General features: G+C 47.2%; 53 non-coding genes across 53 annotated transcripts; 2 read left to right on the top strand and 51 right to left on the bottom strand.

Annotated features, from left to right (window-relative positions):
- Positions 1 to 4,060: 4,060 nt before the first annotated feature.
- Positions 4,061 to 4,145, bottom strand: trnas-gcu (transfer RNA serine (anticodon GCU)). The gene has a single exon. It is a non-coding gene; the product is annotated as a tRNA-Ser (tRNA).
- A 2,005-nt stretch (positions 4,146 to 6,150) lies between these two features.
- Positions 6,151 to 6,232, bottom strand: trnas-gcu (transfer RNA serine (anticodon GCU)). Its single transcript has one exon. It is a non-coding gene; the product is annotated as a tRNA-Ser (tRNA).
- A 17,203-nt stretch (positions 6,233 to 23,435) lies between these two features.
- Positions 23,436 to 23,517, bottom strand: trnas-cga (transfer RNA serine (anticodon CGA)). Its single transcript has one exon. It is a non-coding gene; the product is annotated as a tRNA-Ser (tRNA).
- A 12,330-nt stretch (positions 23,518 to 35,847) lies between these two features.
- On the top strand, positions 35,848 to 35,919 carry trnag-ucc (transfer RNA glycine (anticodon UCC)). The gene has a single exon. It is a non-coding gene; the product is annotated as a tRNA-Gly (tRNA).
- Positions 35,920 to 47,155: 11,236 nt separating this feature from the next.
- On the bottom strand, positions 47,156 to 47,238 carry trnal-aag (transfer RNA leucine (anticodon AAG)). Its single transcript has one exon. It is a non-coding gene; the product is annotated as a tRNA-Leu (tRNA).
- An 827-nt stretch (positions 47,239 to 48,065) lies between these two features.
- Positions 48,066 to 48,137, bottom strand: trnag-ucc (transfer RNA glycine (anticodon UCC)). Its single transcript has one exon. It is a non-coding gene; the product is annotated as a tRNA-Gly (tRNA).
- A 3,473-nt stretch (positions 48,138 to 51,610) lies between these two features.
- On the bottom strand, positions 51,611 to 51,693 carry trnal-aag (transfer RNA leucine (anticodon AAG)). The gene has a single exon. It is a non-coding gene; the product is annotated as a tRNA-Leu (tRNA).
- Positions 51,694 to 52,070: 377 nt separating this feature from the next.
- Positions 52,071 to 52,142, bottom strand: trnag-ucc (transfer RNA glycine (anticodon UCC)). Its single transcript has one exon. It is a non-coding gene; the product is annotated as a tRNA-Gly (tRNA).
- Positions 52,143 to 52,817: 675 nt separating this feature from the next.
- trnal-aag (transfer RNA leucine (anticodon AAG)) lies at positions 52,818 to 52,900 on the bottom strand. Its single transcript has one exon. It is a non-coding gene; the product is annotated as a tRNA-Leu (tRNA).
- Positions 52,901 to 53,602: 702 nt separating this feature from the next.
- Positions 53,603 to 53,685, bottom strand: trnal-aag (transfer RNA leucine (anticodon AAG)). The gene has a single exon. It is a non-coding gene; the product is annotated as a tRNA-Leu (tRNA).
- Positions 53,686 to 54,062: 377 nt separating this feature from the next.
- Positions 54,063 to 54,134, bottom strand: trnag-ucc (transfer RNA glycine (anticodon UCC)). Its single transcript has one exon. It is a non-coding gene; the product is annotated as a tRNA-Gly (tRNA).
- A 2,704-nt stretch (positions 54,135 to 56,838) lies between these two features.
- On the bottom strand, positions 56,839 to 56,910 carry trnag-ucc (transfer RNA glycine (anticodon UCC)). The gene has a single exon. It is a non-coding gene; the product is annotated as a tRNA-Gly (tRNA).
- Positions 56,911 to 57,585: 675 nt separating this feature from the next.
- On the bottom strand, positions 57,586 to 57,668 carry trnal-aag (transfer RNA leucine (anticodon AAG)). Its single transcript has one exon. It is a non-coding gene; the product is annotated as a tRNA-Leu (tRNA).
- Positions 57,669 to 63,906: 6,238 nt separating this feature from the next.
- Positions 63,907 to 63,989, bottom strand: trnal-aag (transfer RNA leucine (anticodon AAG)). The gene has a single exon. It is a non-coding gene; the product is annotated as a tRNA-Leu (tRNA).
- A 377-nt stretch (positions 63,990 to 64,366) lies between these two features.
- On the bottom strand, positions 64,367 to 64,438 carry trnag-ucc (transfer RNA glycine (anticodon UCC)). The gene has a single exon. It is a non-coding gene; the product is annotated as a tRNA-Gly (tRNA).
- A 675-nt stretch (positions 64,439 to 65,113) lies between these two features.
- trnal-aag (transfer RNA leucine (anticodon AAG)) lies at positions 65,114 to 65,196 on the bottom strand. The gene has a single exon. It is a non-coding gene; the product is annotated as a tRNA-Leu (tRNA).
- A 702-nt stretch (positions 65,197 to 65,898) lies between these two features.
- Positions 65,899 to 65,981, bottom strand: trnal-aag (transfer RNA leucine (anticodon AAG)). The gene has a single exon. It is a non-coding gene; the product is annotated as a tRNA-Leu (tRNA).
- A 377-nt stretch (positions 65,982 to 66,358) lies between these two features.
- On the bottom strand, positions 66,359 to 66,430 carry trnag-ucc (transfer RNA glycine (anticodon UCC)). The gene has a single exon. It is a non-coding gene; the product is annotated as a tRNA-Gly (tRNA).
- A 675-nt stretch (positions 66,431 to 67,105) lies between these two features.
- Positions 67,106 to 67,188, bottom strand: trnal-aag (transfer RNA leucine (anticodon AAG)). The gene has a single exon. It is a non-coding gene; the product is annotated as a tRNA-Leu (tRNA).
- Positions 67,189 to 68,347: 1,159 nt separating this feature from the next.
- Positions 68,348 to 68,419, bottom strand: trnag-ucc (transfer RNA glycine (anticodon UCC)). Its single transcript has one exon. It is a non-coding gene; the product is annotated as a tRNA-Gly (tRNA).
- Positions 68,420 to 69,094: 675 nt separating this feature from the next.
- On the bottom strand, positions 69,095 to 69,177 carry trnal-aag (transfer RNA leucine (anticodon AAG)). The gene has a single exon. It is a non-coding gene; the product is annotated as a tRNA-Leu (tRNA).
- Positions 69,178 to 75,413: 6,236 nt separating this feature from the next.
- trnal-aag (transfer RNA leucine (anticodon AAG)) lies at positions 75,414 to 75,496 on the bottom strand. The gene has a single exon. It is a non-coding gene; the product is annotated as a tRNA-Leu (tRNA).
- Positions 75,497 to 75,873: 377 nt separating this feature from the next.
- Positions 75,874 to 75,945, bottom strand: trnag-ucc (transfer RNA glycine (anticodon UCC)). The gene has a single exon. It is a non-coding gene; the product is annotated as a tRNA-Gly (tRNA).
- A 675-nt stretch (positions 75,946 to 76,620) lies between these two features.
- Positions 76,621 to 76,703, bottom strand: trnal-aag (transfer RNA leucine (anticodon AAG)). The gene has a single exon. It is a non-coding gene; the product is annotated as a tRNA-Leu (tRNA).
- Positions 76,704 to 77,404: 701 nt separating this feature from the next.
- On the bottom strand, positions 77,405 to 77,487 carry trnal-aag (transfer RNA leucine (anticodon AAG)). The gene has a single exon. It is a non-coding gene; the product is annotated as a tRNA-Leu (tRNA).
- Positions 77,488 to 77,864: 377 nt separating this feature from the next.
- On the bottom strand, positions 77,865 to 77,936 carry trnag-ucc (transfer RNA glycine (anticodon UCC)). The gene has a single exon. It is a non-coding gene; the product is annotated as a tRNA-Gly (tRNA).
- A 675-nt stretch (positions 77,937 to 78,611) lies between these two features.
- On the bottom strand, positions 78,612 to 78,694 carry trnal-aag (transfer RNA leucine (anticodon AAG)). Its single transcript has one exon. It is a non-coding gene; the product is annotated as a tRNA-Leu (tRNA).
- Positions 78,695 to 79,396: 702 nt separating this feature from the next.
- On the bottom strand, positions 79,397 to 79,479 carry trnal-aag (transfer RNA leucine (anticodon AAG)). Its single transcript has one exon. It is a non-coding gene; the product is annotated as a tRNA-Leu (tRNA).
- A 377-nt stretch (positions 79,480 to 79,856) lies between these two features.
- trnag-ucc (transfer RNA glycine (anticodon UCC)) lies at positions 79,857 to 79,928 on the bottom strand. The gene has a single exon. It is a non-coding gene; the product is annotated as a tRNA-Gly (tRNA).
- A 675-nt stretch (positions 79,929 to 80,603) lies between these two features.
- Positions 80,604 to 80,686, bottom strand: trnal-aag (transfer RNA leucine (anticodon AAG)). The gene has a single exon. It is a non-coding gene; the product is annotated as a tRNA-Leu (tRNA).
- A 1,906-nt stretch (positions 80,687 to 82,592) lies between these two features.
- Positions 82,593 to 82,675, bottom strand: trnal-aag (transfer RNA leucine (anticodon AAG)). The gene has a single exon. It is a non-coding gene; the product is annotated as a tRNA-Leu (tRNA).
- A 1,162-nt stretch (positions 82,676 to 83,837) lies between these two features.
- On the bottom strand, positions 83,838 to 83,909 carry trnag-ucc (transfer RNA glycine (anticodon UCC)). The gene has a single exon. It is a non-coding gene; the product is annotated as a tRNA-Gly (tRNA).
- Positions 83,910 to 84,584: 675 nt separating this feature from the next.
- Positions 84,585 to 84,667, bottom strand: trnal-aag (transfer RNA leucine (anticodon AAG)). Its single transcript has one exon. It is a non-coding gene; the product is annotated as a tRNA-Leu (tRNA).
- A 1,906-nt stretch (positions 84,668 to 86,573) lies between these two features.
- trnal-aag (transfer RNA leucine (anticodon AAG)) lies at positions 86,574 to 86,656 on the bottom strand. Its single transcript has one exon. It is a non-coding gene; the product is annotated as a tRNA-Leu (tRNA).
- A 3,920-nt stretch (positions 86,657 to 90,576) lies between these two features.
- trnag-ucc (transfer RNA glycine (anticodon UCC)) lies at positions 90,577 to 90,648 on the bottom strand. The gene has a single exon. It is a non-coding gene; the product is annotated as a tRNA-Gly (tRNA).
- Positions 90,649 to 91,323: 675 nt separating this feature from the next.
- Positions 91,324 to 91,406, bottom strand: trnal-aag (transfer RNA leucine (anticodon AAG)). The gene has a single exon. It is a non-coding gene; the product is annotated as a tRNA-Leu (tRNA).
- A 1,161-nt stretch (positions 91,407 to 92,567) lies between these two features.
- Positions 92,568 to 92,639, bottom strand: trnag-ucc (transfer RNA glycine (anticodon UCC)). The gene has a single exon. It is a non-coding gene; the product is annotated as a tRNA-Gly (tRNA).
- A 675-nt stretch (positions 92,640 to 93,314) lies between these two features.
- On the bottom strand, positions 93,315 to 93,397 carry trnal-aag (transfer RNA leucine (anticodon AAG)). Its single transcript has one exon. It is a non-coding gene; the product is annotated as a tRNA-Leu (tRNA).
- A 1,161-nt stretch (positions 93,398 to 94,558) lies between these two features.
- Positions 94,559 to 94,630, bottom strand: trnag-ucc (transfer RNA glycine (anticodon UCC)). Its single transcript has one exon. It is a non-coding gene; the product is annotated as a tRNA-Gly (tRNA).
- Positions 94,631 to 95,305: 675 nt separating this feature from the next.
- trnal-aag (transfer RNA leucine (anticodon AAG)) lies at positions 95,306 to 95,388 on the bottom strand. Its single transcript has one exon. It is a non-coding gene; the product is annotated as a tRNA-Leu (tRNA).
- A 1,161-nt stretch (positions 95,389 to 96,549) lies between these two features.
- On the bottom strand, positions 96,550 to 96,621 carry trnag-ucc (transfer RNA glycine (anticodon UCC)). The gene has a single exon. It is a non-coding gene; the product is annotated as a tRNA-Gly (tRNA).
- A 675-nt stretch (positions 96,622 to 97,296) lies between these two features.
- trnal-aag (transfer RNA leucine (anticodon AAG)) lies at positions 97,297 to 97,379 on the bottom strand. The gene has a single exon. It is a non-coding gene; the product is annotated as a tRNA-Leu (tRNA).
- A 1,171-nt stretch (positions 97,380 to 98,550) lies between these two features.
- trnag-ucc (transfer RNA glycine (anticodon UCC)) lies at positions 98,551 to 98,622 on the bottom strand. Its single transcript has one exon. It is a non-coding gene; the product is annotated as a tRNA-Gly (tRNA).
- A 675-nt stretch (positions 98,623 to 99,297) lies between these two features.
- On the bottom strand, positions 99,298 to 99,380 carry trnal-aag (transfer RNA leucine (anticodon AAG)). Its single transcript has one exon. It is a non-coding gene; the product is annotated as a tRNA-Leu (tRNA).
- Positions 99,381 to 100,540: 1,160 nt separating this feature from the next.
- Positions 100,541 to 100,612, bottom strand: trnag-ucc (transfer RNA glycine (anticodon UCC)). Its single transcript has one exon. It is a non-coding gene; the product is annotated as a tRNA-Gly (tRNA).
- A 676-nt stretch (positions 100,613 to 101,288) lies between these two features.
- On the bottom strand, positions 101,289 to 101,371 carry trnal-aag (transfer RNA leucine (anticodon AAG)). Its single transcript has one exon. It is a non-coding gene; the product is annotated as a tRNA-Leu (tRNA).
- Positions 101,372 to 103,278: 1,907 nt separating this feature from the next.
- Positions 103,279 to 103,361, bottom strand: trnal-aag (transfer RNA leucine (anticodon AAG)). The gene has a single exon. It is a non-coding gene; the product is annotated as a tRNA-Leu (tRNA).
- Positions 103,362 to 114,778: 11,417 nt separating this feature from the next.
- trnal-aag (transfer RNA leucine (anticodon AAG)) lies at positions 114,779 to 114,861 on the bottom strand. The gene has a single exon. It is a non-coding gene; the product is annotated as a tRNA-Leu (tRNA).
- Positions 114,862 to 117,068: 2,207 nt separating this feature from the next.
- trnal-aag (transfer RNA leucine (anticodon AAG)) lies at positions 117,069 to 117,151 on the bottom strand. Its single transcript has one exon. It is a non-coding gene; the product is annotated as a tRNA-Leu (tRNA).
- Positions 117,152 to 120,011: 2,860 nt separating this feature from the next.
- trnam-cau (transfer RNA methionine (anticodon CAU)) lies at positions 120,012 to 120,083 on the bottom strand. The gene has a single exon. It is a non-coding gene; the product is annotated as a tRNA-Met (tRNA).
- Positions 120,084 to 126,590: 6,507 nt separating this feature from the next.
- On the bottom strand, positions 126,591 to 126,673 carry trnal-cag (transfer RNA leucine (anticodon CAG)). The gene has a single exon. It is a non-coding gene; the product is annotated as a tRNA-Leu (tRNA).
- Positions 126,674 to 127,254: 581 nt separating this feature from the next.
- Positions 127,255 to 127,326, bottom strand: trnam-cau (transfer RNA methionine (anticodon CAU)). The gene has a single exon. It is a non-coding gene; the product is annotated as a tRNA-Met (tRNA).
- Positions 127,327 to 139,070: 11,744 nt separating this feature from the next.
- Positions 139,071 to 139,152, top strand: trnas-uga (transfer RNA serine (anticodon UGA)). Its single transcript has one exon. It is a non-coding gene; the product is annotated as a tRNA-Ser (tRNA).
- The last annotated feature ends 690 nt before the right edge of the window (positions 139,153 to 139,842 follow it).

Here is a 139,842-nt window from a genome sequence, read left to right as displayed (position 1 = left end):
CTGCAGCTTATCTATGTCACTCTGTAACCTGCAACATCCTTCCGCACTGTCGACAACACCACCGACTTTAGTGTCGTCTGCAAATTTACTCACCCACCCTTCTGCGCCCTCCTCTAGGTCATTTATAAAAATGACAAACAGCAACGGCCCCAGAACAGATCCTTGTGGTACGCCACTTCTAACTGAACTCCATTCTGAACATTTCCCATCAACCACCACGATCTGGCTTCTTTCAGCTAGCTAATTTCTGATCCACATCTCTAAATCACCCTCAATCCTCAGCCTCCGTATTTTCTGCCATAGCCTACCGTGGGGAACCTTATCAAACACTTCCTGGCGCGTTGCCGTCGAAATGAAGATCCGTGCATGAATAGACTTAAATTCTGTCTTCATCGTCATTTCATTTCAAACAAGATACGCTTTTCCTACTTTTGAACCCCAGCCTGAGTCCTGTATCTGAGTGCCATCCTTGTCCAAGCCGCTGGGGTTAAGCAGCTTCTCATTGCTGCATTCATCAGTTTGCTCTAATCACAAGGACTGAATTCCCGCTCTACCTGTTCCTCACACGAAGTTATTGAGAGTCTGAGATCTGAGCGACGTGAAGTATCCAATTGGAGAGTTGCATTCTGGCGACTGGAATCTCTCCCCGCAGCTACTTCCGGTGCTGCTTTCACAGACAAGGAGCCGAAGAACCCCTCCAGTGTCCAAACAGGAGAACTTTCAGCAAGTAGAGGCGGCAGAAGAGTGTTCCGGGAAAAGTCAACTGAGTCACCTCGACTGTACTGAAGGTAGCTGAAGAACAGGTGTCAAAGAGCGGATCTGACTGAAAGCAAAACTTTAATACTAATAAAGAAAAAAGGCAGATGTGCTGCTGACGAATTGCCACTTGTTTCCGTTTGGTGTGAGTGAGAATATAAATAGCAGAAGATGGTATTGATCCATCGACCTCCGGGCTATGGGCCTAGCACGCTCCCACGGCGCCACTCTGTTCGTGATTGACTCGCTTCGGGGTCGGACTTGAGGCAAAGTTTGATGAAATCAGTAACAGGTTGATCAATGTTCCCAGAGAGGTGAAACTGCCGCCCCGAACTTCCTTCTATGAAGGTGATTCCAGTCACTCCCCACTTTCCCATCAGAACAACATTTCAGAAGTAATCACATCACCTTCACAGAACAACCATTCATCACGAAAGTAAAATATCTGAACTGTGCTGACCAAAAGCAGTTGAGTCGGGTTCGATTCCTGGCCTTCACAGTAATAGTTGTATTGGATGTTCTTGCGCCACATCGTTAGTTTCAAACTGAGGAAGACTGGCCAACAGCTTTTCACTCAGAATTTATGCGCCATTATTTAATTGAGATGTATAAGATGTCGGACGGTATGGATAAAGGAGACGTGGCGTTGATGCTTCCTCTTGTGGGTCATTCTAAAACCAGAGGTCATGATCTGAGTATAAGAGATCGCAAATTTAAAACCGATTTGAGGAAAAACTGCGTGTCCCAAATGCTTGTGATTCTGTGGAATTCGCAACCCCACAGTGCGTTGGATGCAGGGAGAGTGAGTAATTGTAAGGAGGAGTTAGAGAGATTTTTATTGGTAAGGAGTTGAAGGTTTAGGGAGAGCGTGCAGGACGGTGGAGTTGAGGCCTCGATGGGATTTGCTAAGATCACATGGAAGGTGTTAGACTCAGGAGGCTAAATTGCCTACTTCCGCTCCTAGGTCATGTATTCTTGGGATAAGGTGTTCTGGCTGATATCATAAACGATCTCTTGGTCTGTAACATTCTAAGTAGCAGCTGAGGAACCTTTCAGCCATGATGGAATGACGGGCAGATTCGTTGGGTCGACTGGCTTAATTTTGATTCTATACCTGATGAACTTATCTTTTTGGCGCGACTTCATGCCTTTCAAACTGAGGGAAAGAAATCGTTTCCAACACAGAATTTATGCGCTATTAGGGCGGGCAGTGAATAAAGTCAATTCCTCGTCATTTTGTAATGTGGTTTGAATATGGAAAGTGTTCCGAGTATTCACCACCTCCAAGCCCTTAAACAAAAGCTAAAAATCACAGCATTTTCACTTCACCCTCATGAAGTGGACCAGACAGAGACGCTACAGACACGTTACAGACGATGATGGGATACGGACCCACGAGCGCAGAGCACCAAGGGTTACGGTGCATCCCCTTAACCACGTGGTACAACTCCTTCACTTCATGGATCTTTAATATTTGATCTTCGCACAGACATGGAACCCCTCCAATGTACAAATAGAAGGAATTTCATCTGGGAGAGGTGGCAGAACTTAATTATAGGAGAGGTCAACACGGAAACATCGACTTTCCTGTGTTCGGCCGAAGACGAACAGGTGTCAACGGGCGGTTAAGCACCAACACGTCTGTCTTCGTTCCTCCCTCCACTAACCCAACTCGATGCAAAAGGCCTGAAAAATTGGAATAGATTGATACATCAGTTATTGCAGATCCATCATGGAACAATTAGCCCCACTTCCGAGAAACACTAGATGAAAATTCGACGAGGATGGGATTCGAACCCATGTTTTCATAGCACAATAGACCAGCAGTCCACCGCCTTCACCATTCGGCCACCACATTACAGGCACACATCCGCTAATACGTTTAAATTCGGTTCGCATCCATGAACTGATGGAAATTATCTGCCTCTTTCTATTCAACCTGGTATCCAAAATTTGAAATGGAGCGATGGTGGTGCAGTGATGAGCGCAGCTGCCTTCCACACAGTTTATCTGGGTTCGATTCCCAGCTATGGCAGTAATAGTTGTATTGGATGTTTTTCACGACATCGTGAGTTTCAAACTGAGGAGTACTGGCAGACAGTTTTTCATTCGGAATTTATGCGCCATTATCTAATTGAGATGCGTAAGATGTCAGAAGGTACGGATAAAGTAGACGTGGAGTTGATGCTTCCTCTTGTGGGGCATTCTAAAGCCAGAGGTCATGATCTTAGAATAAGAGATCGCAAATTTAAAACCGATTTGAGGAAAAACTACGTGTCCTAAATGCTTGTGATTCTGTGGAATTCGCAACCCCACAGTGCGTTGGATGCAGGGAGAGTGAGTAAATGTAAGGAGGAGTTAGAGAGTTTTTTATTGGTAAGGAGTTGAAGGTTTATGGAGAGCGTGCAGGACGGTAGAGTTGAGGCCACGATGGGATCAGCTAAGATCACATGGAAGGTGTTAGACTCAGGAGGCTAAATTGCCTACTCCCGCTCCGAGGTCATGGATCCTTGGGACTGGGTGTTCTGGCTGGTATCATAATCGATCTCTTGGTCTGTAATATTCTAAGTAGCAGCTGAGGAACCTTTCAGCCATGATGGAATGGCGGGCAGATTCGATGGGTCGACTGGCTTAATTTTGCTTCTATACCTGATGAACTTATCTTTTTGGCGCGACTTCATGCCTTTCAAACTGAGGGAAAGAAATAGTTTCCAACACAGAATTTATGCGCTATTCGGGCGGGGAGTGAATAAAGTCAATTCCTCGTCATTTTTTAATGTGGTTTGAATATGGCAAGTGTTCGTGTATTCACCACCTCCAGCCCTTAATGAAAAGTTAAAAATCACAGCATTTTTACTTCACCCTCATGAAATAGACCAAACAGAGACGCAACAGACACGTTACAGAAGATGATGGGATGCGGACCCACGAGCGCAGAGCACCAAGGGTTATTGTGTATCCCTTAACCTCGTGGTACAACTCCTTCACTTCATGGAACTTTAATATTTGATCTTCTCACATACAAGGAACCGAGGCACCCCTCCAATGCACAATTCCACCTGGGAGAGGTGGGAGAACTTAATTATAGGTGAGGTCAACACGGAAACATCGACTATACTGTGTTCGGCCGAAGAAGAACTGGTGTCAACCGGCGGTGAAGCCCCAACACGTCTGCCTCCGTTCCTCCCTCCACAAACCCAACTCGATGCAATCTGGCCTGAAAACCTGGAATAGATTGTCACATCAGTGATTGCAGATCCATCTTGGAAAAATGAGCGACACTTCAGAGAACCAGTGGATGAAAAGTCCACGAGGATGAGATTCGAACCCACGCGCGCAAAGCACAATGGATCAGCAGTCCATCGCCGTAACCACTGGGCCACCACGTCGCACGCACTCAGCCCCAAATACGTCTAAATGCATCCATGAACTGATGGAAATTATCTGCCTCATTCTATTCAACCTGGTGTCCAAAACTTAAAATGGAGCGATGGCGGTACAGTGTTGAGCATAGCTGCTTACCAAACAGTTGACCGGGGATCTGTTCCCGCCCATCGCAGTAATAGTTGTATTGGATGTTTTTGCGCCACATAGAACATAGAAAAATACAGCACAGAACAGGCCCTTCGGACGACGATGTTGTGCCGAACCTTTGTCCTCGATTCATCATAGATTATCATAGCATTTACAGTGCAGAAGGAGGCCATTCGGCCCATTGAGTCTGCACCGGCTCTTGGAAAGAACACCTCCACCCAACACTAAGGGCAATTTTGGACACGAAGGGCAATTTATCGTGAGTTTCCAACTGAGGAACACTGGCCAACAGTTTTTCACTCAGAATTTATGCGCCATTATCTAATTGAGAAGGAAAAGATGTCAGAAGGTATGGATAAAGTGCGGAGCACAATGGATTAGCAGTTCACCGCCTTAACCACTCGGCCACCCCGTCCCGCAAGCTCGCACGTCTATCCGTCTTCGTTCATTTTGCACCCATGAACTGATGGATTATATATGCCTCGTTCTATTCATCCTGGTGTTCAATATTGAAAATGCAGCGATAGTGGCATAGTGGTGAGCATAGCTTCCTTCTCAGCAGTTGAACAGTGATCGATTTACCGCCATCGCAGTAATAGTTGTATCGGATGTTTTTGCGTGACACCGTGAGTTTCAAACCGAGGAAGACTGGCCAACAGTTTTTCACTCAGAATCTATGCGCAATTATCTAATTGAGGGGTATAAGATGCCAAAAGATCAGGATAAGGTAGACGTGGAGTTGATGCTTCCTCTAGTGGGGCATTCTAAAACGCGAGGTCATAATCTTAGAATAAGAGATCGCAAATTTAACAAAGATTTGAGGAAAAACTACTTCTCCCAAAGGCTTGTGATACTTGTGGAATTCGCAACCCCACAGTGCGTTGGATGCAGTGAGAGTGAGTAAATTTAAGGAGAAGTTAGAGAGATTTTTATTGGTAAGGCGTTTCAACTCCTTACCAATAAGGAGAGCGGGCAGGACGGTGGAGTTGCGGCCACGATGGGATCAGCCAAGATCACATGGAAGGTGTTAGGCTCAGGAGGCTAAATTGCCTACTTCCGCTCCGAGGTCATGTGTTCTCGGAAGGAGGTGCTCTGGCTGATATCGCAATCGACCTCTTCACCTGTAACATTGTAGATAGCAGATGAGGAACATATCAGCGATGATAGAATGGCGGGGCAGACTCGAAAGGTCTAATGGCTTAATTCTGCTCCTATATTTTATGAACTTATCTTTTGCGCGAATTCGTGAGTTTCACACTGAGGGAAAGAAACGGTTTCCAACTCAGAATTTATGGGCAATTATGGTACAGAGTGATTTAAGTAACTTCCTCATCGTTTTTGAATGTGGTTTCAATATGCAAGGTGTTCTACTATTCACCACCCGCCAAGCCCTTAAACGAAAGCTAAATATCACAGCATTTTTATTTTATCCTCATGAAGTTGACCACGTTACAGACGAGGATGGGATTGGAATCCACGTGCAATGGATTATTGTGCATCACCTTAACCACGTGGTCCAACTCCTTTACTTCATGGAAATTTAATATGCGATCTTTTCACAGACAAGTAGCCGAAGAACCCCTCCAGTGTACAAACAGGAGACGGTTCATCCAGGAGAGGTGGCTGAAGAGAATTCTGGGAGAAGTGAACCCGGTAACCTTGACTGCGCTGTGGGTAACCGAAGAAGAACTGGTGGCATTGAGCGGTTAAACCACAAACACGCTTGCCTCCATTCGTCCCTCCTCTCACCCAACTCGATGCAATCCGGGATGACAACTTTGAATAGACTGTCACATCAGTGATTGCAGATCCATCTTTGAAAAATGAGTCCCACTTTCGAGAAACGGTGGATGAAAAAATCGACGAGGATGGGATTCGAACCCACGCGTGCAGAGCACAATGGATTAGCAGTCCATCGCCTTAACCACTCGGCCACCCCGTCCCGCAAGCTCACTTGTCTATACGTCTTAGTTCATTTTACACCCATGAACTGATGGATTATATCTGCCTCGTTCTATTCATCCTGGTGTTCAATATTGAAAATGCAGCGATAGTGGTATAGTGGTGAGCATCGCTTCCTTCTCAGCAGTTGAACGGTGATCGATTTACCGCCATCGCAGTAATAGTTGTATCGGATGTTTTTGTGCGACACCGTGAGTTTCAAACCGAGGAAGACTGGCCAACAGTTTTTCACTCAGAATCTATGCGCAATTATCTAATTGAGGGGTATAAGCTGCCAAAAGGTATGGATAAGGTAGACGTGGAGTTGATGCTTCCTCTAGTGGGGCATTCTAAAACGCGAGGTCATAACCTTAGAATAAGAGATTGCAAATTTAATAAAGACTTGAGGAAAAACGACTTCTCCCAAAGGCTTGTGATTCTGTGGAACTCGCGACCCCAGAGCTGGTTGGATGCAGGGAGAGTGAGTAAATGTAAGGAGGAGTTAGAGAGATTTTTAGTGGTAAGGAGCTTAAGGGTTATTGAGATCGGGTAGGACGGTGGAGTTGAGGCCAGGATGGGTTCAGCCAAGATCACATGGAAGATGTTCGGCTCAGGAGTCTAAATTGCCTACTCACGCTCCGAGGTCATGTGTTCTCGGGAGGAGGTGCTCTGGCTGATATCGCAATCGACCTCTTCATCTGTAACATTGTAGATAGCAGATCAGGAACATATCAGCGATGATAGAATGGCAGGGCAGACTCGAAAGGTCTAATGGCTTAATTCAGCTCCTGTATTTAATGAACTTACCTTTTGCGCGAATTCGTGAGTTTCGAACTGAGGGAAAGAAACGGGTTCCGACTCAGCATGTATGAGCAATTAGGGCAGAGAGTGAATTAAGTAACTTCCTCATCGTTTTTGACTGTGGTTTCAATATGCAAGGTGTTCTACTATTCACCACCCGCCAAGCCCTTCAACAATTGCTACATATCACAGCATTTTTATTTTATCCTCATAAAGTTGACCACGTTACAGACGAGGGTGCGATTGGAATCCACGTGCAATGGATTATTGTGCATCATCTTCACCACGTGTTCCAACTCCTTTACTTCATGGAAATTTAATATGCGATCTTCTCACAGATAAGTAGCCGAAGGACCCCTCCAGTGTACTAACAGTAGAAGGTTCATCCAGGAGAGGTGACTGAAGAGAATTATGGGAGAAGTGAATACGGAAACCTGGACTGCGCAGTGGGTAACCGAAGAAGAACTGGTGGCATTGAGCGGTTAAACCCCAAACACTGGCAGATAAAATCACACAGTCACAAAAAGTGACATACACTGACAGGTACTATGACACACTCACAGTTAGTGAAATATAGTGATACGCATAATCACACACTCAGAGACAGTCTCAGAAACAGATAGATGCAATCACACACTCAGACAGTAACAGATACTGACAGATACAATCACACACTCATAGACTGTAAGCAACGCTGACAGATACAATCACACACTCACAAATAGTATCAAACATTGATAGATACAATGACAACGCACAGACAGTGACACACGCTGATCGATCCAATCACACACTCACAGTCACAGACACTGACAGATACAACCACAAACTTAGAGACAGCGACAGGCACTGAAAGATACAATCACACACTCACAGATACTGAAAGATGCAATCGCACTCTTACGGACAGTCACAGACACGGAAAGATGCAATTGCACACTTACAGACAGCCACAGACACTTATAGATGGAATGGCACACTTACAGACTGTAAAAGACACTGATAGATGCAATAGATCACCCACAGACTGTACCAGACGCTAATAGAGGCAATTACACACTCACAGACAGTAACAGACACTAGCAGATCCAATAGTACACTGACTGATTGTAACAGGCACTGATAGATAAAATCACAGACAGTAAGAGACACTGACAGATACAGTCGCGCACACACAGTCAGTAACACACACTGGCAGATATAATCACAACTCACAGACAGTAAGATACAGTGATCGATGCACTCACACACTCACAGACAGCAACGTAAACCGACAGATGAAATTACACATTCGTCGGCAACAGTGCACACTGATAGATGCAATCACACACTCAGACAGTAACATACACTGACAGACACAATCAGACACTCACAAACTGTAATAGACACTTATAGATACAACACAAACTCACAGACAGGAACGTCACGGATAGCTGCAATCGCGCCGGCACAGACAGTAGCAGACACTTATTGATACTGTCTCACACTTACAGATAGAACGAGGCTGACAGATTCATCCACATACTCATATACCGAAACAAAGAATTGCAGGCCTATCACACGGTAAATGACAGGCTCACGGATAGAATCAGGCACTCACAGAGAGTAACAGAGGCTGGCATGCACAATCACACAATCAGACAGAGTAACAGACACTGACAGATACAATCACACACGCACAGAGAGAAACAGATTGGCAGCAACAGAGACTGACATATATAATCACACACAGACAGCAATAGAGACTGACAGATATAATAATCGAATAATAATCCACTTTTTTAGTACCACATAGGTTTCCATTAACACAGCCATGAAGTTACAATGAAAAATCACGAGTCGCTGCACTGCGGCGCCTGTTTCCTCCTCTAAGGGGGAGAGCTGACTGGTGTTGATTTAACCTGAGAACCGCTGCACCTCGGGAGAGAGGTGTGTTTGAGAAGGTGGCCCTTCCTGAACCAAATACCCAAGTTAGTTGCATTGGGGTAGTATTAAGTAAATTGGCACCACTCAATGGTCCACTCACACACTGTGACCTCATTGGCTGGGGGCCGGATAAAGTTCTGGAAAGGCAGGGGGGAGGGGTATAACAATCAAATCCCGGTCCCCCGAACAGCGAAGACTCCATTCAGCAGAGCCGGTAGGAAGCAGCGTGTGAGGCCCACCCTGGCAACGAAGACCGCGACGAAATCGAGGCTCAGAGAATGAGAGGAACAGACACAGTTTCTAATTCGGGAGGTATGAGAAATTAAGTCAGGTAGTGAAATACTTAACTTACTCAGCATTTTGTTTGAAGAGCGTAAACTTTGGATTCAATATGGAAGGAGTTCGATTATTCCAGGCACTCAAACATCATCTGCCATCTTGTTTCTGTGAATATATTAAACTCCATGAATTAAAAAGTAAAAATCACAGCATTTTCAGTTCACCCTCATGAACTGGACCAAACAGAGACACAACAGATATTTTACAGACGACGATGGGAGCTGAAACCACGTGTACAGAGCAGAATGGATTATTGAGTATCGTTTTAACCACGTGGTACAAACATTTGATCACATCATGATGAACATCGCTCAGGCGCCTTAAGGATCAGGTCATGTGGAACTCATGACAAATCTAATTTGTTATCCATAAAATCCCTCAAATTCCGAAGAAGGTCATTCGGCCCATTAAGTCTGCACCGACCCTCCGAAACAGCCCTCTGTCCAGAACCCCCCAATCCCCCGCCCGCCCTATTCCCCTAACACCACGCATTGCCCATGGCCTATCCACCTAGCCTGCATAGCTTTAAAATGAGGTACGAATCCGAAGCACCCGGAAGATCCTCCTTCCGCAGAGACGGGGAGAATGTGGAAACTCCACACGGATAGCCACGCAAGGCCGGAATCCAACTATTACGAAACGCCAACTGACAGACAGAATTGCTGTAACTCCACATGATTTGGACAAGTTGAGTGAGTGGGCAAATGAATGGCAGATGCAGTACAATTTGGATGAATGTTAGGTTCGCAACTTTGGTAGCAAAAACAAGAAGGTAGATTATTATGTGGATGGCAATAAATTAGGAAATGTGAATGTGCCACGAGACCTGGGTGTCCCTGTGCACCAGTCGCTGAAGATAAACGTGCAGGTGCAGCAGGCGGTAAAGAAGGCAAGTGGTACGTTGGCTTTCATCGCGACAGCATTTCAGTGCAGGAGCAAGGATGTCTTGTTACAATTATATAAGATGTGGAGATGCCTGCGTTGGACTGCAGTGAGCACAGCAAGATATCTTACAACACCAGGTTAAAGTCCAACAGGTTTGTTTCAAATCACTAGCTTTCAGAGCATTGCTCCTTCCTCAGGTGAATGAAGAAGTAGGTTCCAGGAACAGATATATCGACAAAGTCAAAGATGCAAAACGATACTTAGAATGCATGCACTTGCAGGGGTGATCCCAGATTTAAGAGGGGTGTGAATTGCCCAAGCCAGGATAGTTGGTAGGATGATTTTGCAAGCCCAGGCCAGATGGTGGGTGGGGGTGAATGTAATGCGACAAGGATCAAAGGTCCCGGTTGAGGCCGTAGCAATGAGTGTGGAACTTGGCTACAAGTTTCTGCTCGGCCATTCTGCGTTGTCACGCGACCTGAATGCTGCCTTGGAGAACGCTTACCCAAAGATCAGAGCCTGAATGCCCTTGACAGCTGAAGTGTTCCCCGACTGGAAGGGAACATTCCTGCCTGACGATTGTCGCGCCATGTCCGATCATCCGTTGTCCAAGCTTCTACATGGTCTCGCCAATATACCACGCTTCGGGACAAACTTTCCTGCAGCGTATGAGGTAGACAACATTGGTCAACTCGAACGAGTATGTACCGCGTACCTGGTGGGTGGTGTTCTCATGTTTAATGGTGGTACCCATGTCGATGATCTGGCACATCATGACGAGATTGGCATGTCAGAGTAGTGTGGTGGCGTGGTCGTTGTTCTGAAGTCTGGGTAGTTTGCTGCAAACAATGGTTTGTTTGAGGTTGCGCGGTTGTTTGAAGGCAAGTTGTGAAGGTGTGGGGATGTCCTTGGCAAGATGTTCGTCTTCATCGATGACGTGTTGTAGGCTGGAAAGAAGATTTCGTAGTTTCTCCGCTCCAGGGAAGTACTGGACGACGAACGGTACTCTGTCGGTTGTGTCCAGTTTTTGTCATCTGAGGAGGTCCGTGCGGTCTTTTGCTGTGGTGCGTTGGAACTGTTGATCCATGAATCGAACGCCATATTCCGTTCGTACGAAGGCATCTTTCAGCGTCTCAACTCTCATTTTCTGTTCACTCCATTGTTCTGGAGTGATGTTCCTCGGATGTCGGAAGAACCATCACCACGTGATACAGAAGGGTCACATTTGAATTCAGAGCAGCAAACTGTGTGAATCACAGTCTGTACACGAATCCTATTATTTATTTGTGATAAAGAAGTAGGTTTAGTGAAATTAAAGTCACAATAAATGGATTGAAGGGCGGGTTGTTCATGGACAGATTGCAGAATTTGACGAATATTTATTGTCAGGGATCTCAGAACAATTGATATTTGACGCGATTAAGGAGATTAACATTGAACGAAGCATGTCCTTATCTATAATTCATCATTATCTAATTTTGTGAAATTTGCTCTGACAGATGGCATTCAAAGTCCTGAAGTCATCAGGATTCGAAACTGCGGAGAGAAATCCCGATGGATTATGAATCCATCGCTTTAACCACTAGGCCAGGGTTGCGTCCCCTGACGTATGCAAACCACACACACTGCTGGTGAAACCACATGTCAAAAATGTAATGCCGCATTTTGAATTCCGGTGCTGCATCTTAATGTATTTCGGCATTCTGATGGTTATGTAGATCTGTACTCTGCATTTAGAGTGAATCGTATTTAATCGGGGTGGGTTTTAGTCAGACTTTGTAGCCATCTGGGATGGTCACTTACCACGAGGGAAAGAGAAACTCGCAAAGCCTTAAATGGACAAGGCAAGACTCAGCCAGTCACGGAGCTTGAGATGTATATTTGCAAGCAAGAAGTCCAGACGGTATCGAAACTCCGACCAATTAGTGTTTTGATGGGGCCGATTAGCATTTGATGGCCCATTTTCACGTAAACAAAGGACTGGTACTCCAGAGACCGTACAGTCCCAGACATTTCGGCGCCACTCCCTGTTCAGGGGAACCTAAAGCAATTCCGCTTGGCACACGTTCAGCCATCCAGGTCCCCGCCCACCTATTGGTTAGGAATCGAACAGCGTGATCAGGGATCACCCAATTAGTGGGGTCCAAACTGAAGGACCGCCCAAAAGAGCGCGAAAACCCCCAAGTATAAGAAGAAGAGTTCGCCATGTGTTCGACCTCTTTTGGACCTGGCGCCCTGGCAACGACCATTTCCAATCGCAGCAACACCAGAAGCAAGTCCAAGTTCAACGCTCGCTACCAGACGGATGTGCCTAGCTGAGCAGCACCTACTTCTCCAGACTCGATAGATCCAGAGTCGGATAGCGGCCACTGTTCCTCTGACCAAAGCCGGGTGCCTGAAGTTAATTACAGGTGTAGTTAACTAGTAGTGTTTATATTGCATGACTAATTGTGTGTAAATAAAGTATCCTTGACTTTGAATGAACTGACTCGTGTTTGGCTCTTTGATCAATAGTCGGTTGAACCTTGTGGTGGTATCATTTGATACCTGGCGACTCTGAGCATTAGAACATAGATATCAAAAGAAAGGAGGGCAAACTAACTGATTGCCATAATTGGAACAGAGCCACAGAAAAAGACAGGGGAATAAAAGGCAACAGTCATTGGCGACACCTGACGGGAATTGACCCAAACGTGACCGTGTCACTCCGAGAGAACCCACAAAAGTGTTAGAATTAGAAATCCAAATTTTCAAAGTAAAAGAAACCACAAGCGAAACCAATATCGATCAAACCTCCAAAATTCAGGAGTGTGTAATCTGCATGCGCACTAACTAAGTGATATAAGGTAAACTCGATAGGTTTTCTTGCGTGAAACTCTCGGGAGTTGCGTAAACCGGAAAATAGCTTGAGCCTTACCCGTATTGACATCACCGCTTTATTCCCCCTTGTTCCAAATTTCCGGTAGAGACAGAAGTAATTGTTGGGATTGCCATGAAGGCAATGGAATGCGCTATGCATCCACAGGCACCCGAGGGTGCAGCGAGCAACAGATCAGAACAGTGTCCCGTATGGGAAGAAGAGCTTAGGAGATACCTAAAGGGGAAAGGATGGCCCCAATGGTCGGAAATTTGCGCAAATGAGGCAAGTGTTCCTGGCAGCATAGGACAGACTTGGTGGGACAGCCTGACAGAGATCCACAAGAAAAGTTTAAGTAAGGTTCGTAAGCCGATGGCAATCGTGTCCTGTCTGGCAATTGCGTGTCACGGAGGAGGTCATGAGGGCACTCCGTAAGCAGCTTGAGGAGAAGGAGAGATGTAGATAGGGAGATATTAGTGCAAGCGAGAGATTAAATGTGCAGCTGCGGTACCAGCTAGCGGCGAAGGACAAGGAGATGGATGATGTCAAGAAGACACACCAATCCTGTCTCGCCCACCGTAGCAGCTTCCAAATTCACTATGATAAGGCCTACCAGGACACGCAACGTGATGTGATGGCAAGAGAAGAAACAGCGAACCAGTTAGAACAATTGAGGAAACAGTGCTATGATTTGTAGGCAGCCCTCCGAGCACTCCATAGTTCCACCACGGGACAGAGGCAGAGTTTGTTGGGTCATGCCAAGTACAGGCAGCAAATTGCAAAATTGCAATCCCTGCTATCTGTTCAAAATGGGTTCAGAGACACTTTTGGCCCACAGCTAGATGAGGAAGACGGCCCTGATTGGCAGGAACTCAGTGAAACGGCCCAACAGTACATGAGTGAGATCGAAAATCAAAATAGAGCCCCCCCTCCCGCCCCCCCCCCCAGGCTCCGAAAAGAAAAGCACCCGCACCACCGACTGCACAGGCAGCACCCAACACAATGAACCACATCACCATGCAGCGCAGGGTCAGCACGGAAGACCAACCCGATTTTCTTTATACAACCCCATTAACCATCACCCAGTTAAGAGATGCCGACGATAAGATTGAGACTTTCCACCGCACATCAGGCATACACCACCTTTTCGAGCTGGTGAAGCAACAGACACTCATGTACAGTTTAGATGAGAAGGAGGAGGTAACGCTCATAGTTATGTGCCTCGACCCGTCAGTGAGTTCAGCCCTTCCCAACTCACAAACGGTAGGAGGTGGTTGCCTCCAAGGCATGAAAAGAGCCATTTTAGACGCCATTGACTATAATAGAGGAGATGCGTAGAAGGACTCAACCGGCGCAGACAGAAAAAGGGAGAGCATACAACAGCTTTTGCTGAACACCTTTGGATTCACTTTACTGCTGTATTTGGTGAGTTAGCCCGCGCCCGTTTATCAGCAGACGATACGGTCAAATGGACCCATACACTAGTATCCCATGCCACAGAAGCAGGACAGAAGATGTGCCAGTTACGACTCCTCAGACCCGGCACACAATGAAGTGTGGGGTCGGAAATGCTGATCGAGAGCTTGGGAACAATCTGTACAGAGAACGACAGAGCAGGAGAGAGTGGGCGCCACAATAAACCCAGTAAGGGCACACCAAGACCCCGCATGGGTAAATTAAGGTAGAAGAAGCGCGCAGCATGCTAAAGCATAGGAATGTTATAATTGTGGACACGAAGGACATTATGCCCGAGAATGCAATACCGCCCGAAGCAGCAAAGGAATAAGCACCCCCCCTTCCCCCCCACCACCACCCCCCCCCGCCCAGAAACAATGCCAGACCCATCCACAGTGTTAGCACCCGACCAGATAATTCGGCCATGAATGGCACCGACTGACGGTCTTCGCGCTCCGCAACCTGGGTCCATGATACACTTTAGGATAACTCCGGAAGACCGGTAGTTGCATGCACCGTCCGGGGACGCCCCGTAGAGTTCCTTTGGGATACAGGAGGGTCCTGAACCACGGTAAACTCCTCCACCATGTACCAAAGAGAGATATGGCCCACTACGGACACCATTACCCTTCATCGCTTTACAGGTCAACTCCAGCACGGACACATCACAGCCCCTGTGGATGTAAAGATTGGCAATATTAAAACAAAACACTTGGTCATTTTTGTAGATTTACCCCAGACAGCATAACACATCCTAGGCATAGATTTCATGAGTGCACCAACCTTTCATTGGACCCAGTCAACAGATGTATATGGGAAATGGCTAGAGCAGCGCGTGCCCCACCAGGCTCACAGTAGTAGATTATGCCCATTGACTCAGCTCATTAGGAGAGTACTGGTTTGATGCACAAACCATTACCACAGGCAAAGCGGTTAGAGAGGTCTTGAAGAGACATAAAGCAGCGTTTGCCCAGCACAAGCACGACTGCGGCAAATTCCCAAGAGTGGTTAACATTACAGGTCCCAATCCTAAGCCCCAGAAACAGTATGGCTTCCCCCAGCAAGCCGAGGGAGAGATAGTCAAGGTAATTGCTTATTAAAGCTTATTAAATCAAGGAGTGATTCAACCAGTAGCATCGACGAACAATGCCCCGATTTGGCCAGTAAGAAAACCAGACGGTTCATGGCGACTGACCATCGACTACAGGGAATTGAACAAAGTGACTCCCCTAGCAGCCCCAACTGTTGCCACGAGCTCCGAGACCATGTTAAAACAGGGACTCCAGTCGAAAGTTTTCACGGTATTGGACATTAGCAATGGTTTTTGGTCCATACCAGTGGACAAAGGTTGCCAGTATAAATTTGCGTTCACGTTCCAGGGACAGCAGTACACGTGGACGTGCCTTCCACAACTTCTCCTCCATTTTTCACAGACAATTGGCGAATGGCTTATCTAAATTTTCCCGCCCTGAATGCCTTGTTCAGTATGTGGATGACTTGCTCCGACAGACGGACACCAAGGAAACGCACATCTTGCTTCTTTCAGAATTATTAGGACTACTCACAACAATTGAATGCAAAATTAACCCCAAGAAAGCCCAAATCCTCCATGGAAATTTCACAAATGTAGATACGGTCATCACGCATGGGAAGAGTAAAATAGAATACAAACGCATAGATTCCATTCTAAATTTGCCTTTGCCCCAGAATGTTACAGCACTCCGGTCATTTTTAGGAGTGGTTGGATCTTGTAGAAACCCCATAGACGGATTCGCCGCAAAAGCAGCCCCACTTTCCGAGCTCAGAAAGAAACAGGCCCCATGGAAATGGCTTCCACAGCACACGGATGCCATGAATGTTTTAAATCGCGCCCTGAGCACAATCCCCGCCTTGCAAGCCCCAGATCCACACTCCCCATATGCGATAGAAGTAGCGACCACCGACCGAATCCTTTCGGTCGTACTCCTGCATGAAAGGCACGATCGTTTCGGACCCATATCCTATGCCTCGCATGTTTTAGATGCAGTCGAGCAGGGATTTTCAGCCTGCGAAAGCTGTTAGCAGTTTTCTGGGCAGTACAGTGCTTCTCGTACATAACCGGACTCAACCCAGTAACCATTTTGACCGAGCATACCCCGACACAGCTTTTACTGGACGCAGACTAAAAGACGGCACAGTAAGCGACATTCAAACAGCACGATGGATCCTACTCGTACAAGGAAGCGACATTACGGTAAAACGGACAAAAACGCACATGTTTCTGGCCGACCATTTGCACGATGCAGGAACCCCACATGAGTGCGAGATCATAGCCCCCAAGCACAGTACAGGCCCCTTTGTTCCCAAGTCGGTACCAAAAAAGACAGGCATCCGACGATAGACAAACACAGACAAAGCATTGAGAATCTATGTAGATGGCTCCTCCACAGTCCTTGGTGGAAAAAGGATCACAGGATGTGGTATTTATGTCGAGGATGCGCAGGGACGCCCTTCAGAAGAAATTGCTTTAAAGTTGCCTGGACACTTAGGTTCGCAGGCAGCCGAGTTAGCAGCCATCGCTTACATTGTCCAGCACCCCGATTCGTTCCCGACCCCAGCAGACATATATTCAGACAGTTTGCATGTCTGCAACAGCCTAACAGAATTCCTGTCCCCGTGGGAGTCTAAAGGATTAATTTCCGCCAACGGAAAACCTCTACCCTCAGCCCCATTGATCAAATATATCCTTCAGAATGCGAGAGGCAGAAAATATGGTGCGGTAAAAGTAAGAAGTCACCATCGTTCCTCCCCACCCGGCAACATGAAAGCTGATGCCCAAGCGAAGGCAGGCTCACGACATGGCCACTTTTGGCAACTTCAAGAGAGTGCCCCAGTACACGCAGTTCAGGTCTCACAGACCAACATCCAAGACTTAACCCAGGCCCAGAAGGAAGACGAGACATTGAAGGGAATTTTAAAAGGAAACTTCTCAGCTCCCTGCGAAAATGTTAGGAATTCTTTAACGATCCATGATGGAATCGTTTTAAAAGATGGCATTTATGTAGTCCCCACCCAGGACAGGAACCAAATATTTTGTTATTTCCATGACGGATATGGACACCAAGGAATTGAATCCACCCTTGCCCACCTCAGACCTCTCTGCTGGTGGCCTGATTTTAAAACCGACGTATCCCATTACGTTGAAAATTGCTTGATTTATGCACAGAACAGCCCGGATAGATATGCGAAAAAAGCCCAGCTACGACACACCCGCCCTGTGAATGGCCCGTGGACAAACCTTCAGCTAGATTATATTGGTTCCCTCCACCCCCCCCCCCCCCACACTGCAGAAATGGATACAAATATGTGTTGGTTGTAAGCGATACATTTACGAAATGTGTCGAAAATTTCCCCTCGAGAACAAATACAGCCAAGCCCACGGCAAAGATCCTAACCAAGCAAATTGGCACCAGATGGGGACTCCCCTGTCGTACTGTGTCGGACCAAGGTTCGTACTTTACAGGCAGGGTTATGAAAAACGTTATGCCCATTTTTGGTATAAAGCAAAAGTTCCACATTGCCTATCACCCGCAGTCCAGCGGCATTGTGGAACACATGAATCGAACACTAAAGGCAACACTTAAGAAAACGGTGCAGCAGCACAACACGACATGGCACACAGTTCTCCCATTCGCACTGATGTTTGTTCGGAACACAGTGTCGAGTTCAACAGGATATACCCTGAGAAAATCGCACGTCCACATATACTCTCATAACCGGGCGACCCATGAAGTGTACCGAGTATTTATTTGGACTTGATTTGGCCAGCCCCGCAGTCCCCACCCTGACCCATGAGAAAGCAGTCCAGCACATGGTAGAAAATATTAAAGCAGCACAAGTCGCTGCAGCTGTTCGACTAGGTGCGAAACGAAAGCAGAGTAAAGCCTGATTTGATAAGACGGTACACCCGACAGAGTATACAGTCGGACAGCAAGTAATGATCACCTTATACAACCACAGCTCATTCCTCTCCCCTAAATTTGCAAGTCCCTATTCAACCTCGGAGAAAGTAAGCCCCCCAGTTTGTGAAATCACGTATCCGAACGGAAAATCAGGATGGTTCCATGCAAATCAGCTTAAGGTTTATGGAACCCAGTGCAGCCACTCGCACCACCTCTCGTCGGCGATGGCAGACAATGAAGACCCGCCCACTGACAACCCAATCCCCCCTCCCCCAGCAGCAGCAGCACGTCCACACACACAACCTTGACCCGGCGCCTAGAATCAAATTTCACCCTGACGCTTGATTCGGCTGACAGCGACAGCACAACTGAAGCCCATGAGAAAACGGAACAATGGACACACAGGCCAGACCCCAGTCTTTGCAGCCCCAGAGACACCGATCAGGATACATTCATCCCCTTCGTGACGATTTATTTGCCCACACCGGAAACTGACCCACCACCTGCCGATAGGGACAACCCCCTTACCCAGACCGCCATATGGAACATGAAACACTGGCAAAGCGATCATTCCTGTCGTCTGACACGGAATGATGAAATGGACCCCACATCGACAAACGCGGTGTTAGCACGGAAACTCTACACGCGAGTTTGGCACCTGGGAGATACTGATGACTCCATGTCTGACTCCCACCATGGTAACCCCTTTGAAACCCTTTTCAGAATGGAACCTTGAGGTGTCCAGATGATGAGAGACAGGAACCGATTGAGATTTACGGTGTCCTATACTCTGATGGAACCCGCCCGCTTTTGTTCTTTACTTTGTTTTTAAATGTTGTATATTCTCTCTTGTACGATTTTGTGTCAGCCTCACGAATACTTTCCTGATACAGTAATAACTACTCTTCTGACGCCACATGGCAGTTAAGAAAACAAATTTCCAAATTCGTACCGCTCTTGGAAGGTCACTCAGGCAGTAGAGTAACGGCATTTATCGCCGCCCTGCCTGAGGACCCCTTATACATTTGGTCAGCCAAGCTCGGGGAGTGGTGTAAAGGCACTGGTCACCACCCTACCCGGGGATTCCACCCATTCTTGCCCTGCCGCGGATCATACGCACTCCATTCGGAGAATTATTTTCGAATCTCTTCGCTGTTCTTTTTCATTCCTGTGGTTTAAAGAATGCATTTTGCCACAACTTTGCCCCTTTCAGGCAATCCTTCGGTTGTTATCCCCCACCTACTATTTACATGTCAGAATCACTTCGTTGGAAAAACGAGTTTGCAGAGGACGGAGAAATTGTCCGTCCACTCAGCCCATCAAACACCAGCTGCGAGACTGCTCGCACTGTGACAGAATTTGTTTTTCGGATGTCTTGTCTCCGCAAATGGTTGGTATACAAATAAAATGAGGGAGTCACATATGGTGACGATTCTAACGGGAAATTGACGTTAAGGAGAAACAGACAGACAAACGAGATGTTAAGCAACAAGATAATAACAGACATTTTGCTTGCTCCCCGAAGAAGATACGAAGATACCTACAGTCGGAGAAAAGCCTGAACAAGATGAAGACGACCCTGATGATCTGCATCATGACCGTAGCTGGAACAATACAGTTGCGCGAGTTACCTACCTCTACCTCCCTCACCACAGAGGCCCCGAACACGACTACCCAACACAACAACCCCAGCCTGGACACGACATCACACATAGACCCAGCCACCGATACCCCCACATGGTGTGAGAATCTGATTAAATGTTACTTCCTGTCAAAAACAGTAGAAGCCTTACTAGTGATAGCCATATTCTGCAGAGTCACCCAGACAATCAGATTGCGGAAATGGAGAAGGAGAGCCTCCCGCCCTCCAGTATACACAGTTAGAGTCCCTATCCTCGGACTCCAGCAAACCCCACACTCTTTCTGAACTTTTTTATTTCATAAATTCCGCAGTTGTTGCTCCGTTAATAAAGTTAATTTTCTGTATATGAATGTTAGTGATATGAAGAAATGTGATACTGCTATTGGATTTTTGTGCTGCAAGATAAGTTCTTTGATTGTTAAGTAGCAGCATGAGGGTAGTTTACTGAGACACAGTTAGAGGTTCTCCTTTTATATTATTTATAAGGAGAATGGAATATAGGATTGAATGTTAAAAGGCCCCTTAGGAATATTTAGGTACGTGTTGTATCAGGGAGATTTAGGTAAATGCTTTCGACCCGTGGCACAGAGTAGGGTAGAATCTGTCCTTGATTGAGGGTACCCGGCATTTCAGAGAACAGGAGAAGACCTAGTATTGTGATCCTTCACGCTTCGCGATGAGGATCAAGAGGACGGAGTGTAGCCATCTGGGATGGCCACTTACAACTAGGGACAGAGAAACTCGCAAAGCCTAGCGGGTAAAACGGACAAGGCAAGGCTCAGGCAGGCTCAGAGCCTGAGATGTATATTTGCAAGCAAGAAATCCAGACGTTATCGAAACTCCGACCAATTAGCATTTTGATGCGGCCGATTAGCATTTGATGGCCCATCTTCTCCAAAACAAAGGACTGGTACTCGAGCAACCGGTACAGTCCCAGACATTTCAGCGCCACTCCCTGTTCAGGGGAAGCGTAAGCAACCGGGTCAGTGACCGTTTGGAACACGGCCAGCCATCCAGGTCCCCGCCAACTTATTGGTTAGTAATCGAACAGAGTGATCAGGGATCACCCAATTAGTGGGGTCCAAACTAAAGGACCGCCAAAAGAACACGAAGCCCCCCAAGTATAAGTATAAGAGTTTGTCAGATATTCGTCCTCTCTTGGACCTGGCGCCCCGGCCACGACCATTTCCAAGTGCAGCAACACCAGAAGTAAGTGCAAGTTCAACGCTCGCTACCAGACGGATGAGCCGAGCTGAGCAGCACTTATTTCTCCAGACTCGAGTGTTCCAGAATCGGACAGCAGCCACTGTCCCTCTGACCTAAGCCGGGTGCCTGAAGTTCAGTACAGGTTGTCTTAGTCGATAGGTGTAGTTAACTAGCAGTGTTTATGTTGCATGACTAATTGTGTGTAAATAAAGTACCCTTGACCTTGAACTAACTAACTGGTATTTGGCTCTTTGATCAATAGCCGGTTGAACCTTGTGGTGGTATCATTTGATACCTGGCGACTCTGAGCATTAGAACATATATATCAAAAGAAAGGTGGGCAAACTTATTGATTGCCATAATTGGAACAGAGTCACAGAAAAGACAGGAAAAGAAAAGGCAACATCTTTCCTTCAGTTTTCAATCAGGTCAAAACACATTGATACACAAAGCAGCTCAACACAAACAGATTGAGAGATAACAGAAATAAATACACAATTATTCTATTATTCAACGCACTATCATGCTCCTACACATAAAATTCAAATGCAACCGTCGCAATAGTAATCATAAATATTGTTTTATTTAGAGCTTGATATTATCCAATACCTGCAACAGCTACGTTGAAGATGTCATCGGAGTGCGTTCTTCAGCGGGAGGAACTCGAAGATTTTATATTCTTCTGTCATTTGTCGCATCCATTCTGCAATTTAGATTTGCGGAGATATGAAAAAGGAATATGTGAATTCCTCGGCTGGAACGAAATAAACTGATATGGGCCAGTAGAATACAGGCTGGAAATGCAATGAATAGTAGACGCAGAGGCAGTCAGTAAAGATGTGCGGGGTTACACAACAGCCTTACATTGCAGGATCGGTGGGAAATTGGTGTACTTTGCAGATGGTGAGAAACGATAGACCTTGGAGGAGCAAAGGGATTGGAGACCCTTGTTTCGGAGTCATTCACCGTCAGTGGAAATATCCGATTACTAGTTTCTCGTTCTCAACTTCCAGGCTGTCATATCAGAGGCGACATTCATTCCTCCAGTCCATTGTCTGGGCAAATCTCTCCAATGAGCTGCTGTAATTAATTGAAACATCGATTCCCTAGCGGGCAGAGTGGGGCTATTCGGTCCATTAAGTCTGCACCGACCCTCCGAACGAGCATCATACCGTTCCCGTACCAGCCTCCTCGAACAGGCGCCGGAATGTGGCGACTAGGGGTTTTTCACAGTAACTCCATTTGAAGCCTACTTGTGACAATCAGCGATTTTCATATTTCATATTTCATTTCATACCCTGTCCATGCCCTGCCCATAACTCCACCTAATGTCTGGAAAGTAAAGGCCTAGTAAACATGGCCCATTCCAACTAAGCTGCAGATGGTTGAAGTGTGGAAGGTAGCCGGTGCAGTACCAAGGTCCCACTGCCTGCTCGCACCTCGTTCTATTCATCCATTAGCCTTTGATTTGAACAATAAAATGATATCCAGACATTTTGCTCAATTGTCGGCGAGACCAGCGGCCATTAAGAACGGCAGAGAAGTCTTGCCGTTCGACACATTTTCACGAAAGTTCCTTTGACATTTTTGTGTTTTACACCACCTCACAGTTTTCCATGTAAGGCATAAGTTATGACAACGAAACTTGCAAATTGCATGAGTAAAGGAAGACACGTTGTCATCAGGATTCGAACCTCCGCGGGGAAAGCCCAATGGATTTCTAGTCCATCGCCTGAACCGGCATAGTGGGGAGCACCGCGGAGTTCCCGGTGGTTAACCAGCGTTCGATTACCGGCTATTGTTGCGCCGATTTATTTAGAAATTTATGCGAGCTGGTCAATTTCAAAATAAGAGAACAAAAAGATCTAACAAATGACAGGCAAAAATAAATTTGAAGCTTTGTTATCATCGATTTTCACAATTCTGGTGCCCGGTGAAGTTAAGATGAACGTTGCTGAGGTTGTGAAACTATCCTGACAAATAAGAAAATTCAGAGCGAAAGCAGAATGAGAAAAAGGAAGGTTCTTCTGTCATGACACAGACATTTAATCCGAATACATTGAATGAACAAGAACTTCAAATTGATACTTAGACTGACATCGTGTTCTGCAAACAGATTGCTCCAAACGGAGTAAAGTTTTCGGATCATAGCCGCTGCGAATAGGGTGCGAACCTACGCGGGGAAACCCCATTGGATTTCGAGTCCAACGCCTTAACCACTCGGCCATTGCAGCTGATCGCTCGCTTGTAGAAAGCATTGTAAAATGCACTCCAGGTATTCCAGTAATGCAATGAACGGTGTCCCAGTCTTTATCTGGGAAGGGTAGAATTAACATGGAAAAAGACCATGAGATTTGGGGCAACGCCTTGAGCTGCACGAAAATCTCACCTTCCATAACGCACTGTTCTACTTTTGTGTCACAATATCAGTTGCAAAGGAAATATGCGATAAATTCATGTTGTTTGAATGGACCAGTACAGAACTTCCCAGTCTCGGTCAAAATTAAAGTAATGGAATCGAAGAATCTTACAACACAGAAAGAGACCTGCGCAGACCGAGTGGTCACGTGATGACTGGGTTATCAGGAAGTTCCACCAGATTTCTGTGTGAAGTGACCGCAGCAGGTCTACCACATGGACTCAACGTTAAATTCCTCGACGTCAGACGCCGTTTCCATCCGCTGCAAAGAGGAAGCTGATGTTTTCACCCTGTCAATAATCACTGTCAATATTTCCATTTCAGTTCTGTTTTTGATGATACCCTTTTTCCCAGATCACAGAAAATACACGGAAAGCTCCAGCTGCCGGACATGGTCATTTTCGATGTCGCAAAAGTCCTTCACATTGCTAGCCGTGAAGATTCATGGAGCATCATCCTCAAATTTAGCTGCTCACGGGCATGTGTCACATCCTCTGCCTGTTCGGCAATCACATAGAGTCAGTGATCCTCACCAAGTGAATCAACACAAACCCGGCTCAATAAGAACTGCAGACAAACAAAGGGTGCGTCATAGCACCAATTTTCTTTTCCATTTTCCTCACTACAATATTGTACATGTCACCCAGCAACTTCCCGACAGGCCTGGAGATAATCAAAGGAACGACAGGAAATTGTTCAAACTACAATCGTTTTCATTAGAAAGTCAAACACTATCTTCAGACATTGAGCTCCAGGCTGGAGGCAAAGTTTGTGTGGTTGTTCAATCAGCATCTCAGAATCAAGCAGATTCAGCACGGCTTTATGAAGGGAACGTCATGGACGACAGATTAATTGGAATTCTTTGCGGCGTTAATCACCAGGATAAATAAAGGAGACCCAAAAGATGTAATATACTTGGATATCCAATAACGCGTTCGACAAGATGCCACACATAAGTTAACTTAATGAGATAAGAGACCATGGTTTTCTGGCTAATATATTCGGACGGTCTCCTTGGATTTTATTTTGTATATTGTCACGTTCTCCAAGGTACAGTGATATGTATTCTTCTGCGAGCAGCTCAACAGATCATTAAGTACATGAAAAGGAAAGGAAATAAAAGAAAATACATAATAGGGCAACACATGTTACACAATGTAACTCCATAACACCGGCATCGGGTGAAGCATACAGGGGTGTAGTGTTCATGTGGTCAGTCCATAAGAGGATCGTTTAGGAGTCCGCTAACAGCGGGGAAGAAGCTGTTCATGCGTTATCTCAAACTTCGGTATCTCCTGCCCATTGGAAGAAGTTGGAACAGTGAGTAAGCCGGGTGGGAGGCGTCTTTGATTGTGCTGCCCACTTTCCCCAGGTAGCAGAAGGTGTAGATGGAGTCAATGGAGGGGAGGCAGGTTCGTGTGATGGACTGGGCGGTGTTTACGACTCTCTGAATTTTCTTGCGGTCATGACCGAGCAGTTGCCATAACAGGCTGTGATGCCGCCAGATAGATTGCTTTCAATGGTGCATCTGTAAAAGTGGGTAAGAGATAATGTGGACATGCCGAATTTCCTTAGTTCCCTGAGGACTGGATAATATCCCAAACTTGTATCCTGCTATTGTCACCTTGCTCCACCACCTTGTTCTCTTCACAAAACATCAGGAATCTCAAACCAAATCTTCAGACATTTGATTCTCTCTTCAACCAACATCTTGTCCCTGATTAAGTCCACCTTGGGAAGAAGGGCTTGACATTCCGAGATCCCCTGCAGACAGCCGGTTGCTGTTGATGGATCAAAAGAGGCCTAAACCCTGAAAGAAAGCCTCTCTCACAGTCCTGTGAGCATGTCTCCATTAGACGGCGCAGTCACAACCTGCAGAATACCGAACGGCACAGAGGTCCCACTTTCGATCCCGGCCCTGGGTCACTGTCCCTGTGGAGTTTGCATATTCGCCCCGTATTTGTGTGCGTTTCATCCCCACAACCCAAAGATGTGCAGGGTAGGTGGATTGCCCCTTAATTGGTAAAATGAATTGGGTACTCTAAATTTATATTGGGACAAAACACTGAATAGATCCTCTGGGAGCTGGACTCAAATCAAATGGGGAATATCCGATGAATTTCTGGTCGAAAGATTTAACAACTGGATAACGTCAGCTGACATAAGCAATTGTGTTAAAATCCCTGTTGCTATTCCACAGGAAAGGGAAGGAGAATTTGCAAAAGACAGATATCCCGCTGTTATGGAGGAAGTTCTCATTCTTACACATGGTCAAAGGGAATAAGGCTCGGCTGAGATTTGAATTTAGATTTTTCTTTAGGGAACAGACACTTTAACGTACTAAACTACAGTGTGTGAGTATGTTGAGCTAATCACAAGGGAATGCTGGAAATAATTTACGGATCTGTAGTATCTGTGAAAAGAGAAATAGTTACCATTTCAGATCCTGACCTTTCATTGGAACGACCTGTTCCTCTCTCCACAGAAGCTGCCGGATCAGCTGAATATTTGCAGCATTTTCTGTCTTTGTTTCGGGTTTGCAGCATCCGCAGTATTTTGGTTTTGGGCCTAAGGACAATGAGTTGTCCTTCCTGCTCTGAGGGTTATGCAGGTCTCTCTGGATGTGATTATCGCTGATTATCCATCTCTGGGATCTTTATGAATCATTGAACGATTTATCGTGAGCTAGTCCCATTTACTGCATTCAGGAGCAGCATTCCCTATCAGTGAGCAGGTCACACTCGTTGCAGCCGCCTGCTGCCTGTGACCAGCAACAAAAGCAATTGCAGAGACAGACTTAGATTATCATCATGGGACAAATAACAAAAATAATAATCGCTTATTATCACAAGTCGGATTCTTTAAAGTTACTGTGAAGTCGACACATTCCGGCACCTGTTCGGGGAGGCCAGAATGGGAATTGAATCCGCGCTGCTGACTTTGTTTTGCAGAACAAGGCAGCTGTTTCGACTACTGTGCTATCCCGGTCCCTCAATACAAAGCTAGAGAGAAAGGGTCAGAGGGAAGGTTGTTTTTTTGCAGTGTGGACTTCACTCCAGAACAATGAGAAAAGCAGAACATGAGAGTTGAATGTGGTAAAGAGACGTTTCTTCACACAAAAGGTAACGGAAATTGGGAACTCGCGCTGAACAAGCCAGTGAAACTCAGAGTCAATAATATAGTTTTGAATATTTCACATATTTTTAACAAGCTCTGGTTTGATTGTTTCTGAAATCCTGTAAGGGAGCTGGAGTGAAGATGCAGCCGAGCCCTAATTCAATTTAAATAAAGAGTGGAACAGTCTCGAGGGGCTGAATGGCCAGCACAGTTTGTTTGTTCCTAGGAATACAACAGAATATCAAGAGAAACAGTTGAAAACACACATTGCATTTCATTCATAGAGTCATAGAACCATACAGCACATAAAAGGCCCTTCGGCCCGTCACGTCTGTGCTGCTGAAAAACAACCACCTAATCATTCTCATCCCATTTTCCAGAACTTGGCCCAAAGCATTGTGTGCCCTGGGATGGCAAGTGCACATCTAAATACTTCAATATCATGAGGGTCTTTGCTCCACCATCCTTTCAGGCAGCGGAAAAACATGTTTTCACAATAAAATATTTCACAACAAACACTGCAATCAGAATCTGAAAAGGGAGAGAGGTCATCCTGTCCTCTGTGCCCCTATTAATAAAGCCGAGGATACCGTCTGCTTTATTAACGGCTCTTGCAACCTTTTCTACCTGCTTCAATGATTTATGCACTTGTCCATCCATTTCCCGCTGTTCCTGCACACACTTTTGGAATTATATCCTTTATTTTATATTGCCTACTTGTGTTCTTCGTACAGAAATTAATCACTTCATTTCTTGTCTGCCACATGTTCTCCTGTTGCACCAACAAGTCTGTGTCCTTTCAGTGTTCGACGGTGTTCAGAATTCCTGGAACTCTTTTCACAACCACAGGCCGGCCCAAACCATTTCAGACAATAATGTTCTCTTGAAATGTACTCTTTGAACTGTGCAAATTGCTGAACTTTTGAACTGCCTGTTGGACAACATCGGAAATTCCCATGTGGGGGATGGGCGATTACTGCAAGTGTGGCTCTATGGCGCAACGGATAGTGCGTTGGACTTCTGGTTGCTGTCGTGGTGAGACGTTCAATGGTTGTGGGTTTGACTCCCATGAGAGTCACATTTTAAATAATGTTTTACGAAATCAGTCACGGGTTGATCAATGTTCCCAGAGGACTGCCGCCCGGAACTTCCTTCCAGAAAGGTTCCTCCAGTCACTCCCCCACTTTCTCATCAGAACAACGTCACAGAAGAAAACACACCACCTTCACAGAAACGACCATTCAGCAGGAAAGTAAAATATGTGAACTATGCTGACCCGAATCAGTCTGCTCTAACGTGAGTTCTTGTTGAAAGAAAAATTGAGGAAGTGAATAGTTGACTGGCAACCGCAGGGCAGTAATGTCGTAGCTCCTGGTTTAAGGAGCACAGTGCCGCAGCGTAATGATGGGCCATTACCCCGAGTACGAAGAATCGAGGGTATTCCCTGCTATTTACAATCGCCCTCACAAGAAAGCAAACAGAAACAACGTTCCTGTTTGCTCTACAGCAAATACCTATCAGAATCCTGCTTGCAGTCGCATCCCGACAGTTGTCCCAGGAATGAAGCAGACAGTATTACAATATTGTAAAGGTAAAAAATGGGGAACCACAGAGAAAATGCTGTAAAAAAGGATGGGTGAGTAAATTTGCAGATGACACTAAAGTCGGTGGAGTTGTGGATAGTGCGTAAGGATGTTACAAGTTACAGAGGGACCATAAGACCATAAGACATAGGAGCGGAAGTAAGGCCATTCGGCCCATCGAATCCACTCCACCATTCAATCATGGCTGATTTCAACTCCATTTACCCGCTCTCTCTCCATAGCCCTTAATTCCTCGAGAAATCAAGAATTTATCAACTTCTGTCTTAAAGACACTCAACGTCCCGGCCTCCACCGCCCTCTGTGGCAATGAATTCCACAGACCCACCACTCTCTGGCTGAAGAAATTTCTCCTAATCTCTGTTCTAAAGTGACTCCCTTTTATTCTAAGGCTGTGCCCCCGGGTCCTAGTCTCCCCTGCTAATGGAAACTACTTCCCTACGTCCACCCGATCTAAGCCATTCATTATCTTGTAAGTTTCTATTAGATCTCCCCTCAACCTCCTAAACTCCAATTAATATAATCCCAGGATCCTCAGACGTTCATCGTATGTTAGGCCTACCATTCTTGGGATCATCCGTGTGAATCTCCGCTGGACCCGCTCCAGTGCCAGTATGTCCTTCCTGAGGTGTGGGGCCCAAAATTGCTCACGGTATTCTAAATGGGGCCTAACTAATGCTTTATAAAGCTTCAGAAGTACATCCCTGCTTTTATATTCCAAGCCTCTTGAGATAAATGACAACATTGCATTTGCTTTCTTAATTACGGACTCAACCTGCAAGTTTACCTTTAGAGTATCGTGGACTAGGACTCCCAAGTCCCTTTGCACTTCAGCATTATGAATTTTGTCACCGTTTAGAAAATAGTCCATGCCTCTATTCTGTTTTCCAAAGTGCAAGACCACGCACTTGCCCACGTTGAATTTGATCAGCCATTTCTTGGACCACTCTCCTAAACTGTCTAAATCTTTCTGCAGCCTCCCCACCTCCTCCATACTACCTGCCCCTCCACCTATCTTTGTATCATCGGCAAACTTAGCCAGAATGCCCCCAGTCCCATCCTCTAGATCGTTAATATATAAGGAGAACAGCTGTGACCCCAACACTGAACCCTGCGGGACACCACTCGTCACCGGTTGCCATTCCGAAAAAGAACCTTTTATCCCAACTCTCTGCCTTGTGCCTGACAGCCAATCGTCAATCCATGTTAGTACCTTGCCTCGAATACCATGGGCCCTTATTTTACTCAGCAGTCTCCCGTGAGGCACCTTATCAAAGGCCTTTTGGAAGTCAAGATAGAGAACATCCATTGGCTCTCCTTTGTCTAACCTATTTGTTATCTCTTCAAAGAACTCTAACACGCTTGTCAGGCACGACCTCCCCTTACTAAATCCATGCTGACTTGTCCTAATCCGACCCTGCACTTCCAAGAATTTAGAAATCTCATCCTTAACAATGGATTCTAGAATCTTGCCAACAACCGAGGTTAGGCTAATTGGCCTATAATTTTCCATCTTTTTCCTTGTTCCCTTCTTGAACAGGGGGGTTACAACAGCGATTTTCCAATCCTCTGGGACTTTCCGTGACTCCAGTGACTTTTGAAAGATCATAACTAATGCCTCCACTATTTCTTCAGCTATCTCCTTTAGAACTCTAGGATGTAGCCCATCTGGGCCCGGAGATTTATCAATTTTTAGACCTCTTAGTTTCTCTCGCAATTTCTCCTTTGTGATGGTTACCATATTCAACTCTGCCCCCTGACTCTCCTGAATTGTTGGGATATTACTCATGTCTTCTACTGTGAAGACTGACGCAAAGTACTTATTTAGTTCCTCAGCTATTTCCTTGTCTCCCATCACCAGATTACCAGCGTCATTTTGGAGCGGCCCAATGTCTACTTTTGCCACCCGTTTGTTTTAATGTATTTAAAGAAACTTTTACTATCATTCCTAGTGTTACTGGCTAGCCTACCTTCATATTTGATCCTCTCTTTCTTTATTTTTCTTTGTTATCCTTTGTTTGTTTTTGTAGCCTTCCCAATCTTCTGACTTCCCACTACTCTTTGCCACATTATAGGCTTTCTCTTTTGCTTTGATGCATTCCCTAACTTCCTTTGTCAGCCATGGCTGCCTAATTCCCCCCCCCCCCCCTCTGATAACCTTTCTTTTCTTTAGGATGAACCTCTGTACTGTGTCCTCAATTACTCCCAGAAACTCCTGTCATTGCTGTTCTACTGTCTTTCCCACTAGGCTCTGCTCCCAGTCGATTTTCGTCAGTTCCTCCCTCATGCCCCTGCAGTTAGCTTTTTTTAACTGTAACACCTTTACATGTACATAGATAACTGCAGCTCTGGGCGGAGAGGTTGCAAATGGAGTTTAATGCAGAAAAGTGTGAGGTGATTCATTTTGGAAGGAATAACAGGAAGACAGAGTACTGGGCTAATGGTAAGATTCTTGGCAGTGTGGATGAGCAGAGAGATCTCGGTGTCCATGTACATAGATCACTGAAAGTTGCCACTCAGGTTGAGAGGGTTGTTAAGAAGGCGTACGGTGTGTTAGTTTTTATTGGGAGAGGGATTGAGTTTCGGAGCCATGAGGTCATGTTGCAGCTGAACAAAACTCTGGTGGGGCTGCATTTAGAGTACTGCGTGCAATTCTGGTCACCGCTTTATAGGAAGGATGTGGAAGCATTGGAAAGGGTACAGAGGAGATTTACCAGAATGTTGACTGGTATGGAGGGAAGATCTTATGAGGAAAGGCTGAGGGACTTGAGGCTGTTTTCGTTCGAGAGAAGAAGGTTAAGAGGTGACTTAATTGAGGCATACAAGATGATCAGAGGATTGGATAGGGTGGACAGTGAGAGCCTTTTTCCTCGGATGTTGATGTCTAGCACGAGGGGACATAGCTTTAAATTCAGGGGAGATTGATATAAGACAGACGTCAGAGGTAGGTTCTTTACACAGAGAGTAGTACGGGTGTGGAATGCCCTGCCTGCAACAGCATTGGACTCGCCAACACTAAGGGTATTCAAATGGTCATTGGATAGACATATGGACGATAAGGGAATAGTGTAAATGGGCTTTAGAGTGGTTTCACAGGTCGGCGCAACATCGCGGGCTGAAGGGCTGTACTGCGCTCCAATGTTCTATGTTCTATGTTCTAAATCTCAGCTGCTTTGGCAGCATCTATGGGGAGAGAAAAGAGCTAACGTTTGGAGTCCAGGTGACACTTTGTCAAAGCTGGACACGAAACATTATCCAGTAGTACCACACAGAGGGGCAATATAGATATATAACGATAACCAGTAATACGTCACAAGGGAGCAATAAAGAAATAAAACATTATCGAGGAATAAGTCACAATAGAAACTGAGTGCCCAGCTTCCCCTCTCGGACGGATGCGGACAATCCAACCAGCCAGACTATAAACAACAAGGGAAGAAGTATTTTACCCGGAGTCCTGGGATCATTATTAATTCCTCAACCAGAGTCACTGAACAGGTTATCCAGTCATTCACTGGGCTTTTACCTGTGGGATCATTCTGTGCGAATTTAAGTAGGAATGTCTTGTGCTGAGATCGCCGCTTCCCCATTGAATGGGAGGCATTTGATCTTCGTGGGTTGAACATTTTGCTGGAGAAATGTAACCTCGTGGAGGAAAAGTCATTATCAGGAGGCGGATTCGGATCCACGCCACCAGAGAAGACTGTGACCTTCGACCGCTCGGCCATCCTGACGCGTTGTGGCAAAATATATGTTCCGTGCAGAAATCGATTTAAATTCCACCTTCATCGTCATTTCATTTCAAACTAGATGTACTTTTACGATTTTTGAACCCCAGCCAGAGGCCTGTATCTGAGTGCCATCCTATTCCGAGCCGCTGGTGGTTAAGGAGCTTCTCATTGCTGCATTCATCAGTTTGCCCCAATCAACAAGGTCCGAATTCCCGCTCTACCTGTTCCTCACACGAAGGTATTGAGAGTCTAAGATCTAAGCGACGTGAAGGATCCAATAGGAAAGTTGCATCCTGGCGACTGGAATCTCTCTCCACAGCTGATTGCACAGACAAGTAGCCGAAGGCGCCCTCCAGTGTCCAAACAGGAGAAATTCCATCCAGTAGATGCGGCAGCAGACGATTCTGGGAGAAGTCAACTGAGTCACCACGACTGTACTGTGGGTAGCTGAAAAACAGGTGTCAAGGAGCGGATCAGACTGAAAGCAAAACTTTGATACTAATAAAGTTATAGTCAGAAGTACAGCTGGGTGACACCAAACTGTTCGCTTTTCGTATGAGTGAACGTATAAATAGCAGAGAATGGTTTCAATCCATCGACCTCTGGGGTATGGGCCCAGCACGCTTCCGCTGCGCCACTCTGCACCTCGTTGAATGCCTCTGGGCTTGGACTTGAGGCAAAGTTTAAAGAAATTAGTAACAGGTTGATCAATATTCCCAGAGAGGTGAAACTGCCGCCAGGAACTTCCTTCCATGAAGGTGTTTCCAGTCACTCCCCACTTCCGCATCAGAACTACGTCACAGAAGAAATCACATCCCCTTCACAGAACAACCATTCAGCACGAAAGTAAAATATCTGAACGATGCTGACCAGAGTCAGTGTGCTCAAACGCGTGTTCTTGGTGAAAGAAAAAATGAGAAAGTGAATAGTTGTGTGGCTACCGCAGGGCAGTAATGTTGTAGCTCCTGGTTTAAGGAGCAGAGTGCCGCAGCGGAAGCGTGCTGGGCCATTAGACCGAGGTCGAGGAATCGAGGCCATTCTCTGCAGTTACATTCACACTGACAAAAACGTAAACATAGCGCACGTTTCTGTTAACTTTGCAACAAATACCTATCAGAATCTTGCTTGCAGTCTCATCCCGATATTTGTCCCAGGAATTAAGGAGACAGCATTACAACACTGTAAAGTTCACAAACAAAGATCCACAGAGAACATGATGTAAAATCTCCAAGCAGGAGGAAGTTGATCCAGCATTGACCCTTTGTCAGTGCTGGACTCGAAGTGCTTTCCAGTAGTACCCCACAGAGGGGCAATATAGATATACAACGATTTCCAGTAATACCTCACAGGGGGCCAATAAGGAAATACATCTTTATCGAGCAATGAATCACAATAGAAACCGAGTCCCCAACTTCCCCTCTTGGACGGATGTGAACACTCCAACCAGCCAGACATTTTCCCACAAGAGAAGACGATTTTTCCCCGGACTCTAGGAATCAATATTTATTCCTCAATCAGAGTTTATGTGCAGATTATGCAGTCATTAACTGGGCTTTTGCCTGTTGCGTCTTGCTGTGCGAATTTAAGCAGGAATCTCATGTCCTGAGGTCACCGCTTCCCCATTGAATGGGAGGTACTGGATCTTCCTTGAGTTGAACATTTTGCAGGAGAAATGTAATCTCTTGGAGGAAAACTCAATCTCTGGAATGGTATCCGAAGCCACGCCTCCAGAGGTGACGGCGACCTTAACGCAGCGCCTTAGATCGCTCTGCCATCCTGACACTTTGCGGCCGAAGATATTCTCCGTGCACAAATCGATTTAAATTCTATCTTCATCGTCATTTGATTTGAAACTAAATGTTCTTTTACTATTTTTGTACCATAGCCAGAGTCCTGTATCTGAGTGCCATGCATTTCCAAGCCGCAGCGGCTTAAGGAGCATTTTATCGCTGCATTGATCAGTTTGCTCCAATCAACAAGGATCGAATTCCTGCTCTACCTGTTCCTCCCACGAAGGCATTGAGAGTCAAAGATCTGAGCAACGTGCGGTATCCAATTGGACAGTTGAAACCTGGCGACTGGAATCTCTCTCCACAGCTGCTCCTGATGCTGATTTTACAGACGAGTAGACGGAGAACCCCTCCAGTGTCCAACCAGGAGGAATTTCATCCAGCAGATGCCGCAGAAGATCATTCTGGGAGAAGTCAACTGAGTCACCTTGACTGTACTGTGGGTAGCTGAAGAACAGGTGTCAAAGAGCGGATCGGACTGAAAGCAAAACTTTGATACTAATAAACAAAACGGCAGATGTACTGCTGGGTGACAGCGACTTGTTTGCTTTTGGTGTGAGTGAGAATACACTGGGCCCAGCACGCTTCCGCTGCGCCACTCTCCTCGTGGTTGAGTCTGTCTGTGATCGGACTTGAGGCAAAGTTTGATGAAATCAGTAACAGGTTGATCAATGTTCCCAGAGAGGTGAAACTGCCGCCACGAACTTCCTCCTGTGAAGGTGTTTCCAGTCACTCCCACTTTCCCATCAGGACTACGTCACAGAAGAAATCACAGATCCTTCACAGACCAACCATTCAGCACGAAACTAAAATATCTGAACGATGCTGACCAGAGTCAGTGTGCTCAAACGTGTGTTCTTGGTGAAAGAAAAAATGAGGAAGTGCATAGTTGTCTGGCTACCGCAGGGCAGTAATGCCGTAGCTCCTGGTTTAAGGAGCAGAGGACCGCAGCGGAACCGTGCTGGCCCTAGTTCGAGGTTGTTCTCTGCTGTATACATTATCACTCACACCAAAAGTAAACATAACGCACGTTCCTGTTGGCTTTGCAGCAAATACCTATCATCCCGACATTTGTCCCAGGAATGAATGAGACAGCATTACAACATAGGGAACCACGGAGAAAATGCTGTAAAATCTCAACAGGTTAGGCATGTCCTGAGACCTAGGATTTCCCTTGAATGGGAGGTATGAGATCTTCCCAGGTTTGAAAATCTTGCTCGAGAAATGTAACCTCGTGGAACACAAGTCCATATCAGGAGTGGAATTCGAACCCAGAGCACCAGAGTAGGCTTCGACTTTAACACAGCGCCTTTGGCCGCCCAACCATCAGAACACGTTGCGATAGAAGATACAAATCGATTTAAATTATATCTTCAACGCCATTTCATTTCAAGTTAGATCTGCTTTTCCCATTTATTTATTTTTAAAATAAATTTAGAGCACCTAATTCATTTTTTCCAACTAAGCGGCAATTTAGCGTGTTCAATCCACCTACTTGGCACATCTTTGGGTGATAGGACATAGAAAATAGAACATAGAACAATACAGCGCAGTACAGGCCCTTCGGCCCACGATGTTGCACCGAAACAAAAGCCATCTAACCTACATTATACCATTATCATCCATATGTTTATCCAATAAATTTTTTAATGCCCTCAATGTTGGCGAGTTCACTACCGTAGCTGGTAGGGCATTCCACGGCCTCACTACTCTTTGCGTAAAGAACCTACCTCTGACCTCTGTCCTATATCTATTACCCCTCAGTTTAAAGTTATCGCTTTAATCACTCAGCCACTTCGTCCCACAGGTTCAGACGCCAATACGTTTCAATTTGTTTTGCATCCATGAACTGATGGAAATTATCTGCCTCGTTCGTTTCAAACTGGTGTTCAACGATGGAAATGAAGCGATGGTGGTATAGTGGTGAGCACAGTTGCCTTCCAAGCAGTTGATTCGGGTTCGATTCCCGGCCATCGCAGTAATTGTTAGCTCGGATGTCTTGACATCGTGAGTTTCAAACTGAGAAAAACTGGTCAACAGTTTCTCACTTGAGTGTATGTGTAATTATCTAACTGAGGTGTATCAGATGCCAAAAGGTCCAGAAAGGTAGACATGGAGCTGATGCCTCCTCTTGTGGCGCATTCTAAAACGAGAGGTCATGACCTGAGAATAAAAGATCGCAAATTAAAAAAGAGTGACGAAAAACTACTTCTCGCAAAGGGTGTGAGTCTGTGGAATTCGGTACCCCAGAGTGTGTTGGATGCAGGGAGACTGAGTAAATTTCATGAGGTGTTAGAGAGATTTTTATTGGTGAGGAGTTGAAGGGTTGTGGAGAACGGGCCAGACGGTGGAGTTGAGGCCAGGATGGGATCAGCCAAGATCACATGAAATGTGTTAGGCTCACGAAGCTAAATTGCCTACTCCAGCTCCGAAGTCTTGTTTTCCAGAGAGGATGTGTTCTGGCTAAAGCGCAATCGACCTCTTCATCTGAAACATTGTCGGTAGCAGATGAGGAACATATCAGCACGATAGAATGGCGGGGCAGACTCGATGTGTCTAATGGCTTAATTCTGCTCCTGATATTTTATGAACGTAACTTTTGCGCGGCTTCGTGAGTTTCAAACTGAGGGGAAGAAACAGTTTCCAAATCAGAATTTATGCGCAATTAGAGCAGTGAGTTAAATAAGTAACTTTCTCACCTATTTGTAATGTGATTTCAACATGAATAGTGTTCGACTATTAACCACCCCCAAGCCCTTAAACAAAAGCTAAACATCACAGCATTTTTACTTTATGCTCGTGACATGGACCAAACAGAGACACAGCAGACACGTTTCAGCCGAGGATGGGATTCGAACCCACGTGCGCAGAGCGTAAAGGATTATTGTGCAGCCCCTTAACCACGTGGTACAACTACTTTACTTCATGAAACATTAATGTCCGATCTTCTCACAGACAAGCAGCCGACGCACTCCTCCAGTGGACAAATAGAATGAAATTAATCCAGGAGAGGTGGCAGAAGGTAATTGTGGGAGAAGTCAACCCGGTCACCTCGCCGAGACTGTGGGTCGCCGAAGAAGAACTGGTGTCAATGAGCTGTTCAGCCCCAAACACGTCTGCCTCCGTTCCTCCCTCCTCTAACCCAACTGGATGCATTCTGGCCTGACAACTTGTAATAGACTGTCACGTCAGTGATTGTGGATCCACCTTGGAAAAATGAGTCACATTTCGCGGAAACAGTGGGTACAATTTCGAGGAGTATGGGATTCGAACCCACGTGTGCAGAGCACAATAGATTATCAGTCGATCACCTTTACCGCGGCCCACAAGCGCGCAAGTGAATGTGTCTTCACTCGTTTTGCATCCATGAACAGATGGAAAGTATCGGCCTCCATCTATTCCACCTGGTGTTCAAATTTGGAAATGCAGCGATGGTGGTGCAGTGGTCAGCACAGCTTTCTTCCAAGCAGTTGTACCGGGTTCGGATCCCGGCCATCGCAGTAATAGTTGTATCGGATGATTTTGCGCGACACCATGAGTTTCAAACTGAGGAAGACTGGCCAACAGTTTCTCACTCAGAATCTATGCGCAATTATCTAATTGAGGTGTATAAGATGCCAAAAGGTATGGATAAAGTAGACGTGGGGCTGATGCTTCCTCTTATGGGGCATTCTAAAACGAGAGGTCATAGTTTTAGAATAAGAGATTGCAAATTTAAAAATGATTTGAGGAAAAACTACTTCTCCCAAAGGGTTGTGATTCTGTGGAATTCGCTACCCCAGGGTGCGTTGCATACAGGGAGAGTGAGTAAAGTTAAGGAGGGGTTAGAGAGATGTTTATTGGTAATGAGTTGATGGGTTATGGAGAACGGGCAGGATGGTGGAGTTGAGGCCAGGCTGGCATAAGCCAGGATCACATGGAAGGTGTTAGGCTCAGAAGGCTAAATTGCCTACTCCCGCTCCGAAGACGTGTGTTCTCGGGAGGAGGTGCTCTGGCTGATATTGCAATCGACCACTTCATCTGTAACTTTGTAGGTAGCAGATGAGGAACAACTCAGCCATGATAGAATGGCGTGCAGACTCGATCGGTTTAATGGCTTAATTCTGCTCCTATACCTTGTGAACTTATCTTTTGCGCGACTTTGTGAGTTTCAAATTGAGAGGAAGAAGCAACTTCGAACTCAGGATTTATGCGCAATTAGGGTAGGGAGTGAAATAAGTAACTTTCTCACCTTTTTATAACGTGGTATCAACATGGACAGTGTTGGACGAATTCACCACCCTCCAAGCCCTTGAACAAATGCTAAAAATCACAGCATTTTTACTTTTTGCTCATGAAGTGGACCAAACAGAGACACAGCCGCCACATTACAGACGAGGATGGGATTTCATTCCACGTGTGTAGAGTACAATGGATTATTGTGCATCTCATTAACCACATCATACAACTCCTTTACTTTATTGAATTTTAATACGCGATCTTCTTACAGGCAAGTAGCTAAAGAACCCCTCCCGTCTACAAACAGGAGGAGGTTCATCCTGGAGAGCTGGCTGAAGAGAATTAGTGGAGAAGTCATCCGGGTAACCTCAACTGTACTGTGGGTAGCCGAAGAACTGGTGTCAAGGAGCGGTTCCACTGACAACGTATCCACAGGCACATATAGTGACGAAGACTGTCAGGTTGAGATTGTCTCTTTCACTCTCACTCATTACCTGAGAGTGACAGGAACCCCCCATTTACAAACGGGACCAGAGAAGGGCAGAGCGAATGCACCTCACTCCCACATACAACATGTTGACGGATTCAACACAACCAAAATATAAGAAAAGATCATCACCAAATATTATGTTCTCATAAATCCCGCCGTCCCAAGTTCAATATAATATAAACAATTGTTATCAGTTGTGTGTCACTCTGACCTGCGAACGTCGTTCCACCAGAGTGTGCTGACATCTATTGGCCACGACACAGAACCGCAACAGAGCGTGGGAGATTCACATGAACTGTCGGTGTTGCAGAAACAGGTCAACATGAAGAACCGGTGATAGAATGTGATCGGCAGGACTGAGAGGTGTTAGAAGTAAGTAAAATTTAAACAATCTATATTCATGTATTTCCCAATGGAGTTGGTAGAATTTGGAAGTGTTTATCTTGAGGATCAATTAAGACGAATAGCAGAAATGTTTTTAAGTGAAATCTGGACGAGTACAGGAGTGAGAATGGATTTCAGAGACAAACAAATAATGTTGCATGAAGTAGTCCATAGAATCCACCAATTCTATAGTCTGGGTGTAGGATCTCCTGGAGCACTGTAACAATTAGAGAAGTGTCTGTTTTCAATTATGAGCATTATGGAGAGGACGAATAACAATTTGCAGTATTTTCAGACACTGACAGCAACAGAGACTGACAGAAAGTAACAATCTGTCAGGTAAATCACACTCACAGATAAGAACTGAGACTGACAGATACAATCAGACACTTACAGACAGTAACCCACACTGACAGATACAATTGTACATTCACACACAGTGTCTAACACTGAAAGATACAATCACAACTCACATACACTGAAATACACTGATAGCTACAATCACACACAAACTGGCATTAACAGATACTGACAGTTACAATCACAACTCACAGACATTTACACACGCTGATACATCCAATCAGCGTGTGGCTGTTTAGCACAGGGCTAAATCGCTGGCTTTGAAAGCAGACCAAGGCAGGCCAGCAGCACAGTTCAATTCACGTGACAGCCTCCCCGAACAGGCGCCGGAATGTGGCGACTAGGGGCTTTTCACAGTAACTTCATTTGAAGCTTACTTGTGACAATACGCGATTTTCATTTCATTTCATTTTCATACACTCACAGTCACAGACACTGACTGATACAATCGCACACTTACAGACAGTGACAGGCACTGATACACTCGCCCAGAACCCTCCTCTGCCGCCTCCACTGGGTGAAATTCCTCCTGTTTGTCCACTGGAGGTGTTTCTCGGCTACGTGCCTGTGAAAGCAGCCGCGGAAGCAGCGGGGGAGAGAGATTCCAGTCGCCAGGATGCAATTCTCCAATTGGATACTTCACGTTGCTCAGAACTTACACGCTCGTTTAGAGAATCATAGAATGGTTAAAGATCAGCTTGAGTCCATTCCGCCCACCGTGTCCATGTCAGTCGCCTGGAGCTGGCGTGTAGTCCTGTGATGAAGACAGAAAATGCTGTAAAATCTCAACAGGCCTGGCAGCAGATGTGGGGAGGGAAACAGAGAATGGGAAGGAGGGTCAGACTGGATTCGGAACTGTAACTCTCTTTCTCCCTCCACAGGTGTTGCCCGGCCATCCGAGTTATCCACCATTTTCTATTGCTGTTTCAGGATTTTATGAAGAATCGCCATAGCGGCATTGCCCTTGTGCTCGGCGCTTCTAATTATAAAAACTGGTCCCGTATGTCTATTGTTCTGTTCGCAGTGGAGGACAACGAACCAGAAAGAACCAAATTGACGCAATGATCCCGATAAGAAAAGCAAGGGACAAAGAAGACTTTCTTTTGATTTTACTTTCACAACCAAACCAAATTCAGCGGGAATTAAGAAGTCCATTGAGTTGCTCAAATAAACTTTGCTTGGGACGTAATGGTGGTTTCAGCGGTACGTTGAGCACACCTGGTTCGTTGGTCTAGGGGTATGATTCTCGCTTGGGGTCTTCTGCTGCAATAAAATGCTAGAGGTCACGTGTTCAAATCCTGGACGAGCCTTGCAAAGCACTTTTTAATATCTGTGCGATCGATATGGTGCCATTGACTGAACGAGGGAGCAGTTTGGAGAAAAAGGAGGGTGGGAGCGAGGGTCATGTTTGGGGCTTAACCGCTCTTTGACACCAGTTCTTTGGCTGCCCACAGTGCAGTCGAGGTGACACAGATGACCACTCCCAGAACCCTCCTCTACCACCTCCACTGGATGAATTTCCTCCTGTTTGTCCACTGGAGGGATTCTTCTGCTAAGTATCTGTGAAGGCTGCACCGTAAACAGCGGGGGAGAGAGATTCCAATCGCCAGGATGCAACTCTCTAATTGGATACTTCACGTTGCTCACACTCGTTTAGAGAATCATTAAATGGTAACAGATCAGGGTGAGTCCATTCCGCCCAACGTGTCCATGACAATCACCTAGAGCTGGCGTATAGTACCGTGATACAAACAGAAAATGCTGGAAAATCCCAACATGCCTGGCAGCAGCTGTGTTGAGCGAAACAGAGAATGGGAAGCAGGGTCATTCTGAATTCGGAATGGTAACTCTCTTCCTCTCTCCACAGATGTTACCATACCAGACGATTTGTCCAGCAATTTCTATTTGTCTTTCAGGATTTTATGGAGAATCTCCATAGCGGCATTGCCCTTGTGCCCGGCGCTTCTATTTACAAAGACTTGTCCCTTCTGTCTATTGTTCTGTTCCCTGTGGAGGCCAACAAACCAGAAAAAAACAAATTTACCCAATAATCCCGATAAGGAAAGCAAGGGGCAAAAGGGAGTTCCTTTTGATTTTACTTTAACAACCAAACCAAATTCAACAGGAATTAAGAAGTCCGTTGAGTTGATAAAATAAGCTTTGCTTGGGAGGTAATGGTAAGATGGTTTCAGCGGAATACTGATCTCCGGCTTGTTCGTTGATCTAGGGGTATGATTCTCGCTTAAGGTCTTCTGATCGGCAAAATGCGATTAGTCCCGGGTTCAAACCCCCGCCGAGCCCTGCAAGGACTTTATAACATCTGTGCGATCGATATGGTCTCATTGACTGAACTCGGGAGCAGTTTGGAGGAAAAGGAGGGAGGGGCGAAGGTCATGTTTGGAGCTTAACCGCTCCTTGACATCAGTTCTTCGGCTGTCCACAGTGCAGTCGAGGTGACTCAGTTGACCTCTTCCATAATCCTTCTCTGTCGCCTCCACTGGATGAATTTCCTTCTGTTTTGTCCACTGGAGGTGTTCTTCGGCTACATGTCTGTGAAAGTAGCACCGGTAGCAGCTGTGGAGGGAGATTACATACGCCAGGGTGCAACTCTCCAATTGGATACTTCCCGTTGCTAACTCTTGTTTAGAGAATCAAAAAATGGTTACAGATCAGGATGAGTCCATTCCGCCCACCGTGCCCATGACAGCCGCCTAGAGCTGGCGTGTAATCCCGTGATAAAAACAGAAAATGCTGGAAATCCTTAACAGGCCTGGCAGCAGCTATGGAGATGGAAACAGAGAATGGGAGGGAGTGTCGTACTGGATTCGGAACTGTAACTGTCTTTCTCTCTCCACAGATGTTGCCATACCAGTCGAGTTATCCAACATTTTCTATTTCTCTTTCAGGATTTTATGAAGAATCTGCATAGCGGCATTGCCCTTGTGCTCGACTCTTCTATTTGTAAAGACTGCTCACTTATGTCTATTGTTCTGTTCGCAGTGGACGCCACCAAACCAGAAAGAACCAAATTGACCCAGTGATCCCGATATAAAACCAAGGGACAAAAAGTCTTTCTTTTGATTTCACATCAGCAAGGAAACAAAATTTAACAGGAATTAAGAAGCACATTGACTTGATAAAATAAGCTTTGCTTCGGAGGAAATGGTAAATTGTTTCAGTGGAATGCACAAAGCGATTTCAATTCTATATTCATCGTCATTTCATTTCAAACTTGATGTGCTGTTACTATTTTTGAACCCTGTATCTGAGTGCCAGAGTCACAGATCTGATTATCCAGTCAGTAACTGATCTTTTCCTGTTGGGTTTTGCTGTGCCAATTTAAGCAGGATTCTCACGTCCTGAGGCCGCCTCTTCCCCGGTGAATGGGAGGCATTGGATCTTCCTGGGGTGAACATTTTGCTGGATAAATGTAACCTCGTGGAGGAAAAGTTAATATCAGCAGTGGGATTCTGACCCATGCCTCCAGAGGAGACTGTGACCTTAATGCAGTGACTTCGAACGCTCGACCATCCTGACGCGCTGTCGCAAAAGATATGCTGCGTGCAAAAATCGATTAAAATTCTATCTTCGTCGTCATTTAATTTCAAGCTAGAAACAAGTAGCAGGTGAAAGGTACTGAGGGAGATAGTAAATGGGTGACCAAAAGACAGAGCAAGAGTAGGAAGGCAGTGCAGGTGTCCTCTGCGGTCATCTCCCTGCAAAACAGATATACCGCATTGGATACTGTTGAGGGAGATGGCTCACCAGGGGAAGGCAGCAGCAGCCAGGTTCATGGCACCGTGGCTGGCTCTGCTGCGCAGCTGGGCAGGAAGAAGAATGGCAGGGCTATAGTGATAGGGGACTCAATTGTAAGGGGAATAGACAGGCGGTTCTGCGGACGCAATCGAGACTCCAGGATGGTATGTTGCCTCCCTGGTGCAAGGGTCAAGGATGTCTCGGAGCGGCTGCAGGACATTCTGGGGGGGGGGGGGGGGGGGAGGGTGAACAGCCAGCTGTCGTGGTGCACATATGCACCAACGATATAGGTAAAAAACGGGACAAGGTCCTACAAGCTGAATTTAGGGAGCTAGGAGGAAAACTAAAAAAGTAGGACCTCAAAGGTAGTAATCTCAGGATTGCTACCAGTGCCACGAGCTAGTCAGAGTAGGAGTGTCAGGATAGAGAGGAGGAATACGTGGCTCGAGAGATGGTGCAAGAGGGAGGGATTCAAATTCCTGGGACATTGGAACCGGTTCTGGGGGAGGTGGGACCAGTACAAACCGGACGGTCTGCACCTGGGCAGGACTGGAACTGATGCCCTAGGGGGGGGGGCGGTGTTTGCTAGAGCTGCTGGGGAGAGTTTAAACTAATGTGGCAGGGGGATGGGAACCGATGCAGGAAGTTGGAAGGTTGTAAAACAGGGACAGAAATAAAAGGCAGTAATGGGGAAAGTGTAAGGCAGAGAAGCCATAGTCAAAAATCAAAAAGGGCGACAGTACAAGGTACAGTGACTGAGGGGAGCTCAGTGAATAGGACCACGAATACTAAAAGAAATAAAACGGGAAGTGAAAACATTAATGTTAAGCGACGCGGCAGGTTGTTACAGGAAGATATGGGTTCGATGACAAGGAAAATTAGGAGAAAGGTTAAGAGGAAATATAACTTAGGAGAGGTTACTGATCGAGGTGTTAAGATTCAGAACAGAGGTAAAAAAGCCAACATAAGTGTACTTTACCTGAATGCTCGTATTATTCAGAATAAGGTAAATGAGTTGATGGCGCAAATCGTCGTGAATGACTATGATTTAGTGGCCATTACTGAAACATGGTTAAAGGATGGTCACGACTGGGAGTTAAATATCCGAGGGTATCAAACCTTTCGGTAGGACAGAGTGGATGGTAAGGGAGGTGGTGTAGCTCTGTTATTTAAGGATGACATCCGGGCAAAAGTAAGGGGTGACACCGGTGCTATGGAGGATAAGGTTGAATCCATTTGGGTGGAAATCAGGAATAGTAAGGCGACAAAGTCACTGATAGGAGTAATCTATAGGCCACCAAATAGTAACATTATGGTGGGGCAGGCAATAAACAATGAAATAACAGATGCATGTAGAAATGGTACACCAGTTATCATGGGGGATTTTAATCTACATGTTGATTGGTTTAACCAGGTCAGTCAAGGCAGCCTTGAGGAGGAGTTTATAGAATGTATCCGCGATAGTTTCCTAGGTGGAACCTACGAGGGAACAAGCGGTCCTAGATCTGGTCCTGTGTAATGAGACAGGATTGATTCAGGATCTCATAGTTAGGGAACCTCTCGGAAGGAGCGATCACAATATGATGGAATTTAAAATACAGATGGAGGGTGAGAAGGTAAAATCAAGCACTAGTGTTTTGCGCTTAAACAAAGGAGATTGCAATGGGATGAGAGAAGAACTAGCTAAGATAGACTGGGAGCAAATATTTTATTGTGAAACAGTTGAGAAACAGTGGAGAACCTTCCAAGTGATTTTTCACAGTGCTCAGCAAAGGTAGATACCAACAAAAAGGAAGGGCGGTAAAAAGAGGGAAAATCGACCGTCGATATCTAAGGAAATAAGGGAGAGTATCAAATTGAAGGATAAAACATACAAAGTAGCAAAGATCAGTGGGAGACTAGAGGACTGGGAAATCTTTAGGGGGCAACTGAAAGCTACTAAAAAAGGTATAAAGAAGAGTAAGATAGATTATGAGAGTAAACTTGCTCAGAATATAAAAACAGATAGTAAAGGTTTCTACAAATACATAAAACAAAAAAGAGTGGCTAAGGTAAATATTTGTCCTTTAGTGGATGAGAAGGGAGATTTAGTAATGGGAGATGAGGAAATGGCTGAGGAACTGAACAGGTTTTTTGGGTCGGTCTTCACAGTGGAAGACACAAATAACATGCCAGTGACTGATGGAAATGAGGCTTTGACAGGTGAGGACCTTGAGAGGATTGTTATCACCAAGGAGGTAGTGATGGGCAAGCTCATGGGGCTAAAGGTAGACAAGTCTCCTGGACCTGATGGAATGCATCCCAGAGTGTTAAAAGGGATGGCTAGGGAAATTGCAAATGCACTAGTGATAATTTACCAAAATTATCTGGGGCCGTCCCTGCGGATTGGAAATTAGCAAACGTGACACCACTGTTTAAAAAAGGAGGTAGGCAGAAAGCGGGTAATTATAGGCCAGTGAGCTTAACTTCGGTAGTAGGGAAGATGCTGGTATCTATCATCAAGGAAGAAATAGCGAGGCATCTGGATGGAAGTTGTCCCACTGGACAGACGCAGCATGGGTTCATAAAGGGCAGGTCGCGCCTAACTAATTTAGTGGAATATTTTGAGGACATTAACAGTGCGGTAGATAACGGGGAGCCAATGGATGTGGTATATCTGGTATATCTGGATTTCCAGAAAGCCTTTGACAAGGTGCCACACAAAAGGTTGTTGCATCAGATAAAGATGCATGGCATTAAGGGGAAAGTAGTAGCATGGATAGAGGATTGGTTAATTAATAGAAAGCAAAGAGTGGGGATTAATGGGTGTTTCTCTGGTTGGCAATCAGTAGCTAGTGGTGTCCCTCAGTGATCAGTGTTGGGCCCACAACTGTTCACAATTTACATCGATGATTTGGAGTTGGGGACCAAGGGCAATGTGTCCAAGTTTGCATACGACACTAAGATAAGTGGTAAAGCAAAAAGTGCAGAGGATATTGGAAGTCTGCAGAGGGATTTGGATAGGCTAAGTGAATGGGCTAGGGTCTGGCAGATGGAATACAATGTTGACAAATGTGAGGTTATCCATTTTGGTAGGAATAACAGCAAAAGAGATTATTATTTAAATGATAAAATATTAAAACATGCTGCTGTGCAGAGAGACCTGAGTGTTCTAGTGCATGAGTCTCAAAAAGTTGGTTTTCAGGTGCAACAGGTGATTAAGAAGGCAAATGGAATTTTGTCCTTCATTGCTAGAGGGATGGAGTTTAAGACTGGGGAGGTTCTGCTGCAATTGTATAAGGTGTTAGTGAGGCCACACCTAGAGTATTGTGTTCAGTTTTGGTCTCCTTACTTGAGAAAGGACGTACAGGCACTGGAGGGTGTGCAGAGGAGATTCACTAGGTTAATCCCAAAGCTGAAGGGGTTGGATTACGAGGAGAGGTTGAGTAGACTGGGACTGTACTCATTGGAATTTAGAAGGATGAGGGGGGGATCTTATAGAAACATATGAGATTATGAAGGGAATAGAAAGGATAGATGCGGGCAGGTTGTTTCCACTGGCGGGTGAAAACAGAACTAGGGGGCATAGCCTCAAAATAAGGGGAAGTAGATTTAGGACTGAGTTTAGAAGGAACTTCTTCACCCAAAGCGTTGTGAATCTATGGAATTCCTTGCCCAGTGAAGCAGTAGAGGCTCCTTTATTAAATGTTTTTAAGATAAGGATAGATAGTTTTTTGAAGAATAAAGGGATTAAGGGTTATGGTGTTCGGGCCCGAAAGTGGAGCTGAGTCCACAAAAGATCAGCCATGATCTCATTGAATGGTGGAGCAGGCTCGAGGGGCCAGATGGCCTACTCCTGCTCCTAGTTCTTATATTATTCAGTTATGAACTGGACTTCTCCCTGTGAGGTCTTGCTGTGCGAATGTAAGCAGGAATCTCATTCCCGGAGGCCACCGCTTCCCCAATTGAATCTTCCTGGGGTTGAACATTTTGCTGGAGAAACGTAACCACGTGGAGGAAAAGTTAATGTCAGAAGTAGGATTCGAACCCACCCCTCCAGAGGAGACTGCAACCTTAACGCAGCGCCTTCGACCGCTCGGCCATCCTGACGCGCCGTAACCCAAGATATGCTCCATCGGCGAATCGATTTAAATTCAATTTTCATCTTCATTTCATTTCAAACTAGATGTGGTTTTACTATTTTTGAACGCCAGCCAGACTCTTGTATCTGAGTGCGATCGTTCTCCAACACGCTGTGTGTTAAGGAGCTCTCATTTCTGCATTGATCAGTTTGCTCTATTCAACAAAGTCCGTACTGCCGCCTACCTGTTCCTCACACGAAGGTATTAAGAGTCTAAGATCTGAGCGGCCTGATGGATCCAATTAGACAGTTGCATCTTGGCGACTGGAATCTCTCTGCACAGCTGCTTCTGGTGCTGCTTTCACAGGCTAGTAGCCTAATAACCCCTCCAGTGTCCAAACACGAGGATGTTCATGCTGTAAAGGCGGCAGAAGAACATTCTGGGAGAAGCCAACTTATTTACATCCGCCAATACAACATGCCAGACTATTTACAACAAACAGACAGAGAACATACAGTGGAGAAGGAGTCCATTCGGCCCATCGAGTCTGCACCGATCCACTTAAGACCTCAATTCCATCCTATCACCCTCACCCCGCAACCCAATAATCATTCCTAACTTTTTGGACACTAAGGGCAATTACGCATGACCAATTCCCGGAGCTAGCTCGTCTTTATGCTGTGGGAGGAAACCAGAGCACCCGGGGTGAAATTCACGCAGACACAGGGAGAACATGCAGACTCCGCACAGACAGTGACCGAAGCCGGGAATCGAAACTGGAACCCTGGTGCTGTGAAGCAACTGTGCTAACCACGATGCTACCTTGCTGTCCAAAATTTCGAAATAAATTTCTTCTGCGATGGCCGAGAATCGAACACGGGTCAACTGCTTGGAAGGCAACTATGCTCACCACTGTACCACCATCGCTCATAGACCCGCTTTAAATTATATCTTCATTCGCATTTTATTTCTAATCAGTTGTGCTTTTCCTATTTTGGAACACCAGCCATAATCCTGAATCTGAGTACCGTCCTTCTCCAAGCCGCTGGGGGCTAAGGAGCTTCGCATTGATGCATTGATCAGTTTGCTGCAATCAACAAAGACCGAACTCCAGCCGACCTGTTCCTCACACGACGGTATTGAGAGTCTAAGATCTGAGCGGCGTGAAGGATCCAATTATACAGTTGCATCCTTGCGACTGGAAACTCTCTCCACAGCTGATTCTGGTGCTGCTTTCACAAACAAGTAGCCAGAGAACCCTTCAGTGTCAAAACAGGAGGTCGCTCATGCTGTAAAGGCGGCAGAAGAACTTTCTGGAAGAAGCCAACTGATTCACGTCCGACAATCCAACCAGCCAGACTATTTACAACAAGGGAAGTGGAAATTTACTCGGAGTCCTGGGATCAATATTAATTCCTCAACCAGAGTCACTGAGCAGATCATCCCGTCATGAACTGGGCTTCTGACTGTGGGGTCTTGCTGTGCGAATTTAAGTGCGAATCTCACGTCCCGAGGCCACCGCCTCCCCATTGAATGGGAGGTATTAAATCTTCCTGGGGTTGAACATTTGTTGGAGAAATGTAACCTCGTGGAAAAAAAGGCGATGTCCGAAGTAGGATTCGAACCCACGCCTCCAGAGGAGACTGCGACATTAACGCAGCGCCTTCGAACGCTCGGCCAGCCTGACGAGCTGGCGACGACGTTATGCTACGTGCACAAATAGACATAGAGAGAGAACATACAGAGCAGAAGGAGTCCATTCGGCCCATCGAGTCTGCACCGACCCACTTAAGACGTCAATTCCATCCTATCACACTCACCCCGCAACCCAATAATCCTTCCTACATTTTTGGACACTAAGGGCAATTACGCATGACCAATTCCCCGAGCCAGCTCGTCTTTATGCCGCGGGAGGAAACCGGAGCTCCCGGGGTGAAATTCACGCAGACATGGGGAGAACGTGCAGACTCCGCACAGACAGTGACCCAAGCCGGGAATCGAACCTGGAACCCTGGAGCTGTGAAACAACTGTGCTAACCACGGCGCTACCTTGCTCCCCAAAATTTCGAAATAAGTTTTTTCTGCGATGGCCGGGCATCGAACCTAGATGAAATGCTTGGAAGGCAGCTATGCTCACCACTGTCCCACCATCGCTCACTGAAGAACTTTAAATTCTATCTTCATTGTCATTTCATTTCTAATCAGTTGTGCTTTTCCTATTTTTGAACACCAGCCAGAGTCCTGTATCTAAGTGCCGTCCTTCTCCAAGCCGCTGGGGGTTAAGGAGCTTCGCATTGTTGCATTGATCAGTTTGCTGCAATCAACAAAGACCGAACTCCCGCCGACCTGTTCCTCACACGAAGGTATTGAGAGTCTAAGATCTGAGCGGCGTGAAGGATCCAATTATACAGTTGCATCCTTGCGACTGGAATCTCTCTCCACAGCTGCTTCTGGTGCTGCTTTCACAAACAAGTAGCCAGAGAACCCTTCAGTGTCCAAACAGGAGGACATTCATCCAGTAAAGGCGGCAGAAGAGTTTTCTGGGAGATGTCGACTGAGACACCTCAATAATCCAACCAGCCAGACTATTTACAACAAGAGACGAGACATTTACCCGGAATCCTGGGATCATTATTAATTCCTCAAATAGAGTCACTGAGCAGATTATCCAGTTGCGAACTGGGCTTCTGCCTGTGGGGTCTTGCTGTGCGAATATCAGCAGGAATCTCATTCCCGGAGTCCACCGCTTCAGCATTGAATGGGAAGTATTGGATCTTCCTGGTGTTGCAAATGTTGCTGGAGAAATGTAACCACGTGGAGGAAAAGGGAATGTCAGAAGTGGGATTCGAAACCACGCCTCCAGAGAAGACTGCGACCTTAACGCAGCGCCTTCGACCGCTCGGCGATCCTGAAGCACGGCGGCTAAAGATATGCTCCATGCGCAAATCGATTTAAATTTAATTTTCATCTTCATTTCATTTCAAACTAGATGTGGTTTAACTATTTTTCAACGCCAGCCAGACTCTTGCATCTGAGTGGGATGGTTCTCCAACACGCTGTGAGTTAAGGAGCTCTCATTTCTGCATTGATCAGTTTGCTCCAATCAACAAAGTCCGTACTGCCGTCTAACTGTTCCTGACACGAACGTATTAAGAGTCTAAGATCTGAGTGGCGGGAAGGATCCAATGAGACAGTTGCATCCTGGCGACTGGAATCTCTCTCCACCGCTGGTTCTGGTGCTGCTTTCACAAACAAGTAGCCGAATAACGCCTCCAGTGTCCAAACACGAGAATGTTCATGCTGTAAAGGCGGCAGAAGAACTTTCTGGAAGAAGCCAACTGATACACGTCCGACAATCCAACCAGCCAGACTATTTACAACAAGGGAAGTGGAAACTTACCCGGAGTCCTGGGATCAGTATTAATTCCTTAACCAGAGTCACTGAGCAGATCATCCAGTTATGAACTGGGCTTCTGCCTGTGGGATCTTGCTGTGCGAATATCAGCAGGAATCTCATTCCAGGAGGCCACCGCTTCCTCATTGAATGGGAGGTATTGGACCTTCCTGGTGTCGCAAATTTTGCTGGAGAAACGTAACCACGTGGAGGAAAAGGGAATGTCAGAAGTGGGATTCGAACCCACGCTTCCAGAGAAGACTGCCACCTTAACGCAGCGCCCACGACCGCTCGGCCAGCCTGACGCACGGCGGCCGAAGATTTGCTCCATGCGCAAATCGATTTAAATTTAATTTTCATCTTCATTTAATTTCAAACTAGATGTGGTTTTACTATTTTTGAACGCCAGCCAGACTCTTGCATCTGAGTGCGATCGTTCTCCAACGCGCTGTGTGTTAAGGAGCTCTCATTTCTGCATTGATCAGTTTGCTCCAATCAACAAAGTCCGTACTGCCGTCTAACTGTTCCTTACACGAAGGTATTACGAGTCTAAGATCTGAGTGGCGGGAAGGATCCAATGAGACAGTTGCATCCTGGCGACTGGAATCTCTCTGCACAGCTGCATCTGGTGCTGCTTTCACAGACAAGTAGCCGAATAACGCCTCCAGTGTCCAAACACGAGGATGTTCATGCTGTAAAGGCGGCAGAAGAACTTTCTGGAAGAAGCCAACTGATTCACGTCCGACAATCCAACCAGCCAGACTATTTACAACAAGGGAAGTGGAAATTTGCAAGGAGTCCTGGGATCAGTATTAATTCCTCACCCAGAGTCACTGAGCCGATCATACAGTCATGAACTGGGCTTCTGCCTGCGGGGTCTTGCTGTGCGAATTTCAGTACGAATCTCGCGTCCCGAGGCCACCGCTTCCCCATTGAATGGGAGGTATTAGATCTTCCTGGGGTTGAACAATTTTTGGAGAAATGTAACCTCGTGAAAAAAAGGCAATGTCAGAAGTAGGATTCTAACCCACGCCTCCAGAGGAGTCTGCGATCTTAACGCAGCGTCTTCGACCGCTCGGCCACCCTGACGAGCTGCAGGAAATGTTATGAACCGTGCACAAACAGACAGAGAACATACAGTGGAGAAGGAGTCCATTCGGCCCATCGAGTCTGCACCGATCCACTTAAGACCTCAATTCCATCCTATCACCCTCACCCCGCAACCCAATAATCCTTCCTACCTTTTTGGACACTAAGGGCAATTACGCATGACCAATTCCCGGAGCTAGCTCGTCTTTATGCTGTGGGAGGAAACCGGAGCACCTGGGGTGAAATTCACGCAGACATGGGGAGAACGTGCAGACGCCGCACAGAGAGTGACCCAAGCCGGGAATCGAACCTGGAACAGTGGAGCTGTGAAACAACTGTGCTACCTTGCTGCCCAAAATTTCGAAATAAGTTCTTTCTGCGATGGCTGGGAATCGAACCCAGGTCAACTGCTTGGAAGGCAGCTATGCTCACCATTATACCACCATCGCTCACTGAAGAACTTTAAATTCTATCTTCATTGTCATTTCATTTCTAATCAGTTGTGCTTTTCCCATTTTTGAACACCAGCCAGAGTCCTGTATCTGAGTGCCGTCCTTCTCCAAGCCGCTGGGGGTTAAGGAGCTTCGCGTCGTTGCATTGATCAGTTTGCTGCAATCAACAAAGACCGAACTCCCGCCGACCTGTTCCTCACGTGAAGATATTGAGAGTCTAAGATCTGAGCGGCGTGAAGGATCCAATTATACAGTTGCATCCTTGCGACTGGAATCTCTCTCCACAGCTGCTTCTGGTGCTGCTTTCACAAACAAGTAGCCAGAAACCCCTTCAGTGTCCAAACAGGAGGACGTTCATCCAGTAAAGGCGGCAGAAGAGTTTTCTGGGAGATGTCGACTGAGACACCTCGAAAATCCAACCAGCCAGACTATTTACAACAAGAGACGAGACATTTACCCGGAATCCTGGGATCATTATTAATTCCTCAAATAGAGACATGAGCAGATTATCCAGTGATGAACTGGGCTTCTGCCTGTGGGGTCTTGCTGTGCGAATATCAACAGGAATCTCATTCCAGGAGGCCACCGCTTACCCATTGAATGGGAGGTATTGGATCGTCCGGGTGTTGCAAATTTTGCTGGAGAAACAGAACCACGTGGAGGAAAAGGGAATGTCAGAAGTGGGATTCGAACCCACGCCTCCAGAGGAGACTGCGACCTTAACGCAGCGCCTTCGACCGCTCGGCCATCCTGACGCACTGTGGCCAAAGATATGCTCCATGCGCAAATCGATTTAAATTTAATTTTCATCTTCATTTCATTTCAAACTAGATGTGGTTTTACTATTTTTGAACGCCAGTCAGACTCTTCCATCTCAGTGCGATCGTTCTACAACACGCTGTGTGTTAAGGAGCTCTCATTTCTGCATTGATCAGTTTGCTCCAATCAACAAAGTCCGTACTGCCGTCTAACTGTTCCTTACACGAAGGTATTAAGAGTCTAAGATCTGAGTGGCGGGAAGGATCCAATGAGACAGTTGCATCCTGGCGACTGGAATCTTTCTGCACAGCTGCATCTGGTGCTGCTTTCACAGAGAAGTAGCCGAATAACGCCTCCAGTGTCCAAACACGAGGATGTTCATGCTGTAAAGGCGGCAGAAGAACTTTCTGGAAGAAGCCAACTGATTCACGTCCGACAATCCAACCAGCCAGACTATTTACAACAAGGGAAGTGGAAATTTACCCGGAGTCCTGGGATCAGTATTAATTCCTCAAGCAGAGTCACTGAACAGATCATCCAGTCATGAACTGGGCTTCTGACTGTGGGGTCTTGCTGTGCGAATTTAAGTACGAATCTCGGGTCCCGAGGCCACCGCTTCCCCATTGAATGGGAGGTATTAGATCTTCCTGGGGTTGAACAATTTTTCGAGAAATGTAACCTCGAGGAAAAAAAGGCAATGTCAGAAGTAGGATTCTAACCTACGCCTCCAGAGGAGACTGCGGCCTTAACGCAGCGCCATCGACCGCTCGGCCATCCCGACGAGCTGCAGAAAATGTTATGCTCCGTGCACAAATAGACATAGAACATGCAGTGCAGAAGGAGTCCATTCGGCCTATCGAGTCTGCACCGATCCACGTAAGACCTCAATTCCATCCTATCACCCTCACCCCGCAACCCAATAATCCTTCCTACCTTTTTGGACACTAAGGGCAATTACGCATGACCAATTCCCCGAGCCAGCTCGTCTTTATGCCGTGGGAGGAAACCGGAGCACCCGGGGTGAAATTCACGCAGACTTGGGGAGAGCGTGCAGACTCCGCACAGTCAGTGACCCAAGCCGGGAATCGAACCTGGAACCCTGGAGCTGTGAAACAACTGTGCTACCTTGCTGCCCAAAATTTCGAAATAAGTTTCTTCTGCGATGGCTGGGAATCGAACCCAGGTCAACTGCTTGGAAGGGAGCTATGCTCACCATTACACCACCATCGCTCACTGAAGAACTTTAAATTCTATCTTCATTGTCATTTCATTTCTAAACAGTTGTGCTTTTCCTATTTTTGAACACCAGCCAGAGTCCTGTATCTGAGTGCCGTCCTTCTCCAAGCCGCTGGGGGTTAAGGAGCTTCGCGTCGTTGCATTGATCAGTTTGCTGCAATCAACAAAGACCGAACTCCCGCCGACCTGTTCCTCACATGAAGATATTGAGAGTCTAAGATCTGAGCGGCGTGAAGGATCCAATTATACAGTTGCATCCTTGCGACTGGAATCTCTCTCCACAGCTGCTTCTGGTGCTGCTTTCACAAACAAGTAGCCAGAAAACCCTTCAGTGTCCAAACAGGAGGACGTTCATCCAGTAAAGGCGGCAGAAGAGTTTTCTGGGAGATGTCGACTGAGACACCTCGACAATCCAACCAGCCAGACTATTTACAACAAGAGACGAGACATTTACCCGGAATCCTGGGATCATTATTAATTCCTCAAATAGAGTCATGAGCAGATTATCCAGTGATGAACTGGGCTTCTGCCTGTGGGGTCTTGCTGTGCGAATATCAGCAGGAGTCTCATTCCAGGAGGCCACCGCTTCCCCATTGAATGGGAGGTATTGGATCTTCCTGGTGTTGCAAATGTTGCTGGAGAAATGTAACCACGTGGAGGAAAAGGGAATGTCAGAAGTGGGATTCGAAACCACGCCTCCAGAGGAGACTGCGGCCTTTACGCAGCGCCTTCGACCGCTCGGCCATCCTGAAGCACGGCGGCTAAAGATATGCTCCATGCGCAAATCGATTTAAATTTAATTTTCATCTTCATTTCATTTCAAACTAGATGTGGTTTAACTATTTTTCAACGCCAGCCAGACTCTTGCATCTGAGTGCGATGGTTCTCCAACACGCTGTGAGTTAAGGAGCTCTCATTTCTGCATTGACCAGTTTGCTCCAATCAACAAAGTCCGTACTGCCGTCTAACTGTTCCTGACACGAACGCATTAAGAGTCTAAGATCTGAGTGGCGGGAAGGATCCAATGAGACAGTTGCATCCTGGCGACTGGAATCTCTCTCCACCGCTGGTTCTGGTGCTGCTTTCACAAACAAGTAGCCGAATAACGCCTCCAGTGTCCAAACACGAGAATGTTCATGCTGTAAAGGCGGCAGAAGAACTTTCTGGAAGAAGCCAACTGATACACGTCCGACAATCCAACCAGCCAGACTATTTACAACAAGGGAAGTGGAAACTTACCCGGAGTCCTGGGATCAGTATTAATTCCTTAACCAGAGTCACTGAGCAGATCATCCAGTTATGAACTGGGCTTCTGCCTGTGGGATCTTGCTGTGCGAATATCAGCAGGAATCTCATTCCAGGAGGCCACCGCTTCCTCATTGAATGGGAGGTATTGGACCTTCCTGGTGTTGCAAATTTTGCTGGAGAAACGTAACCACGTGGAGGAAAAGGGAATGTCAGAAGTGGGATTCGAACCCACGCTTCCAGAGAAGACTGCTACCTTAACGCAGCGCCCACGACCGCTCGGCCAGCCTGACGCACGGCGGCCGAAGATTTGCTCCATGCGCAAATCGATTTAAATTTAATTTTCATCTTCATTTAATTTCAAACTAGATGTGGTTTTACTATTTTTGAACGCCAGCCAGACTCTTGCATCTGAGTGCGATCGTTCTCCAACGCGCTGTGTGTTAAGGAGCTCTCATTTCTGCATTGATCAGTTTGCTCCAATCAACAAAGTCCGTACTGCCGTCTAACTGTTCCTTACACGAAGGTATTAAGAGTCTAAGATCTGAGTGGCGGGAAGGATCCAATGAGACAGTTGCATCCTGGCGACTGGAATCTCAGCACAGCTGCATCTGGTGCTGCTTTCACAGACAAGTAGCCGAATAACGCCTCCAGTGTCCAAACACGAGGATGTTCATGCTGTAAAGGCGGCAGAAGAACTTTCTGGAAGAAGCCAACTGATTCACGTCCGACAATCCAACCAGCCAGACTATTTACAACAAGGGAAGTGGAAATTTACAAGGAGTCCTGGGATCAGTATTAATTCCTCAACCAGAGTCACTGAGCAGATCATCCAGTCATGAACTGGGCTTCTGACTGTGGGGTCTTGCTGTGCGAATTTAAGTGCGAATCTCGCGTCCCGAGGCCACCGCTTCCCCATTGAATGGGAGGTATGAGATATTCCTGGGGTTGAACAATTATTGGAGAAATGTAACCTCGTGGAAAAAAAGGCAATGTCAGAAGTAGAATTCTAACCCACGCCTCCAGAGGAGACTGCGTCCTTAACGCCGCGCCTTCGGCCGCTCGGCCACCCTGACGAGCTGCAGAAACTGTTCTGCTCGGTGCACAAATAGACATAGAACATACAGTGCAGAAGGAGTCCATTCGGCCCATCGAGTCTGCACCGATCCACTTAATACCTCAATTCCATCCTATCACCCTCACCCCGCAGCCCAATAATCCTTCCTAGCTTTTTGGACACGACGGGCAATTACGCATGACCAATTCCCCGAGCCATCTCGTCTTCATGCCGTGGGACGAAACCGGAGCACCCGGGGTGAAATTCACGCAGACTTGGGGAGAACGTGCAGACTCCGCACAGTCAGTGACCCAAGCCGGGAATCGAACCTGGAACCCTGGAGCTGTGAAACAACTGTGCTACCTTGCTGCCCAAAATTTCGAAATAGGTTTTTTCTGCGATGGCTGGGAATCGAACCCAGGTCAACTGCTTGGAAGGCAGCTATGCTCACCATTATACCACCATCGCTCACTGAAGAACTTTAAATTCTATCTTCATTGTCATTTCATTTCTAAACAGTTGTGCTTTTCCTATTTTTGAACACCAGCCAGAGTCCTGTATCTGAGTGCCGTCCTTCTCCAAGCCGCTGGGGGTTAAGGAGCTTCGCGTCGTTGCATTGATCAGTTTGCTGCAATCAACAAAGACCGAACTCCCGCCGACCTGTTCCTCACATGAAGATATTGAGAGTCTAAGATCTGAGCGGCGTGAAGGATCCAATTATACAGTTGCATCCTTGCCACTGGAATCTCTCTCCACAGCTGCTTCTGGTGCTGCTTTCACAAACAAATAGCCAGTAACCCCTTCAGTGTCCAAACAGGAGGACGTTCATCCAGTAAAGGCGGCAGAAGAGTTTTCTGGGAGATGTCGACTGAGACACCTCGACAATCCAACCAGCCAGACTATTTACAACAAGAGACGAGACATTTACCCGGAATCTTGGGATCATTATTAATTCCTCAAATAGAGTCATGAGCAGATTATCCAGTGATGAACTGGGCTTCTGCCTGTGGGGTCTTGCTGTGCGAATATCAGCAGGAGTCTCATTCCAGGAGGCCACCGCTTCCCCATTGAATGGGAGGTATTGGATCGTCCTGGTGTTGCAAATATTGCTGGAGAAACGTAACCACGTGGAGCAAAAGGGAATGTCAGAAGTGGGATTCGAACCCACGCCTCCAGAGGAGACTGCGACCTTAACGCAGCGCCTTCGACCGCTCGGCCATCCTGACGCACTCTGGCCAAAGATATGCTCCATGCGCAAATCGATTTAAATTTAATTTTCATCTTCATTTCATTTCAAACTAGATGTGGTTTTACTATTTTTGAACGCCAGCCAGACTCTTGCATCTCAGTGCGATCGTTCTCCAACGCGCTGTGTGTTAAGGAGCTCTCATTTCTGCATTTATCAGTTTGCTCCAATCAACAAAGTCCGTACTGCCGTCTAACTGTTCCTTACACGAAGGTATTAAGAGTCTAAGATCTGAGAGGCGGGAAGGATCCAATGAGACAGTTGCATCCTGGCGACTGGAATCTCTGCACAGCTGCATCTGGTGCTGCTTTCACAGACAAGTAGCCGAATAACGCCTCCAGTGCCAAACACGAGGATGTTCATGCTGTAAAGGCGGCAGAAGAACTTTCCGGAAGAAGCCAGCTGATTCACGTCCGACAATCCAACCAGCCAGACTATTTACAACAAGGGAAGTGGAAATTTACCCGGAGTCCTGGGATCAGTATTAATTCCTCAACCAGAGTCACTGAGCAGATCATCCAGTCATGAACTGGGCTTCTGACTGTGGGGACTTGCTGTGCGAATTTAAGTACGAATCTCGCGTCCCGAGGCCACCGCTTCCCCATTGAATGGGAGGTATGAGATATTCCTGGGGTTGAACAATTATTGGAGAAATGTAACCTCGTGGAAAAAAAGGCAATGTCAGAAGTAGAATTCTAACCCACGCCTCCAGAGGAGACTGCGTCCTTAACGCCGCGCCTTCGGCCGCTCGGCCACCCTGACGAGCTGCAGAAACTGTTATGCTCGGTGCACAAATAGACATAGAACATACAGTGCAGAAGGAGTCCATTCGGCCCATCGAGTCTGCACCGATCCACTTAATACCTCAATTCCATCCTATCACCCTCACCCCGCAACCCAATAATCCTTCCTAGCTTTTTGGACACGAAGGGCAATTACGCTTGACCAATTCCCCTAGCCTGCTCGTCTTTATGCCGTGGGAGGAAACCGGAGAACCCGCGGTGAAATTCACGCAGACATGGGGAGAACGTGCAGACTCCGCACACACAGTGACCCAAGCCGGGAATCGAACCTGGAACCCTGGAGCTGTGAAACAACTGTGCGACCTTGCTGCCCAAAATTTCGAAGTAAGTTTTTTCTGCGATGGCTGGGAATCGAACGCAGGTCAACTGCTTGGAAGGCTGCTATGCTCACCATTACACCACCATCACTCACAGAAGAACTTTAAATTCTACCTTCATTGTCATTTCATTTGTAATCAGTTGTGCTTTTCCTATTTTTGAACACCAGCCAGAGTCCTGTATCTGAGTGCCGTCCTTCTCCAAGCCGCTGGGCGTTCAGGAGCTTCGCATTGTTGCATTGATCAGTTTGCTGCAATCAACAAAGACCGAACTCCCGCCGACCTGTTCCTCACACGAAGGTATTGAGAATCTAAGATCTGAGCGGCGTGGAGGATCCAATTATACAGTTGCATCCTTGCGACTGGAATCTCTCTCCACAGCTGCTTCTGGTGCTGCTTTCACAAACAAGTAGCCAGAAAACCCTTCAGTGTCCAAACAGGAGGACGTTCATCCAGTAAAGGCGGCAGAAGAGTTTTCTGGGAGATGTCGACTGAGACACCTCGACAATCCAACCAGCCAGACTATTTACAACAAGAGACGAAACATTTACCCGGAATCCTGGGATCATTTTTCATTCCTCAAATAGAGTCATGAGCAGATTATCCAGTGATGAACTGAGCTTCTGCCTGTGGGGTCTTGCTGTGCGAATATCAGCAGGAATCTGATTCCAGGAGGCCACCGCTTACCCATTGAATATGAGGTATTGGATCTTCCTGGCGCTGCAAATTTTGCTGTAGAAACGTAACCACGTGGGTGAAAAGTTAATGTCAGAAGTGGAATTCGAACCCACGCCTCCAGAGGAGAGTGCGACCTTAACGCAGCGCTCTCGACCGCTCGGCCATCCTGACGCACTGTGGCCAAAGATATGCTGCATGCGCAAATCGATTTAAATTTAATTTTCACCTTCATTTCATTTCAAACTAAGAACAAAGAACAAAGAAACGTACAGCACAGGAACAGGCCCTTCGGCCCTCCAAGCCCGTGCCGACCATACTGCCCGACGAAACTACAATCTTCTACACTTCCTGGGTCCGTATCCTTCTATTCCCATCATATTCATATATTTGTCAAGATGCCCCTTAAATGTCCCTATCGTCCCTGCTTCCACTACCTCCTCCGGTAGCGAGTACCAGGTACCCACTCGCCTCTGCGTAAAAAACTTGCCTCGTACATCTACTCTAAACCTTGCCCCTCTCACCTTAAACCTATGCCCCCTAGTAATTGACCCCTCTACCCTGGGGAAAAGCCTCTGACTATCCACTCTGTCTATGCCCCTCATAATTTTGTATACCTCTATCAGGTCGCCCCTCAACCTCCTTCGTTCCAGTGAGAACAAACCGAGTTTATTCAACCGCTCCTCATAGCTTATGCCCTCCATACCAGGCAACATTCTGGTAAATCTCTTCTGCACCCTCTCTAAAGCCTCCACATCCTTCTGGTAGTGTGGCGACCAGAATTGAACACTATACTCCAAGTGTGGCCTAACTAAGGTTCTATACAGCTGCAACATGACTTGCCAATTCTTATACTCAATGCCCCGGCCAATGAAGGCAAGCATGCCGTATGCCTTCTTGACTACCTTCTCCACCTGTGTTGCCCCTTTCAATGACCTGTGGACCTGTACTCCTAGATCTCTTTGACTTTCAATACTCTTGAGGGTTCTACCATTCACTGTATATTCCCTGTATATTCCAGATGTGGTTTTACTATTTTTGAACGCCAGTCAGACTCTTGCATCTGAGTGCGATCGTTCTCCAACACGCTGTGTGTTAAGGAGCTCTCATTTCTGCATTGATCAGTTCGCTCCAATCAACAAAATCCGTACTGCCGTCTAACTGTTCCTTACACGAAGGTATTAAGAGTCTAAGATCTGAGTGGCGGGAAGGATCCAATGAGACAGTTGCATCCTGGCGACTGGAATATCTCTGCACAGCTGCATCTGGTTCTGCTTTCACAGACAAGTAGCCGAATAACGCCTCCAGTGTCCAAACACGAGGATGTTCATGCTGTAAAGGCGGCAGATGAACTTTCTGGAAGAAGCCAACTGATTCACGTCCGACAATCCAACCAGCCAGACTATTTACAACAAGGGAAGTGGAAATTTACCCGGAGTCCTGGGATCAGTATTAATTCCTCAACCAGAGTCACTGAGCAGATCATCCAGTCATGAACTGGGCTGCTGACTGTGGGGTCTTGCTGTGCGAATTTAAGTAAGAATCTCGCGTCCCGAGGCCGCCGCTTCCCCATTGAATGGGAGGTATGAGATCTTCCTGGGGTTGAACAATTTTTGGAGAAATGTAACCTCGTGGAAAAAAAGGCAATGTCAAAAGTTGGATTCTAACCCACGCGTCCAGAGGAGACTGCGTCCTTAACGCCGCGCCTTCGACCGCTCGGCCACCCTGACGAGCTGCAGAAACTGTTATGCTCGGTGCACAAATAGACATAGAACATACAGTGCAGAAGGAGTCCATTCGGCCCATCGAGTCTGCACCGATCCACTTAAGACCTCAATTCCATCCTATCACCCTCACCCCGCAACCCAATAATCCTTCCTACATTTTTGGACACTAAGGGCAATTACGCATGACCAATTCCCCGAGCCAGCTCGTCTTTATGCCGCGGGAGGAAACCGGAGCACCCGTGATGAAATTCACGCAGACATGGGGAGAACGTGCAGACTCCGCACAGACAGTGACCCAAGCCGGGAATCGAACCTGGAACCCTGGAGCTGTGAAACTACTGTGCCACCTTGCTGCCCAAAATTTCGAAATACTTTTTTCTGCGATGGCCGGTAATCGAACCCAGGTCAACTGCTTGGAAGGCAGCTATGCTCACCATTATACCACCATTGCTCACTGAAGAACTTTAAATTCTATCTTCATTGTCATTTCATTTCTAATCAGTTGTGCTTTTCCTATTTTTGAACACCAGCCAGAGTTCTGTATCTGAGTGCCGTCCTTGTCCAAGCCGCTGGGCGTTAAGGAGCTTCGCATTGTTGCATTGAACAGTTTGCTGCAATCAACAAAGACCGAACTCCCGCCGACCTGTTCCTCACACGAAGGTATTGAGAGTCTAAGATCTGAGCGGCGTGAAGGATCCAATTATACAGTTGCATCCTTGCGACTGGAATCTCTCTCCACAGCTGCTTCTGGTGCTGCTTTCACAAACAAGTAGCCAGAAAACCCTTCAGTGTCCAAACAGGAGGACGTTCATCCAGTAAAGGCGGCAGAAGAGTTTTCTGGGAGATGTCGACTGAGACACCTCGACAATCCAACCAGCCAGACTATTTACAACAAGAGACGAGACATTTACCCGGAATCCTGGGATCATTATTAATTCCTCAAATAGAGTCATGAGCAGATTATCCAGTGATGAACTGGGCTTCTGCCTGTGGGGTCTTGCTGTGCGAATATCAGCAGGAGTCTCATTCCAGGAGGCCACCGCTTCCCCATTGAATGGGAGGTATTGGATCTTCCTGGTGTTGCAAATGTTGCTGGAGAAATGTAACCACGTGGAGGAAAAGGGAATGTCAGAAGTGGGATTCGAAACCACGCCTCCAGAGGAGACTGCGGCCTTTACGCAGCGCCTTCGACCGCTCGGCCATCCTGGAGCACGGCGGCTAAAGATATGCTCCATGCGCAAATCGATTTAAATTTAATTTTCATCTTCATTTCATTTCAAACTAGATGTGGTTTAACTATTTTTCAACGCCAGCCAGACTCTTGCATCTGAGTGCGATGGTTCTCCAACACGCTGTGAGTTAAGGAGCTCTCATTTCTGCATTGACCAGTTTGCTCCAATCAACAAAGTCCGTACTGCCGTCTAACTGTTCCTGACACGAACGCATTAAGAGTCTAAGATCTGAGTGGCGGGAAGGATCCAATGAGACAGTTGCATCCTGGCGACTGGAATCTCTCTCCACCGCTGGTTCTGGTGCTGCTTTCACAAACAAGTAGCCGAATAACGCCTCCAGTGTCCAAACACGAGAATGTTCATGCTGTAAAGGCGGCAGAAGAACTTTCTGGAAGAAGCCAACTGATACACGTCCGACAATCCAACCAGCCAGACTATTTACAACAAGGGAAGTGGAAACTTACCCGGAGTCCTGGGATCAGTATTAATTCCTTAACCAGAGTCACTGAGCAGATCATCCAGTTATGAACTGGGCTTCTGCCTGTGGGATCTTGCTGTGCGAATATCAGCAGGAATCTCATTCCAGGAGGCCACCGCTTCCTCATTGAATGGGAGGTATTGGACCTTCCTGGTGTTGCAAATTTTGCTGGAGAAACGTAACCACGTGGAGGAAAAGGGAATGTCAGAAGTGGGATTCGAACTCACGCTTCCAGAGAAGACTGCTACCTTAACGCAGCGCCCACGACCGCTCGGCCAGCCTGACGCACGGCGGCCGAAGATTTGCTCCATGCGCAAATCGATTTAAATTTAATTTTCATCTTCATTTAATTTCAAACTAGATGTGGTTTTACTATTTTTGAACGCCAGCCAGACTCTTGCATCTGAGTGCGATCGTTCTCCAACGCGCTGTGTGTTAAGGAGCTCTCATTTCTGCATTGATCAGTTTGCTCCAATCAACAAAGTCCGTACTGCCGTCTAACTGTTCCTTACACGAAGGTATTACGAGTCTAAGATCTGAGTGGCGGGAAGGATCCAATGAGACAGTTGCATCCTGGCGACTGGAATCTCTCTGCACAGCTGCATCTGGTGCTGCTTTCACAGACAAGTAGCCGAATAACGCCTCCAGTGTCCAAACACGAGGATGTTCATGCTGTAAAGGCGGCAGAAGAACTTTCTGGAAGAAGCCAACTGATTCACGTCCGACAATCCAACCAGCCAGACTATTTACAACAAGGGAAGTGGAAATTTACAAGGAGTCCTGGGATCAGCATTAATTCCTCACCCAGAGTCACTGAGCCGATCATACAGTCATGAACTGGGCTTCTGCCTGCGGGGTCTTGCTGTGCGAATTTCAGTACGAATCTCGCGTCCCGAGGCCACCGCTTCCCCATTGAATGGGAGGTATTAGATCTTCCTGGGGTTGAACAATTTTTGGAGAAATGTAACCTCGTGAAAAAAAGGCAATGTCAGAAGTAGGATTCTAACCCACGCCTCCAGAGGAGTCTGCGATCTTAACGCAGCGTCTTCGACCGCTCGGCCACCCTGACGAGCTGCAGGAAATGTTATGAACCGTGCACAAACAGACAGAGAACATACAGTGGAGAAGGAGTCCATTCGGCCCATCGAGTCTGCACCGATCCACTTAAGACCTCAATTCCATCCTATCACCCTCACCCCGCAACCCAATAATCCTTCCTACCTTTTTGGACACTAAGGGCAATTACGCATGACCAATTCCCGGAGCTAGCTCGTCTTTATGCTGTGGGAGGAAACCGGAGCACCTGGGGTGAAATTCACGCAGACATGGGGAGAACGTGCAGACTCCGCACAGACAGTGACCCAAGCCGGGAATCGAACCTGGAACCCTGGAGCTGTGAAACAACTGTGCTACCTTGCTGCCCAAAATTTCGAAGTAAGTTCTTTCTGCGATGGCTGGGAATCGAACCCAGGTCAACTGCTTGGAAGGCAGGTATGCTCACCATTATACCACCATCGCTCACTGAAGAACTTTAAATTCTATCTTCATTGTCATTTCATTTCTAAACAGTTGTGCTTTTCCCATTTTTGAACACCAGCCAGAGTCCTGTATCTGAGAGCCGTCCTTCTCCAAGCCGCTGGGGGTTAAGGAGCTTCGCGTCGTTGCATTGATCAGTTTGCTGCAATCAACAAAGACCGAACTCCCGCCGACCTGTTCCTCACATGAAGATATTGAGAGTCTAAGATCTGAGCGGCGTGAAGGATCCAATTATACAGTTGCATCCTTGCGACTGGAATCTCTCTCCACAGCCGCTTCTGGTGCTGCTTTCACAAACAAGTAGCCAGAAACCCCTTCAGTGTCCAAACAGGAGGACGTTCATCCAGTAAAGGCGGCAGAAGAGTTTTCTGGGAGATGTCGACTGAGACACCTCGAAAATCCAACCAGCCAGACTATTTACAACAAGAGACGAGACATTTACCCGGAATCCTGGGATCATTATTAATTCCTCAAATAGAGTCATGAGCAGATTATCCAGTGATGAACTGGGCTTCTGCCTGTGGGGTCTTGCTGTGCGAATATCAGCAGGAATCTCATTCCAGGAGGCCACCGCTTACCCATTGAATGGGAGGTATTGGATCGTCCGGGTGTTGCAAATTTTGCTGGAGAAACAGAACCACGTGGAGGAAAAGGGAATGTCAGAAGTGGGATTCGAACCCACGCCTCCAGAGGCGACTGCGACCTTAACACAGCGCCTTCGACCGCTCGGCCATCCTGACGCACTGTGGCCAAAGATATGCTCCATGCGCAAATCGATTTAAATTTAATTTTCATCTTCATTTCATTTCAAACCAGATGTGGTTTTACTATTTTTGAACGCCAGTCAGACTCTTCCATCTCAGTGCGATCGTTCTCCAACACGCTGTGTGTTAAGGAGCTCTCATTTCTGCATTGATCAGTTTGCTCCAATCAACAAAGTCCGTACTGCCGTCTAACTGTTCCTTACACGAAGGTATTAAGAGTCTAAGATCTGAGTGGCGGGAAGGATCCAATGAGACAGTTGCATCCTGGCGACTGGAATCTCTCTGCACAGCTGCATCTGGTGCTGCATTCACAGAGAAGTAGCCGAATAACGCCTCCAGTGTCCAAACACGAGGATGTTCATGCTGTAAAGGCGGCAGAAGAACTTTCTGGAAGAAGCCAACTGATTCACGTCCGACAATCCAACCAGCCAGACTATTTACAATAATGGAAGTGGAAATTTACCCGGAGTCCTGGGATCAGTATTAATTCCTCAAGCAGAGTCACTGAACAGATCATCCAGTCATGAACTGGGCTTCTGACTGTGGGGTCTTGCTGTGCGAATTTAAGTACGAATCTCGCGTCCCGAGGCCTCCGCTTCCCCATTGAATGGGAGGTATTAGATCTTCCTGGGGTTGAACAATTTTTCGAGAAATGTAACCTCGAGGAAAAAAAGGCAATGTCAGAAGTAGGATTCTAACCTACGCCTCCAGAGGAGACTGCGGCCTTAACGCAGCGCCATCGACCGCTCGGCCATCCCGACGAGCTGCAGAAAATGTTATGCTCCGTGCACAAATAGACATAGAACATGCAGTGCAGAAGGAGTCCATTCGGCCTATCGAGTCTGCACCGATCCACGTAAGACCTCAATTCCATCCTACCACCCTCACCCCCCAACCCAATAATCCTTCCTACCTTTTTGGACACTAAGGGCAATTACGCATGACCAATTCCCCGAGCCAGCTCGTCTTTATGCCGTGGGAGGAAACCGGAGCACCCGGGGTGAAATTCACGCAGACTTGGGGAGAACGTGCAGACTCCGCACAGTCAGTGACCCAAGCCGGGAATCGAACCTGGAACCCTGGAGCTGTGAAACAACTGTGCTACCTTGCTGCCCAAAATTTCGAAATAATTTTCTTCTGCGATGGCTGGGAATCGAACCCAGGTCACCTGCTTGGAAGGCAGCTATGCTTACCATTACACCACCATTGCTCACTGAAGAACTTTAAATTCTATCTTCATTGTCATTTCATTTCTAAACAGTTGTGCTTTTCCTATTTTTGAACACCAGCCAGAGTCCTGTATCTGAGTGCCGTCCTTCTCCAAGCCGCTGGGGGTTAAGGAGCTTCGCGTCGTTGCATTGATCAGTTTGCTGCAATCAACAAAGACCGAACTCCCGCCGACCTGTTCCTCACATGAAGGTATTGAGAGTCTAAGATCTGAGCGGCGTGAAGGATCCAATTATACAGTTGCATCCTTGCGACTGGAATCTCTCTCCACAGCTGCTTCTGGTGCTGCTTTCACAAACAAGTAGCCAGAAAACCCTTCAGTGTCCAAACAGGAGGACGTTCATCCAGTAAAGGCGGCAGAAGAGTTTTCTGGGAGATGTCGACTGAGACACCTCGACAATCCAACCAGCCAGACTATTTACAACAAGAGACGAGACATTTACCCGGAATCCTGGGATCATTATTAATTCCTCAAATAGAGTCATGAGCAGATTATCCAGTGATGAACTGGGCTTCTGCCTGTGGGGTCTTGCTGTGCGAATATCAGCAGGAGTCTCATTCCAGGAGGCCACCGCTTCCCCATTGAATGGGAGGTATTGGATCGTCCTGGTGTTGCAAATATTGCTGGAGAAACGTAACCACGTGGAGGAAAAGGGAATGTCAGAAGTGGGATTCGAACCCACGCCTCCAGAGGAGACTGCGACCTTAACGCAGCGCCTTCGACCGCTCGGCCATCCTGACGCACTGTGGCCAAAGATATGCTCCATGCGCAAATAGATTTAAATTTAATTTTCATCTTCATTTCATTTCAAACTAGATGTGGTTTTACTATTTTTGAACGCCAGCCAGACTCTTGCATCTGAGTGCGATCGTTCTCCAACGCGCTGTGTGTTAAGGAGCTCTCATTTCTGCATTGATCAGTTTGCTCCAATCAACAAAGTCCGTACTGCCGTCTAACTGTTCCTTACACGAAGGTATTAAGAGTCTACGATCTGAGAGGCGGGAAGGATCCAATGAGACAGTTGCATCCTGGCGACTGGAATCTCAGCACAGCTGCATCTGGTGCTGCTTTCACAGACAAGTAGCCGAATAACGCCTCCAGTGCCAAACACGAGGATGTTCATGCTGTAAAGGCGGCAGAAGAACTTTCCGGAAGAAGCCAGCTGATTCACGTCCGACAATCCAACCAGCCAGACTATTTACAACAATGGAAGTGGAAATTTACCCGGAGTCCTGGGATCAGTATTAATTCCTCAACCAGAGTCACTGAGCAGATCATCCAGTCATGAACTGGGCTTCTGACTGTGGGGTCTTGCTGTGCGAATTTAAGTGCGAATCTCGCGTCCCGAGGCCACCGCTTCCCCATTGAATGGGAGGTATGAGATATTCCTGGGGTTGAACAATTATTGGAGAAATGTAACCTCGTGGAAAAAAAGGCAATGTCAGAAGTAGAATTCTAACCCACGCCTCCAGAGGAGACTGCGTCCTTAACGCCGCGCCTTCGGCCGCTCGGCCACCCTGACGAGCTGCAGAAACTGTTCTGCTCGGTGCACAAATAGACATAGAACATACAGTGCAGAAGGAGTCCATTCGGCCCATCGAGTCTGCACCGATCCACTTAATACCTCAATTCCATCCTATCACCCTCACCCCGCAGCCCAATAATCCTTCCTAGCTTTTTGGACACGACGGGCAATTACGCATGACCAATTCCCCGAGCCATCTCGTCTTTATGCCGTGGGACGAAACCGGAGCACCCGGGGTGAAATTCACGCAGACTTGGGGAGAACGTGCAGACTCCGCACAGTCAGTGACCCAAGCCGGGAATCGAAACTGGAACCCTGGAGCTGTGAAACAACTGTGCTACCTTGCTGCCCAAAATTTCGAAATAGGTTTTTTCTGCGATGGCTGGGAATCGAACCCAGGTCAACTGCTTGGAAGGCAGCTATGCTCACCATTATACCACCATCGCTCACTGAAGAACTTTAAATTCTATCTTCATTGTCATTTCATTTCTAAACAGTTGTGCTTTTCCTATTTTTGAACACCAGCCAGAGTCCTGTATCTGAGTGCCGTCCTTCTCCAAGCCGCTGGGGGTTAAGGAGCTTCGCGTCGTTGCATTGATCAGTTTGCTGCAATCAACAAAGACCGAACTCCCGCCGACCTGTTCCTCACATGAAGATATTGAGAGTCTAAGATCTGAGCGGCGTGAAGGATCCAATTATACAGTTGCATCCTTGCCACTGGAATCTCTCTCCACAGCTGCTTCTGGTGCTGCTTTCACAAACAAATAGCCAGTAACCCCTTCAGTGTCCAAACAGGAGGACGTTCATCCAGTAAAGGCGGCAGAAGAGTTTTCTGGGAGATGTCTACTGAGACACCTCGACAATCCAACCAGCCAGACTATTTACAACAAGAGACGAGACATTTACCCGGAATCTTGGGATCATTATTAATTCCTCAAATAGAGTCATGAGCAGATTATCCAGTGATGAACTGGGCTTCTGCCTGTGGGGTCTTGCTGTGCGAATATCAGCAGGAGTCTCATTCCAGGAGGCCACCGCTTCCCCATTGAATGGGAGGTATTGGATCGTCCTGGTGTTGCAAATATTGCTGGAGAAACGTAACCACGTGGAGCAAAAGGGAATGTCAGAAGTGGGATTCGAACCCACGCCTCCAGAGGAGACTGCGACCTTAACGCAGCGCCTTCGACCGCTCGGCCATCCTGACGCACTCTGGCCAAAGATATGCTCCATGCGCAAATCGATTTAAATTTAATTTTCATCTTCATTTCATTTCAAACTAGATGTGGTTTTACTATTTTTGAACGCCAGCCAGACTCTTGCATCTCAGTGCGATCGTTCTCCAACGCGCTGTGTGTTAAGGAGCTCTCATTTCTGCATTTATCAGTTTGCTCCAATCAACAAAGTCCGTACTGCCGTCTAACTGTTCCTTACACGAAGGTATTAAGAGTCTAAGATCTGAGAGGCGGGAAGGATCCAATGAGACAGTTGCATCCTGGCGACTGGAATCTCTGCACAGCTGCATCTGGTGCTGCTTTCACAGACAAGTAGCCGAATAACGCCTCCAGTGCCAAACACGAGGATGTTCATGCTGTAAAGGCGGCAGAAGAACTTTCCGGAAGAAGCCAGCTGATTCACGTCCGACAATCCAACCAGCCAGACTATTTACAACAAGGGAAGTGGAAATTTACCCGGAGTCCTGGGATCAGTATTAATTCCTCAACCAGAGTCACTGAGCAGATCATCCAGTCATGAACTGGGCTTCTGACTGTGGGGTCTTGCTGTGCGAATTTAAGTACGAATCTCGCGTCCCGAGGCCACCGCTTCCCCATTGAATGGGAGGTATGAGATATTCCTGGGGTTGAACAATTATTGGAGAAATGTAACCTCGTGGAAAAAAAGGCAATGTCAGAAGTAGAATTCTAACCCACGCCTCCAGAGGAGACTGCGTCCTTAACGCCGCGCCTTCGGCCGCTCGGCCACCCTGACGAGCTGCAGAAACTGTTATGCTCGGTGCACAAATAGACATAGAACATACAGTGCAGAAGGAGTCCATTCGGCCCATCGAGTCTGCACCGATCCACTTAATACCTCAATTCCATCCTATCACCCTCACCCCGCAACCCAATAATCCTTCCTAGCTTTTTGGACACGAAGGGCAATTACGCTTGACCAATTCCCCTAGCCTGCTCGTCTTTATGCCGTGGGAGGAAACCGGAGAACCCGCGGTGAAATTCACGCAGACATGGGGAGAACGTGCAGACTCCGCACACACAGTGACCCAAGCCGGGAATCGAACCTGGAACCCTGGAGCTGTGAAACAACTGTGCGACCTTGCTGCCCAAAATTTCGAAGTAAGTTTTTTCTGCGATGGCTGGGAATCGAACGCAGGTCAACTGCTTGGAAGGCTGCTATGCTCACCATTACACCACCATCACTCACAGAAGAACTTTAAATTCTACCTTCATTGTCATTTCATTTCTAATCAGTTGTGCTTTTCCTATTTTTGAACACCAGCCAGAGTCCTGTATCTGAGTGCCGTCCTTCTCCAAGCCGCTGGGCGTTCAGGAGCTTCGCATTGTTGCATTGATCAGTTTGCTGCAATCAACAAAGACCGAACTCCCGCCGACCTGTTCCTCACACGAAGGTATTGAGAATCTAAGATCTGAGCGGCGTGGAGGATCCAATTATACAGTTGCATCCTTGCGACTGGAATCTCTCTCCACAGCTGCTTCTGGTGCTGCTTTCACAAACAAGTAGCCAGAAAACCCTTCAGTGTCCAAACAGGAGGACGTTCATCCAGTAAAGGCGGCAGAAGAGTTTTCTGGGAGATGTCGACTGAGACACCTCGACAATCCAACCAGCCAGACTATTTACAACAAGAGACGAAACATTTACCCGGAATCCTGGGATCATTTTTCATTCCTCAAATAGAGTCATGAGCAGATTATCCAGTGATGAACTGAGCTTCTGCCTGTGGGGTCTTGCTGTGCGAATATCAGCAGGAATCTGATTCCAGGAGGCCACCGCTTACCCATTGAATGGGAGGTATTGGATCTTCCTGGCGCTGCAAATTTTGCTGTAGAAACGTAACCACGTGGGTGAAAAGTTAATGTCAGAAGTGGAATTCGAACCCACGCCTCCAGAGGAGAGTGCGACCTTAACGCAGCGCTCTCGACCGCTCGGCCATCCTGACGCACTGTGGCCAAAGATATGCTGCATGCGCAAATCGATTTAAATTTAATTTTCACCTTCATTTCATTTCAAACTAAGAACAAAGAACAAAGAAACGTACAGCACAGGAACAGGCCCTTCGGCCCTCCAAGCCCGTGCCGACCATACTGCCCGACGAAACTACAATCTTCTACACTTCCTGGGTCCGTATCCTTCTATTCCCATCATATTCATATATTTGTCAAGATGCCCCTTAAATGTCCCTATCGTCCCTGCTTCCACTACCTCCTCCGGTAGCGAGTACCAGGTACCCACTCGCCTCTGCGTAAAAAACTTGCCTCGTACATCTACTCTAAACCTTGCCCCTCTCACCTTAAACCTATGCCCCCTAGTAATTGACCCCTCTACCCTGGGGAAAAGCCTCTGACTATCCACTCTGTCTATGCCCCTCATAATTTTGTATACCTCTATCAGGTCGCCCCTCAACCTCCTTCGTTCCAGTGAGAACAAACCGAGTTTATTCAACCGCTCCTCATAGCTTATGCCCTCCATACCAGGCAACATTCTGGTAAATCTCTTCTGCACCCTCTCTAAAGCCTCCACATCCTTCTGGTAGTGTGGCGACCAGAATTGAACACTATACTCCAAGTGTGGCCTAACTAAGGTTCTATACAGCTGCAACATGACTTGCCAATTCTTATACTCAATGCCCCGGCCAATGAAGGCAAGCATGCCGTATGCCTTCTTGACTACCTTCTCCACCTGTGTTGCCCCTTTCAATGACCTGTGGACCTGTACTCCTAGATCTCTTTGACTTTCAATACTCTTGAGGGTTCTACCATTCACTGTATATTCCCTGTATATTCCAGATGTGGTTTTACTATTTTTGAACGCCAGTCAGACTCTTGCATCTGAGTGCGATCGTTCTCCAACACGCTGTGTGTTAAGGAGCTCTCATTTCTGCATTGATCAGTTCGCTCCAATCAACAAAATCCGTACTGCCGTCTAACTGTTCCTTACACGAAGGTATTAAGAGTCTAAGATCTGAGTGGCGGGAAGGATCCAATGAGACAGTTGCATCCTGGCGACTGGAATATCTCTGCACAGCTGCATCTGGTTCTGCTTTCACAGACAAGTAGCCGAATAACGCCTCCAGTGTCCAAACACGAGGATGTTCATGCTGTAAAGGCGGCAGATGAACTTTCTGGAAGAAGCCAACTGATTCACGTCCGACAATCCAACCAGCCAGACTATTTACAACAAGGGAAGTGGAAATTTACCCGGAGTCCTGGGATCAGTATTAATTCCTCAACCAGAGTCACTGAGCAGATCATCCAGTCATGAACTGGGCTGCTGACTGTGGGGTCTTGCTGTGCGAATTTAAGTAAGAATCTCGCGTCCCGAGGCCGCCGCTTCCCCATTGAATGGGAGGTATGAGATCTTCCTGGGGTTGAACAATTTTTGGAGAAATGTAACCTCGTGGAAAAAAAGGCAATGTCAAAAGTTGGATTCTAACCCACGCGTCCAGAGGAGACTGCGTCCTTAACGCCGCGCCTTCGACCGCTCGGCCACCCTGACGAGCTGCAGAAACTGTTATGCTCAGTGCACAAATAGACATAGAACATACAGTGCAGAAGGAGTCCATTCGGCCCATCGAGTCTGCACCGATCCACTTAAGACCTCAATTCCATCCTATCACCCTCACCCCGCAACCCAATAATCCTTCCTACATTTTTGGACACTAAGGGCAATTACGCATGACCAATTCCCCGAGCCAGCTCGTCTTTATGCCGCGGGAGGAAACCGGAGCACCCGTGATGAAATTCACGCAGACATGGGGAGAACGTGCAGACTCCGCACAGACAGTGACCCAAGCCGGGAATCGAACCTGGAACCCTGGAGCTGTGAAACTACTGTGCCACCTTGCTGCCCAAAATTTCGAAATACTTTTTTCTGCGATGGCCGGTAATCGAACCCAGGTCAACTGCTTGGAAGGCAGCTATGCTCACCATTATACCACCATTGCTCACTGAAGAACTTTAAATTCTATCTTCATTGTCATTTCATTTCTAATCAGTTGTGCTTTTCCTATTTTTGAACACCAGCCAGAGTTCTGTATCTGAGTGCCGTCCTTGTCCAAGCCGCTGGGCGTTAAGGAGCTTCGCATTGTTGCATTGAACAGTTTGCTGCAATCAACAAAGACCGAACTCCCGCCGACCTGTTCCTCACACGAAGGTATTGAGAGTCTAAGATCTGAGCGGCGTGAAGGATCCAATTATACAGTTGCATCCTTGCGACTGGAATCTCTCTCCACAGCTGCTTCTGGTGCTGCTTTCACAAACAAGTAGCCAGAAAACCCTTCAGTGTCCAAACAGGAGGACGTTCATCCAGTAAAGGCGGCAGAAGAGTTTTCTGGGAGATGTCGACTGAGACACCTCGACAATCCAACCAGCCAGACTATTTACAACAAGAGACGAGACATTTACCCGGAATCTTGGGATCATTATTAATTCCTCAAATAGAGTCATTGAGCAGATTATCCAGTTGCGAACTGGGCTTCTGCCTGTGGGGTCTTGCTGTGCGAATATCAGCAGGAATCTCATTCTCGGAGTCCACCGCTTCCCCATTGAATGGGAGGTATAGGATCTTCCTGGTGTTGCAAATGTTGCTGGAGAAATGTAACCACGTGGAGGAAAAGGGAATGTCAGAAGTGGGATTCGAAACCACGCCTCCAGAGGAGACTGCGTCCTTTACGCAGCGCCTTCGACCGCTCGGCCATCCTGAAGCACGGCGGCTAAAGATATGCTCCATGCGCAAATCGATTTAAATTTAATTTTCATCTTCATTTCATTTCAAACTAGATGTGGTTTAACTATTTTTCAACGCCAGCCAGACTCTTGCATCTGAGTGCGATGGTTCTCCAACACGCTGTGAGTTAAGGAGCTCTCATTTCTGCATTGATCAGTTTGCTCCAATCAACAAAGTCCGTACTGCCGTCTAACTGTTCCTGACACGAACGTATTAAGAGTCTAAGATCTGAGTGGCGGGAAGGATCCAATGAGACAGTTGCATCCTGGCGACTGGAATCTCTCTCCACCGCTGGTTCTGGTGCTGCTTTCACAAACAAGTAGCCGAATAACGCCTCCAGTGTCCAAACACGAGAATGTTCATGCTGTAAAGGCGGCAGAAGAACTTTCTGGAAGAAGCCAGATACACGTCAGACAATCCAACCAGCCAGACTATTTACAACAAGGGAAGTGGAAACTTACCCGGAGTCCTGGGATCAGTATTAATTCCTTAACCAGAGTCACTGAGCAGATCATCCAGTTATGAACTGGGCTTCTGCCTGTGGGATCTTGCTGTGCGAATATCAGCAGGAATCTCATTCCAGGAGGCCACCGCTTCCTCATTGAATGGGAGGTATTGGACCTTCCTGGTGTTGCAAATTTTGCTGGAGAAACGTAACCACGTGGAGGAAAAGGGAATGTCAGAAGTGGGATTCGAACCCACGCTTCCAGAGAAGACTGCTACCTTAACGCAGCGCCCACGACCGCTCGGCCAGCCTGACGCACGGCGGCCGAAGATTTGCTCCATGCGCAAATCGATTTAAATTTAATTTTCATCTTCATTTAATTTCAAACTAGATGTGATTTTACTATTTTTGAACGCCAGCCAGACTCTTGCATCTGAGTGCGATCGTTCTCCAACGCGCTGTGTGTTAAGGAGCTCTCATTTCTGCATTGATCAGTTTGCTCCAATCAACAAAGTCCGTACTGCCGTCTAACTGTTCCTTACACGAAGGTATTACGAGTCTAAGATCTGAGTGGCGGGAAGGATCCAATGAGACAGTTGCATCCTGGCGACTGGAATCTCTCTGCACAGCTGCATCTGGTGCTGCTTTCACAGACAAGTAGCCGAATGACGCCTCCAGTGTCCAAACACGAGGATGTTCATGCTGTAAAGGCGGCAGAAGAACTTTCTGGAAGAAGCCAACTGATTCACGTCCGACAATCCAACCAGCCAGACTATTTACAACAAGGGAAGTGGAAATTTACAAGGAGTCCTGGGATCAGCATTAATTCCTCACCCAGAGTCACTGAGCCGATCATACAGTCATGAACTGGGCTTCTGCCTGCGGGGTCTTGCTGTGCGAATTTCAGTACGAATCTCGCGTCCCGAGGCCACCGCTTCCCCATTGAATGGGAGGTATTAGATCTTCCTGGGGTTGAACAATTTTTGGAGAAATGTAACCTCGTGAAAAAAAGGCAATGTCAGAAGTAGGATTCTAACCCACGCCTCCAGAGGAGTCTGCGATCTTAACGCAGCGTCTTCGACCGCTCGGCCACCCTGACGAGCTGCAGGAAATGTTATGAACCGTGCACAAACAGACAAAGAACATACAGTGGAGAAGGAGTCCATTCGGCCCATCGAGTCTGCACCGATCCACTTAAGACCTCAATTCCATCCTATCACCCTCACCCCGCAACCCAATAATCCTTCCTACCTTTTTGGACACTAAGGGCAATTACGCATGACCAATTCTCCGAGCCAGCTCGTCTTTATGCCGTGGGAGGAAACCGGAGCACCCGGGGTGAAATTCACGCAGACTTGGGGAGAACGTGCAGACTCCGCACAGTCAGTGACCCAAGCCGGGAATCGAACCTGGAACCCTGGAGCTGTGAAACAACTGTGCTACCTTGCTGCCCAAAATTTCGAAATAAGTTTCTTCTGCGATGGCTGGGAATCGAACCCAGGTCAACTGCTTGGAAGGCAGCTATGCTCACCATTACACCACCATCGCTCACTGAAGAACTTTCAATTCTATCTTCATTGTCATTTCATTTCTAAACAGTTGTGCTTTTCCTATTTTTGAACACCAGCCAGAGTCCTGTATCTGAGTGCCGTCCTTCTCCAAGCCGCTGGGGGTTAAGGAGCTTCGCGTCGTTGCATTGATCAGTTTGCTGCAATCAACAAAGACCGAACTCCCGCCGACCTGTTCCTCACATGAAGATATTGAGAGTCTAAGATCTGAGCGGCGTGAAGGATCCAATTATACAGTTGCATCCTTGCGACTGGAATCTCTCTCCACAGCTGCTTCTGGCGCTGCTTTCACAAACAAGTAGCCAGAAAACCCTTCAGTGTCCAAACAGGAGGACGTTCATCCAGTAAAGGCGGCAGAAGAGTTTTCTGGGAGATGTCGACTGAGACACCTCGACAATCCAACCAGCCAGAATATTTACAACAAGAGACGAGACATTTACCCGGAATCCTGGGATCATTATTAATTCCTCAAATAGAGTCATGAGCAGATTATCCAGTGATGAACTGGGCTTCTGCCTGTGGGGTCTTGCTGTGCGAATATCAGCAGGAGTCTCATTCCAGGAGGCCACCGCTTCCCCATTGAATGGGAGGTATTGGATCGTCCTGGTGTTGCAAATATTGCTGGAGAAACGTAACCACGTGGAGGAAAAGGGAATGTCAGAAGTGGGATTCGAACCCACGCCTCCAGAGGAGACTGCGACCTTAACGCAGCGCCTTCGACCGCTCGGCCATCCTGACGCACTGTGGCCAAAGATATACTCCATGCGCAAATAGATTTAAATTTAATTTTCATCTTCATTTCATTTCAAACTAGATGTGGTTTTACTATTTTTGAACGCCAGCCAGACTCTTGCATCTGAGTGCGATCGTTCTCCAACGCGCTGTGTGTTAAGGAGCTCTCATTTCTGCATTGATCAGTTTGCTCCAATCAACAAAGTCCGTACTGCCGTCTAACTGTTCCTTACACGAAGGTATTACGAGTCTAAGATCTGAGTGGCGGGAAGGATCCAATGAGACAGTTGCATCCTGGCGACTGGAATCTCTCTGCACAGCTGCATCTGGTGCTGCTTTCACAGACAAGTAGCCGAATAACGCCTCCAGTGTCCAAACACGAGGATGTTCATGCTGTAAAGGCGGCAGAAGAACTTTCTGGAAGAAGCCAACTGATTCACGTCCGACAATCCAACCAGCCAGACTATTTACAACAAGGGAAGTGGAAATTTACAAGGAGTCCTGGGATCAGCATTAATTCCTCACCCAGAGTCACTGAGCCGATCATACAGTCATGAACTGGGCTTCTGCCTGCGGGGTCTTGCTGTGCGAATTTCAGTACGAATCTCGCGTCCCGAGGCCACCGCTTCCCCATTGAATGGGAGGTATTAGATCTTCCTGGGGTTGAACAATTTTTGGAGAAATGTAACCTCGTGAAAAAAAGGCAATGTCAGAAGTAGGATTCTAACCCACGCCTCCAGAGGAGTCTGCGATCTTAACGCAGCGTCTTCGACCGCTCGGCCACCCTGACGAGCTGCAGGAAATGTTATGAACCGTGCACAAACAGACAGAGAACATACAGTGGAGAAGGAGTCCATTCGGCCCATCGAGTCTGCACCGATCCACTTAAGACCTCAATTCCATCCTATCACCCTCACCCCGCAACCCAATAATCCTTCCTACCTTTTTGGACACTAAGGGCAATTACGCATGACCAATTCCCGGAGCTAGCTCGTCTTTATGCTGTGGGAGGAAACCGGAGCACCTGGGGTGAAATTCACGCAGACATGGGGAGAACGTGCAGACGCCGCACAGACAGTGACCCAAGCCGGGAATCGAACCTGGAACCCTGGAGCTGTGAAACAACTGTGCTACCTTGCTGCCCAAAATTTCGAAATAAGTTCTTTCTGCGATGGCTGGGAATCGAACCCAGGTCAACTGCTTGGAAGGCAGCTATGCTCACCATTATACCACCATCGCTCACTGAAGAACTTTAAATTCTATCTTCATTGTCATTTCATTTCTAAACAGTTGTGCTTTTCCCATTTTTGAACACCAGCCAGAGTCCTGTATCTGAGAGCGGTCCTTCTCCAAGCCGCTGGGGGTTAAGGAGCTTCGCGTCGTTGCATTGATCAGTTTGCTGCAATCAACAAAGACCGAACTCCCGCCGACCTGTTCCTCACATGAAGATATTGAGAGTCTAAGATCTGAGCGGCGTGAAGGATCCAATTATACAGTTGCATCCTTGCGACTGGAATCTCTCTCCACAGCTGCTTCTGGTGCTGCTTTCACAAACAAGTAGCCAGAAACCCCTTCAGTGTCCAAACAGGAGGACGTTCATCCAGTAAAGGCGGCAGAAGAGTTTTCTGGGAGATGTCGACTGAGACACCTCGAAAATCCAACCAGCCAGACTATTTACAACAAGAGACGAGACATTTACCCGGAATCCTGGGATCATTATTAATTCCTCAAATAGAGTCATGAGCAGATTATCCAGTGATGAACTGGGCTTCTGCCTATGGGGTCTTGCTGTGCGAATATCAGCAGGAATCTCATTCCAGGAGGCCACCGCTTCCCCATTGAATGGGAGGTATTGGATCGTCCGGGTGTTGCAAATTTTGCTGGAGAAACAGAACCACGTGGAGGAAAAGGGAATGTCAGAAGTGGGATTCGAACCCACGCCTCCAGAGGAGACTGCGACCTTAACGCAGCGCCTTCGACCGCTCGGCCATCCTGACGCACTGTGGCCAAAGATATGCTCCATGCGCAAATCGATTTAAATTTAATTTTCATCTTCATTTCATTTCAAACTAGATGTGGTTTTACTATTTTTGAACGCCAGTCAGACTCTTCCATCTCAGTGCGATCGTTCTCCAACACGCTGTGTGTTAAGGAGCTCTCATTTCTGCATTGATCAGTTTGCTCCAATCAACAAAGTCCGTACTGCCGTCTAACTGTTCCTTACACGAAGGTATTAAGAGTCTAAGATCTGGGTGGCGGGAAGGATCCAATGAGACAGTTGCATCCTGGCGACTGGAATCTCTCTGCACAGCTGCATCTGGTGCTGCTTTCACAGAGAAGTAGCCGAATAACGCCTCCAGTGTCCAAACACGAGGATGTTCATGCTGTAAAGGCGGCAGAAGAACTTTCTGGAAGAAGCCAACTGATTCACGTCCGACAATCCAACCAGCCAGACTATTTACAATAATGGAAGTGGAAATTTACCCGGAGTCCTGGGATCAGTATTAATTCCTCAAGCAGAGTCACTGAACAGATCATCCAGTCATGAACTGGGCTTCTGACTGTGGGGTCTTGCTGTGCGAATTTAAGTACGAATCTCGCGTCCCGAGGCCACCGCTTCCCCATTGAATGGGAGGTATTAGATCTTCCTGGGGTTGAACAATTTTTCGAGAAATGTAACCTCGAGGAAAAAAAGGCAATGTCAGAAGTAGGATTCTAACCGACGCCTCCAGAGGAGACTGCGGCCTTAACGCAGCGCCATCGACCGCTCGGCCATCCCGACGAGCTGCAGAAAATGTTATGCTCCGTGCACAAATAGACATAGAACATGCAGTGCAGAAGGAGTCCATTCGGCCTATCGAGTCTGCACCGATCCACGTAAGACCTCAATTCCATCCTATCACCCTCACCCCGCAACCCAATAATCCTTCCTACCTTTTTGGACACTAAGGGCAATTACGCATGACCAATTCTCCGAGCCAGCTCGTCTTTATGCCGTGGGAGGAAACCGGAGCACCCGGGGTGAAATTCACGCAGACTTGGGGAGAACGTGCAGACTCCGCACAGTCAGTGACCCAAGCCGGGAATCGAACCTGGAACCCTGGAGCTGTGAAACAACTGTGCTACCTTGCTGCCCAAAATTTCGGAATAAGTTTCTTCTGCGATGGCTGGGAATCGAACGCAGGTCAACTGCTTGGAAGGCAGCTATGCTCACCATTATACCACCATCGCTCACTGAAGAACTTTAAATTCTATCTTCATTGTCATTTCATTTCTAAACAGTTGTGCTTTTCCTATTTTTGAACACCAGCCAGAGTCCTGTATCTGAGTGCCGTCCTTCTCCAAGCCGCTGGGGGTTAAGGAGCTTCGCGTCGTTGCATTGATCAGTTTGCTGCAATCAACAAAGACCGAACTCCCGCCGACCTGTTCCTCACATGAAGATATTGATAGTCTAAGATCTGAGCGGCGTGAAGGATCCAATTATACAGTTGCATCCTTGCGACTGGAATCTCTCTCCACAGCTGCTTCTGGCGCTGCTTTCACAAACAAGTAGCCAGAAAACCCTTCAGTGTCCAAACAGGAGGACGTTCATCCAGTAAAGGCGGCAGAAGAGTTTTCTGGGAGATGTCGACTGAGACACCTCGACAATCCAACCAGCCAGAATATTTACAACAAGAGACGAGACATTTACCCGGAATCCTGGGATCATTATTAATTCCTCAAATAGAGTCATGAGCAGATTATCCAGTGATGAACTGGGCTTCTGCCTGTGGGGTCTTGCTGTGCGAATATCAGCAGGAGTCTCATTCCAGGAGGCCACCGCTTCCCCATTGAATGGGAGGTATTGGATCGTCCTGGTGTTGCAAATATTGCTGGAGAAACGTAACCACGTGGAGGAAAAGGGAATGTCAGAAGTGGGATTCGAACCCACGCCTCCAGAGGAGACTGCGACCTTAACGCAGCGCCTTCGACCGCTCGGCCATCCTGACGCACTGTGGCCGAAGATATGCTCCATGCGCAAATAGATTTAAATTTAATTTTCATCTTCATTTCATTTCAAACTAGATGTGGTTTTACTATTTTTGAACGCCAGCCAGACTCTTGCATCTGAGTGCGATCGTTCTCCAACGCGCTGTGTGTTAAGGAGCTCTCATTTCTGCATTTATCAGTTTGCTCCAATCAACAAAGTCCGTACTGCCGTCTAACTGTTCCTTACACGAAGGTATTAAGAGTCTACGATCTGAGAGGCGGGAATGATCCAATGAGACAGTTGCATCCTGGCGACTGGAATCTCAGCACAGCTGCATCTGGTGCTGCTTTCACAGACAAGTAGCCGAATAACGCCTCCAGTGCCAAACACGAGGATGTTCATGCTGTAAAGGCGGCAGAAGAACTTTCCGGAAGAAGCCAGCTGATTCACGTCCGACAATCCAACCAGCCAGACTATTTACAACAATGGAAGTGGAAATTTACCCGGAGTCCTGGGATCAGTATTAATTCCTCAACCAGAGTCACTGAGCAGATCATCCAGTCATGAACTGGGCTTCTGACTGTGGGGTCTTGCTGTGCGAATTTAAGTGCGAATCTCGCGTCCCGAGGCCACCGCTTCCCCATTGAATGGGAGGTATGAGATATTCCTGGGGTTGAACAATTATTGGAGAAATGTAACCTCGTGGAAAAAAAGGCAATGTCAGAAGTAGAATTCTAACCCACGCCTCCAGAGGAGACTGCGTCCTTAACGCCGCGCCTTCGGCCGCTCGGCCACCCTGACGAGCTGCAGAAACTGTTATGCTCGGTGCACAAATAGACATAGAACATACAGTGCAGAAGGAGTCCATTCGGCCCATCGAGTCTGCACCGATCCACTTAATACCTCAATTCCATCCTATCACCCTCACCCCGCAGCCCAATAATCCTTCCTAGCTTTTTGGACACGACGGGCAATTACGCATGACCAATTCCCCGAGCCTGCTCGTCTTTATGCCGTGGGAGGAAACCTGAGAACCCGGGGTGAAATTCACGCAGACATGGGGAGAACGTGCAGACTCCGCACACACAGTGACCCAAGCCGGGAATCGAACCTGGAATCCTGGAGCTGTGAAACAACTGTGCGACCTTGCTGCCCAAAATTTCGAAGTAAGTTTTTTCTGCGATGGCTGGGAATCGAACGCAGGTCAACTGCTTGGAAGGCAGCTATGCTCACCATTATACCACCATCACTCACATAAGAACTTTAAATTCTACCTTCATTGTCATTTCATTTGTAATCAGTTGTGCTTTTCCTATTTTTGAACACCAGCCAGAGTCCTGTATCTAAGTGCCGTCCTTCTCCAAGCCGCTGGGTGTTAAGGAGCTTCGCATTGTTGCATTGATCAGTTTGCTGCAATCAACAAAGACCGAACTCCCGCCGACCTGTTCCTCACACGAAGGTATTGAGAATCTAAGATCTGAGCGGCGTGAAGGATCCAATTATACAGTTGCATCCTTGCGACTGGAATCTCTCTCCACAGCTGCTTCTGGTGCTGCTTTCACAAACAATTAGCCAGAAAACCCTTCAGTGTCCAAACAGGAGGACGTTCATCCAGTAAAGGCGGCAGAAGAGTTTTCTGGGAGATGTCGACTGAGACACCTCGACAATCCAACCAGCCAGACTATTTACAACAAGAGACGAGACATTTACCCGGAATCCTGGGATCATTATTAATTCCTCAAATAGAGTCATGAGCAGATTATCCAGTGATGAACTGGGCTTCTGCCTGTGGGGTCTTGCTGTGCGAATATCAACAGGAATCTCATTCCAGGAGGCCACCGCTTACCCATTGAATGGGAGGTATTGGATCGTCCTGGTGTTGCAAAGTTTGCTGGAGAAAGGTAACGACGTGGAGGAAAAGGGAATGTCAGAAGTGGGATTCGAACCCACGCCTCCAGAGGAGACTGCGACCTTAACGCAGCGCCTTCGACCGCTCGGCCATCCTGACGCACTGTGCCCTAAGATATGCTCCATGCGCAAATCGATTTAAATTTAATTTTCATCTTCATTTCATTTCAAACTAGATGTGGTTTTACTATTTTTGAACGCCAGCCAGACTCTTGCATCTGAGTGCGATCGTTCTCCAACGCGCTGTGTGTTAAGGCGCTCTCATTTCTGCATTGATCAGTTTGCTCCAATCAACAAAGTCCGTACTGCCGTCTAACTGTTCCTAACACGAAGGTATTAAGAGTCTAAGATCTGAGTGGCGGGAAGGATCCAATGAGACAGTTGCATCCTGGCGACTGGAATATCTCTGCACAGCTGCATCTGGTGCTGCTTTCACAGACAAGTAGCCGAATTACGCCTCCAGTGTCCAAACACGAGGATGTTCATGCTGTAAAGGCGGCAGAAGAACTTTCTGGAAGAAGCCAGCTGATTCACGTCCGACAATCCAACCAGCCAGACTATTTCCAACAATGGAAGTGGAAATTTACCCGGAGTCCTGGGATCAGTATTAATTCCTCAACCAGAGTCACTGAGCAGATCATCCAGTCATGAACTGGGCTTCTGACTGTGGGGTCTTGCTGTGCGAATTTAAGTACGAATCTCGCGTCCCGAGGCCACCGCTTCCCCATTGAATGGGAGGTATTAGATCTTCCTGGGGTTGAACAATTTTTGGAGAAATGTAACCTCGAGGAAAAAAAGGCAATGTCAGAAGTACGATTCTAACCCAAGCCTCCAGAGGAGACTGCGGCCTTAACGCAGCGCCTTCGACCGCTCGGCCATCCTGACGAGCTGCAGAAAATGTTATGCTCCGTGCACAAATAGACATAGAACATGCAGTGCAGAAGGAGTCCATTCGGCCTATCGAGTCTGCACCGATCCACGTAAGACCTCAATTCCATCCTATCACCCTCACCCCGCAACCCAATAATCCTTCCTACCTTTTTGGACACTAAGGGCAATTACGCATGACCAATTCCCCGAGCCAGCTCGTCTTTATGCCGTGGGAGGAAACCGGAGCACCCGGGGTGAAATTCACGCAGACTTGGGGAGAACGTGCAGACTCCGCACAGTCAGTGACCCAAGCCGGGAATCGAACCTGGAACCCTGGAGCTGTGAAACAACTGTGCTACCTTGCTGCCCAAAATTTCGAAATAAGTTTTTTCTGCGATGGCTGGGAATCGAACCCAGGTCAACTGCTTGGAAGGCAGCTATGCTCACCATTATACCACCATCGCTCACTGAAGAACTTTAAATTCTATCTTCATTGTCATTTCATTTCTAAACAGTTGTGCTTTTCCTATTTTTGAACACCAGCCAGAGTCCTGTATCTGAGTGCCGTCCTTCTCCAAGCCGCTGGGGGTTAAGGAGCTTCGCGTCGTTGCATTGATCAGTTTGCTGCAATCAACAAAGACCGAACTCCCGCCGACCTGTTCCTCACATGAAGATATTGAGAGTCTAAGATCTGAGCGGCGTGAAGGATCCAATTATACAGTTGCATCCTTGCGACTGGAATCTCTCTCCACAGCTGCTTCTGGTGCTGCTTTCACAAACAAATAGCCAGAAACCCCTTCAGTGTCCAAACAGGAGGACGTTCATCCAGTAAAGGCGGCAGAAGAGTTTTCTGGGAGATGTCGACTGAGACACCTCGACAATCCAACCAGCCAGACTATTTACAACAAGAGACGAGACATTTACCCGGAATCCTGGGATCATTATTAATTCCTCAAATAGAGTCATGAGCAGATTATCCAGTGATGAACTGGGCTTCTGCCTGTGGGGTCTTGCTGTGCGAATATCAGCAGGAGTCTCATTCCAGGAGGCCACCGCTTCCCCATTGAATGGGAGGTATTGGATCGTCCTGGTGTTGCAAATATTGCTGGAGAAACGTAACCACGTGGAGGAAAAGGGAATGTCAGAAGTGGGATTCGAACCCACGCCTCCAGAGAAGACTGCGACCTTAACGCAGCGCCTTCGACCGCTCGGCCATCCTGACGCACTGTGGCAAAAGATATGCTCCATGCGCAAATCGATTTAAATTTAATTTTCATCTTCATTTCATTTCAAACTAGATGTGGTTTTACTATTTTTGAACGCCAGCCAGACTCTTGCATCTGAGTGCGATCGTTCTCCAACGCGCTGTGTGTTAAGGAGCTCTCATTTCTGCATTTATCAGTTTGCTCCAATCAACAAAGTCCGTACTGCCGTCTAACTGTTCCTTACACGAAGGTATTAAGAGTCTAAGATCTGAGAGGCGGGAAGGATCCAATGAGACAGTTGCATCCTGGCGACTGGAATCTCTGCACAGCTGCATCTGGTGCTGCTTTCACAGACAAGTAGCCGAATAACGCCTCCAGTGCCAAACACGAGGATGTTCATGCTGTAAAGGCGGCAGAAGAACTTTCCGGAAGAAGCCAGCTGATTCACGTCCGACAATCCAACCAGCCAGACTATTTACAACAATGGAAGTGGAAATTTACCCGGAGTCCTGGGATCAGTATTAATTCCTCAACCAGAGTCACTGAGCAGATCATCCAGTCATGAACTGGGCTTCTGACTGTGGGGTCTTGCTGTGCGAATTTAAGTACGAATCTCGCGTCCCGAGGCCACCGCTTCCCCATTGAATGGGAGGTATGAGATATTCCTGGGGTTGAACAATTATTGGAGAAATGTAACCTCGTGGAAAAAAAGGCAATGTCAGAAGTAGAATTCTAACCCACGCCTCCAGAGGAGACTGCGTCCTTAACGCCGCGCCTTGGGCCGCTCGGCCACCCTGACGAGCTGCAGAAACTGTTATGCTCGGTGCACAAATAGACATAGAACATACAGTGCAGAAGGAGTCCATTCGGCCCATCGAGTCTGCACCGATCCACTTAATACCTCAATTCCATCCTATCACCCTCACCCCGCAACCCAATAATCCTTCCTAGCTTTTTGGACACGAAGGGCAATTACGCTTGACCAATTCCCCTAGCCTGCTCGTCTTTATGCCGTGGGAGGAAACCGGACAACCCGGGGTGAAATTCACGCAGACTTGGGGAGAACGTGCAGACTCCGCACAGTCAGTGACCCAAGCCGGGAATCGAACCTGGAACCCTGGAGCTGTGAAACAACTGTGCGACCTTGCTGCCCAAAATTTCGAAGTAAGTTTTTTCTGCGATGGCTGGGAATCGAACGCAGGTCAACTGCTTGGAAGGTTGCTATGCTCACCATTACACCACCATCACTCACAGAAGAACTTTAAATTCTACCTTCATTGTCATTTCATTTGTAATCAGTTGTGCTTTTCCTATTTTTGAACACCAGCCAGAGTCCTGTATCTGAGTGCCGTCCTTGTCCAAGCCGCTGGGCGTTCAGGAGCTTCGCATTGTTGCATTGATCAGTTTGCTGCAATCAACAAAGACCGAACTCCCGCCGACCTGTTCCTCACACGAAGGTATTGAGAATCTAAGATCTGAGCGGCGTGAAGGATCCAATTATACAGTTGCATCCTTGCGACTGGAATCTCTCTCCACAGCTGCTTCTGGTGCTGCTTTCACAAACAAGTAGCCAGAAAACCCTTCAGTGTCCAAACAGGAGGACGTTCATCCAGTAAAGGCGGCAGAAGAGTTTTCTGGGAGATGCCGACTGAGACACCTCGACAATCCAACCAGCCAGACTATTTACAACAAGAGACGAGACATTTACCCGGAATCTTGGGATCATTATTAATTCCTCAAATAGAGTCATCAGCAGATTATCCAGTGATGAACTGGGCTTCTGCCTGTGGGGTCTTGCTGTGCGAATATCAGCAGGAGTCTCATTCCAGGAGGCCACCGCTTCCCCATTGAATGGGAGGTATTGGATCGTCCTGGTGTTGCAAATATTGCTGGAGAAAGGTAACGACGTGGAGGAAAAGGGAATGTCAGAAGTGGGATTCGAACCCACGCCTCCAGAGGAGACTGCGACCTTAACGCAGCGCCTTCGACCGCTCGGCAATCCTGACGCACTGTGGCCAAAGATATGCTCCATGCACAAATCAATTTAAATTTAATTTTCATCTTCATTTCATTTCAAACTAGATGTGGTTTTACTATTTTTGAACGCCAGCCAGACTCTTGCATCTGAGTGCGATCGTTCTCCAACGCGCTGTGTGTTAAGGAGCTCTCATTTCTGCATTGATCAGTTTGCTCCAATCAACAAAGTCCGTACTGCCGTCTAACTATTCCTTACACGAAGGTATTAAGAGTCTAAGATCTGAGAGGCGGGAAGGATCCAATGAGACAGTTGCATCCTGGCGACTGGAATCTCAGCACAGCTGCATCTGGTGCTGCTTTCACAGACAAGTAGCCGAATAACGCCTCCAGTGCCAAACACGAGGATGTTCATGCTGTAAAGGCGGCAGAAGAACTTTCCGGAAGAAGCCAGCTGATTCACGTCCGACAATCCAACCAGCCAGACAATTTCCAACAATGGAAGTGGAAATTTACCCGGAGTCCTGGGATCAGTATTAATTCCTCAACCAGAGTCACTGAGCAGATCATCCAGTCATGAACTGGGCTTCTGACTGTGGGGTCTTGCTGTGCGAATGTAAGTACGAATCTCGCGTCCCGAGGCCACCGCTTCCCCATTGAATGGGAGGTATGAGATATTCCTGGGGTTGAACAATTATTGGAGAAATGTAACCTCGTGGAAAAAAAGGCAATGTCAGAAGTAGAATTCTAACCCACGCCTCCAGAGGAGACTGCGTCCTTAACGCCGCGCCTTCGGCCGCTCGGCCACCCTGACGAGCTGCAGAAACTGTTATGCTCGGTGCACAAATAGACATAGAACATACAGTGCAGAAGGAGTCCATTCGGCCCATCGAGTCTGCACCGATCCACTTAATACCTCAATTCCATCCTATCACCCTCACCCCGCAACCCAATAATCCTTCCTAGCTTTTTGGACACGAAGGGCAATTACGCTTGACCAATTCCCCTAGCCTGCTCGTCTTTATGCCGTGGGAGGAAACCGGAGAACCCGGGGTGAAATTCACGCAGACATGGGGAGAACGTGCAGACTCCGCACACACAGTGACCCAAGCCGGGAATCGAACCTGGAACCCTGGAGCTGTGAAACAACTGTGCGACCTTGCTGCCCAAAATTTCGAAGTAAGTTTTTTCTGCGATGGTTGGGAATCGAACGCAGGTCAACTGCTTGGAAGGCTGCTATGCTCACCATTACACCACCATCACTCACAGAAGAACTTTAAATTCTACCTTCATTGTCATTTCATTTGTAATCAGTTGTGCTTTTCCTATTTTTGAACACCAGCCAGAGTCCTGTATCTGAGTGCCGTCCTTGTCCAAGCCGCTGGGCGTTCAGGAGCTTCGCATTGTTGCATTGATCAGTTTGCTGCAATCAACAAAGACCGAACTCCCGCCGACCTGTTCCTCACACGAAGGTATTAAGAATCTAAGATCTGAGCGGCGTGGAGGATCCAATTATACAGTTGCATCCTTGCGACTGGAATCTCTCTCCACAGCTGCTTCTGGTGCTGCTTTCACAAACAAGTAGCCAGAAAACCCTCAGTGTCCAAACAGGAGGACGTTCATCCAGTAAAGGCGGCAGAAGGGTTTTCTGGGAGATGTCGACTGAGACACCTCGACAATCCAACCAGCCAGACTATTTACAACAAGAGACGAGACATTTACCCGGAATCCTGGGATCATTATTCATTCCTCAAATAGAGTCATGAGCAGATTATCCAGTGATGAACTGAGCTTCTGCCTGTGGGGTCTTGCTGTGCGAATATCAGCAGGAATCTGATTCCAGAAGGCCACCGCTTACCCATTGAATGGGAGGTATTGGATCTTCCTGGCGCTGCAAATTTTGCTATAGAAACGTAACCACGTGGGTGAAAAGTTAATGTCAGAAGTGGAATTCGAACCCACGCCTCCAGAGGAGAGTGCGACCTTAACGCAGCGCTCTCGACCGCTCGGCCATCCTGACGCACTGTGGCCAAAGATATGCTGCATGCGCAAATCGATTTAAATTTAATTTTCACCTTCATTTCATTTCAAACTAAGAACAAAGAACAAAGAAACGTACAGCACAGGAACAGGCCCTTCGGCCCTCCAAGCCCGTGCCGACCATACTGCCCGACGAAACTACAATCTTCTACACTTCCTGGGTCCGTATCCTTCTATTCCCATCCTATTCATATATTTGTCAAGATGCCCCTTAAATGTCCCTATCGTCCCTGCTTCCACTACCTCCTCCGGTAGCGAGTACCAGGTACCCACTCGCCTCTGCGTAAAAAACTTGCCTCGTACATCTACTCTAAACCTTGCCCCTCTCACCTTAAACCTATGCCCCCTAGTAATTGACCCCTCTACCCTGGGGAAAAGCCTCTGACTATCCACTCTGTCTATGCCCCTCATAATTTTGTATACCTCTATCAGGTCGCCCCTCAACCTCCTTCGTTCCAGTGAGAACAAACCGAGTTTATTCAACCGCTCCTCATAGCTTATGCCCTCCATACCAGGCAACATTCTGGTAAATCTCTTCTGCACCCTCTCTAAAGCCTCCACATCCTTCTGGTAGTGTGGCGACCAGAATTGAACACTATACTCCAAGTGTGGCCTAACTAAGGTTCTATACAGCTGCAACATGACTTGCCAATTCTTATACTCAATGCCCCGGCCAATGAAGGCAAGCATGCCGTATGCCTTCTTGACTACCTTCTCCACGTGTGTTGCCCCTTTCAATGACCTGTGGACCTGTACTCCTAGATCTCTTTGACTTTCAATACTCTTGAGGGTTCTACCATTCACTGTATATTCCCTGTATATTCCAGATGTGGTTTTACTATTTTTGAACGCCAGTCAGACTCTTGCATCTGAGTGCGATCGTTCTCCAACACGCTGTGTGTTAAGGAGCTCTCATTTCTGCATTGATCAGTTCGCTCCAATCAACAAAGTCCGTACTGCCGTCTAACTGTTCCTTACACGAAGGTATTAAGGGTCTAAGATCTGAGTGGCGGGAAGGATCCAATGAGACAGTTGCATCCTGGCGACTGGAATATCTCTGCACAGCTGCATCTGGTTCTGCTTTCACAGACAAGTAGCCGAATAACGCCTCCAGTGTCCAAACACGAGGATGTTCATGCTGTAAAGGCGGCAGATGAACTTTCTGGAAGAAGCCAACTGATTCACGTCCGACAATCCAACCAGCCAGACTATTTACAACAAGGGAAGTGGAAATTTACCCGGAGTCCTGGGATCAGTATTAATTCCTCAACCAGAGTCACTGAGCAGATCATCCAGTCATGAACTGGGCTGCTGACTGTGGGGTCTTGCTGTGCGAATTTAAGTAAGAATCTCGCGTCCCGAGGCCGCCGCTTCCCCATTGAATGGGAGGTATGAGATCTTCCTGGGGTTGAACAATTTTTGGAGAAATGTAACCTCGTGGAAAAAAAGGCAATGTCAAAAGTTGGATTCTAACCCACGCCTCCAGAGGAGACTGCGTCCTTAACGCCGCGCCTTCGACCGCTCGGCCACCCTGACGAGCTGCAGAAACTGTTATGCTCGGTGCACAAATAGACATAGAACATACAGTGCAGAAGGAGTCCATTCGGCCCATCGAGTCTGCACCGATCCACTTACGACCTCAATTCCATCCTATCACCCTCACCCCGCAACCCAATAATCCTTCCTACATTTTTGGACACTAAGGGCAATTACGCATGACCAATTCCCCGAGCCAGCTCGTCTTTATGCCGCGGGAGGAAACCGGAGCACCCGTGATGAAATTCACGCAGACATGGGGAGAACGTGCAGACTCCGCACAGACAGTGACCCAAGCCGGGAATCGAACCTGGAACCCTGGAGCTGTGAAACTACTGTGCCACCTTGCTGCCCAAAATTTCGAAAAACTTTTTTCTGCGATGGCCGGTAATCGAACCCAGGTCAACTGCTTGGAAGGCAGCTATGCTCACCATTATACCACCATCGCTCACTGAAGAACTTTAAATTCTATCTTCATTGTCATTTCATTTCTAATCAGTTGTGCTTTTCCTATTTTTGAACACCAGTCAGAGACCTGTATCTGAGTGCCGTCCTTCTCCAAGCCGCTGGGCGTTAAGGAGCTTCGCATTGTTGCATTGAACAGTTTGCTGCAATCAACAAAGACCGAACTGCCGCCGACCTGTTCCTCACACGAAGGTATTGAGAGTCTAAGATCTGAGCGGCGTGAAGGATCCAATTATACAGTTGCATCCTTGCGACTGGAATCTCTCTCCACAGCTGCTTCTGGTGCTGCTTTCACAAACAAGTAGCCAGAAAACCCTTCAGTGTCCAAACAGGAGGACGTTCATCCAGTAAAGGCGGCAGAAGAGTTTTCTGGGAGATGTCGACTGAGACACCTCGACAATCCAACCAGCCAGACTATTTACAACAAGAGACGAGACATTTACCCGGAATCCTGGGATCATTATTAATTCCTCAAATAGAGTCATGAGCAGATTATCCAGTGATGAACTGGGCTTCTGCCTGTGGGGTCTTGCTGTGCGAATATCAGCAGGAATCTCATTCCAGGAGGCCACCGCTTCCCCATTGAATGGGAGGTATTGGATCGTCCTGGTGTGGCAAATTTTGCTGGAGAAATGTAAACACGTGGAGGAAAAGGGAATGTCAGAAGTGGGATTCGAACCCACGCCTCCAGAGGAGACTGCGACCTTAACGCAGCGCCTTCGACCGCTCGGCCATCCTGACGCACTGTGGCCAAAAATATGCTCCATGCGCAAATCGATTTAAATTTAATTTTCATCTTCATTTCATTTCAAACTAGATGTGGTTTTACTGTCTTTGAACGCAAGCCAGACTCTTGCATCTGAGTGCGATCGTTCTCCAACACGCTGTGTGTTAAGGAGCTCTCATTTCTGCATTGATCAGTTTGCTCCAATCAACAAAGTCCGTACTGCCGTCTAACTGTTCCTTACACGAAGGTATTAAGAGTCTAAGATCTGAGTGGCGGGAAGGATCCAATGAGACAGTTGCATCCTGGCGACTGGAATCTCTCTGCACAGCTGCATCTGGTGCTGCTTTCACAGACAAGTAGCCGAATAACGCCTCCAGTGTCCAAACACGAGGATGTTCATGCTGTAAAGGCGGCAGATGAACTTTCTGGAAGAAGCCAACTGATTCACGTCCGACAATCCAACAAGCCAGACTATTTACAACAATGGAAGTGGAAATTTACCCGGAGTCCTGGGATCAGTATTAATTCCTCAACCAGAGTCACGGAGCAGATCATCCAGTCATGAACTGGGCTTCTGACTGTGGGGTCTTGCTGTGCGAATTTAAGTACGAATCTCGCGTCCCGAGGCCACCGCTTCCCCATTGAATGGGAGGTATTAGATCTTCCTGGGGTTGAACAATTTTTGGAGAAATGTAACCTCGAGGAAAAAAAGGCAATGTCAGAAGTAGGATTCTAACCTACGCCTCCAGAGGAGACTGCGGCCTTTACGCAGCGCCTTCGACGGCTCGGCCATCCTGACGAGCTGCAGAAAATGTTATGCTCCGTGCACAAATAGACATAGAACATGCAGTGCAGAAGGAGTCCATTCGGCCTATCGAGCCTGCACCGATCCACTTAAGACCTCAATTCCATCCTATCACCCTCACCCCGCAACCAAATAATCCTTCCTAACTTTTTGGACACTAAGGGCAATTAGGCATGACCAATTCCCCTAGCCAGCTCGTCTTTATGCTGTGGGAGGAAACCGGAGCACCCGGGTTGAAATTCACGCAGACATGGGGAGAACGTGCAGACTCCGCACAGACAGTGACCCAAGCCGGGAATCGAACCTGGAACCCTGGAGCTGTGAAACTACTGTGCCACCTTGCTGCCCAAAATTTCGAAATACTTTTTTCTGCGATGGCCGGTAATCGAACCCAGGTCAACTGCTTGGAAGGCAGCTATGCTCACCATTATACCACCATCGCTCACTGAAGAACTTTAAATTCTATCTTCATTGTCATTTCATTTCTAATCAGTTGTGCTTTTCCTATTTTTGAACACCAGCCAGAGACCTGTATCTGAGTGCCGTCCTTCTCCAAACCGCTGGGCGTTAAGGAGCTTCGCATTGTTGCATTGAACAGTTTGCTGCAATCAACAAAGACCGAACTCCCGCCGACCTGTTCCTCACACGAAGGTATTGAGAGTCTAAGATCTGAGCGGCGTGAAGGATCCAATTATACAGTTGCATCCTTGCGACTGGAATCTCTCTCCACAGCTGCTTCTGGTGCTGCTTTCACAAACAAGTAGCCAGAAAACCCTTCAGTGTCCAAACAGGAGGACGTTCATCCAGTAAAGGCGGCAGAAGAGTTTTCTGGGAGATGTCGACTGAGACACCTCGACAATCCAACCAGCCAGACTATTTACAACAAGAGACGAGACATTTACCCGGAATCCTGGGATCATTATTAATTCCTCAAATAGAGTCATGAGCAGATTATCCAGTGATGAACTGGGCTTCTGCCTGTGGGGTCTTGCTGTGCGAATATCAGCAGGAGTCTCATTCCAGGAGGCCACCGCTTCCCCATTGAATGGGAGGTATTGGATCGTCCTGGTGTTGCAAATTTTGCTGGAGAAACGTAAACACGTGGAGGAAAAGGGAATGTCAGAAGTGGGATTCGAACCCACGCCTCCAGAGGAGACTGCGACCTTAACGCAGCGCCTTCGACCGCTCGGCCATCCTGACGCACTGTGGCCAAAAATATGCTCCATGCGCAAATCGATTTAAATTTAATTTTCATCTTAATTTCATTTCAAACTAGATGTGGTTTTACTGTCTTTGAACGCCAGCCAGACTCTTGCATCTGAGTGCGATCGTTCTCCAACACGCTGTGTGTTAAGGAGCTCTCATTTCTGCATTGATCAGTTTGCTCCAATCAACAAAGCCCGTACTGCCGTCTAACTGTTCCTGACACGAAGGTATTAAGAGTCTAATATCTGAGTGGCGGGAAGGATCCAATGAGACAGTTGCATCCTGGCGACTGGAATCTCTCTGCACAGCTGCATCTGGTGCTGCTTTCACAGACAAGTAGCCGAATAACGCCTCCAGTGTCCAAACACGAGGATGTTCATGCTGTAAAGGCGGCAGATGAACTTTCTGGAAGAAGCCAACTGATTCACGTCCGACAATCCAACAAGCCAGACTATTTACAACAATGGAAGTGGAAATTTACCCGGAGTCCTGGGATCAGTATTAATTCCTCAACCAGAGTCACGGAGCAGATCATCCAGTCATGAACTGGGTTTCTGACTGTGGGGTCTTGCTGTACGAACTTAAGTACGAATCTCGCGACCCGAGGCCACCGCTTCCCCATTGAATGGGAGGTATGAGATCTTCCTGGGGTTGAACAATTTTTGGAGAAATGTAACCTCGTGGAAAAAAAGGCAATGTCAGAAGTAGGATTCTAACGCACGCCTCCAGAGGAGACTGCGTCCTTAACGCCGCGTCTTCGACCGCTTGGCCACCCTGACGAGCTGCAGAATCTGTTATGCTCGGTGCACAAATAGACATAGAACATACAGTGCAGAAGGAGTCCATTCGGCCCATCGAGTCTGCACCGATCCACTTAAGACCTCAATTCCATCCTATCACCCTCACCCCGCAACCCAATAATTCTTCCTACCTTTTTGGACACTAAGGGCAATTACGCATGACGAATTCCCCGAGCCAGCTCGTCTTTATGCCGTGGGAGGAAACCGGAGCACCCGGGGTGAAATTCACGCAGACATGGGGAGAACGTGCAGACTCCGCACAGACAGTGACCCAAGCCGGGAATCGAACCTGGAACCTGGAGCTGTGAAACAACTGTGCTACCTTGCTGCCCAAAATTTCGAAATATGCTTTTTCTGCGATGGCTGGGAATCGAACCCAGGTCAACTGCTTGGAAGGCAGCTATGCTCACCATTATACCACCATCGCTCACTGAAGAACTTTAAATTCTATCTTCATTGTCATTTCATTTCTAATCAGTTGTGCTTTTCCTATTTTTGAACACCAGCCAGAGTCCTGTATCTGAGTGCCGTCCTTCTCCAAGCCGCTGGGGGTTAAGGAGCTTCGCGTCGTTGCATTGATCAGTTTGCTGCAATCAACAAAGACCGAACTCCCGCCGACCTGTTCCTCACATGAAGATATTGAGAGTCTAAGATCTGAGCGGCGTGAAGGATCCAATTATACAGTTGCATCCTTGCGACTGAAATCTCTCTCCACAGCTGCTTCTGGTGCTGCTTTCACAAACAAGTAGACAGAAAACCCTCCAGTGTCCAAACAGGAGGACATTCATCCAGTAAATGCGGCAGAAGAGTTTTCTGGGAGATGTCGACTGAGACACCTCGACAATCCAACCAGCCAGACTATTTACAACAAGAGACGAGACATTTACCCGGAATCCTGGGATCATTATTAATTCCTCAAATAGAGTCGTGAGCAGATTATCCAGTGATGAACTGGGCTTCTGCTTGTGGGGTCTTGCTGTGCGAATATCAGCTGGAATCTCATTCCAGGAGGCCACCGCTTACCCATTGAATGGGAGGTATTGAATCGTACTGGTGTTGCAAATTTTGCTGGACAAACGTAACCACGTGGAGGAAAAGGGAATGTCAGAAGTGGGTATCGGACCCACGCCTCCAGAGGAGACTGCGACCTTAACGCAGTGCCTTCGACCGCTCGGCCATCCTGACGCACTGTGGTAAACGATATGCTCCATGCGCAAATCGATTTAAATTTAATTTTCATCTTCATTTCATTTCAAACTAGATGTGGTTTTACTATTTTTGAACGCCAGCCAGACTCTTGCATCTGAGTGCGATCGTTCTCCAACGCGCTGTGTGTTAAGGAGCTCTCACTTCTGCATTGATCAGTTTGCTCCAATCAACAAAGTCCGTACTGCCGTCTAACTGTTCCTTACACGAAGGTATTAAGAGTCTAAGATCTGGGTGGCGGGAAGGATCCAATGAGACAGTTGCATCCTGGCGACTGGAATCTCTCTGCACAGCTGCATCTGGTGCTGCTTTCACAGAAAATTAGCCGAATAACGCCTCCAGTGCCAAACACGAGGATGTTCATGCTGTAAAGGCGGCAGAAGAACTTTCTGGAAGAAGCCAGCTGATTCACGTCCGACAATCCAACCAGCCAGACTATTTACAACAATGGAAGTGGAAATTTACCCGGAGTCCTGGGATCAGTATTAATTCCTCAACCAGAGTTACGGAGCAGATCATCCAGTCATGAACTGGGCTTCTGACTGTGGGGTCTTGCTGTACGAATTTAAGTACGAATCTCGCGTCCCGAGGCCACCGCTTCCCCATTGAATGGGAGGTATGAGATCTTCCTGGGGTTGAACAATTTTTGGAGAAATGTAACCTCGTGGAAAAAAAGGCAATGTCAGAAGTAGGATTCTAACGCACGCCTCCAGAGGAGACTGCGTCCTTAATGCCGCGCCTTCGACCGCCCGGCCACCCTGACGAGCTGCAGAAACTGTTATGCTCGGTGCACAAATAGACATAGAACATACAGTGCAGAAGGAGTCCATTCGGCCCATCGAGTCTGCACCGATCCACTTAAGACCTCAATTCCATCCTATCACCCTCACCCCGCAACCCAATAATCCTTCCTACCTTTTTGGACACTAATGGCAATTACGCATGACCAATTCCCCTAGCCAGCTCGTCTTTATGCCGTGGGAGGAAACCGGAGCACCCGTGGTGAAATTCACGCAGACATGGGGAGAACGTGCAGACTCCGCACAGACAGTGACCCAAGCCGGGAATCGAACCTGGAACCCTGGAGCTGTGAAACAACTGTGCTACCTTGCTGCCCAAAATTTCGAAATAAGTTTCTTCTGCGATGGCTGGGAATCGAACCCAGGTCAACAGCTTGGAAGGCAGATATGCTCACCATTATACCACCATCGCTCACTGACGAACTTCAAATTCTATCTTCATTGTCATTTCATTTCTAATCAGTTGTGCTTTTCCTATTTTTGAACACCAGCCAGAGTCCTGTATCTGAGTGCCGTCCTTCTCCAAGCCGCTGGGGGTTAAGGAGCTTCGCGTCGTTGCTTTGATCAGTTTGCTGCAATCAACAAAGACCGAACTCCCGCCGACCTGTTCCTCACATGAAGATATTGAGAGTCTAAGATCTGAGCGGCGTGAAGGATCCAATTATACAGTTGCAGCCTTGCGACTGGAATCTCTCTCCACAGCTGCTTCTGGTGCTTCTTTCACAAACGAGTAGCCAGAAAACCCTTCAGTGTCAAAACAGGAGGACGTTCATCCAGTAAAGGCGGCAGAAGAGTTTTCTGGGAGATGCCGACTGAGACACCTCGACAATCCAACCAGCCAGACTATTTACAACAAGAGACGAGACATTTACCCGGAATCCTGGGATCATTATTAATTCCTCAAATAGAGTCATGAGCAGATTATCCAGTGATGAACTGGGCTTCTGCCTGTGGGGTCTTGCTGTGCGAATATCAGCAGGAATCTCATTCCAGGAGGCCACCGCTTAACCATTGAATGGGAGGTATTGGATCGTCCTGGTGTTGCAAATTTTGCTGGAGAAACGTAACCACGTGGAGGAAAAGGGAATGTCAGAAGTGGGATTCGAACCCACGCCTCCAGAGGAGACTGCGATCTTAACGCAGCGCCTTCGACCGCTCGGCCATCCTGACGCACTGTGGCCAAAGATATGCTCCATGCACAAATCGATTTAAATTTAATTTTCATCTTCATTTCATTTCAAACTAGATGTGGTTTTACTATTTTTGAACGCCAGCCAGACTCTTGCATCTGAGTGCGATCGTTCTCCAACGCGCTGTGTGTTAATGAGCTCTCATTTCTGCATTGATCAGTTTGCTCCAATCAACAAAGTCCGTACTGCCGTCTAACTGTTCCTTACACGAAGGTATTAAGAGTCTAAGATCTGGGTGGCGGGAAGGATCCAATGAGACAGTTGCATCCTGGCGACTGGAATCTCTCTGCACAGCTGCATCTGGTGCTGCTTTCACAGAAAATTAGCCGAATAACGCCTCCAGTGCCAAACACGAGGATGTTCATGCTGTAAAGGCGGCAGAAGAACTTTCTGGAAGAAGCCAGCTGATTCACGTCCGACAATCCAACCAGCCAGACTATTTACAACAATGGAAGTGGAAATTTACCCGGAGACCTGGGATCAGTATTAATTCCTCAACCAGAGTCACGGAGCAGATCATCCAGTCATGAACTGGGCTTCTGACTGTGGGGTCTTGCTGTGCGAATTTAAGTACGAATCTCGCGTCCCGAGGCCACCGCTTCTCCATTGAATGGAAGGTATGAGATCTTCCTGGGGTTGAACAATTTTTGGAGAAATGTAACCTCGTGGAAAAAAAGGCAATGTCAAAAGTAGGATTCTAACCCACGCCTCCAGAGGAGACTGCGCCCTGAACGCCGCGCCTTCGACCGCTCGGCCACCCTGACGAGCTGCAGAAACTGTTCTGCTCGGTGCACAAATAGACATAGAACATACAGTGCAGAAGGAGTCCATTCGGCCCATCGAGTCTGCACCGATCCACTTAAGACCTCAATTCCATCCTATCACCCTCACCCCGCAACCCAATAATCCTTCCTACCTTTTTGGACACTAAGGGCAATTACGCATGACCAATTCCCCTAGCCAGCTCGTCTTTATGCCGTGGGAGGAAACCGGAGCACCCGGGGTAAAATTCACGCAGACATGGGGAGAACGTGCAGACTCCGTGCAGACTCCGCACAGACAGTGACCCAAGCCGTGAATCGAACCTGGAACCTGGAGCTGTGAAACAACTGTGCTACCTTGCTGCCCAAAATTTCGAAATTTGCTTTTTCTGCGATGGCTGGGAATCGAACCCAGGTCAACTGCTTGGAAGGCAGCTATGCTCACCATTATACCACCATCGCTCACTGAAGAACTTTAAATTCTATCTTCATTGTCATTTCATTTCTAATCAGTTGTGCTTTTCCTATTTTTGAACACCAGCCAGAGTCCTGTATTTGAGTGCCGTCCTTCTCCAAGCCGCTGGGGGTTAAGGAGCTTCGCGTCGTTGCATTGATCAGTTTGCTGCAATCAACAAAGACCGAACTCCCGCCGACCTGTTCCTCACATGAAGATATTGAGAGTCTAAGATCTGAGCGGCGTGAAGGATCCAATTATACAGTTGCATCTTTGCGACTGAAATCTCTCTCCACAGCTGCTTCTGGTGCTGCTTTCACAAACAAGTAGCCAGAAAACCCTCCAGTGTCCAAACAGGGGGACATTCATCCAGTAAAGGCGGCAGAAGAGTTTTCTGGGAGATGTCGACTGAGACACCTCGACAATCCAACCAGCCAGACTATTTACAACAAGAGACGAGACATTTACCCGGAATCCTGGGATCATTATTAATTCCTCAAATAGAGTCGTGAGCAGATTATCCAGTGATGAACTGGGCTTCTGCTTGTGGGGTCTTGCTGTGCGAATATCAGCTGGAATCTCATTCCAGGAGGCCACCGCTTACCCATTGAATGGGAGGTATTGAATCGTACTGGCGTTGCAAATTTTGCGGGACAAACGTAACCACGTGGAGGAAAAGGGAATGTCAGAAGTGGGTATCGGACCCACGCCTCCAGAGGAGACTGCGACCTTAACGCAGCGCCTTCGACCGCTCGGCCATCCTGACGCACTGTGGTCAACGATATGCTCCATGCGCAAATCGATTTAAATTTAATTTTCATCTTCATTTCATTTCAAACTAGATGTAGTTTTACTAATTTTGAACGCCAGCCAGACTCTTGCATCTGAGTGCGATCGTTCTCCAACGCGCTGTGTGTTAAGGAGCTCTCATTTCTGCATTGATCAGTTTGCTCCAATCAACAAAGTCCGTACTGCCGTCTAACTGTTCCTTACACGAAGGTATTAAGAGTCTAAGATCTGGGTGGCGGGAAGGATCCAATGAGACAGTTGCATCCTGGCGACTGGAATCTCTCTGCACAGCTGCATCTGGTGCTGCTTTCACAGAAAATTAGCCGAATAACGCCTCCAGTGCCAAACACGAGGATGTTCATGCTGTAAAGGCGGCAGAAGAACTTTCTGGAAGAAGCCAGCTGATTCACGTCCGACAATCCAACCAGCCAGACTATTTACAACAATGGAAGTGGAAATTGACCGGAGTCCTGGCATCAGTATTAATTCCTCAACCAGAGTTACGGAGCAGATCATCCAGTCATGAACTGGGCTTCTGAATGTGGGGTCTTGCTGTACGAATTTAAGTACGAATCTCGCGTCCCGAGGCCACCGCTTCCCCATTGAATGGAAGGTATGAGATCTTCCTGGGGTTGAACAATTTTTGGAGAAATGTAACCTCGTGGAAAAAAAGGCAATGTCAGAAGTAGGATTCTAACGCACGCCTCCAGAGGAGACTGCGTCCTTAATGCCGCGCCTTCGACCGCCCGGCCACCCTGACGAGCTGCAGAAACTGTTATGCTCGGTGCACAAATAGACATAGAACATACAGTGCAGAAGGAGTCCATTCGGCCCATCGAGTCTGCACCGATCCACTTAAGACCTCAATTCCATCCTATCACCCTCACCCCGCAACCCAATAATCCTTCCTACCTTTTTGGACACTAATGGCAATTACGCATGACCAATTCCCCTCGCCAGCTCGTCTTTATGCCGTGGGAGGAAACCGGAGCACCCGTGGTGAAATTCACGCAGACATGGGGAGAACGTGCAGACTCCGCACAGACAGTGACCCAAGCCGGGAATCGAACCTGGAACCCTGGAGCTGTGAAACATCTGCGCTACCTTGCTGCCCAAAATTTCGAAATAATTTTCTTCTGCGATGGCTGGGAATCGAACCCAGGTCAACTGCTTGGAAGGCAGCTGTGCTCACCATTATACCACCATCGCTCACTGACGATCTTCAAATTCTATCTTCATTGTCATTTCATTTCTAATCAGTTGTGCTTTTCCTATTTTTGAACACCAGCCAGAGTCCTGTATCTGAGTGCCGTCCTTCTCCAAGCCGCTGGGGGTTAAGGAGCTTCGCGTCGTTGCATTGATCAGTTTGCTGCAATCAACAAAGACCGAACTCCCGCCGACCTGTTCCTCACATGAAGATATTGAGAGTCTAAGATCTGAGCGGCGTGAAGGATCCAATTATACAGTTGCAGCCTTGCGACTGGAATCTCTCTCCACAGCTGCTTCTGGTGCTTCTTTCACAAACGAGTAGCCAGAAAACCCTTCAGGGTCAAAACAGGAGGACGTTCATCCAGTAAAGGCGGCAGAAGAGTTTTCTGGGAGATGTCGACTGAGACACCTCGACAATCCAACCAGCCAGACTATTTACAACAAGAGACGAGACATTTACCCGGAATCCTGGGATCATTATTAATTCCTCAAATAGAGTCATGAGCAGATTACCCAGTGATGAACTGGGCTTCTGCCTGTGGGGTCTTGCTGTGCGAATATCAGCAGGAATCTCATTCCAGGAGGCCACCGCTTCCCCATTGAATGGGAGGTATTGGAACGTCCTGGTGTTGCAAATTTTGCTGGAGAAACGTAACCACGTGGAGGAAAAAGGTAATGTCAGAAGTGTGATTCGAACCCACGCCTCCAGAGGAGACTGTGACCTTAACGCAGCGCCTTCGACCGCTCGGCCATCCTGACGCACTGTGGCCAAAGATATGCTCCATGCGCAAATCGATTTAAATTTAATTTTCATCTTCATTTCATTTCAAACTAGATGTGGTTTTACTATTTTTGGACGCCAACAACACTCTTGCATCTGAGTGAGATCGTTCTCCAACGCGCTGTGTGTTAAGGAGCTCTCATTTCTGCATTGATCAGTTTGCTCCAATCAACAAAGTCCGTACTGCCGTCTAACTGTTCCTTACACGAAGGTATTAAGAGTCTAAGATCTGGGTGGCGGGAACGATCCAATGAGACAGTTGCATCCTGGCGACTGGAATCTCTCTGCACAGCTGCATCTGGTTCTGCTTTCACAGACAAGTAGCCGAATAACGCCTCCAGTGCCAAACACGAGGATGTTCATGCTGTAAAGGCGGCAGAAGAACTTTCTGGAAGAAGCCAGCTGATTCACGTCCGACAATCCAACCAGCCAGACTATTTACAACAATGGAAGTGGAAATTTACCCGGAGTCCTGGGATCAGTATTAATTCCTCAACCAGAGTCACGGAGCAGATCATCCAGTCATGAACTGGGCTTCTGACTGTGGGGTCTTGCTGTACGAATTTAAGTACGAATCTCGCGTCCCGAGGACACCGCTTCCCCGTAGAATGGGAGGTATGAGATCTTCCTGGGGTTGAACAATTTTTGGAGAAATGTAACCTCGTGGAAAAAAAGTCAATGTCAAAAGTAGGATTCTAACCCACGCCTCCAGAGGAGACTGCGTCCTTAACCCGCGCCTTCGACCGCTCGGCCACCCTGACGAGCTGCAGAAACTGTTATGCTCGGTGCACAAATAGACATAGAACATACAGTGCAGAAGGAGTCCATTCGGCCCATCGAGTCTGCACCGATCCACTAAAGACCTCAATTCCATCCTATCACCCTCACCTCGCAAACCAATAATCCTTCCTACCTTGTTGGACACTAAGGGCAATTACGCATGACCAATTACCCTAGCCAGCTCGTCTTTGTGCCGTGGCAGGAAACCGGAGCACCCGGGGTGAAATTCACGCAGACATGGGGAGAACGTGCAGACTCCGCACAGACAGTGACCCAAGCCGGGAATCGAACCTGGAACCCTGGAGCTGTGAAACAACTGTGCTACCTTGCTGCCCAAAATTTCGAAATAAGTTTTTTCTACGATGGCTGAGAATCGAACCCAAGTCAACTGCTTGGAAGGCAGACATGCTCACCATTATACCACCATTGCTCACTGAAGAACTTTAAATTCTATCTTCATTGTCATTTCATTTCTAATCAGTTGTGCTTTTCCTATTTTTGAACACCAGCCAGAGTCCTGTATCTGAGTGCCGTCCTTCTCCAAGCCGCTGGGCGTAAAGGAGATTCGCATTGTTGCGTTGATCAGTTTGCTGCAATCAACAAAGACCGAACTCCCGCCGACCTGCTCCTCACACGAAGGTATTGAGAGTCTAAGATCTGAGCGGCGTCAAGGATCCAATTATACAGTTGCATCCTTGCGACTGGAATCTCTCTCCACTGCTGCTTCTGGTGCTGCTTTCACAAACAAGTAGCCAGAAAACCCTTCAGTGTCCAAACAGGAGGACGTTCATCCAGTAAAGGCGGCAGAAGAGTTTTCTGGGAGATGTCGACTGAGACACCTCGACAATCCAACCAGCCAGACTATTTACAACAAGAGGTTAGACATTTACCCGGAATCCTGGGATCATTATTAATTCCTCAAATAGAGTCATGAGCAGATTATCCAGTGATGAACTGGGCTTCTGCCTGTGGGGTCTTGCTGTGCGAATATCAGCAGGAATCTCATTCCAGGAGGCCACCGCTTACCCATTGAATGGGAGGTATTGGATCGTCCTGGTGTTGCAAATTTTGCTGGAGAAACGTAACCACGTGGAGGAAAAGGGAATATCAGAAGTGGGATTCGAACCCATGCCTCCAGAGAAAACTGCGACCTTAACGCAGCGCCTTCGACCGCTCGGCCATCCTGACGCACTGTGGCCAAAGATATGCTCCATGCGGAAATCGATTTAAATTTAATTTTCATCTTCATTTCATTTCAAACTAGATGTGGTTTTACTATTTTTGAACGCCAGCCAGACTCTTGCATCTGAGTGCGATCGTTCTCCAACGCGCTGTGTGTTAAGGAGCTCTCATTTCTGCATTGATCAGTTTGCTCCAATCAACAAAGTCCGTACTGCCGTCTAACTGTTCCTTACACGAAGGTATTAAGAGTCTAAGATCTGGGTGGCGGGAAGGATCCAATGAGACAGTTGCATCCTGGCGACTGGAATCTCTCTGCAAAGCTGCATCTGGTGCTGCTTTCACAGACAAGTAGCCGAATAACGTCTCCAGTGCCAAACACGAGGATGTTCATGCTGTGAAGGCGGCAGAAGAACTTTCTGGAAGAAGCCAGCTGATTCACGTCAGACAATCAAACCAGCCAGACTATTTACAACAATGGAAGTGGAAATTTACCCGGAGTCCTGGGATCAGTATTAATTCCTCAAAGAGTCACTGAGCAGATCAACCAGTCATGAACTGGGCTTCTGACTGTGGGGTCTTGCTGTGCGAATTTAAGTACGAATCTCGCGTCCCGAGGCCACCGCTTCCCCATTGAATGGGAGGTATGAGATCTTCCTGGGGTTGAACAATTTTTGGAGAAATGTAACCTCGTGGAAAAAAAGGCAATGTCAGAAGTAGGATTCTAACGCACGCCTCCAGAGGAGACTGCGATATTAACGCAGCGCCTTCGACCGCTCAGCCATCCTGACGCGCTGTAGCCAAAGATATGCTCCATGCACAAATCGAGTTAAATTTAATTTTCATTTCATTTCAAACTAGATGTGGTTTTACTATTTCTGAACGCCAGCCAGACTCTTGTATCTCAGTGCGATCCTTCTCCAACACGCTGTGTGTTAAGGAGCTCTCATTTCTGCATTGATCAGTTTGCTCCAATCAACAAAGTCCGTACTGCCGCCTACCTGTTCCTCACACGAAGGTATTAAGAGTCTAAGATCTGAGCGGCGTAAAGGATCCAATGAGACAGTTGCATTCTGGCGACTGTAATCTCTCTCCACAGCTGCATCTGGTGCTGCTTTCACAGACAAGTAGACGAATAACGCCTCCAGTGTCCAAACACGAGGAAGTTCATGCTGTAAAGGCAGCAGAAGAACATTCTGGGAGAAGCCAACGGATTCACCTGCGTCAATCCAAGCAGCCAGACTATTTACAACAAGGGAAGTGAAAATTTACCAGTAGTCTTGTGATCATTATTAATTCCTCAACCAGAGTCACTGAGCAGATCATCCCGTCATGAACTTGGCTTCTGCCTGCGGGGTCTTGCTGTGCGTATTTAAGCAAGAATCTCACGTCCTGAGGCCACCGCTTCCCCATTGAATCGGAGGTATTGGATTATCCTCGGGTTCAACACTTCGCTGGAGAAATGGATCCGCGCGGATGAAAGTTGAATGTCTGAAGTGAGATTCGAACACACGTCTCCAGAGGAGACTGTGACCGAAACGCAGCACCTTCATCCGCTCGGCCATCGGTACGCGCTGTGCCAAACGGTGTGTTCCGTGCACGAATCGGTTTAAATTCTATCGTCATTGTCATTTCATTTCAAACAAGAACAAAGAACAAAGAAAAGTACAGCAGAGGAACAGGCCCTTCGGCCCTCCAAGCCCGTGCCGACCATGCTGCCCGTCTAAACTAAAATCTTCTACACTTCCTGGTTCCGTATCCCCCTATTCCCATCCTATTCCTGTATTTGTCAAAATGCCCCTTCCATGTTACTATCGTCCATGGTCCCACCGCCTCCTCCGGCAGCGAGTTCCAGGCACCCACTACCCTCTGTGTAAAAAACGTGCCTCGTACATCTCCTCTAAACATTGCCCCGCGCACCTTAAACCGATGCCGCCCAGTAATTAACACCCCGAGCCTGGGCAAATGCCTCTGACTATCCACTGTGTCTATGCCCCTCATAATTTTGTAGACCACTATCAGCTCGCCCGTCAACCTCCGTCGTTCCAGTGAGAACAAACCGAGGTTATTCAACCGCTCCTCATAACTAATGCCCTCCATACCGGGCATCATCCTGGTAAATCTCTTCTGCACCCTTCATAAAGCCTCCACACCCTTCTGGTAGTGTGGCGACCAGAATTGAACACTCTACTCAAAGTGTGGCCAAACTAAGGTTCTATACAGCTGCAACGTGACGTGCCAATTCTTGTACTTAGTGCCCCGGCCAATGAAGGCAAGCATGCCGTATGCCTTTCTGACTACCTTCTCCACCTGTGTTGTCCCTTTCAATGACCTGTGGACCTGTTCACCTTGATCTCTCTGACTTTCAATACTCTCGAGTGTTCTACCATTCACTGTATATTCCCTACCTCCATTAGACCTTCCAAAATGCATTACCTCACATTTGTCCGGATTAAACGCCATCTGCCATCTCTCCACCCACGTCTCCAAACGATCTAAATCCTGCGGTATCCGCTGACTGTCCTCATCTCTATCCGCAATTCCACCAACCTGTGTGTCGTCTGCAAACTTACTTATCAGACCAGTTACATTTTCCTCCAAATCATTTATGTTTTCTACGAACAGCAAAGGTCCCAGCACTGATCCCTGCGGAACACCACTAGTCACAGCCCTCCAATTAGGAAATCACCCTTCCATTGCTGCACTCTGCCTTCTATGACCTAACCAGTTCTCGATCTAACTTGCCAGCTCACCCCTGATCCCGTGTGACTTCAATTTTTGTGCCGGTCTACCATGAGGGACCTTGTCAAAGGCCTTACTGAAGTCCATATAGATAACATCCACTGCCCTACCTGCATCAATCATCTTTGTGACCTCTTCGAAAAACTGAGTTTACCTTGACAATCCAACCAACCAAACTACTCACAACAAGAGAAGAGGAATTTTACCCGGAGTCCTGGGATCAATGTTAATTCCTCAACCAGAGTCACTGAGCAGATCATCCAGCCATGAATTGGGTTTCTATCTGTACGGTCTTCTTGTGCGAATCGAAGCAGGAATCTCATGTCCTGAGGCCACCGCTTCCCCATTGTATCTGAGTTATTGGACCTTCCTGAGGTTGAACATTTTGCTGCAGAAATGTAACCTCGTGGACGAAAAGTTAATGTCAGCAGTGGGATTCGAACACACGCCTCCAGAGGAAACTGCCACCTGAATGCAGTGTCTACGATCGCTCGGCCATCCTGAGGCGCTCTGGCAGAAGCCCTGCTCCGTGCACAAATCGATTTGAGATCTTTCTTAATCATCATTTCATTCTAAACTCGATGTGATTTTCCTATTTTTGAACCACAGCCAGAGTCTTGCATCCGACTGGCATCCTTCTCCAAGCCGCTGGGAGTTATGGAGCTTCTCAACGCTGCATTGACCTGTTTGCTCCAATCAACAAAGACCAAACTGCCGCCGACCTGTTCCTCATTATTGAGAGTCGTAGATCTGAGCGGCGTGAAGGATGCAATTAGACTGTTGCATTCTTGCGACTGGAATCTTTCTCCACAGCTGCTTCTCTTGCTGCTTTCACAGACAAGTAGCCAAAGAACCCCTGCAGTGTCCAAACAGGAGGACGTTCATCCAGTAAAGGCGGCAGAAGAGGACTCTGGGAGAAGTCAACTGAGTAACCGCGACAATCCAACCAGACAGATTATTTACAAGATAAGAGGAATTATACCCGGAGTCCTGGGATTAATATTACTGCTTCAACCAGAGTCACTGAGCAGATTATCCATTCAATAAGTGGGCTTTTTCCTGTGGGAATTTAAGCACGAATCGCACGATACGAGGCCACCTCTCCCATTGCATGGGAGATATTGGATCATCCTGGGGTTGAATATTTTTCTTGAGAAATGTAACCTCGTGGAGGTAATGTTAATGTCAGATGTTGAATTCAAACCTACGCCTCCAGAGGAAACTGCGACCTTAACGCAGCGCCATCAACCGCTCTGCTATCCTGACGCTTTGTGGCAAAGGGCATGCTCCGTGCATAAATAGATTTAAGTTCGATCTTCACCGTTATTTCATTTCGAACGAGATGTGCGTTTCCTATTTTTGAACGCCAGCCAGAGTCACGTATCTGGGTGCCATTCTTCTCCAAGCCTCTGGCGGTTCAGAAGCTTCTCATTAATGCATTGATCAGTTTGATCCAATCAAAAAACCCGAACTGCCGCCGACCTGTTCCTCACACGAAGCTATTGAGAGTCTAAGATCTGAGCGGCGTGAAGCATGCAATTAGAGAGTTGCATTCTCGCGACTGGAATCTCTCTCCACAGCTGCTTCTGCTCCTGCATTCACAGACAAGTAGCCAAAAAACACCTTCAGTGTCCAAACAGGAGGAGTTTCATGCAGTAAAAGCGGCAGAAGAGGATTATGTGAGAGGTTAAATGAGTCACCTCGACAATCCAACCAGCCAGACTATTTACAACAAGTGAAGAGGAATTTTGCCCGGAGTCCTGGGATCCATATTAATTCCTCAACCAGAGTCACTGAGCAGATTATCCGGTCACTAGCTGGGATTTTGCCAGTGGGGTATTGCTGTGCCAATTTAAGCAGGAATCTCACGTCCTGAGGCCAACGGTTCCCCATTGAATTGGAGGTATTGGATGTTTGGTAGTTGAACATTTTGCTGGAGAAATGTAACCTCGTGGAAGAAAAGTTAATGTCAGAAGTGGGAGTCGAACACAGGCCTCAGAGAAGACTGCGATCTTAATGCTGCGACTGGGACCTTAAAGCAGCGCCTTCGAACGTTCGGCCACCCTGCCGCGCTGTGGCAACAGATATGCTCCGTGCACAAATCGATTTAAATTCGATTTTCTTCGTAATTTCCTTTCAAACAAGATGTGCTTTTCCTATTTTTGAACCCCAGCCAGAGACCTGCATCTGAGTGCGATCTTTCTCCAAGCCGCTGGGGGGTTAAGGAGCTTTTCATTGCTGCATTGATCAGTTTGCTCCAATCAACAAAGACCGAGCTGCCGCCTACCTGTTCCTCACGCGAAGGTATTGAGAGTCTAAGATCTGAGCGGCGTGAAAGCTCCAATTAGACAGTTGCATCCTGGCGACTGGAATCTCTCTCCACAGCTGCTTCTGGTGCCGCTTTCACAGACAAGTCGCCAAAGAACCCCTTCTGTGTCCACACAGGAGGAAGTTCATCTCATGTCCTGAGGCCACCACTTCCCAATTGAACCGGAGGTATTGGATCTTCCTGGGGTTGAACATTTTGTTTGAGAAACATAACCTCGTGGAAGAAATGTTAATGTCAGAAGGGAATTCGAACGCACGCTTCCAGAGGAGACTGCAAACTTAACGCAGCGCCTTCGACCGCTCGGCCATCCTAACGCTTTGTGACAAAACATATGCTCCGTGCACAAATCGATTTAAATTCTATATTCATCGTAATTTCTTTTCACACTTCATGTGCTTTTCCTATTTTTGAACCCCAGCCAGAGTCCTCTATCTGAGTGCCGTCCTTCTCCAAGCCGCTGGTGTTTAACGAGCTTCTCATTGCTGCATTGATCAGTTTGCTCCAACCAACAAAGACCGAGCTGCCGCCTACCAGTTTCTCACGCGAAGGTGTTGAGAGTCTAAGATCTGAGCGGCGTGAAAGCTCCAATTAGACAGTTGCATCCTGGCGACTGGAATCTCTCTCCACAGCTGCTTCTGGTGCTGCTTTCACAAACAAGTAGACAAAGAACCCCTTCAGCGTCCAAACAGGAGGACATTCATCCAGCAAAGGCGGCACAAGAGGATTCTGGGAGAGGTCAACTGAGTCACCTCGACAATCCAGCCAGACAGGCTATTTACAACAAGAGAAGAGGAATTTGACCCGGCGTCCTGGGATCAATATTAATTCCTCAACCACAGAGCAGATCATCCAGTCATTAACTGTGCTATTGCCTGTGGGGTTTTGCTGTGCCAATTTAAGGAAGAATCACATGTTCTGAGGCCACCAATTCCCCATTGAATCGGAGGTATTGCATCTTCCTGAACTTCAACGTTTTGCTGCAGAAACGTAACCTCGTGGAGGAAAAGTTAATGTCAGAAGTGGGACTCAAAGCCACGCCTCCAGAGGAGACTGTGACCTTAACGCAGCGCCTTCGGCAGCTCGGCCATCCTCACGAGGTGTGGCCAAATATATGCTCCATGCACAAATGGATTTAAATTCTACCTGCATTTGCATTTCTTTTCAAACTTGATATGCTTTTCCTATTTCTGTAACCCAGCCAGAGTCCCGTATCTGGGTGCCATCCTTCTCCAAGCCGCTGGGGTTTAAGGAGCTTCTCATTGCTGCACTGATCTGTTTGCTCCAATCAACAAAGACGGAACTGCCGCCGACCTGTTCCTCACACGAAGGTATTGAGAATCTAAGATCTGAGAGGCGTGAAGGATCCAATATAACAGCTGCATCGTGGCGACTGGAATCTCTCTCCACAGCTGCTTCTGGTGATGATTTCACAGACAAATAGCCTAATAACCACTCCAGTGTTCAAACAGGATGAAGTGCATCCAGTTAAGGCGGCAGAAAAGGATTCTGGGAGAAGTCAACTGAATCACCTCGACAATCCAACCAGACCGGCTATTTACAACAAGGGAAGAGAAATTTTGGCAGGCGCCCTGGGATCAAAATTAATTGCTCAAACAGACTCACTGACCAGATCATCTATCGTGAACTGGGCATCTGCCTGTAGGGTCTTGTTCTGCCAACTAAAGCAGGAATCTCACGTCCTGAGGCCACCACTTCCCCATGGAATCGAAGTAATGGACCTTACTGGGGTTGAACATTACATGGGGGAAAGGTTAATGTTAGAAGTGGGATTCGAACCCACGCCTCCAGAGGAGACTGCGACCTTAACGCAGCGCCTTTGACCGATCGGACATCCTGACGCGTTGCGACAAAATATATGCCCCGTGCACAAATCTATTTAAATTCTATCTTCATTGACATTTCTTTCCAAACTTGATGGGATTTTACTATTTTTGAACCCCAGCCAGTGTCCTGTATCTGAGAGCCTTCCTTCTCCAAGCCGCTGGGGGTTAAGGAGATTCTCATTGCTTCTTTATCAGTTTTCTCTAATCAACAAAGTCCGAACTGCCGCCTTGCTGTTCCTCACACGAAGGTATAGAGAGTCTAAGATCTGACCGGCGTGAAGGATCCAACTAGACAGTTGCATACTGGCGACTGGAATCTCTCTCCACAGCTGCTTCTGGTGCTGCTTACACAGGCAAGTAGCCGAATAACCCCTCCAGTGTCCAAACAGGAGGAAGTTGATCCAGTAAAGGCGGTAGAAGAGGATTCTGGGAGAGGTCAACTGAGTCATCTCGACAATCCAACAAGACAAGCTATTTACACCAAGAGAAGAGGAGTTTTACCCGAAGTCCTGGGATCAATATTAATTTGTCAACTAGACTCACTGAGCATATCATCCAGTCATAAGACCATAAGACATAGGAGAGGAAGCAAGGCCATTGGGCCCATCGAGTCCACTCCACCATTCAATCATGGCTGATTTCAACTCCATTTACCCGCTCTCAATACAAGCCCTTAATTCCTCTAGAAATCAAGAATTTATCAACTTCTGTCTTAAAGACACTCAACGTCCCGGCCTCCACCACCCTCTGTGGCAATGAATTCCACAGACCCACTACTCTTTGGCTGAAGAAATTTCTCCTGATCTCTGTTTTAAAGTGATTCCCTTTTATTCTAAGGCTGTGCCCCCGGGTCCTAGTCTCCCCTGCTCATGGAAACAACTTCCCTACGTCCACCCTATCTAAGCCATTCATTATCTTGTAAGTTTCTATTAGATATCCCCTCAACCTCCTAAACTCCAATGAATATAATCCCAGGATCCTCAGACGTTCATCGTATGTTAGGCCTACCATTCCTGTGATCATCCATGTGAATCTCCGCTGGACCCGCTCCAGTGCCAGTATGTCCTTCCTGAGGTGTGGGGCCCAAAATTTCTCACAGTATTCTAAATTGGGCCTAACTAATGTTTTATAAAGCTTCAGAAGTACATCCCTGCTTTTATATTCCAAGCCTCTTGAGATAAATGACAACATTGCATTTGCTTTCTTAATTACGGACTCAACCTGCAAGTTTACCTTGAGAGAATCCTGGACTAGGACTCCCAAGTCCCTTCGCTCTTCAGCATTATGAATTTTGTCACCGTTTAGAAAATAGTCCATGCCTCTATTCTTTTTTCCAAAGTGCAAGACCTCGCACATTCCCACGTTGAATTTCATCAGCCATTTCTTGGACCACTTTCCTAAACTGTCTAAATCTTTCTGCAGCTTCCCCACCTCCTCCATACTACCTGCCCCTCCACCTATCTTTGTATCATCGGCAAACTTAGCCAGAATGTCCCCAGTCCCGTCATCTAGATCGTTAATATATAAAGAGAACAGCTGTGGCCCCAACACTGAACCCTGCGGGACACCACTCGTCACCGGTTGCCATTCCGAAAAATAACCTTTAATCCCAACTCTCTGCCTTCTGCCTGACAGCCAATCGTCAATCCATGTTAGTACCTTGCCTCGAATACCATGGGCCCTTATTTTACTCAGCAGTCTCCCGTGAGGCACCTTATCAAAGGCCTTTTGGAAGTCAAGATAGATAACATCCATTGGCTCTCCTTGGTCTAACCTATGTGTTATCTCTTCAAAGAACTCTAACAGGTTTGTCAGGCACGACCACCCCTTACTAAATCCATGCTGACTTGTCCTGATCCGACCCCGCACTGACAAGAATTTAGAAATCTCATCCTTAACAATGGATTCTAGAATCTTGCCAACAACCGAGGATAGACTAATTGGCCTATAATTTTCCATCTTTTTCCTTGTTCCCTTCTTGAACAGGGGGGTTACAACAGCGATTTTCCAATCCTCTGGGACTTGCCCTGACTCCAGTGACTTTTGAAAGATCATAACTAACGCCTCCACTATTTCTTCAGATATCTCCTTTAGAACTCTAGGATGTATCCCATCTGGGCCCGGAGATTTATCAATTTTTAGACCTCTTTGTTTCTCTAGCACTTTCTCCTTTGTGATGGATACCATATTCAACTCAGCCCCCTGACTCTCCTGAATTGTTGGGATATTACTCATGTCTTCTACTATGAAGACTGACGCAAAGTACCTATTTAGTTCCTCAGCTGTTTCCTTGTCTCCCATCACTAGATTACCAGGGGCATTTTGGAGCGGCCCAATGTCTACTTTTGCCTCCCGTTTGTTTTTAATGTATTTAAGGAAACTTTTATTATCATTCATAATTGATCCTCTCTTTCCTTATTTCTCTCTTTGTTATCCTGTTTGTTTTTGCAGCCTTCCCAATCTTCTGACTTCCCACTACTCTTTGCCACATTATACGCTTTCTCTGTTGCTTTGATGCATTCCCTAACTTCCTTTGTCAGCCATGGCTGCCTAATCCCCCCTCTGATAACCTTTCTTTTCTTTGGGACGAACATCTGTACTGTGCCCTCAATTACTCCCAGAAACTCCTGCCATTGCTGTTCTACTGTCTTTCCCACGAGGCTCTGCTCCCAGTCGATTTTCGTCAGTTCCTCCCTCATGCCCCTGTAGTTACCTTTATTTAACTGTCACACATTTACATCTGATTCTATCTTCTTTCTTTCAATTTGGAGATTGAATTCTACCATATTATGATCACTGCCTCCTAAGTGTTCCCTTACTTTAAGATCTTTAATCAATTCTGGCTCATTACATAAAACTAAGTCCAGAATGGCCTGTCCCCTCGTGGGCTCCATCACAAGCTGTTCCAAAAAGACCCCTCCTGTAAACATTCAATGAATTCCCTTTCCTTGGGTCCACTGGCAGCATTATCTACCCTGTCCACCTGCATATTAAAGTCCCCCATGATCACTGTGGCCTTGCCTTTCTGACACGCACTTTCTATTTCGTGGTGCATTTTGTGACCCTGGTCCTGACCACTGTTAGGAGGCCTGTACATAACACCCATTATGGGTTTTTTTTGCCTTTGTGGTTCCTCAACTCTACCCACGCAGACTCCACATCATCTGACCCTATGTCGTTTAGTGCTATCGATTTAATTTCATTCCTAATTAACAAGGCAGCCCCGCCCCCTCTGCCCACCTCTCTGTCTCTTCGATAGGTTGTGAATCCCTGGAGGTTTAAATGTCAGTCCTGAACCCCCTGCAACCACGTCTCTGTGATGCCTACCACATCATACCTGCCAGTCACAATCAGGGCCACAAGCTCATCTACCTTGTTCCGTACACTGCGCGCATTTAGATATAGCACCTTTAATTCTATATTGACCGTCCCTTTTTGTTTCCTTAGTGTGGTGGACCTTGGTTTACTGAGGCTTTCCATACACTGTGTCATATTTTGTGGGACGGGGACTATCGTAACCTCTCCTGAGTTCTGTCTTTTCGTGCGTTTTTGTATTCCTAAGCAGCTACGCTTCCCACTGATTACTTCACCTCATGGTTCCCTGACTCCCCCCCCCCCCCCCCCCAGTCTCTAGTTTAAAGTCCGACTGACCACCCTATTTACTCTTTTCGCCAGAACACTGGTCCCAGCTCGGTTCAGGTGGAGACCATCCCAACGGTATAGGTCCCCCCTGTCCTAAAACTGATGCCAGTGTCCCATGAAAAGGAACCCCTCTTTCCCACACCACTCTTTCAGTCACGTATTATCTTCCCTTATTCTTGCCTCCCTATGCCAATTTGCACGTGGCTCGGGCAGTAATCCGGAGATTATGACCCTTGAGAACATGTTCTTTAATTTGAATCCTAGCTCTTTATAATCTCTAAACAGGTCCTCTTTTCTTGACTTTCCTATGTTGTTGGTATCGACATGGACCACAACATCTGGGTCCGCCCCCTCCCTCACCCGTATCCTTTCAAGCCGGTCAGAGATGTCCCGCACCCTAGCACCGGGCAGGCAGCTTATCATGCGGGACCCTTTATCCTGCTCACAAAGGATACTATCTATCCCCCTGATAATAGAATCCCCTACAACTACAACTTGCCTATTTACTCCCTCCCCTTGAATGGCCTGCTGAACCATGGTGCCTTGGTCATCTGACTCATCCTTCCTGCAGCCCTGTTCGCCATCCACACAGGGAGCAAGTGCCTCATACCTGTTGGACAGGGTCAAGTGCTGAGGCTCCTGAGTTCCTGACTGCTGCTTCCCGTTACCTGCCTGACTTGCAGTCGCACCCTGCTGTCCCTGGCCACCGGCAGGATTTAAACTACTACTGTCATGAACTGGGCTTCTGCCTTTCGGGTCATGCTGTACGAATTCAAGCAGGAATCTCATGTCCTGAGGCCACCGCTTGCCCATTGAATGTGAGGTATTGGATCTTCCTCGGGTTGAACATTGCGTGGAGGAAAAGTTAATGTCAGAAATGGGATTCGAACCCACGTCTCCAGAGGAGACTGCGACCTTACCGCAGTGCCTTCGACCGCTCGGCCATCCTGACGAGGTGTGGCCAAAGATATGCTCCATGCACAAATCGATTTAAATTCAACCTTCACCGACATTTCATTTCGAACTTAATGCTCTTTTCCTATTTTTTTTAACCCCAGCCAGAATCCTGTATCGGAGAGCCATGCTTGTCCAAGCCCCTGAGCGGTAATGACCTCCTCATTGCTGCATTGATCAGTTTTCTCCAATCAACAAAGACCGAACTGCCGCCTACCTGTTCCTCACACGAAGGTATTGAGAGTCTAAGATCTGAGTGGAGTGAAGGATCCAATTGGAGAGTTGCATCCTGGCGAATGGAATCACTCACCACAGCTGCGTCCACAAACAAGCAGCCAAAGAACCGTGAAGTGTCCAAACAGGAGGAATTTCAGCCAGTAAAGGCAGCAGAATAGGATTCTGGGAGAGGTCAACTGAGATACCTCCACATTCCAACCAGCCAGACTATTTACTAGAGAAGAGAAACTTTACCCGGCGTCCTGCGCTTAATATTAATTACTCAACCAGACTCACTGAGCAGATGATCCAGTCATGGACTGTGTTTCTGTCTGTGGGGTCTTGCTGTGCGGATGATAAGCAGGAATCTTATGTCCTGACGCCACCTGTTGAATCGGAGATATTAGATTTTCCCAGCGTTGAACGCTTTGCTGGAAACACATAACCTCGTGGAGGAAACGTTTATGTCTGAAGTAGGATTCGAACCCACGCCTCTAGAGAAGACTGCGACCTTAGCGCAGTGCAGCGCCTGCTACTGCTCGGCCACGCTGCCACGTTGCGACAAAATATATGCTCCGTGCACAAATCTATTTAAATTCTATCTTCATTGTCTTTACATTCCAAGCTTGATGTGATTTTACTATTTTTGAACCCCAGCAGAGTCTTGTGTCTGAGTGCCATCCTTCTCCAAGCCGGTGGTGTTTAAGAAGACTCTCATTGCTGCATTGAACAGTTTTCTCTAATCAAGAAAGTCCGAACTGCCGCCTTACTGTTCCTCACACAAAGGTATAGAGAGTCTAAGATCCGAGCGGCGTGAAGGATCCAACTAGACAGTTGTATACTGGCGACTGGAATCTCTCTCCACAGCTGCTTCTGGTGCTGCTTACACAGACAAGTAGCCGAATAACCCCTCCAGTGTCCAAACAGCAGGAAGTTGATCCAGTAAAGGCGGCAGATGAGGATTCTGGGAGAGGTCAACTGAGTCACTTCGACCACCCAACAAGACAAGCTATTTACAACAAGAGAAGAGGAATTTTACCCGGAGTCCTGGGATCAATATTAATTTGTCAACCAGACTCGCTGTGCATATCATCCAGTCATGAACTGGGCTTCTGCCTGTGGGGTCATGCTGTGCCAATTTAAGCAGGAATCCCATGTCCTGAGCCCACCGCTTGCCCATTGAATGTGAGGTATTGGATCTTCCTGGGGTTGAACATTTCGTGGAGGAAAAGTTAATGTCAGAAGGGGGATTCGAGCCCACGCCTCCAGAGAAGCCTGCAACCTTAACGCAGCGCCTTCGACCGCTCGGCCAGGCAAAACATATGCTCCATGCACAAATCGATTTAAATTCTACCCTCACCGACATTTCATTTCAAACTTGATGCTCTTTTCCTATTTTTAAACCCGAGACAGAATCCTGTATCGGAGAGCCATGCTTCTCCAAGCCCCTGGTCGTTAATGACCTCCTCATTGATCAATTTTCTCCAATCAACAAAATCTGAACTGCCGCCGAACTGTTCCTCACGCGAAGTATTGAGAGTGTAAGATATGAGTGGAGTGAAGGATCCAATTGGAGAGTTGCATTCTGGCGACTCGAATCACTCTCCATTGCTGCTGCTGTCACAGACAAGTAGCCGAAGAACCCTTAAGTGTCCAAACAGCAGGAAGTTCATCCAGTAAAGGCGGCAGAATAGGATTCTAGGAGAGGTCAACTGAGACACCTCGACATTCCAACCAGCCAGACTATTTACAACAAGAGAAGAGAAATGTTACCCGGCGTCCTGCGATCAATATTATTTCCTCAACCAGGCTCACTGAGCAGATCATCCAGTCATGGACTGGGCTTCTGTCTGTTGGGCCTTGCTTTGCGAATGTGAGCAGGAATCTCATGTCCTTACGCCACCGCTTCCCAATTGAATCGGAGGTATTGGATCTTCCTGGTGTTGAACGGTTTGCTGGAAACACGTAACCTCGTGGAGGAAAAGTTAATGTCAGAAGTGGGATTCGAACCCACGTCTCCAGAGGAGACTGCAACCTTAACGCAGCGCCTTCGACCACTCGGCCATCCTGACGCGCTGTGATCACAGATATGCTCCATGGGCAAATCGATTTTAATTCAATTTTCATCTTCATTTCATTTCAAACTAGATGTGGTTTTACTATTTTTGAACGCCAGCCAGACTCTTGTATCTGAGTGCGATCGTTCTCCAAGACGCTGTGTGTTAAGGAGCTCTCATTTCTGCATTGATCAGTTTGCTCCATTCTACAAAGTCCGTACCACCACTTACCCATTGAATGTGAGGTATTGGATCTTCCTGGGGTTGAACATTTCGTGGAGGAAAAGTTAATGTCAAAAGTGCGATTCGAACCCACGTCTCCAGAGAAGACTGCGACCTTAACGCAGCGCCATAGCCACTCGGCCATCGTGATGCGCTGGCGTCAAAAATAAGTTCCGTGTACAAATCGACTTAAATTCTATCTTCATCGTCATTTCATTTCAAAGAAGATATGCTTTAGCTACTTTTGAACCCCACCCAGTGTCCTGTATCTGAGTGCGATCCTTGTCCAAACTGCTGGGGGTTAAGGAGCTTCTCATTGCTGCATTCATCAGTTTGCTCCAATCAACAAGGACCAAAGTCCCGCTCAACCTGTTCCTCGCACGACGGTATTGAATGTCTAAGATCTGAGAGACGTGAAGTATCCAATTGGAGAGTTGCATTCTGGCGACTGCAATATCTCTCCACAGCTGCTCCCTGTGCTGGTTTCAGAGACATGGAGCCGAACAACCCCTCCAGTGTCCAAACAGGTGAACGGTCATCCAGTAGAGGCGCCAGAAGAGTGTTCTGGGAGAAGTCAACTTAGTCACATCGACTGTTCTGTGGGTAGGTGAAGAACAGGTGTCAAAGACCGGATCAGACTGAAAGCAAAACTTTGATACCAATAAAGAAAATCACAGATGTGCTGCCGACAAATAGCAACTTGTTTCCGTTTGGTGTGAGTGAGAACACGAATAGCAGAGGAATGTTTCGATCCATCGACTTCTGGGTTATGGGTCCACCAAGCTTCCGCTGCGCCACTCTGCTCGTGGTTGACTCTTTCCGGGGTCGGTCTTGAGGCAAAGTTTGATGAAATCAGTAACAGCGTGATCAATGTTCCCAGACGGGTGAAACTGCCGTCCCGAACTTCGTCCTATGAAGATGATTCCAGTCACTCCCCACTTTCCCATCAGAACAACGTCACAGAATAAATCACATCACCTTCACAGAACAACCATTCAGCACGAAACTAAATTATCTGAACTGTGCTGACCAGAATCAGTGTGCTCAAACGTGTATTCTTGTTGAAAGAGAAAATGAGGAAGTGAATAGTTGTGTGGCTGCCGCAGGGCAGTAATGACGTACCTCCTGGTTTCAGGAGGAGAGTTCGGTCGGGAAACCGTGCTGGGCCATTACCCTGAGGACGAGGAATCGAGGCTGTTCTCTGCTATTTACATTCTTCCTCATACCAAAAGTAAACATAACGTACGGTCCTCCTGTTTGCCTTGCAGCAGATACCTGTCAGAAATGTCTTGCAGTCACATCCCGACATTAGTCCCTGGAATGAAGATGGGAGCATGACACATTACAACATTGTAAAGCTCACACAGAGGGAACCACGGAGAAAATGTTTTCAAGTCTCAGCATGTCTGACAGCATCTGCAAGGAGAGAAAAGAGCTAACTTTTCGAGTGCAGGTTACCCTTAGTCATAGCTGGACCGGAAACGTTCTCCAGTAGTACCCCACGGAGGGGCAATATAGATATATAACGATATCCAGTAATATCTCGCAGGGGGCCAATAAGGAAATAAATCTTTATCGAGCAATGAATCACAATAGAAACCGAGTTCCCATCTTCCCCTCTCGGATGGATGTGAACAGTCGAACGTGCCAGACTATTTACAAGAGAAGACGAATTTTACCCGGAGTCCTGGGATCACTATTAATTCCTCAACCAGAGTAACTGAAGCAGATTATCGAGTCATTAACTGGGCTTTTGCATGGACCTTGGGTAGGGTGCTCTTCCCAAGAGCCGGTGCAGACTCGATGGGCCGAATGGCCTCCTTCTGCACTGTAAATTCTATGATTCTATGATGTTGGGTCTTGCTGTGCGTATTTAAGCAGGAATCTCATGTCCTGAGACCAAAGCTTTCCCATTCAAAGGGAGGAATTGGAACTTCGTGAGGTTGAAAATCTCGCTGGAGAAATTTAACCTCGTGGAGGAAATGTCAATATCAGGAGTGTGACTTGAACCCACGTCTCCAGAAGAGACTGCGACCTGAACGCTGCGCCTTTGACCACTCAGCCATCCTGATGCGCTGGTGGCAAAAGTAAGATCCGTGCACAAATCGACTTAAATTCTATCTTTATCGTCATTTAATTTCAAACAACATATGCTTTTCCTACTTTTGAATGCCAGCCAGTCTCCTCTATCTGAGTGCCCTCCTTGTCCAAGCCGCTGGAGGTTAAGGAGCTTCTCATTGCTTCATTGGTCAGTTTGCTTCAATCAACAAGTACCGAATCTCCGCTCTACCTGTTCCTCACACGAAGATGTTGAGAGACTAAAATCTGAACGATGTGAAGCATCCAATTGGAGAGTTGCGTTCTGGCAACGGCAATCTCCTTCCACAGCTGCTTCCGGTCTTGTTTTCACAGAAAAGTAGCCGAAGAACCCCTCCAGTGTCCAAACAGGTGAACGTTCATCCAGTAGATGCGCCAGAAGAGTGTTCTGGGAGAAGGCAATCTCGTCACCTCGACTGTACTGTGGGTAGCTGAAGAACAGGTGTCAAAGAGCGGATCGGAGTGAAAGCAAAGTTTTGATACTAATAAATAAAAATGCAGATGTGCTGCTGACAAATCGCCATATGTTTCCGTTTGGTGTGAATGAGAATATAAATAGCAGAGGATGGTTTCGATCCATCGACCTCTGGGTTATGGGCCCAGCACGCTTCCGCTGCGCCACTCTGCTCGTGGTTGACGTTCTTCGGCGTCGGTCTTGAGGCAAAGTTTGAAGAAATCAGTAACAGCGTGATCAATGTTCCCAGAGCGGTGAATCTGTCGCCCCGAACGTCATTCTATGAAGGTGATTGCAGTCACTCCCCACTTTCCCATCAGAACAACGTCACAGAAGAAATCACATCACCTTCACAGAACAACCATTCAGCACGAAACTAAATTATCTGAACCATGCTGACCAGAATCAGTGAGCTCAAACGTGTGTTCTTGTTGAAAGAAAAAATGAGGAAGTGAATAGTTGTGTGGCTGCCGCAGGGCAGTAATGACGTACCTCCTGGTTTAAGGAGCAGAGTGCGGTAGGGAAACCGTGCTGGGCCATTACCCTGAGAACGAGGAATCGAGGCTGTTCTCTTCTATTCACATTCTCCCTCGCACCAAAAGTAAACAGAACTCACGTTCCTGTTTGCTTTCCAGCAAATACCTATCAGAAATTTCTTGCAGTCTCATCCCGACATTCGTCCCAAAAATGAAGGAGACAGCATGACACAGTGCAACATTGTAAAGCTCACACATAGGGAACCACGGAGAAAATGCTTTAAAGTCTCAGCAGGCCTGGCAGCATCTGGAGGGAGAGAAATGAGCTGACGTTTCTAGTCCACGTGACAATTTGTCAAAGCTGCACGGGAAACGTTATCCAGTAGTACTCCACAGAGGGGCAATATTGATATATAACGATATCCAGTAATACCTCACAGTGAGGCAATAAGGAAATAAGGTTTATCGAGCAATAAATCAAAATAGAAACCGAGTTCCCAACTTCCCCTCTCGGACGGATGTGAACAATCCAACCAGCCACACTATTTATAAGAAGAGAAGACGAATTTTACCCTGGGTCCTGGGATCAATCTGAATTCCGCAACCAGAGTCACTGAAGCAGATTATCGAGTCATTAACTGGGCTTTTGCCTGTGGGGTCTTGCTGTGCGTATTTAAGCAGGAATCCCATGACCTCAGGCCAACGCTTTTCCGATGATCTTCCTGAGGTTGAAAATCTTGCTGGAGAAATTAAATCTCGTGGAGGAAAAGTCAATGTCAGGAGTGGGATTCTAACCCACGTCTCCAAAAGAGAATGCGAGCTGAACGCAGCATCTTTGACCGCCTGGCCATCCTGATGCGTCGTCGTCAAAACAAATCTCCGTGCACAAATCGACTTAAATTCAATCTTCATCGTCGTTTCATTTCAAACAAGACATGCGTTTCCTCCTTTTGAACCCCAGCCAGAGTCCTGTATCTGAGTGCCATCCTTCTCCAAGCCGCTGGGGGTTAAGCAGCTTCTCATTGCTGCATTGATCAGTTGCTTCGATCAACAAGGACCGAATTCCGGCTCTATCCGTTCCTCACACGAAGGCACTGAGAGTCTATGATCGGAGCGACGTGAAGTATCCAACTGTAGAGTTGCATCCTGACCACTGGAATCTCTCTCCACGGCTGCTTCCGGTGCTGCTTCCACAGACAAGTCGCCGAGAGAAATCCTCCAGTGTCCAAACAGGTGAACGTTCATCCAGTAGAGGGAGAAGAGTGTTCTGGGAGAAGTCAACTTAGTCACCTCGACTGCACTGTGGGTCGCTGAGGAACAGGTGTCAAGGAGCGGATCAGACTGAAAGCAAAACTTTGATACTAATAAAGAAAAAGGCAGATGTGTTGCAAACAAATAGCGACTTGTTTGCTTTTGGTGTGAATTAGAAAATAAATAGCAGAGAATGGTTTCGATCCATTGAAGTCTGGGTTATGAGCCCAGCACGCTGCGGCTGTGCCACTCTGCTCGTGGTTGATTCTCTGCGGGGGCGGACTTGAGGTAAAGTTTGAAGAAATCAGTAACAGCGTGATCAATGTTCCCAGAGAGGTGAATCTGTCGCCCCGAACGTCATTCTATGAAGGTGATTGCAGTCACTCCCCACTTTCCCATCAGAACAACGTCACAGAAGAAATCACATCACCTTCACAGAACAACCATTCAGCACGAAACTAAATTATCTGAACCATGCTGACCAGAATCAGTGAGCTCAAACGTGTATTCTTGTTGAATGAAAAAATGAGGAAGTGAATAGTTGTGTGGCTGCCGCAGGGCAGTAATGACGTACCTCCTGGTTTAAGGAGCAGAGTGCGGTAGGGAAACCGTGCTGGGCCATTACCCTGAGAACGAGGAATCGAGGCTGTTCTCTTCTATTCACATTCTCCCTCGCACCAAAAGTAAACAGAACTCACGTTCCTGTTTGCTTTGCAGCAAATACATATCAGAAATTTCTTGCAGTCTCATCCCGACAATAGTCCCAAGAATGAAGGAGACAGCATGACACATTACAACATTGTAAAGCTCACACAGAGGGAACCACGGAGAAAATGCTTTAAAGTCTCAGCAGGCCTGGCAGCATCTGCAGGGAGAGAAAAGAGCTAACGTTTCTAGTCCACGTGACAATTTGTCAAAGCTGCACGGGAAACGTTATCCAGTAGTACTCCACAGAGGGGCAATATAGATATATAACGATATCCAGTAATACCTCACAGTGAGGCAATAAGGAAATAAGGTTTATCGAGCAATAAATCACAATAGAAACCGAGTTCCCAACTTCCCCTCTCGGACGGATGTGAACAATCCAACCAGCCACACTATTTATAAGAAGAGAAGACGAATTTTACCCTGGGTCCTGGGATCAATCTGAATTCCGCAACCAGAGTCACTGAAGCAGATTATCGAGTCATTAACTGGGCTTTTGCCTGTGGGGCCTTGCTGTGCGTATTTAAGCAGGAATCCCATGACCTCAGGCCAACGTTTTTCCGATGATCTTCCTGAGGTTGAAAATCTTGCTGGAGAAATTAAATCTCGTGGAGGAAAAGTCAATGTCAGGAGTGGGATTCTAACCCACGTCTCCAAAAGAGAATGCGAGCTGAACGCAGCATCTTAGACCGCCTGGCCATCCTGATGCGTCGTCGTCAAAACAAATCTCCGTGCACAGATCGACTTAAATTCAATCTTCATCGTCGTTTCATTTCAAACAAGACATGCGTTTCCTCCTTTTGAACCCCAGCCAGAGTCCTGTATCTGAGTGCCATCCTTCTCCAAGCCGCTGGGGGTTAAGCAGCTTCTCATTGCTGCATTGATCAGTTGCTTCGATCAACAAGGACCGAATTCCGGCTCTATCCGTTCCTCACACGAAGGCACTGAGAGTCTATGATCGGAGCGACGTGAAGTATCCAACTGTAGAGTTGCATCCTGACCACTGGAATCTCTCTCCACGGCTGCTTCCGGTGCTGCTTCCACAGACAAGTCGCCGAGAGAAATCCTCCAGTGTCCAAACAGGTGAACGTTCATTCAGTAGAGGTAGAAGAGTGTCCTGGGAGAAGTCAACTTAGTCACCTCGACTGCACTGTGGGTCGCTGAAGAACAGGTGTCAAGGAGCGGATCAGACTGAAAGCAAAACTTTGATACTAATAAAGAAAAAGGCAGATGTGTTGCTGACAAATAGCGACTTGTTTGCTTTTGGTGTGAATTAGAAAATAAGTAGCATAGAATGGTTTCGATCCATTGACCTATGGGTTATGGGCCCAGCACGCTGCCGCTGCGCCACTCTGCTCGTGGTTGATTCTCTGCGGGGTCGGACTTGAGGTAAAGTTTGAAGAAATCAGTAACAGCGTGATCAATGTTCCCAGAGCGGTGAATCTGTCGCCCCGAACGTCATTCTATGAAGGTGATTGCAGTCACTCCCCACTTTCCCATCAGAACAACGTCACAGAAGAAATCACGTCACCTTCACAGAACAACCATTCAGCACGAAACTAAATTATCTGAACCATGCTGACAAGAATCAGTGAGCTCCAACGTGTATTCTTGTTGAAAGAAAAAATGAGGAAGTGAATAGTTGTGTGGCTGACGCAGGGCAGTAATGACGTACCTCCTCGTTTAAGGAGCAGAGTGCGGTCGGGAAACCGTGCTGGGCCATTACCCTGAGAACGAGGAATCGAGGCTGTTCTCTTCTATTCACATTCTACCTCGCACCAAATGTAAACAGAACTCACGTTCCTGTTTGCTTTGCAGCAAATACCTATCAGAAATTTCTTGCAGTCTCATCCCGACATTAGTCCCAAGAATGAAGGAGACAGCATGACACAGTGCAACATTGTAAAGCTCACACATAGGGAACCACGGAGAAAATGCTTTAAAGTCTCAGCAGGCCTGGCAGCATCTGCAGGGATAGAAAAGAGCTAACGTTTCTAGTCCACGTGACAATTTGTCAAAGCTGCACGGGAAACGTTATCCAGGAGTACTCCACAGAGGGGCAATATTGATATATAGCGATATCCAGTAATACCTCACAGTGAGGCAATAAGGAAATAAGGTTTATCGAGCAATAAATCACAATAGAAACCGCGTTCCCAACTTCCCCTCTCGGACGGATGTGAACAATCCAACCAGCCACACTATTTATAAGAAGAGAAGACGAATTTTACCCTGGGTCCTGGGATCAATCTGAATTCCTCAACCAGAGTCACTGAAGCAGATTATCGAGTCATTAACTGGGCTTTTGCCTGTGGGGTCTTGCTGTGCGTATTTAAGCAGGAATCCCATGACCTCAGGCCAACGCTTTTCCGATGATCTTCCTGAGGTTGAAAATCTTGCTGGAGAAATTAAATCTCGTGGAGGAAAAGTCAATGTCAGGAGTGGGATTCTAACCCACGTCTCCAAAAGAGAATGCGAGCTGAACGCAGCATCTTAGACCACCTGGCCATCCTGATGCGTCGTCGTAAAACAAATCTCCGTGCACAAATCGACTTTAATTCAATCTTCATCGTCGTTTCATTTCAAACAAGACATGCGCTTCCTCCTTTTGAACCCCAGCCAGAGTCCTGTATCTGAGTGCCATCCTTCTCCAAGCCGCTGGGGGTTAAGCAGCTTCTCATTGCTGCATTGATCAGTTGCTTCGATCAACAAGGACCGAATTCCGGCTCTATCGGTTCCTCACGCGAAGGCACTGAGAGTCTATGATCGGAGCGACGTGAAGTAGCCAACTGTAGAGTTGCATCCTGACGACTGGAATCTCTCTCCATAGCTGCTTCCGGTGCTGCTTCCACAGACAAGTCGCCGAGAGAAATCCTCCAGTGTCCAAACAGGTGATCGTTCATCCAGTCGAGGGAGAAGAGTGTTCTGGGAGAAGTCAACTTAGTCACCTCGACTGCACTGTGGGTCGCTGAAGAACAGGTGTCAAGGAGCGGATCAGACTGAAAGCAAAACTTTGATACTAATAAAGAAAAAGGCAGATGTGTTGCTGACAAATCGCGACTTGTTTGCTTTTGGTGTGAATTAGAAAATAAAGAGCAGAGAATGATTTCGACCCAGCGACGTTGGGGTTATGGACCGAGCACGCTGCTGCTGCGCCACTCTACCCATGATTGATTTTCTGCGGGGTCGGTCTTGAGGCAAAGTTTGAAGAAATCAGTAACAGAGTGATCAATGTTCCCAGAGAGGTGAAACTGACGCCCCGAACGTCAGTCTATGAAGGTGATTGCAGTCACTCCCCACTTTCCCAGAACGTCACAGAAGAAATCACGTCACCTTCACAGAACAACCATTCAGCACGAAACTGAATTATCTGAACTGTGCTGACCAGAATCAGTGTGCTCAAACGAGTATTCTTGTTGAAAGAAAAAATGAGGAAGTGAATAGTTGTGTGGCTGCCGCAGTGCAGTAATGACGTACCTCCTGGTTTAAGGAGCAGAGTGCGGTAGGGAAACCGTGCTGGGCCATTACCCAGAGGAGGAGGAATCGAGGCTGTTCTCTGCTATTTACATTCTCCCTCATACCAAAAGTAAACATAACGCACGTTCCTGTTTGCTTTGCAGCAAATACCTATCTGAAATTTCTTGCAGTCTAATCCCGACATTAGTCCCAAGAATGAGAGACAGCATGACACGGTACAACATTATAAAGCTCACACATAGAGAACCACAGAGAAAATGCTTTAAAGTCTCAGCAGGCCTGGCAGCATCTGTATGGAGGGAAAAGAGCTAACTTTTCGAGTGCAGGTGACCCTTAGTCAAAGCTGGACCGGAAACGTTATCCAGCAGTACCCCACAGAGGGGCAATATAGATATATAACGATATCCAGTAATATCTCGCAGGGATCCAATAAGGAAATACATCTTTATCGAGCAATAAATCGCGATAGAAACCGAGTTCCCATCTTCCCCTCTAGGATGGATGTGAACAGTCGAACGTGCGAGACTATTTACAAGAGAAGACGAATTTTACCCGGAGTCCTGGGATCACTATAAATTCCTCAACCAGAGTAACTGAAGCAGATTATCGAGTCATTCGCTGGGCTTTTGCATGTTGGGTCTTGCTGTGCGTATTTAAGCAGGAATCTCATGTCCTGAGACCAAAACTTTCCCATTCAATTGGAGGAATTGGATCTTCGTGAGGTTGAAAATCTCGCTGGAGAAATTTAACCTCGTGGAGGAAAAGTCAATATCAGGAGTGGGATTTGAACCCACGTCTCTAGAAAAGACTGCAACCTGAACGCAGCGCCTTGGACCACTGGGCCATCCTGATGCGCTGGCATCAAAACTACGATCCGTGCACAAATCGACTTAAATTCTATCTTTATCGTCATTTATTTTCAAACAAGATATGCTTTTCCTACCTTTGAATCCCAGCCGGTCACCTCTATGTGAGTGTTCTCCTTATGCAAGCCGCTGGATGTTAAGGAGCTTCTCATTGCTTTATTGGCCAGTTTGCTTCAATCAACAAGTACCGAATTCCCGCTCTACCTGTTCCTCACACGAAGATGTTGAGAGACTAAGATCTGAACGATGTGAAGCATCCAATTGGACAGTTGCATTCTGGCGACGGCAATCTCTTTCCACAGCTGCTTCCGGTGCTGCTTTCACAGAAAAGTAACCGAAGAACCCCACCAGTGTCCAAACAGGTGAACGTTCATCCAGTAGACGCGCCAGAAGAGTGTTCTGGGAGAAGGCAAATTAGTCATCTCGACTATACTGTGGGTAGCTGAAGAACAGGTGTCAAAGAGCGGATCTAACTGAAATCACCATTTTGATACTAATAAAGAAAAAGGCAGATGTGCTGCTGACAATACGCCACATGTTTCCGTTTGGTGTTAGTGAGAATATAAATAGCAGAGGATGGTTTCGATCCATCGACCTCTGGGTTATGGGCCCAGCACGCTTCCGCTGCGCCACTCTGCTCGTGGTTGACGATCTTCGGCGTCGGTCTTGAGGCAAAGTTTGAAGAAATCAGTAACAACGTGAACAACGTTCCCAAAGAGGTGAAACTTTCTTCCCGAACTTCATTCTATGAAGGTGATTCCAGTCACTCCCACTTTCCCATCAGAACAACGTCACAGAAGAAATCACATCACCTACACAGAACAACCACTGAGCACGAAGGTAAATTAACTGAAATATGCTGACCAGAATCAGTGTGCTAAAAAGTGTGTTCTTGTTGAAAGAATACATGAGGAAGTGAATAGTTGTGTGGCTACCGCAGGGCAGTAATGTTGTGTCTCCTGGTTTAAGGAGCAGAGTGCCGCAGCGGAAGCGTGCGGATTAGCCTGTGGTCGAGGATTCGAGGCTGTTCTCTGCTATTTACATTCTCCGTCACACCAAAAGTAAACGTAACGTACGTTCCTGTTTGCTTTGAAGCAAATACCTATCAGAATGTTTCTTGCAGTCTCATCCCGACATTAGTCCCAGGAATGAAGAAAACAGCATGACACATTACAACATTGTAAAGCTCACACAGAGGGAACCACGGAGAAAATGTTTTAAAGTCTCAGCAGGTCTGACAGCATCTGCAGGGAGAGAAAAGAGCTAACGTTTCTAGTCCACGTGACAATTTGTCAAAGCTGCACGGGAAACGTTATCCAGTAGTACTCCACAGAGGGGCAATATTGATATATAACGATATCCAGTAATACCGCACCGTGGGGCAATAAGGAAATAAGGTTTATCGAGCAATAAATCACAATAGAAACCGAGTTCCCAACTTCCCCTCTCGGACGCATGTGAACAATCCAACCAGCCACACTTTATAAGTTGAGAAGACGAATTTTACCCGGGGTCCTGGGATCAATATGAATTCCTCAACCAGAGTCACTGAAGCAGATTCTCGAGTCATTAACTGGGCTTTTGCCTGTGGGGTCTTGCTGTGCGTATTGAAGCCGGAATCCCATGACCTCAGGCCAACGCTTGTCCAATGATCTTCCTGAGGTTGAAAATCTGGCTGGAGAAATTAAATCTCGTGGAGGAAAAGTGAATATCAGGAGTGAGATTCTAACCCACGTCTCCAAAAGAGACAGCGAGCTGAACGCAGCATCTTAGACCGCCTGGCCATCCTGATGCGTCGTCGTCAAAACAAATCTCAGTGCACCAATCGACTTAAATTCAATCTTCATCGTCGTTTCATTCCAAACAAGACATGCGTTTCCTCCTTTTGCACCCCAGCCAGAGTCCTGTATCCGAGTGCTCCAAATGTGGCCTTACCAAAGTTTTGTACAGCTGCATCATCACCACACGGCTCTTAAATGCAACCCCTCTGTTAATGAACGCTAGCACACCATTGGCCTTCTCCACAGCTCTATCCACTTGAGTGGCAACTTTCAAACATCTATGAACATAGTCCCCAAGATCTCTCTGCTCCTCCACATTGCCAAGAACACTACCCTTAACCCTTTATTCCGCATTCATATTTGTCCTTCCAAAATGGACAACCTCACACTTTTCAGGATTAAACTCCATCTGCCACTTCTCAGCCCAGCTCTGCATCCTATCTATGTCTCTTTGCAGCCGACAATGGCCCTCCTCACTATCCACCATCTTCGTATCGTCTGCAAATTTACTTACCCACCCTTCAATTCCCTCATCACGTCATTAATGAAAATCACAAACAGCAGAGGACCCAGAACTGATCCCTGCGGTACGCCACTGGTAACTGGGATCCAGGCTGAATATTTGCTATCCATCACCACTCTCTGACTTCTTTCGGTTAGCCAGTTCGTTATCCAACGGGCCAAATTTCCCACTATCCCATGCCTCCTTACTTTCTGCATAAGCCTACCATGGGGATCCTTATCAAATGCCTTCGTAAAATCCATGTACACTACATCCACTTCTTTACCTTCATCCACATGCTTGGTCACCTCCTCAAAGAATTTAATAAGGCTTGTTAGGCAAGACATACCTCTCACAAATCCGTGCTGACTATCCCTAATCAAGCAGTGTCTTTCCAGATACTCAGAAATCCTATCCCTCAGTGCCCTTTCTATTACTTTGCCTACCACCGAAGTAAGACTAACTGGACTGTAATTTCCAGGGTGATCCCTAGTCCCTTTTTTGAACAGGGGAACGACATTCGCCACTCCCCAATCCCCTGGTACCACCCCTGCTGACAGTAAGGACGAAAAGATCATTGCCGACGGCTCTGCAATTTCATCTCTTGCTTCCCATAGAATTCTTGTATATATTCCGTCAGGCCCGGAGGACTTGTCTATCCTCAACTTTTACAAAATGCCCAACACATCTTCCTGCCTGACAAGTATTTCCTCGAGCTTACTGTTTCACACTATCCTCTCCAACAATATGGCCCCTCTCATTTGTAAATACTGAAGAAAAGTACTCGTTCAAGACCTCTCCTATCTCTTCAGACTCAATACACAATCTCCCGCCACTGTCCTTGATCGGACCTACCCTCGCTCTAGTCATTCTCATATTTCTCACATGTGTGTAAAAGGCCTTGGGATTTTCCTGGATCCTACCCGCCAAAGATTTTTCTTGCCCTCTCTTAGCTCTCCGAATCGCTTTCTTTAGTTCCCTCCTGGTTATCTTGTATCCCTCCAGCGCCCTGACTGAAACTTGTGTCCTCAGCCTTACAGATGTCTCCTTCTTCCTCTTAACAAGACATTCAACCTCTCTTGTCAACAATGGTTCCCTCACTCGACCATCTCTTCCCTGCCTGACAGGGACATACATATCAAGGATACGTAGTACTTGTTCCTTGAACAAGTTTCACATTTCACTTGTGTCCTTCCCTGTCAGCCTATGTTCCCAACTTATGCACTTCAATGCTTGCCTGACAACATCGTATTTACCCTTCCCCCAATTGTAAACCTTGCCCTGTTGCACGCACCCATCCCTCTCCATGACTAAAGTGAAAGTCACAGAATTGTTGTCACTATCTCCAAAATGCTCCCCCACTAACAAATATATCACTTGCCTTGGTTCATTACCAAGTACCAAATCCAATATAGCCTCCCCACTGGTCGGACAATCTACATACTGTGTTGGAAAAGCTTCCTGGACACACTGCACAAACACCACCCCATCCAAACTATTTGATTACTCATGGACAAAGACGAGAGTGGTCCTAAAGAAAGAGTGCTAAATTGGGGAAAGGCCAAGTATAACAAAATTCGGAAGGAACTAGGGAATGTGGATTGGGAGCAGCTCTTTAAGGGTAAATCCACATTTGAAATGTGGGAGTCTTTTAAGGAAAGGTTGATTCGAGTGCAGGACAGACATGTCCCTGTGAAATTGAGGGATAGAAATGGCAAGATTAGGGAACCATGGATGAAGGGTGGAATTGTGAGACTTGCGAAGATGAAAAAGGAAGCATACATAAGATCTAGGCGACTTAAATCTGATGAAGCTTTGGAGGAATATCGGGGAAGTAGGACACATCTCAAACGCGCAATAAAGAGTTCTAAAAGGGGTCATGACTTATCTTTGGCTAACAGGGTTAAGGAAAATCCCAAAGCCTTTTATTCGTAGAAAGGAGCAACAGGGTAACTAGAGAAAGGATTGGCCCACTCAAAGACAAAAGAAGGAATTTATGCGTGGAGTCAGAGGAAATTGGTGAGATTCTTAATGAGTACTTTGCATCGGTATTCACCAAGGAGAGAGACATGACGGATGTTGAGGCTAAGGATGGATGTTTAAATACTCTAGGTCAAGTCGGCATATGGAAGGGGGAAGTTTGGGTATTCTAAAAGGCATTAAGGTGGAGAAGTCCCCAGGTCCGGATGGGACCTATCCCAGGTTACTGAGGGAAGCGAGGGAAGAAATAGCTGGGGCCTGAACAGATATCTTTGCAGCATCCTTGAGCTCTGGTGAGGTCCCGGAGGACTGGAGAATTGCTAATGTTGTCCTTTTGTTTAAGCAGGGTAGCAGAGATAATCGTGGGAATTATAGAATTGTGAGCTTGACGTCAGTGGTAGGCAAACTGTTGGAGAAGATACTGCGTGATAGGATCTATTCACATTTGGAAGAAAATAGACTTATCAGTGATAGGCAGCATGGTTTTGTGCAGGGAAGGTCATAACTTACAAAGGTAATAGAATTCTTTGAGGAAGTGACAACGTTAATTGATGAGGGAAGGGCTGTAGATGTCATATACATGGACTTCAGTAAGGCGTTTGATAAAGTTTCCCATGGCAGGTTGATGGAAAAAGTGAAGTCGTATGGGGTTCAGGGTGTACTAGCTAGATGGATAAAGAACTGGCTGGGCAACAGGAGACAGAGAGTAGTGGTGGAAGGGAGTGTCTCAAAACGGAGAAAGGTCACTAGTGGTGTTCCACAGGGATCCGTGCTCGGAGCACTGTTGTTTGTGATATACAGAAATGATCTGGACGAAGGAATAGGTGGTTTGATCAGCAAGTTTGCAGATGATATTAAGATTGGTGGAGTTGCAGATACCATGGAGGACTGTCAGAGAATACAGGAAAATATAAATAGATTGGAGAGTTGGGCAGAGAAATGGCAGATGGAGTTCAATCCAGGCAAATGCGAGGCGATGCATTTTGGAAGATCTAATTCAAGAGCGGACTTTACGGTCAATGGGAGAGTCCTGGAGAAAATTGATGTAGAGACAAATCTGGGAGTACAGGTCCATTGTACCCTGAAGGTGGCAACGCAGGTCGATAGAGTGGTCAAAAAAGCATACAGCATGCTTGCCTTCATCGGACGGGGTATTGAGTACAAGAGTCGGCAGGTCATGTTACAGTTGTTTAGAACTTTGGTTAGGCCACAGTTGGAATACTGCGTGCAGTTCTGGTCGCCACATTGCCAGAAGGATGTGGATGATTTAGAGAGGGTGCAGAAGAGGTTCACCAGGATGTTGCCTGGCATGGAGGGTGCTAGCTATGAAGAAAGGTTGAGTAGATTAGGATTGTTTTCGTTGGAAAGACGGAGGTTGAAGGGGGACCTGATTGAGGTCTACAAAATTATGAGAGGTATATGCAGGGTGGATAGCAACAAGCTTTTTCCAAGAGTGGGGGTGTCAATTACAAGGGGACACGATTTCAAGGTGAGACGGGGAAAGTTTAAGGGAGGTGTGCGTGGAAAGTATTTTACGCAGAGGGTGGTGGGTGCCTGGAACGCTTTGCCAGCGGAGCTGGTAACGGCGGGCACGATAGCGTCATTTAAGATGCATCTAGACAGATACATGAACGGGCGGGGAACAGAGGGAAGTAGATCCTTGGAAAATAGGCGACAGGTTTTGATGAAGGCTCTGGATCGGCGCAGGCTGGGAGGGCTGCAGGGCCTGTTCCTGTACTGTAATTTCATTTGTTCTTTGTTCTTTGTAAAGAGTTTCCACTCAATGTTTGGGAAGTTGAAGTCACCCATGACTACTACCCTGTGATTTCTGCACCTTTCCAAAATCTGTTTCCCAATCTGTTCCTCCACATCTCTGCTAATATTTGGGCCCACAGAAAACTCCCAACAAGGTGACCGCTCCTTTCCTATTTCTGACTTCAACCCATACTACCTCAGTAGGCAGATCCTTCTCGAACTGCCTGTCTGCAGCTGTTATACTATCTCTAATTAGCAATGCCACCCCCCACCTCTTTTACCACCCTCCCTAATCGTATTCAAACATCTATAACCAGGGACCGCCAACAACCATTTCTGCCCCTCTTCTATCCAAGTTTCTGTGATGGCCACCACATCATAGTTCCAAGTACCGATCCATGCCTTAAGTTCACCCACCTTATTCCTGATGCTTCTTGCGTTGAGGTATACACACTTCAACCCATCTCCGTGCCTGCAAGTACTCTCCTTTGTCAGTGTTCCCTTCCCCACTGCCTCATTGCACGCTTTGGCGTCCTGAATATCGGCTACCTTAGTTGCTGGACTACAAATCCGGTTCCCATTCCCCTGCCAAATTAGTTTATACCCTCCCGAAGATTACTAGAAAACCTCCCTCCCATGATATTGGTGCCCCTCTGGTTCTGATGCAACCCATCCTGCTTGTACAGGTCCCACCTCCCACAGAATGCACTCCAATTATCCAAATACCTGAAGCCCTCCCTCCTCCACCATTCCTGCAGCCACCTGTTTAACTGCTCTCCCTCCCTATTCCTAGCCTCGCTATCACGTGGCACCGGCAACAAACCAGAGATGACAACTCTGTCTGTTCTGGCTTTTAACTTCCAGCCTAACTCCGTTTATTACCTCCACACCCTTTTTCCTACCTAACTCTTTGATAGCAATGTGCACCACGACTTCTGGCTGCTCACTCTCCCCCTTAAGGATCCTGAAGACACGATACGAGACATCCCTGGCACAGGCACCCGGAAGGCAGCATACCTTCTGGGAGTCTCGCTCGCGTCCACAGAATCTCCTATCTATTCCCTTAACCATTGAATCTCCTATTACGATTGCTTTTCTCTTCTCCCCCTTCCCTTCTGAGCCCCAGACGCAGACTCAGTGCCAGAGAGCTGGCCGCTAAGGCCTTCCCCCGGTAGGTCATTCCCCCCCCCCCAACCCCCCACCCCCAACAGCATCCAAAACAGTATACATGTTTTGATGAGGAACGGCCACGAGGGATCCCTGCACTGTCTGCCTGTTTGTTTTCTTTCCCCTGACTGTAATCCAGCTACTCTTGTCCTGTACCTTGGGTGTGCTTACCTCCCTGTAGCTATTCTCTATAACCCCCTCTGCCTCGCGGATGATCCGAAGTTCATCCAGCTCCAGCTCCAGTTCCCTAACACGGTCTCTGAGGAGCTGGAGTTGGGTGCACTTCCCTCAGGTACAGTCAGCGTGGACACCGGTGGTATCCCTCACCACCCACATCCTACAGGATGAGCATGTAACTGCCCTAGCCTCCAACCCTTCTTGCCTTACAGAATATAGCTGCCCTGTGGATCAACTGGACTTCCGGCCTCTGACTCTGCTCCCAGTCAGCTGCACACTCTATAATCTCCTGGTTCCGTTCTCGCTCTTTGCTGAAATGAAATTAAAGGAGCACCTTACTAACTCCTCGTCTAACTCCCTCAGTCACCAAACACTCACTGTAGCAGTCAAATGCACCAAATGCATCATTCAGAGCAAACAAAGTGTGCACTGTAGCTGGATCACTTTTATACTGTGAATCTAGCCTCTGGAGACTGGCCTAATCCAATTAGCTAATTAATAAGCTCCAGCTGCAAGTACCTACAAGTAGAACCTTTGTTTAAAGCTCGTTGAAAATTCACCTTCTCAACCAAACAGGAACTTTTAAATTAATTAACTAAATAAAAGAAAGACTAGACTTTAGATCAAAATTAACCCTAAAACACCCTCAGTCACGAAACTCTCACTATAGCACGCAAATGCACCAAATTCAGAACTCAGTGAAGAACGCCTCCAGTGGACAAACACGAGGAACTTCATTCAGTGGAGGCGGCAGAGGAGGATTCTGGAAGAGGTCAACTGAGTCACCTCGACTGTACTGTGGGCAGCCGAAGAACAGGTGTCAAGGAGCGGTTAAGCGCCAAACACGTCCCTCCCTACTTTTCCTCAAAACTGCTCCCGTGTTCAGTCAATGGCACCATATCGATCGCACAGATGTTAAAAAGTGCTTTGCAGGGTTCGTCCGGGATTGGAACCCGGGACCTCTGGCATTTTATCGCAGCAGAATTGCCTACGAGAGAATCGCCAAAGCGAGAATCACCAAAGGTGATCAACGTCCCGCTGAAACAATCTTACCATTACTTCCCAACCGAAGCTTATTTTATTAACTCAATGGGCTTCTTAATTCCTGTTGAATTTGGTTTGGTTGTTAAATTAAAATCCAAATAAACTATTTTTTGTCCCTTGCTTATCTTATCGGGATCATTGGGTCAATTTGGTTCTCTCTGGTTTGTTGGCCTCCACTGCGAACAGAACAATAGACATCCGGGACCAATCTTTATAAATAGAAGCGTCGAGCACATTCTTCATAATGCAGATTCTTCATAAAATCCTGAAAGAGAATTGGAAAATGTTGGATTACTCGGCTGGTCTGGCAACATCTGTGGAGAGAGAAAGAGAGTTACAGTTCCGAGTCAAGTATGACCCTGCTCCTCATACTCTGTTTCCCTCTCTACAGATGCTGCCAGGCCTACTGGGATTTTGCAGCATTTTCTGTTTTTATCACGGGACTACCGCCAGCTCTCGGCGACCAACGTGGACACGGTGGGCAAAATGGATTTCGCCTGATCTGTAACTATTCAATGATTCTCTAAACGAGAGTGTAAGATCTGATCAAAGTGAAGTATCCAATTGGAGAGTTGCATCCTGGAGATTGGAATCTGTCTCCACAGCTGCTTCCGGTGCTGCTTTCACAGCCAAGTAGCCGAAGAACCCCTCCAGTGGACAAACATGAGGAAATTCATCCAGTGGAAGCGGCAGAGGAGGATTCTGGAAGAGGTCAACTGGGTCACCTCGACTGTACTGTTGGCAGCCGAAGAACTGGCGTGAAGAAGTGGTTAAGCTCTAAACATGACCCTCGCTCCCTCCCTCCCTTTCCTCCAAACTGCTCCCGATTTCAGTCAATGGCACCATATCGATCGTACAGATTTTAAAAAGTTATTTGCACAGTCCGCAATCTGAACCCGGGATCTCTCTCATTTTATGGCAACAGAAGATCCTAAGCGAGAATCATCCCACTAGACCAACGAGCCAGCCGGTGGTCAGCGTGCCGCTGACACCATTTTACCATTACCTCCCAAGCAAAATTTATTTTATCAACTCAATGGGCTTCTCAATTCCTGTTCAATTTGGTTTGGTTGTTAAAGTAAAATCGAAAGAAACTCTTTTTTGTCCCTTGCTTTTCTCATCGGGATCATTGGGTCAATTTGGTTCTTTCTGGTTTGTTGGCCTCCACTGCGAACAGAACAATAGACACACGGGACCAATCTTTATAAATAGAAGCGTCGAGCACATTCTTCATAATGCAGATTCTTCATAAAATCCTGAAAGAGAATTGGAAAATGTTGGATAACTCGGCTGGTCTGGCAACATCTGTGGAGAGAGAAAGTTACAGTTCCGAGTCCAGTATGCCACTGCCTCCCATTCTCGGTTTCCCTCTCAGTCAATGTCTGGTACTGTATGTGAGGGTGGGATTCAGTCTCTATCAGACATTGGTACTGAATGTCAGTGTGGAAATCATTCTGTATTTATCAATCACAATTCTTGTTTGGGAAACGTGAGATGAATACGTAACATCAGTATGGCTGTAACAGATAGAGAAAGTCACACAGAAAGAGACTATCAGGATACACACAGTGACACACAGAAAAGGTGCAGTGCAAACCAGCAAGATACTGAGATGGAGAAATTGGGTATTTAGGAAAATGTGTTTTCTGCTGCACACAGAGAGGCCCTGTTTGTAAATGTATATCCTGCTGTGTAACCGTGCTCTCTGATGTGTAACTGAGCTCTCAGCTGTGTAACTGAACTCTCTGCTGTGTGACTGTTCTCTCTGTCGTGGAACAATGACTCTGCCGGTGACAGATCTGCACTGCACTAATTGGAGGGCTGTGACCAGTGGTGTTCCACAGGGATCAGTGCTGGGACCTTTGCTCTTTGTAGTATATATAAATGATTTGGAGGAAAATGTAACTGGTCTGTTTAGTAAGTTTGCAGACGACACAAAGGTTGGTGGAATTGCGGATAGCGATGAGGACTGTCAGAGGATACAGCAGGATTTAGATTGTTTGGAGTCTTGGGCGGAGAGATGGCAGATGGAGTTTAATCCGGACAAATGTGAGGTAATGCATTTTGGAAGGTCTAATGCAGGTAGGGAATATACAGTGAATGGTAGAACCCTCAAGAGTGTTGAAAGTCAAAGAGATCTAGGAGTACAGGTCTACAGGTCATTGAAAGGGGCAACACAGGTGGAGAAGGTAGTCAAGAAGGCATAGGGCATGCTTGCCTTCATTCGCCGGGGCATTGAGTATAAGAATTGGCAAGTCATGTTGCAGCTGTATAGAACCTTAGTTAGGCCACACTTGGAGTATAGCGTTCAATTCTGGTCGCCACACTACCAGAAGGATGTGGAGGCTTTAGAGAGGGTGCAGAAGAGATTTACCAGAATGTTGCCTGGTATGGAGGGCATTAGCTATGAGGAGCGGTTGAATAAACTCTGTTTGTTCTCACTGGAATGAAGGAGGTTGAGGGGAGACCTGATAGAGGTCTATAAAATTATGAGGGGCACAGACAGAGTGGATAGTCAGAGGCTTTTCCCCAGGGTAGAGGGGTCAATTACTAGGTTTAAGGTGAGAGGGGCAAGGTTTGGAGTAGATGTACGAGGCAAGTTTTTTACGCAGAGGGTAGTGGATGCCTGGAACTCGCTACCGGAGGAGGTGGTGGAAGCAGGGACGATAGTGACATTTAAGGGGCATCTTGACAAATACATGATTAGGATGGGAATAGAGGGATACGACCCAGGAAGTGTAGAAGATTGTAGTTCAGTCGGGCAGCATGGTCGGCACGGGCTTGGAGGGCCGAAGGGCATGTTCCTGTGCTGTACATTTCTTTGTTCTTTGGTTGTGTCAAATCATTCCCTGTTGTGTAAATGTGTTCCCGGTTGTGGAAATCGATCCGTCTGAAGCAGAACCTTTCTGCGCCATTACGGAGACGAAATTTCAATTCCTGATTTATTCAATCTTGTCACCAAGGGTTTAGACCCCTGGATTCCCAGTCAAGCGACATCACCTTGTGTTTTTGTTATGAAGACAGTTAATTCAGCATGAATATTTTAAGATACTAATATGGAAGCGCCCAACGTGGGGCTCGAACCCACGATACTGAAATTAAAAGTACCATGCCGCTACCGACTGAGCTAGCCGGGATGGTGCTGCACTCTCTATTGCAGAGTAGCGGCGGTGCTCATTCGGAGGGTCAGTGTTGACGCGTTGGGTCGAATGGCCTCCTTCTGGGCTGGAGATTTTACGATTCGATGATACAAGGAGGTTGATGCGGTGGAGTCCTTCTGCCATACTGCCCACTCCTGACACCATGTAGAAATGCTGCTCTCTCAATGACTGGCGACCAAGGTTTTGTAATAAAAAATAATTAAATTAATAATTGAGCAGGTGCTCCTGGTTTGTGCTCTGACCGCGATCCGGGGAGAACTGCTCGAATCCAGACACGTGATCATGTTGTTGCGTCATCGGGTTATCACGTGACCATTCGGCCTGCACAGGTCTCTTTCTGTGCCGTAATTTCTAGATTCCATCATTTTAATTTTCTTCCAGACAGGGAAGTGTGGTCCTGTTCCATTTGAATTGCTAATATATTTCCAATGTAACTGATGTTGTTACACAAACTATTAAATCAGTGGAATTGTGCGTTTAGGGAGTTGAGATTTTCGAGTCTCTCAAGGCTTCTCTCCAAATCCAATGGCCATTTTCCACGAAGTATCAACCCCTCCTCACATAAACACTATCAGAACATAGAAAAATACAGCACAGAACAGGCCCTTCGGCCCACGATGTTGTGCCGAACCTTTTTCCTAGATTAATCATAGATTATCATTGAATTTACAGTGCAGAAGGAGGCCATTCGGCCCACCGTGTCTGCACCGGCGGGCTATTGGTCGCTTGAATGGAATAACTTCCTGGAGTGATTCCAGGCTGGTTTTAGAATGTATTCCATCGACCAAATAACTAAGGAATGACGCATTGAAGGCAGCTGCGATGGCCGAGTGGTTAAGGCGTTGGACTTGAAATCCAATGGGGTTTCCCCGCGCAGGTTCGAATCCCGCTCGCAGCGACTGTGAAATATTTGTTCTACTCCACGCACAAGCCGCTGACTCGAAAATTAATACGTTTTCCGATTGACTGTAAATAAGCGGTTTGAACGTCAATCCAGTTCAGTCAGATATTTAACATTTTTTTGGGGGGGACTGAACGAAATATTCAGATGAATAAGGAACTCACACCCAAAACAGCAATCAGTAAATAATAATATTTCCTGCAACGTTCGGAAGGAGAAGCAGCAACGGCAGCGAATGGAAACGTGGTTTGGTTTCATTCAGCTGAATGTATTTCTGGGTAAAAAGATCGTGGCAGAAATGGAACATATTTTAAAAATATTTTCTTGTTCTCTTTCCTTTGTCTCTCTATCTGTTTCTTTGTTTCTTTCTCTCTCCCTCACTCGTTGTTTTTGTTCTTCTCCGGGGACTCATTGGATACACAGTGAAACTCAGCCCCATCTCATTCCAACTCTTTTGGACCAACACGTCCTGGTGATGGACGGTCCTGAATCAGTGGAAGAATCGACAAACTATTCCATTCTTGGCTCTGTCAGAAGTTCCATTCCTGGTTGTGAGGTGGCTCTGAGATAAAGGGATCGAGAGAGAACGAGGTGACTGCAGTCTGACTCTTACTCTGAAAACCAGTTAGTGCGCCCTTGTACAAAGTGGATGTGTCTGAGAACAGGAGGAAAGCAGATCATGGGCCT

Source organism: Scyliorhinus torazame, chromosome 24, assembly GCF_047496885.1.
Source record: "Scyliorhinus torazame isolate Kashiwa2021f chromosome 24, sScyTor2.1, whole genome shotgun sequence".
NCBI classification, from domain to species: domain Eukaryota; kingdom Metazoa; phylum Chordata; class Chondrichthyes; order Carcharhiniformes; family Scyliorhinidae; genus Scyliorhinus; species Scyliorhinus torazame.
Note: the sequence above shows the minus strand (reverse complement) of the source record. Positions and strands in the feature narration are given on the sequence as shown.